Raw genomic sequence first — 136,260 nt, forward strand, 5'->3', positions numbered from 1 at the left:
GGTTGCAGCAGCCAGGGGCTACTGTTCATTGCAGTGCTTGGGCTTCTCATCTCATTGCAGTGGCTTCTCTTGTGGAGCACGGGCTCTAGGCGTGTGGACTTTAGTAGCTGTGGGTCGCGAGCTCTAGAGCATGGATTCAATGTGGTTGTGGCGCATGGGTTTAGTTGCTCCGCAGCATATGGAATCTTCCTGAAGTGGGGATCAAACCAGTGTCCCCTGCATTGCAAAGCAGATTCTCATCCACTGTGCCACCAGGGAAGCCCCTACAAACTTTTCCTAATCTGGCTGCTGGCTTCCTCTTCTGTCTTATCCCTTCCACTCTCCACTTCACCCACATCGAATATTCCAGTTCTCCAGCTAGGCAGAACTCCTTCCTTTTGCTCCTCCAATGCCCTGGGGACTGTCCCACCCCAATACCTTTGCATGTGCTGTGCACTGGGTCTGTTGCGCTCCTCCCATGGCTGGTGACTTAGACGTCACCTTCTCAGGGAGCATTCTGTACCATGCGTCCAGCACATCCCACCAGTCACTCCTGGTCACATCACCCTGTTTGCCATGTCTTTCACAGAACTTATCATCACCTAAGATTACCTTGCTGGTTTGTTTGAGTTTGCTCTCCCCCACACCGCAATGAGGGGTCTTCCTTGTGATACGTTCCTGGTCTGTGACACATACTAAGCTGTCAGTATATATTTGTTAAATATATGAATGGATGGAAGGGAGGAGGAAGGGAGGGGTCTTTTTCTCTGGCATTGCTGTGAGGATGAGCTGTGATACTGGGTGGGCAATCACTCTGGAGACTGGCTTATGCCACACGTGGTGGGTGTTTTGCTCCAGCCCCACAACTGGCACATAGTAGGTGTTTAGTAAGTGCTGATGAATGAGCTCATGCAACACAAGGCAGGATTTAGGATGTAAAGAAAGTGCAGATAAAGTGCCAGGGGGCAGAGGCACCTCATCAGAGGAAGAAGGTGGGGGAGGTGGGGGGCTCTGGCTGGCACTCCTGCCCTGCCTGTCTCTCCAGCCTCGTCCCTTGCCAATCTCTGCCCCGCCCCACCCCCACGATGGCATCTCCTTCCACTCTTGCCCTTTCCCACCTCCAGCCCTTTGTTCACAATGTACCTCCCTCCTAAAAAGCCTGCAGAGAGGCTGACTTCCACTCATCCGCCACATCTTAGCTCAGCCCTTCCCCGATTCCTTCACTGATGCTCCTTAAACCCTGCACTATGCCTCTCACTATACCTGACTTTCAGGTATTGCAAAGACCGCTGAGGACAAGGTGTGAGGTCTCTTGCCCTCACGGAGCTTACATTCTAGAGGGTGAGACAGAGAGCAAACTGATCAGCAACCAAACATCAGCCTCCTCCAGGAAGCCTTCCCTCTCCTCAGCCTCCCCTCCTCACACCTGGGGCTTCTTCTCTGACCCTGGTGCCCCTCCCCCACCTGCACTTGATTTCTGTGTGTCTCCGTCTCCACTTAGGAGATAGGACGGCTGAAATTCCTGCCTTTTCCATCTCTTATCCCGACAGACCTGGCACTGGTGATAACTGGAGCTTTGAGTTGAATTTCAGAGGCTGAAAAGTTGGGGTGTGATGTTCTGGGCGGAGGGGCAGGGCCAGGGCACTGTGCCAGTGCCTGCATGTTTGGGGGGAGGATGGGGTGCAGGTGAGGGGCGGGGTGAAGGCGGCATGACCATTGTCATGGAGGGCTGCTCAGGTTTCAGATGGGGTTCTCTAGCCCTTGCTTTGCAAAGGGAATATTTTTTTACATATTTTACTAAAACATGTTTTAGTAAACTATGTTTTACTAAAGCACTGAGATGGGCTTAGTCACCTGTGAGGTCACATCTGAGTAAGTTGCCCTACTCTCTTCCCTGTCTCTTCCCTGACTTGTAGAAGTGGAAAACTCAGCATCACAGTCTCAGTCAGCGAGTGCCTGGCTTAGGGAACCTGTTAGGTGACCAAGAGGTTAAGTAGAAGTTGGAGTCACTCTCATGAGTGACCTATCCATATAGGGTGGTAAAGGGAACTGGGATGACTTGGGGACATCCCTAACCTTTGAGGCTGACGTCATGGTGATAACCACTCACCCACAACACATCTCGTGGTGCCCATGCTCCACCGAGGTGAATGAGGTCCCTCACACGGGGCTGTGTGTCTGTTGCTCTTACGGGCACGCAAAGGGAACCAGCCTCCGCCCCACCCCACCAGGAAATGCAGAGACGCTAGAATCATTTGAAAAGCTCTTCATTCTTTTATTTGGCAAGTATTTTCCAGAGTCTTCTCCTAAAGGAGCAATAAACCATACATAGGTACCTTGGAGATATTACAGATTCAGCTCCAGATCAGCACAATAAAGCAAATATCTCAATAGAAGGGGTCACACAAAATTTTTGGTTTCCCAGTGCCTATAAAATTCATATTTACCCTATATTGTAGTCTATTAAGTGTGCAGTAGCATTATCTCTAAAAAAACAATGTACATCAATTTGTGCTCAATCATATCCAGCTCTCTGTGACCCCATGGACTGTAGCCCACCAGGCTTCACTGTCCATGGGATTCTCCAGGAAAGAATACTGGAATGGGTTGCTATGCCCTCCTCCAGGGGATCTTCCCGACCCTGGAGTCTCCTGCCTTGCAAGTGGATTTCACACCCACTGAGTCACCTGGGAAGCCCCAGTTTAAGTTTACCTTAATTTAAAAATACTTTATTGTTAAAAACGCTAACTCATCTGAGCCTTCAGAGTCCTAATCTTTTTGTAAGCCTCCTGGAGGGTGTGGTATCACACAGGAGGAGGTGCTTGAGATGGGCATTGAAGGATGGGCTGTATGACCACCAGGTAGAAGGGTGTTCCAGAAGAACAGACACTTAGGGATGCAAAGAGGGTGTGAAACAGCAGGTCTTATGCAGTGAGCATCAGGCAGCTCTGGGTGTGGTTCCATTTATCATGGCCATCCTGTGTGCCCAGCGCTGGACCACACTGTCTCACTAATCAAGCCCAACTCAAAGGTGATTTATAGATGAATAAGCTGGTGCCCAGAGAGGCTTGGTAATTTGTCTGAAGTCCTATATAGCCAGTGGCAAAGCTCAGGTTCAAATTCAGACTCGTCAGGTTCCCAAACCTGTGCTCCTAACCACCACACTGAACTGCCCCATGACTTGATACAGGACCTGAGAAGCCAGGGAGAACCATTCAGACGTGAGGACCAAGGTCAGAATTCCCTGAACACCAGCCATTTGAGCTCCGTCTTCAGGAGACCTGTCATATCTTCACATTTTCATCGTCTAAATGCTTATCTTTATTTAAAATATTTTTTCTTTATACTTATGGACATGGGGAGAGGGGAGGAGAGAGTGAGATGTATGAAAAGAGTAACATGGAAACTTACATCACCATATGTAAAGTAGATAGCCAATGAGAATTTGCTGTATGGCTCAGGAAACTCAAACAGGGGCTCTGTATCAACCTAAAGGAGTGGAATGGGGAGGCAGGTGGGAGGGAGGTTCAAAAGGGAGGGGATAAATGTATACCTATGGCAGATTCATGCTGAAGTTTGACAGAAAACAACAAAATTCTGTAAAGCTATTATCTTTCAATAAAAAATAAAAAGAAAAAATTTTTTTCTTTACGTTTTTAAATTAAAGTAAAGGTGACTTATGATGTTGTGTGAGTTTCAGGTATACAGCAAAGTGATTCACAAAGTGATTCACAAACCTATTCAGTAGGTTCTTGTTGGTTATCTAGTTTATATATAGTAGTGTGTGTATGTTAATCCCAAACTCCTCATTTATCCCTCCTGAAATGCTTGTCTTTATATGTTTCACTTTTAAAAACTCAAATTTAAGTCATTTCTTCTTGACATACAACACATATGAAGAAGTACACAAATCAACTAACTTTCACTCAAGTAAGAAAAAGCAACTCTTTGCCTGGGTCAATAACATTATGAGCCCTCAGCCGCTGGCCTGGTACCGCCTGCTAGACACACACTGTCAGGTTACCACTCTCTGAGTTGTAACAGCCCAGATTAGTTTCGTTTGCATTTGAACTTCTCATAAATGGAACTGTAAAGACTGTTCTTTTTAATATGTCTGGCTCAACATTTGTGTAGTTTAATTTATTCATTCTCACTTTTATACAGTATTCCATTATGCGAATATAACAGGATGTATTTCTCCATTCTACTGCTGACATGTAACTTGTTTTCAGTTTTTGGCTATTATGAGTAGAGCTGCCATGAGCATCCTTATGCATGATTCTTGGTGAACACACATACTCATTTCTGCTGGGTTTATACCAGGGGTTGAATTCCTAGGTCAGAGAGCAGTATGGCAATGCCCAGGTTCAGTGGATATGGCCAGTTTCCCAAAGTAGTTGTTAAAAATTACATCCTCACTACCAATGAGTCAGAGCTCCAATTACTCCACAGTCCTGTCAACATTTGATACCAAAAGTCTTTTTTTCTTTTTAGTCCTAGTGGGTGTACAGGGATATCAAATTGTAGTTTTAATTCACATTTCTCTGATGACTAATGTGGTTGAGCATTTTTCATCTGTTCATTGGTCCCTTATATATCATCTTTCTTTGAAATGTTTAAGCCTTTTGCTCATTTTTCTATTTGATTTTTCACTTCTATTCATTTTCCTTATTGACAAGAGTTCTTTATTTAATTCTGGATGTTATTCCTTTGATGGATATATGATTTATTAATTTTATTGATCATGATTACTATGAATAAAAAATCAATATCAGATCTCATGGGTGGTAGGTAATTGCAAAATACAGAAAATAAAAAGAAGACAATGTTACTATATTCTAGCTAAATATCACACAGCTGGCAGCATGGCTAGAATCCTGTTAAGAGATTAGCAAGTGAAAAAGAGGTGTTAATGACATTCTAGCAGCACGTGGAGACTTTCCCCTGGATATCTGCAGAAGGCTGGAAAGAATTAGAGGTCTTCCCTCGTGGCTTCCTAGGTGGCGCAGTGGTAAAGAATCCACCTGCCAATGCAGGAGATGCAAGAGACTCGGGTTCCATCCCTCCAGGGGGTTTAATCACTGAGTCAGGAAGATCCTTTGGGGTAGGAAATGGTAACCCATTCCAGTATTCTTGTTTGGTTCCCCATTTAGGGACGATCCTACACGTTGCAGGGTGCACCCTACCCCAAAAAAGAGAAGGTTGGAAAGAATTAGAAAAGAAATAACTTTCTCATTTTGCAGCTCCTTGTTAGTTATCACCTCAGTCTACCCTTTGTCCTGAGTCTCCTACAGTTATACCACCCACTGTGTGAGGTGGGCACAACTGTTAGGAGAGGTGGATGCAATGAGGATTTAAAAAAATTTTAATTAAATTAATTATTTTTTTGGCTGTGCTGGGTCTTTATTGTTGTACAGGCTTCTGTCTAGTTGCAGTGAACAGGGGCTACTCTAGCTGTGGTGTGCGGGCTTCTCATTGATGTGGCTTCTCTTGTTGCAGAGCACCAGCTCTAGGACACTTGGGCTTTGGTTGTGGCTTGCTGACTCAAGGCACAGGCTCAGTAGTGGTGGTGCATGGGCTTAGTTGCTCCGCAGCGTGTGGGAGCTTCCCAGATCAGGGACCGAACCCACATCACCTGCATTGGCAGGTGGATTCTTTACCACTGAACTGCCCGGAAAGCCCCAGTGAGGTGGTTTTTTTTTTTTTTAAACTAAGGGGTTGACATATTGAAGTTAATGTTTTAGAAAAATTGTTTAGATGAAAATGTGAATAAAAAGCAGAAATAGAAGTGAGGGACCCCAGTTAGGAGGAGGTGAAGAAGTCCAGGTGGTAAGTGTCAAGGGTCTAAAGCAGGGGTGAGCCAGGGACTGGGGTGAATGTGGGGACTGGAAAGAGGTAGAATCAGGACAACGCAGTGGCTGTTGGTGTGTTAAGAGAGTAAAAGGAGATGTCTAGGGTGACTGTGGGGTTTTTAAGTTGGAGGACTAGGAGGAGGGAGGTAGCAGAGATTGGAGAAGCAAATTGTGTGAGGGAGGAGATGGTGAAATCAATCTGTGATGTGTGGAATCTGAACTGTTTGCAGGACCTCACAGGGAGTCTCCCATTTCTTTATTCATTTCACAAATACTCACTGAGCACATATGGGTGCCAGAGGTGTAGCAGTGAATCCAATGAATAAGATTTCTGCTCTGATGGACCTTAACATTCATGAGAAAGATGGGTGGTGGGAAAGATAGATAAGAACAAGCAAAGGATGCACAGGGCTCAGGGCCGTGGGGTGAATTGGGGCCCTGATGGAGTAAGCACAGCAGTTAAAGCTGTTGGTGTGAGTGAGCTTGCCTAGGGAGAAGGGCAGAGCAAACCAGAGTGGAGGGTGGAATGCCAGTGTTCAGGGGCAGCAGGGGAAGGAACACCCTTTAAGTAAACCACAGAGGAATAATCAGAAGGGGAGGAGGGCAGAAGTGGATCACAGGAAGAGGGTCTCAAAGATCTTTCAATGGATGCATTCATTCATTTATTCGATCAGACTTTACTTATCGCCTCTGAGTACCAGGCTCTGGGGAACCAGAGATGGATGTGAAGTCTCTGGGGGAGGCAGTCGTGTAAACTACCAATGATTAGGCTACAAGAGAAAATTTCTATTATGGAATACACACAATGTATGGACTGAGAGCGCAGAGGCTGAGAACTCCCACTTTTGAACCTACTAAGTGCTGGGCTTCCTAGAGGAGTGGGCACGGAGTTAAGAGAATGAGGGGAGGGGAGGCAAGGGCATTGACAGAGAAGGACCAGCTTGAGCAAGGGTGGAAGGTGGAAAGCTGCTTGGTGAGTTCTGGCAGCCGGGCATCCACAGGTACCAGAAGGGTGGAGCAAGCCAGAGGACCAGAAGGCTGGGACAGCCTTAAGATCATGCCAGGAGAGCGGGCTGAATTCAGAAGATGGTGGAGCCGCTGCAGGTTTGCAAGACAGTGCCTACCACTCGGCACCATTCCACCAAGCCCACAGGAGCCGGAGCCCCTGGAGACGTCCTTCTCTTCCCACCTCCCCTCCACCAGCAGTTAGGAGGCGCAGCACAGAGTGAAGCCAGGGCCCACTCTGCAAGCCCCACAGAGCCCAGAGCACCCTGGATGAGCCCCGGGAGAGGGGGTGGGCTCATGCTAAAAGGCATCTTTCAGAGAGGCATGTGAGAGCCGGGTAGAGAATGGGGCACTCCAGCGTCTTGGGAGCGTTCTTGAAAGAGTGGGCTGAGAACTGAGGGCATCTGTCAGGAACAGAGAAGTGTGGATGGGGCGGAAGGTGTCAGGGTCCAGCCTGGCGGCCTGAGCTCCGAGCCACCCCTTGAGCGGGAGCCCTGGGCTGATGAAGAGTCAGAGCCTGCTCCCTCTGCATCTCCTCTTGGTCCACGTCTCACCTTACATCCTCCCCCAGGGCTTCCCTGGACGCTCAGACAGTAGAGAATCTGCCTGCAATGCAGGAGACCCGGGTTCGATCCCTGGGTTAGGAAGATCCCCTGGAGAAGAGAATGGCTACCCACTGCAGTATTCTTGGCTGGAGAATTCTATGGACAGAAGGGCGACTAACATACACACATGCCTCCTCCCCTTCTACACATCATCAGCCTCATCTCCCAGCCTTGCAATTTGGGGCTGCGCTGAAACTTGGGGGTTGGGGGCTGTAGGGGACAAGACTCATAGGTTCTCTTGGCCAACGCCCACAGAGGCCTAAAGCTCTGGGCAAACCGTCCCGGGTATTCAGGGTTGGGACTCACCCTTTGGGGAAAAGACCTCTGGCGCCCCCTACTGCCATCTCAGCTTCAGCAATCCCAATCCTATCTCTCCCAGCCCACCCTGACCCCTGAGGCCAGAACACACTGAGGGCCAGTTTCAGTGGCAGGAAGTAATGTGGAACCTCACGGGGACCCAGGTCTGGCTTGTGATGTTTACCTGGACTCTGGCAGCTTCCTAATTGATCTCCCTCCCTCCTTCCTCCACTCACAGATTAAAGAGAATCTCTTTAAAAGCATAACTGTGAAATCAGTTCAGTTCAGTCACTCAGTCATGTTCGACTCCTTTCGACACCACGGACTGCAGCACTCCAGGCCTCCCTGTCCATCACCAACTCCCAGAGCTTCCTCAAACTCATGTCCATTGAGTCGGTGATGCCATCCAACCATCTCATCCTCTGTCGTCCCCTTCTCCTGCCTTCAATCTTTCCCAGCATCAGAGTCTTTTCAAATGAGTCAGTTCTTCGTATCAGGTGGCCAAATATTGGAGTTTCAGCTTCAGCATCAGTCCTTCCAATGAATATTCAGGACTGATTTCCTTTAGGATGGAATGGTTGGATCTCCTTGCAGTCCAAGGGACTCTCAAGAGTCTTCTCCAACACCACAGTTCAAAAGCATCAATTCTTCGGTGCTCAGCTTTCTTTATAGTCCAACTCTCACATCCATACATGACTACTGGAAAAACTATAACTTTGACTAAATGGACCTTTGTTGGCAAAGTGATATTTCTGCTTTTTAATATGTTGTCTAGGTTGGTCATAACTTTTCTTCCAAGGAACAAGCGTCTTTTATTTCATGGCTGCAGTCACCATCTGCAGTGATTTTGCAGCCCCCCAAAATAAAGTTTGTCATTGTTTCCACTGTTGCCCCATCTATTTGCCATGAAGTGATGGGACCAGATGCCATGATCTTAGTTTTCAGTATGCTGAGTTTTAAGGCAATTTTTTCACTCTCCTCTTTCACTTTCATAAAGAGGCTCTTGAGTTCTTCATTTTCTGCCATAAGTGTGGTGTCATCTGCATATCTGAGGTTATTGATATTTCTCCTGGCAATCTTGATTCCAGCTTGTGCTTCATCTAGTCCAGTATTTCTCATGATGTACTCTGCATATAAGTTAAATAAGCAGAGTGACAATATACAGCCTTGACGTACTCCTTTCCCGATTTGGAACCAGTCTATTGTTCCATGTCCAGTTCTAACTGTTGCTTCTTGATAACAAGTAGTGAACTATCCAATAGGCAACAACTTAAATGGCTCTTAAGGACATTAAGCTAAGTCACTTCAGTCGTGTCCGACTCTGTGTGACCCCATAGACGGCAGCCCACCAGGCTGCCTCGTCCCTGGGATTCTCCAGGCAAGAACATTGGAGTGTGTTGCCATTTCCTTCTCCAATGCATGAAAATGAAAAGTGAAAGTGAAGTCACTCAGTCGCATCAGACTCTTATCGACCCCATGGATTGCAGCCTACCAGGCTCCTCCGTCCATGGGGTTTTCCAGGCAAGAGTACTGGAGTGGGGTGCCATTGCCTTCTCCAATTAAGCTGAGAGCAAAAAGCCAACCTCAAAAGGCTACATACTTTATGACTCCATTATATAACATTCTCGAAATGACACAACTGTTGCCAGGTTGCCAGTCATCCAGGAAGGGGAGGGAGGGCAAGCCTGTAAAAGGGCATCAGAAGCCATTTCTTTTAAGGTGATAGAACAATTCTGTATCTTGTTTGTGGCGGTGGTTAGATGAATCTAGACATGTAACAAAATGCTATGGAATTATACACAAAGAAACACAAGAAATAAGTGCATGCCCAAAATGGTGAAATTGAGAGAGGTCTGTAGTCTAGTTGTGTCTAATGTCAGTCACTTCTCTGGCTTTTGTAACAAGCTGCTGCTGCTGCTGCTAAGTCGCTTCAGTCGTGTCCTACTCTGTGCGACCCCAGAGACAGCAGCCCGCCAGGGTCCCCCGTCCCTGGGATTCTCCAGGCAAGAACACTGGAGTGGGTTGCCATTTCCTTCTCCAATGCGTGAAAGTGAAAAGTGAAAGTGAAGTCGCTCAGTCATGTCCGACTCTTAGTGACCCCATGGACTACAGCCTACCAGGCTCCTCCGTCCATGGGATTTTCCAGGCAAGAGTACTGGAGTGGGGTGGCATTGCCTTCTCCATTGTAACAAGCGACAATTATGTAAATTGTCATTGCTGGGGGAAGCTGGGTGATGTGTACATGTGACTTCGTTGTACTATTCATGTGACTTCTTTTGAGTCAATAATTCTTTCAAAATAAATAGCTTATGCAAAGGGAAAAAAAAGCACAGCTGGCCATATCAGCTACCTGTTTATCTCTATCTTGTGTCACTGGTGGGCTACAGAGGATGAAGTCCGTTGAATGAAAAGTGCTACCTCCTTCAATAAACCAAGCTCTCCTCTGAGGCTGGCAATAGAAGAATACTCCCTCTAGGTGGGCACAGGGGGCTGGGCCCCACAACCTGGGGGATTGTTGTTGTTCACTTGCTTAGTCATGTTCAACTCTTTGTGACCCCATGGACTCCAGCACACCAGTCTTCCCTGTCCTTCACTATCTCCTGGTGTTTGCTTAAACTCATGTCCATCCAATCATCCCATCCTCTGCTGCCTCCTTCTCCTCCTGCCCTCAGTGTTTCACAGCATCAGGGTCTATTCCAGTGAGTCAGCTCTTTGAATCAGATGGCCAAAGTATTGGAACTTCAGCTTTAGCATCAGTCCTTCCAATGAATATTCAGTGTTGATTTCCTTTAAATCCTAAAGATGCCGGATGCCATGATCTTCGTTTTTTGAATGTTGAGTTTTAAGCTAGCTTTTTCACTCTCCTCTTTTGTCTTCATCAAGAGGCTCTTTAGTTCCTTTTCACTTTCTGCCTGGGGAGACTTGCTTGTTAATTCCAGTGGGTCCTGTCCTGTACTGGCCTAAGGGAGCACTCTCTCATCTCTGATGCTCTGGTCCTCAAGTGGACAAAATGCCCTTCTCCTAACACTGGGGGCTCAGTCTTTTTTTTAAAAAAGTTTTTCTCTCAAAATTTTTAAATGATGACATAAATTTTGTAGTCTGGAAACAAATTTTTTTTAAGTTAAAAAATTTGGAGACACCTCAAGCTTCATATCTAGATACAGTCGTGTATGAAAATCATATCTGAGCACTTTTTAAAAAGTTAATTGATTTGCTTTTATTTATTTTTGGCTGTGCTGGGACTTTGTTGCTGTGCTTGGGCTTTCTCTAGTTGCAGTGAGTGCGGGCCACTCTCCAGTTGGAGTGTGCAGGTTTCTCTTGTTGCAGAGCACAGACTGTAAGTGCACAGGCTCAGGAGTTGCGGCACACAGACTCTAGAGTGCAGGCTAGTAGATGGGGCTCATGGGCTTGGTTGCTCCTCGGCATGTGGAATCTTCCAGTACCAGGGATTGAAACCGTGTGCCCTGCATTCACAGGTAGATTCTTAACCGCTGGACCACAGGGGAAGTCCTTAGCACTTCTCTGCTAAGTCACTTCAGCCGTGTCCAACTCTGTGCGACCCCATAGACAGCAGCCCACCAGGCTCTCCCGTCCCTGGGATTCTCCAGGCAAGAACACTGGAGTGGGTTGCCATTTCTTTTTCCAATGCATGAAAGTGAAAAGTGAAAGTGAAGTCGCTCAGTCGTGTCTGACTCTTATCGACCCCATGGACTGCAGCCTACCAGGCTCCTCTGCCCATGGGATTTTCCAGGCAAGAGTACTGGAGTGGGGTGCCATTGCCTTCTCCGAGTACTTTTCTATATCACGCTAAATCATTTCAATGGCTGTTTTCCTCTATATGATGTTAGAAGGCTAATTAAGTATCAAAAGGCAAACATTTCACCAGCTAAATATTTAGTCCTATTTCAGTAAGATGTTTTATTTAAATATGTTAATAAAATTTCACAAGAATACAGCCTGGGAGTGGTAGAACTATCCATTGACAGAAGCTGCTTACATGTGTAACCCAATAATAAGCCTCTATGAAAATGTTGCGGCCATGAAATTAAAAGACGCTTACTCCTTGGAAGGAAAGTTATGACCAACCAAATAGCATATTAAAAAGCAGAGACTGTACTTTGCCAACAAAGGTCCGTCTAGTCAAGGCTATGGTTTTTCCAGTGGTGATGTATGGATGTGAGAGTTGGACCGTGAAGAAAGCTGAGTGCCGAAGAATTAATGCTTTTGAACTGTGGTGTTGGAGAAGACTCTTGAGAGTCCCTTGGACTGCAAGGAGACCCAACCAGTCCATTCTAAAGGAGATCAGTCCTGGGTGTTCTTTGGAAGGACTGATGCTAATGCTGAAACTCCAGTACTTTGGCCACCTCATGCGAAGAGTTGACTCATTGGAAAAGACTCTGAGGCTGGGAGGAATTGTGGGCAGGAGGAGAAGGGGATGACAGAGGATGAGATGGCTGGATGGCATTACCAACTCGATGGACATGAGTTTGGGTGAACTCCGGGAGTTGGTGATGGACAGGGAGGCCTGGTGTGCTGCAATTCATGGGGTCACAAAGAGTCAGACACTACTGAGCGACTGAACTGAACTGATGAAAATGTTTCTGCATAATGCTGGTGTCCTCTTGGGTATCATGAATACATTCCTGGGGCTCAGTCTTAGAGAAAAGGCTGCTCTGGACTGCCGGGAAACAAAAAAGCCATATCCCAGTGTGCTGTCCTGCCCTGTGGCTGCACCCTGGGGGCTCCTCCAGGACGCTTCTACGGGTCCCATCATAGAGACTGTCTTGCCCCAGGACCCAGGACTATCCTTGGGTCCGAGGAAGGAAGATTAGCAGGACTTCACAATGTTTCTGCATCAGTTTCTGGGCCATGCGTGTTGCACGTGCCTCATTTTATAATCATAAGAACTCTCCAAGATCAGTGTGAATGTCCTGACCATCCATATGAGCACATTGAGCTGTAAAACCTGGCCAAGATCCCTTGATGGGAAAAGGCAGAGCTGGGTCTTGAACTCTGACTCTCTACCTTTTCATGCGTTGGTTCATTAATGAGTATCTAACGAATACCTATCACGTGCCAGGCACTGTGCTACGTGCCAGGCATACTCGGGTGAGCAATAACAGAGTTCTCACCCTCCTGGGGCTTACAGTATCATGGCGGTGGGTGTGTGTAAAGTCGCTAAGTCATGTCCAACTCTTATGTGACCCTATGGACTGTAGCCCTACAAGGCTCCTCTGTCCAGGGGATTCTCTAGGCAAAAGTACTGGAGGGGGTTGCCATGCCCTCGTCCAGGGGATCTTCCCAACCCAGGGACTGAAGCTGCCTCTCTTTTTATCTCCTGTACTGGTGGGCGGGTTCTTTACCACTAGTGCTACTGGGCGTAGATAACAATAAATAATCATGATATATGATTGTAAAATGCCAAGCTGAGATAAGAGAGGCACGTGGGTCTCCAATGGTATATAACCAAGAAAACTGACTGAGCTGGGCATGGAGAGGGGCTGCCTGAGGAAGGGCTGCCTAAGCGGAATATGAAAAGATGACTGAGGAAGGGGAGAACAGAACTGCACTCAGACGACTCCGACTCCTCGTGACCCCATGTACCGCCAGGCTCCTCTGTCCATGGGATTCTCCAGGCAAGAATACTGGAGTGGATTACCATTCCCTTCTCCAGGGGATCTTCCTTGACCCAGGGATCGAACCCGGGTCTCTGGCCTTGCAGGCAGATTCTTTACCTTCTGAGCCACCAGGGAAGCCTGGAAGAGTGAGCAAGGGCTGAAAATGGTGAGAGGAAGGAGCCACCTGGATGTTGTGGTGGTCGCCCTGGGTACCACCCAGGTACCCCTCCAGGACTGAAGCACTAATTGCCCCAGCTTCGGGAAGGTTGGCAGCTGAGAGCTCTCATCTGAGCCTCTCTCCTGGAAGAGCCCTGGGCTATAGAGAGTCTCTTTGCTCAAATTCATGCACCCCGCCGCCAGCCCCACCTCCCCCAGTTGTCCAAAGCAGCCATGATTCAACGACTGGTAGATAAGGCCTTTTACAGTCCTGGCCTCATTGCCGCAATGTGGGGCCATACTGAGTGTGTCCCAGCCTGAGTTTCCTGCGGGGCTGGCTGAGGCCTGAGATGGGCCTGCATCACAGTTCAGCTTTTCCCTTGGTCCAGCCCTGCCACTGCCTTTATGCCAACAATCCTTGAACGCCCCCCAGCTAACTGCCTACAGGCTTCTCTCCGTATCCTGCAGAACTCAACCCGAGACAGCAATTAAAAGCAGAAGACAGGAAATGGCCTGTGATCGGGGATACTTTCTGAAACAAAGGCAAGAGGTGAGCTGTGCCCTGGAGAGAGGTCTGCTCTGAGGTATCAGGGACAAGGAGGTGAGGGGGGCTGTGGTGAGGGAGCTCCGAGCCTGATGGTGGGACGTACAAGGGTTCCCATATTTTCTGTGACGTAGTGAGGTCACCTGTTGAGAGAGAGAGAGAGAGAGAGTGGGGGAGGGGCCTGGGGAGAACGAAGGCCTCAAACAGATGTCACAGCAGGCAATAGAGAACAGAAACCTCACACGTTGCAGGCTGGGAATGTACAATGATGCAATCAGTGGAGAAAACCAGAGTTTGACCAAAACTGTAGTTTGACAGTTCCTCAAAAAGCTAAACATAGTTACTGTATGAATTAGCAATTCCACTCCTAAGTATATATGGAAGAGAGTGAGACATATTCCTATGAACTGACTGTGTCCCTCCCTAAGTCATGTGTTGAAGTTCTGACTCCCAATGTGATGGTGTTTGGAGGCGGGGCCTTTGAGAGGTAATTAGGTTAGATGGATCATGAGGGTGGGGCCTCAGGGTGGGATTAGTGTCTTTATAAGAAGAGGAAGAGATGAGCACACTTGAAACTAACCCAACATCGTAAATCAACTAGAATCCAATATAAAATAATTAAAAAAAAAAAACCATTACCAGAATCATTTTTAAAATAAACAAACTGGTAAATTTGGCCCTGTGCTGTGCTCAACTGTGTCCCACTCTCTGTGACCCTATGGACTGTAGCACACTGGGCTCCTCTGTCCATGGGGAGTCTCCAGGCAAGAACAGTGGAGTGGGTTGCCATGCCCTCCTCCAGGGGATCTTCCTAACCTATGGATTGAATCCAGGTCTCCCACATTGCAGGTGGATTTTTTAACCATCTGAGCCACCAGGGAAGCCCAAGAATACTGGAGTGGGTAGCCTATCCCTTCTCCAGTGGAACTTCCTAACTTAGGAATAGAACCAGGGTCTCCTGCATTGCAGGCAGATTCTTTACCAACTGAGCTACCTGGGAAGCCAAATTTGGCCCTAAAATGCATTAATTTTCTTTACTATGAACTATGCCACAAAAAGCTTGATTATAACTTTTAAATTGAATCACATGTACTATAATTAATTGGTTGATTCCTATTATAGATAAATTCATAAAACTGAAGCTGAAATAAATTATGTTTTCAGACAATGCAATGTAAGTTTTTAAGGATATTGAGTGAGGCATTATAGTGAGTTGGCTGGTTCCCATTTTAAAGTGCAGCAGAAGATAACCAGAATGAATTCTCAAGACTTCGTATCCACTTTCCCTTGAAAATGAAACTGGCCAATGGTAGTCAGTGCTTGGCTATTGTTAAGTTTACCCCTCAAAATATTTGATAAATTAATGAATATTTTTTACTTTTGATTTTTAAATTTTTTGACTCAAAAAAAGCAAAGAGGAAGAGATGAACTTTCTCTCTCCCTGCCTCCCTCTCCCTCTCTCTGCTGTATAAGGACACAGCAAGAAGGCGGCCATCTGCAAGCCAGAAAGAGAGCCCTCACCACAACCCCACTGTGCTGGCACCCTGATCTCAGAATTCCTGTCTCCAAAACTGAGAGAAATGATTTCTGTTTTCAAAGCTACCTAGTCTATGTTATTTTGTTATAGAAGCCCAAGCTGACTAAGACGGTATTTCCACGTTAGAAACTCATGCCTGAATGTTCACAGCAGTATTATTCATAACAGCCCCCAAATGGAAACAATCCAAATGTCCATCAATTAGTGAATGGATGAAAAAAAGATGTTACGTATATGTTTTTTTCAGTAGTCATGTACGGATGTGAGAGTTGGACCATAAAGAAGGCTGAGCACCAAAGAATTGATGCTTTCAAACTGTGATATTGGAGAAGACTCTTGAGAGTCCCTTGGACTGCAAAGAGATCAAACCAGTCAATCCTAAAAGAAATAAACCCTGAATATTCATTGGAAGGACTGTTGCTGAAACTCCAACACTTTGGCCACCTGATGTGAAAAGCCAATTCATTGGAAAAGACCCTGATGGTGGGAAGGACAACAGAGGATGAGATGGTTGGATAGCATCATCAATTCAATGGATGTGAGTTTGAGCAAACTCCAGGAGATGGTGAAGGACAGGGAAGCCTGGAGTGCTGCAGTCCATAGGGTCTCAAAAAGTTGGACGTGACCTAGCAACCGAACAACAACAAAATCGTACAGTGGAATGTTATTTGGCCATAAGAGTGAATGATGTACATGGATGAATCTTGAAGACATGTAGCCCGTAGACTAGTGGTGACAACAAGGACGTGGAGGCACAGTTACATCACAGGGAGGCAAGTGTGATGAGAGAGAAAGGCCTGTCTGCTATGAGAAGAGATCTGAGATCTGGGGGCAGGTGTTGAGGTGAGGCTGGGAGGAGGAAGAGGAGGCCAGGGGAAGGGGAGGAAGTTGGGAGACTGTGGGCCCAAAGGCAGGGAGGCAAGGAACATTCTGGAGTGGGCTGGGAGCCACACCCATGGGCACAGAGGTGTGCAGAGATGGAAGGTGTGGCTGGGAAGGGCCTCGGGGGTCTGGTCAAATGGCTGCTAAGGGGAGGATGGAACAGGGAAGGAAGAAGCCGATCCAGATGAGAGTCTGAGTGGAGGTGGGAGAGGCCGAGCTGGGAAATATTTAGGAGGAAGAAGATAGGGACTTGGTGGCTGACTGGTTGCGGAGGGAGAGGTGCCTCGGGTGCTTGGAGGTGCTGTGCCCTGAAAAGGGGGAGGGGCTGGTTTCAGTTTTGTTGCAGGCAGGCTGCACTTGGGGTGCCTGGCGGCCCCCCGTGTGGGTGGATATTTGCACTTGGAACTCCGAAAAGAGCCGTTTGGGCTGCTGACAGAGATCTGGGTGACGCATATGCTGGCTTGGTGACTGAGTCCCCAGAGTGGATTGGATGAGGCTCGTCAGGGAGGGTGGAGGGAGAGAGCAGTGGGCCATGGACATTTACAGGCTGGGCAAAGACTCTTGTTGCTGCGAGCGAAGGATGGTGTGTCTCTAGGATGACAGGCAGTTCAGAAGTCCGCTCACATGAGGGCTGGGCGTGACCACCGGACTTAGCATCCAGAGGGGCACCAGAGGCTGTTTCTAGGGCAACATCAGGGCAGACACCCAGCTCTCGAGGACCTGGGGCTTCTGCTGAGAGGGAGACAGATGGGGAGGGGGCCCCCTGTGACAGCCCTTATCAGCTGTGCTACCCCCACTTATTTTTGTCTGCCCCCCAACCAGATGGCACTTCAAGACAGCAGATACTATGTATCTTTGTGTCTTCAGACAAAATCCAACTCATCTCAAATGTATTCACTGTACACCTTCTGGCTTGCAGTGGAGGGTTTATGACTGAGCAAGGGCTTCCCTTGTGGCTCAGACCGTAAAGCGTCTGCCTGCAATGTGGGACACCCGGGTTCGATCCCTGGGTCGGGAAGTTCCCCTGGAGAAGGAAATGGCAAACCACTCCAGTATTTTTGCCTGGAAAATCCCATAGATGGAGGAGCCTGGGAGAGGAGCCTGGTAGGCCACAGTCCATGGGGTCGCAAAGAGTCGGACACGACTGAGCGACTTCACTTCTTCAGATTTCTGGTGGGCTCACAGTAGATGCTCAGACCGCATACAATAAGCTCTGCCACCAACCTGCCCTGTGACTTCAGGTGAGTTATGACATCTTTCCAGGAGCTTGCTCATTGGTAGGAGGTAATTTCTTTCCTGGTTTCTCTTTTAAAAAATACTAATTTATTTGGCACCGAGTCTTAGTTGCAGCATGCAGGATCTTTTAGTTGAAATACGCAGGACCTAGTTCCCTGACTAAGGATGGAACCCGGGCCTCCTGCATTGGGAGCTCAAAGTCTTAACCACTGGACCACCAGGGAAATCCCCACAGTAGGTGCTTTCTGAAGCTCCGCCTGGTGATAGAATGTGATGATTTTGGGACTTCCGTGTCTGTGACTACATTACTGAACACCCGCCAAACTCTTGGCAGGGTCAAAAACCTGGGGTGGGCTGGGATGGGGAGCTGACACTTCCCAAGACCTTCCTGCCCCAGGATCCTCCTGCCACTGTCCTGCCATGGGCCCCCCTTCATCGTGGTCCCAAGGCCCTGAGCATTCTGCCCTCTGCCGGCCTCTCCAGCCTCACCTCCCACCCATGCCCACTGGCTTTGTGGGCTTTGGTCACCATGGTCATCGCTCAGATTTTGTTCTCCCCACAAGCCTCCCTGCCTCAGAGCCTTTGCTCATGCTGTTCCCTCTGACTAGACACCCCTTCCCTTACTTCCTCACCCTGTTGACTCCTCTTCGTTCTCTAGTGCTTGGCTCAAATGTGACTTACGCAGAGGCATCTTGGGCCCCTGGGGGACAGTTACACCCCAGTGACACACCTTCAGAGCACCCTGCACTTTTCCCAGCTCCCATACAAACATGGTTAGTCAAGTAGTTGGCTGTTTAATATCCATCTAGTTCTGCCCATAGGCCTGTGAGAGGGGCCCCTGACCTGCCATGGGTCTCACTTTAGAAGGTTCTACTGTGGTATTGGAAAAGACTCCTGAGAGTCCCTTGGACAGCAAGATCAACCAGTCAATATTAAAGGAAATCAACCCTGAATACTCATTGGAAGGACTAATGCTGAAGCTGACGTTCCAATACTTTGGTTACCTGATGCAAATAGCCAACTCGCTGGAAAAGATACTGATGCTGGGAAGGACAAAGGGTAGGAGGAGAAAGGGGTAAGAAAAGACGAGATGGTGGGATGGCATCACAGATTCAATGGACATGAACTTGGACAGACTCTGGGAGATAGTGAGGGACAGGGAAGACTGGCATGCTGCAGTCCATGGGGTTGCAGAGTTGGACACGACTTTGCGACTGAACAACTCTGGACATTCTCTGTGCCTCTCCCCCCAGAATGAGGACTCTGTGGGGTCCCCTTAGAGCCCAGGCCCATCCCTTTAGACCATGCTCCCGACATGTGGGACCCCATGTCCCTTCCCTCAGAGTGTGGACTGTGTGGGGTGACCAGGGACAGCAGTTTGCACTCATGGTTGGAATGTCCACATGTGTCCCTCTCCTTGGGCCAGGATGCCCTGAGGGTGGGAAGATTAGGGGTGGGGCTGGGTTGAGAGCAGAGCCAAAGAAGTTAATGTTAGAACCTGGCTTTCCAGGTCATTGTAAAAGCATATTTGTCAGAGTAGGAGAATTACAACATCCCTGGTGGTCCAGTGGTTAAGAGACAGCCTGCCAATGCAGGGACGTGGGTTCCATCCCAGGTCTGGGAAGATGCCATCGGGCAACTAAGCCTGGGGGCCACAACTACTGAGTCTGCGTGCTGTACAGCCTGTGCTCGGCCACAAGAGCAGACAATGCAATGAGAAGCCTGTGTACCGCAACTAGAGTAGGCCCCGCTCTCCGCAACTAGAGAAAGCCCAAGCACAGCAATGAAGATCCAGAACGGCCAAAATAAATAATTAAATAATAACAATAACAAACAGGAGAATATTTTTTTTTAAAGTTAGACAACAAAGTAGGAGAATAGAACACATTCTATCGATTCAGCTTGATTGGTAACTTTACAAGATGTTGATGTATGTATGGTATGAAACCTTCATTTGTACTCTTGCCCCAGGCCTGCTGGCATCAGGGGTGGGCTTGGGTCAGTCCCACCCACCAGGCCAGAAGCTCCACCAGGGAGGCAGTGTGCGGTACCCCTGCCCCAGAGCACAGTGCCGGGCACAGAAAAGCAGATAATAAATATTGGCTGCGAGAAATGAGTGAGATAATCCAAGTAAGATGCTTGGCGTGGTGCAAATGTCAATAAATATTAGCTTCTGTTGTTTGAACGCATGAACGGGTGGGTGGGGGAAGGAGGCTGAGGCCCATAAACTGAGGTGGTTTGTGTCAGAAGGGAAGGGGGGCCGATGACGCCGGGGTCGGGTTCGCACTTCCTTTCCTGAGGTCAAGCCTGCCTTCCCCCTACCCTGCAGTCTTTCCCAGTTCTTCACAGCAAGGTGGGCACTAGGGAGGTACACGGGACAGCAAGGGCACTGAGAAGGCTCCTGCCAGTGCTGTTATTCCTCCCCCCAGAGAAGAACAGCTGCGGCAGACTCCCTCTTTGCCCTCAGGGACGTTCTCAGACAGAACCCACCAGCTTAGTTTCACTGCCTTACCCATAAGGCAGTGCTGTTGAGCGGGGGTAGCTGAAAGGACTGATGGCACCTTCACAGGAAGCTGTGCTCTGGTGTGACAGAAGGCTGAGCTGGGGAGTCCAATCACCCACCAGACCCTGAAGTCACTTTGCCTCTGTAAGCCTCAGTTTCCTCATCTGTCAAATGGGATTGTGAGTAGAAATGGTGTGTGTCAAGTGGCAGGTGCAGGGTACACATTTAGTGACCAGGAAGAACCCTCGCACAGAGCACAAAATGGATCAAGGGAGGGCAGAGACCCAGAACTCCAACTGGGAAAGTGGATGAAAATGGTGCACAGCCAGCCAGTGGCTAAGCCTGGCAGGAGCTTCAGCCCAGAGGCCTGGGGAAAAGCAAGTTCAGCTGCCCACTGGATCGGTCAGTCCTGTTTCCGCAGCAGGGAAGCTGTCACTTGCTGCTTCATGATGGCACAGTGCCGCGCACAGGGCCGGGGACCCTCAGGGTCTCCGTGAAGGCCTCCACCAGGTGCAGGCCTGATGAAACCAGGAGTGCCCTCGGCCACGTCCCCGTGGCATCAGCGGCTGTCCCCAAAAACTCGCCCCCACCCTGCATCCTCGCACGTGCCCAGTAGGTAGCGCTGTGGTAAAGAACAGACCCCAATTAACCTCCGAACAGGCCAACTCGGGCGCGGGGCGGGGTGGGGGTGGGGGTGTGGGGGGGTGGGTAGGAACCCCCACAGTTTGAGAACTGCCCATAAGGGGTCACCATACCCTCAGAACCGAAGGGGTGCAGAACTCGCAGCCGCCTACGGTCTGAAGGGAGGGGAGGTCTCAGAGATAAACAGTCTAGCCAGAGATAAACAGTCTAGCTGAGTGGCCTCCAGCTGCCCATGCAGGACCACTGTCGCCGCCCCCACTTCCAGGTCCAGCAGCTGGGGTGGGGCTGGGGGCCCGCGGTCAGTGCGGCGGGAAGATGTCCGAGCACTGCTGTAGGATGAGCTCCACCACCTGATTCTGGAACACCATGGTCATGGGCATGCTGGCTTCCTCCGTCTCGGGCCGCAGCAGCGTGGGCCCGAAGACTATGGCCACGTTCTGCACTGACATGCGGTTCCGTTCTCCGTGCTCAATCACCCTGCAGCGGGGGTGGAGGGTTGGAATCAATGCCCAGAGCTGGGGGGAAAGGGGTCGGGTCCCCTCAGGCCCGCCTCCCCATTCCCGCGCAGCTCCCCGCGCTCACCGGCACAGGTGCTGGAAGAGCACCCGCAGCGTGTCGTGATTAGGGGCGGGCAGCGAGCGCACCAGGTCCCGCACACAGCGGAAACGCGTGGCCGGATCCTGTAGCTCTGGGTAAGGGTCGGGTCAGAGGGAGGAGAGAGGGGAAACAGAGGGGGCTGACTTCGGTATTTCGGGGGTCTGGTCACCACAGGAGCGTGCGTGAGGCAGCCCAGCCCCACCTGTACCCTATCCACCCCACCTCCCCCAGGCACTCACTGATGGCCGCGAGGAACTGGCGGAAGTGTGAGAAGGGGAAGAGGGGCTCGGGCAGCTCTCGAAAGAAGAGCTTCAGGGCGCCGGTGATAACATGAACGTCCTCCCAGTGCCCGTCTTCCAGGTCCAGACGTTCATCTGCGGCGGGAGGTCGGGAGGCGGGGCGGGGGGCGGGGGGGGGGGTGGGATACGGGGAAGGAAGAAGAGGTGGTCAGCTCGTTCCTTCAAGCGCCTGCAGGCCTGGGGCAGGGCCACGGGGCGGGCCTCACCGTGGTCCACCTTATAGCGCAGCTTCTGGATGGTGGCCAGGTTTCCACTGATGCGGTACAGACCGTCGATGTCCAACCCTGGAGCGGAGGGAGGCGCTGACCCCGGGTTCAGTGGGCTGGCGCTAAAGCCCTTGCTCTGATTCCTGCTCGGAAGCTCTCCTTTCCCCCTCGACCCAGAGCCCCACCCCCTCCCTGGAGGTCTCCGTCTGGGGTTCTGGAAGGAGGCCTTCAGGCTCCGGGAATGCCTGGCCCAGCGCGGTTACATACCCCGGGCCTCGACGGCGCGGATGCTCTGCTGCACAAAGCGCGGCACTGAGCTCTTCTCGCGCTCACACAGCTCGGCCAGCGGACAGCCGAACACCTGGTCTGGGGGAGAGGCTTGTCAGCGCCGCCTCGGCCCTGGGCCACTGGCGCCCCGCTCTTCGGGTCCCTCGGGTACCTTTGATGTAGCCCTTCTCCCGCAGCGACTGCAGCGTGGGCCGCCTCAGCAGGAACCTGAGGAGCTTCTGTCGGACCTTGCTGACGTCACCCTCCAGGCCTCCGGGCCCCGGGGTGGACGGTGCTGCCCAACGCCAATGGGAACACGAGGGCTGGGTCAGTCGTTGGCACCATGGTTGAGCGGCCCTACGGCCCCAGCCCGGTGGTCACCACTCCCCTTAAGGATGTCTGCCATCCGCCTCCACCCGCCTCACCCCGACCCAAGCACACCTGCACCAGGCCGTGGCTCATCCTCCTGCCAGCTTCCTAGGCGCTCACTGGACCTAAAGTCCACGCCGCTGTTCTCACTTTCCTCCTCGGGAGGCAGGTCTGCGGACTAGAATCACACAATCTCAGAAAGGCAGAGCTTGGGGCCAACTGGCTGGGGCCAGGGGGTGGGGTGGGGGGATTCTTCTGGGATGGGGTGAGGGACTGAAATGCCCTCCCAGCAGGACTGAAGACCCCTTGGCAGAGAATTCTCTGTTCCCTTACCCAGGTCAACTCAGCTTTACTTCCATCAGGGAACCCCATTCACGCCCCCTCTTAGCTACATGGAGCCCTCCAGGTGTTGGACAGGCATCCTGTTCTCCCCCACCTTTTCTCATCCTGACTGCCCCTACCCACCTCCTGGTTCCTGGTCCCCTTTCACCACCATTTTCCTTAGCTCTTCTGTACACACTCCACTAGGTCAGCATTTCGAAATACATGGCTCCCAGTTCAATTTTGCAGTGTGAGCTGGGACCAGAGCACTGCCAACCACCTCACCAGTATCACCTTTCTGGATCTGGATTCCTACCATTATTAATACAGCCAAGCAGGGCATCCAGTGTTGCCTATTTCCTTAATAGGGAATTAAGGATCAAAAAGCCCCAGGCTGTTTCCAGGTGAAGAACTGTCAGAGTGGGCCTGCCCCATCTCTACTTATGCAATTGATATATTGAACTTAAAAAAATGGTAGACCCATCAATTCAGTCCTTTTAAATGATATCTTCTGGTTTCAGCCTTTCTTTCCAGCCTGAGGTTGTTTACCAGAGTATTTACTTTTCTCCTGTCTCAGTGTGGAATGGGTCACTACTCTAGGATATGTTCACCTGGACAGGTGTCCCGTAGGGCCAACCCCAGGGGCTGGATTCACTTACTTAAGAAAAGCTGTTTCTTCAGCAGCCCATCTGCATCTGCAGAGAGGACTACTTACCTACCAGTGTCATGGAGCTCCCAGTACCCAAGTGGAGGGCCTCACCCACAGTGGGCACAGCTGCCCTGCATAATGGCTGGCCAACCCCTCCCCACCAGCCCTGGCAGCCCCCAGCTCTGCATACCATCTCCTGGATGCCCTGGGTGATGGCACTGTGCCAGGTGCTGATGATGGCCTCCGAGTCATGCTGGATCAGGTATTCTGAGCCATCTCGGCTCCGAAGCTGGTGGGACACAAGTCACTCAGTCATCTCTGGTTCCCTGGGTCTGCCCCAGGGCTAAGCCCCAAGGGGGATACAGGGGTAGAGGTGATCTATTGCTGTCTCCAGGAACTCAAAGACTAATAGAGCCAGGGCCTCTCCCCAAGCCAAGGTATTCCACCTCTTTAAAGAAGTAGGTAACAGCATCTCTGTGTTACAGATGGGCAAACTGAGGCTCAGTGAGTTTAAGCAACTTCCTTGAGGACACACAGCTAGTGACTGATGGAGCGAGGATCTGCGTGCAGCAGAACTGCATGGCTTAGCCATCTGGTGTGCCTTCCCTTACCCCATCCTGCCTCCCCATGGGAGGCCTACCCAGAGCACCAGCCAGCAAAAAATCAATGAAAGGAACTCCATGTGGGAGGCCCCAAAGCCACTATTCTACACTACTGAGTTGCAAGCAGATATTAACAGCCTGCGTTCTTTATCAGTTGACTGCTGTTTCTATAACGAAGTCTACAAAAAACAAGGCTAACTTGGATGGATCTCTCCTCGGCCTCTGGCTCTGAGAACCAAGCCTTCAAGGTGGATGGGAATGGTTGGTGGCTGCAGCTCATACCAGCCCTGCCTTTGGGTCCTGTGAGAGAGTCAGAGTCAGCAAAAACTGTCTGAGGGTCTTCCCTGGTGGTCCAGCTAAGAATCTGCCTTGCAATGCAGCAGACACTAGTTGGATCCCTGGTCTGGGTACTAAGATCCCCCATGCAGCAGAGCAACTAAGCCCATGCACCCCAAGTAGAGAGTCCATGCTCCTCAATGAAAGATCTGATATGACACAACGAAGAACCTGTGTGCTGTAACTAAGACTCGACACAGCTGAATAAATAAATAAATAGATAAAACTGTCTCAGACAGGTTATAGCTTCCAGACTTAGTGCAGTGCTTTGGCTGTCTAATTATTTAACTTAGACTTGAATGGGGAGAAGGCAATGGCAATCCACTCCAATGTTCTTGCCTGGAGAATCCCAGGGACAGGGGAGCCTGGTGGGCTGCCGTCTATTGGGTCGCACAGAGTTGGACACGACTGAAGCGACTTAGCAGCAGCAGCAGCAGCAGACTTTAATGGAATTTAAAATGCTTTCAAAGGCAAAACAAAACAAACCTGCATGTTCTACTCCATCCTCCTCCCTGCAAAGACCAGAGAACCTTCAGTGGGCAGAGAGCGCAACTTCATTCTAATCTAAACTGAGAGGGGCCCTATCTGTTATTCCAGAGAACAAATGGCCTAACAATGCTTCTAAAACAATTGCCATTCTTTTTGGCAGCTGTCTCAAAAGCGGTAATCAGTTCACATTCAAGTTTCACATGGAAGGCAAATCTGTCTAGTTATGTATCTATATATTGTACAAGACATGCATTCTGCTGACTGCACAGGCAGGCAGAACTCAAGCCAGCTATTGTCAGGGGCCACCAGGACAACTAGGAAGACTGGCCATCCTCGATGATACAGTATTTAGGGCGGTCTCCTAAAAAAGGGCTTCCCAGGAGGCACTAGTGGTAAAGAATCTGCCTGTTAATGCAAATGAGATGAAAGAGTTCTATATCTGGGTCGGGAAGATCCCGTGGAGGAAGACACGGGAACCCAGCCCAGTATTCTTGCCTGAAGAATCCCATGGACAGAGAAGCCTGATAGGCTACAGTCCATAGGATTGAAAAGAGTTGGGCACGACTGAAGTGACTTAGCATGCATGCATACTTGAGAAAAATCTTTAGTTGCCTACAGGTGGCAGGCTTCCCTGATAGCTCAGTTGGTAAAGAATCTGCCTGCAATGCAGGAGACCCTGGTTCAATTCCTGGATTGGGAAGATCCCCCTGGAGAAGGGTTAGGCTACCCACTCCAGTATTCTTGGGCTTCCCTTGTGGCTCAGCTGTAAAGAATCCATCTGCAATAAGGGAGACCTGGGTTCGATCCCTGGGTTGGGAAGATCCCCTGGAGAAGGGAAAGGCTACCCACTCCAGTATTCTGGCCTAGAGAATTCCATGGACTGTATACCCATGGGGTCACAAAGAGTCAGACACGACTGAATGACTTTCACTTTCACTTTTTTTCCACCCCAGTGGAGGGAAGATGACTGCCAGCCAGTGGGAAGCAGGGGACTCCAGGATTTCCATTCCAGACTGTCAGCCTTCCTGTCAGCTTGAGGCGCTTCCAACAGCACCATCTGCCTTCTGGTCTTTGCCAGAAAAGACAACTCAGAAGTGTCTACTCTGAAACTTTCATCAAAAACCCAGTCAGAGAGGTGACATTCAGAGAGTACTGTTTGAAGACTTTCCCTCCAGTTCAAATATGATGTCCCTCCTCAATCTGATGTTCACAACAGACAAAGCTAGTCGATCATAGAGCTCTACTCGGTGGAGCCTGGGGAAGCCTCCAGACCTACTGATCAGAGCTCAGGAGATACAACTGGTTTCCAGTTCTGCTCTGTGGATTATTGTTGTTTAGTTCCTAAGTCATGTCATACCCCATGGACTGTAGTCTGCCAGGATCCTCTGTCCATGGAATTCTCCAGGCAAGAATACTGGAGTGGGTAGCCATGCCCTCCTCCAGGGGATCTTCCTGACTCAGGGATCGAACCCACGCCTCCCGCATTGGCAGGCAGATTCTTTGCCACTGAGCCATCAGGGAAGCCCCTGCTCTGTGGATACTCTGGTTCTAAAACTGAGTGAAGGTGGGTGAACCATCATTAAACAACACACTCAAGCTCCTTGCAGAATTGCTTTTTCTGAGCTGAAATGGAAGGTCATGCATTTTTTGGCTTTCAGCAAATGTTACCTGAAGCAACCCGAAGAGTCCCTTACTAAACTAGAAGAGCTGCACACTAAAAATTTCTTCTAGAGCCAAGGGTTAGGAAAATGCTTTGATTTCCCTCAAAATCTAGAATGGTTTTCCCCTCACTCCCCTGACCCAATAATGAGAGCCATGTTTCACTTTGGCTGCCAGGAAACGAGGAGCTGACTTATTTCAGCAACAGTAACCTTAGTATCTGTACATCCCCTGTTTCCTAATCCCACTCCACACTGCCCTCTTCCTCTAACTTGTTTTTCCTGCTCCTGGCTTTTCAGTAGCTTTTACCACCTCACCTATATGCATTTTCATTGTGAGCTGCCTCAAAACACTTGGAGAGTGAGGTGAGAGTGCTTGACTTGGAGAGTGAGGTGAGAGTGCTTGCCTATTTAATTTCTCAGTCATGTCTGACTCTTTGCTCCCCATGGACTGTAGCCCACCAGGCTCCTCTGTCCCTGGAATTTTCCAGGCAAGAATACTGGAGTGGGTTGCCACTTCCTGTTCTAGGGGATCTTCCCAATCCAGGGATCGAATCCACATTTCTTACGTCTCCTGCATTGGCAGGCAGATTCTTTACCACTGTGCCACCTGGAGAAGCCCAGGTGAGGATAAGAGTAGTTTAAAAACAAGACAACACATGGACAGTGGCCTGAGAGGCAATTGCCTGGGCCCCATCTGGCCTCTCTTCCTGAGGGGGAGCCTGAGAAATGTGTCCACTGCCCTGCCCTGGTTTATTCACTTCCGATTGGAAGCTGGGCTCTAACCAGCCAGAGGAGGTGTCTCAGCCTATCAGTTTGAGTAGGGGGGACCCAGCATCTCCTGTCTGTCTCAGGCCAAAGCAGTGGGATGAGGAGTGCCCTTCCAGACATGACAGTGTTATTCCCCAGGGACCTCTACTCGGGGACAAAGGGCTCCAGGGAGCTCTGCTCCTGGAGAAGGAGCTGCAGAATCCTGATGCCAGAAAACACTGTGGACAGATTCCCAAGGTGGGGACAGCTTTGGTTTTGAGGCCCGAGAATTCCAGCCTTAGCTCTGCCAGGGTCCCCCTGCTCAGGGGGGACCTGCTTAGTGAGGACCCTAAGCCATCAGTAGACTCCCTCTCCTCCTCCTCACCCCCACCACTCACCTCCAGCACATTCTTCTTGCTGGATTTGTCTTTGGGGGCCCAGGTGAGAGAGGCCCCCTTCAGGTCCACTGTGAATTCAGGGGTGGAGAGCTTGGAAGGCTGCCTCTGCGAAGGGAAAAAGGGTTGGGTTTCAGGACGCCTGCAGCTCAGCTCCGGCCTGTCACAGCATCCTGGCTCCAATCCACCAGGCTCCCTTGGCTCTAGGCACAATGAGGGTCATGGCTCTGGAGGCAAGAGACCCAAGAGTTCCTAGAACCATGGAGCCTGGGGGCTGGCTGGTTGTTTGCTATCTGCCCACCTAGGAGAGGAAAGGAAAAAGGAGTGTAGTCCCATCTCTGCGAGCAGGTGTATCTGGTTTCCAGTCTCCCTGCCCACCAGGCTGGAGCTGTCCATCCTCAAGGACTGGTTCCCACACCCGACGTGACTGGACATGCTTGTCCTGGGGTGATCTGCTCTCATTGCCCCTGCCAAGGCCCAGCTCCCTGGACCCTCACATTCCATGGTCTCAGACCTAGCCTTCGGCAAACTTGATTAAGCAAAGCCCCTCGGGAGTCAGAGCAGATGGGGTGGCCCCTGCCCTGGAGGTCCGGGCCTTACCAAGCCACTGGCAGCTGAGTTTTTCGAATCTTTGAAGAAAGTCAGGATTCCACCCTCCAGCACTGTCCAGGAGGCACTCCAATGCTTCTTCCTGGGTAGGGGCAGTGGTGGCAGGGCTTGGGTTGGTCCTGGGTTGAGGCGCCCCCCTTCCACCCTCAGGATCAGGGCACAGAGTTTAAGAACACAGCTTGGAGCACCCAGTCATGAGAGGTGGACTCCCAGGGCTAACACCTGGCAGTCAAGGGGCCTTGGGCAAGTCATCTCTCTGTGCCTCAGGGTCCTCGCAGGACCTCATAAAGGGTTAATAAGAGTTTGGCATATAGGAGGTGCTCAGTGAACATCATCATTAAGGCCCACCGCGGGGTCTGGAGGCAGCTGAGCTCTCACCGGAGCCGCTTTCCTTTGTCCACTATCTTGGTGCGATGGAGCACGCCTGCCTTGTCCAGAGTCTTGATCTTAAGAGAAAGAGGGCGAAGGAGGAGGTAGTTAAGGGGAGGAGCCACTCTCCCTCACAGGAGCCAGCAGCTCCTCACAGGTCGAGTCTGAGTCTCCACTGAACCCTCTTTGCTGGCACCTGGCCAGTGGTGGGGGGTGCCTGCTTCCACAGAAGCCGCAGCAGCAGGAGAGACATCCTACCAGCCCCCAGCCTGTCCAGCTCTGAGTCTGGGATAACCCAGAACCCAGGTTCCTTTAGCCCAGGGTAGTGCTTGGGCCTATGGTGATGTGCCTCCAGACCTAATCGCAGAACCTCCAGAAACACCCCAATTTTTCTGTGGGGTCCTGCCAGGTCCTACATGCCCCCTCCCTTACCTTCTCCTCTGGGGGGGTGGCCTGGGCTGGGGTCTCACTGTTCTGGTTGGATTTGTGGCTGTTTCGAGGGGCAGGGACAGGGACTGGGACCTGGAAAGAAAGACACTGTCATATTGAGCCCCCTCCTCTCTCCCAGGCACTCTCCTTTCCCCAGTTGGTTACCTGGGGCAGGGCCCACTGAACGGAGGCGTCATCTGGATTGTAGAAGTAAGTCTTCCCATGTTGGTTCTCCAGCCTCACCCACTGTGGGGAAAGGGATGGTCAGGCCGCTTAGTTCACAGGATAGGGGAACAAAAGTTTCCCTCCAGAGCCCAACCCCGCCCCAAGGAGTCTTGGGCTGGCATGGAACCCATGCGGGAACTTCAGTATAGAGTGGTAAGGGAAGCGACCCCACGACAGTCTGCACCCATCTGCCCGCTGCCCCTACCTGTTCTTCGGTGATGTTGTTGGTGTATACCGTCTGCCCATCTGGGCTCACATGGCAAGACCAGCCTGGGGGTGTGACAAAGGGAGAGGCGGGGCCAGGCTCACTGAAGGAGCCCACGGGGGAATAGTCTTCCTCTGGGTAACTGGTCAGCAAATCAGGGTAGTCCGTCTCAGGGGTGGGGGGCTGCAGGGAGCAGAAGAGCCAGAAATTCTCAGAGCCAGAATTTCTGGCGCCCCGCCCTTTCGGCCCAGGCCACGCCCCCCACCCTAGTTCTCCCGAGCTGAGAGGGATGGGGTCAAAGGCGCTCAGTGATAGCCCCACCCACCAAGGCCCCTCCCTCTCAGTCCCCAGGGCTGTGGGCAGGACGGGGGGGGGGGGGGGGGGGGGGCGGGTCAGAGGCCCTGAAAGTCAGCCCCGCCCATCCTGACAAGGTCCCGCCCACTTCGAACGAGGCCCCGCCCCTCACCCTCTGGTTGCTGGGGCCCAGGCCCGGCTGCATCTCCTGCTCGTCCTCCAGCTGGTCCTCTAACTCGTCCTCCCAAGCCGTCTCTCCCGTCAGCGAGTTGTAGAAGAACACCCTGTGGCTCTCCTCATCCCAGTACTGGCCCCACTCGGTCTCGAGGCTCTCGTGGCTGCCCACCGAGGCCGGGGACGTGGCCGGGCTGGCGGCGCCCTCAGTAGCCTCGAAGGGCGACTCCCAGGTGGTCACGCCCGTGTCCGGGTTGTAGTAGTAGGGGCGTCCGGTGCCCGCGTCCGTGTGTGTCTCCCACACCGAGTCTCCCACACCGCGAGGGGCCGCGGAAGCGCGGGGCAATGTGGCCGGAGGCTGCCTCTCTACGTTCGCGTACACGGGCTCCGGGGGCTCGTCCACCTGCTCGAGGAGGAAGGAGACGTGACCTTCGGGGCTGCTCAGCGGTCACATTGTCCCCACTCGCACACTCGCCACTCGGCAACTTTCAGCAAGTCTCAGCACCTCTCGGCCTCGGTTCCCCCAAATGCAAAATGTGTGCCTTGCCCTCGCTCCGGAAATCGTAGTGAAGAGAGAATGAGGACTTGTTCAGGAAAGTGCTTTGTAAAATATGAAGTGCCCCAGAAGCGTGGGGCAGCTACATTAATTATTAACAATAGTAAAATACTAACAGCTAAATTCTCCCAGCTGCACACTCACAGGTGTGAGTCAAAGACTGGAACAGAGAAATGGCCTCAGGATACTTGAGGGCGGGGCCCTGCTGCCTTCTACAACCCCCACCAAGAACACCCAGCCCTCCCTCCTCCTTCTCCAAAAAAGCTCCGGAACTGGAACCCACACTGCCTCTGGTTTTGGATTTGGAGCTGACACTTCCCCAGTACAGGAATTGCAGACCTCAGAATCCATTCCAGATGAGAGAGAGAGAAGGAAGGGCCAAAAAAAAGGGTATGCGTCTCTCCCCACCCTACCAAAGCAAAGTGAAGTGGGAGAGACAGGCGGGGTCAAGAGCCAGATCCGCCCACTTTGGCTAGGCACGCCCCCCCGCGCCCACCTCGCCCGGCAACCCTTACCCTCTGCAGGGTCCAGTTACACAGAGTATAAACCTGGTCATGCTTGACGGCTTCAGGGCGCCCTGCTGCCTGCTGGGCAAAGTCTAGGCCCTTACCAGGGCACCAGAGGCCGTCCATCACCGGACTGTCTTCCCCCCTATATTTCCTGCCACTCCTGGCCCTTACCTTGAACTTTAAGCTCCAGCAGCACCCAGTTGCTAGAGGCCCCCACCCTCTCTGCTGTGTCTGCTACAGACCTCAGCTCATTCACACCCTGAACCTCTCCCTACCCCCTTTCTCACCTGGCTGACTCCTATTCCTCCTTTAGGACTCAGCTCAGGTGTCAGGTTTAAGATCTTTCCTGAGATTTCTCCTGTGTGACCACCACACCCAGCCTAGTACCCATTAGAAAGAAAAATAATGACACTATCAAACTCCAGACAGCAGAATAGCATGAGATTAATACTGTGTTCTAAGAATGCCTAATGTTATAAGGGAAAAGCATATTTCAAAATGGTAAACTCGGGGACTTCCCTGGTGGTCTAGAAGAATCCACCTTCTCATGCAGGGAACAAAGATTTGAACCCTGTTCAGGGAACTAAGATCCCGCATGCCAAGGGGCAACTAAGCCCATGTGCCACAACTACTGTGCTCAAGGGCTTTAAAGCCCATGAGCCCCAACTAGAGAGAAGCCTGTGCACCCACATGCCATAATGGAGATGCTGTGTCCTTGCTGCAACTAAGACCCGATGCAGACAAATTAAAAAAAATTTTTTTTTAATAGTAAACTTAGCACAATTTCCATTTTGTATTTTTAAAGTAACTCTCCAAAATGTTAACAGAGGTTATCTCTGGGTTGTGTAATTATAGGAACTGGGTTTGGTTTTGTTTCATTTTTTCTTTTTTGCAGCAACAATTTTTTTTTTTTGGACAATAAATCTCTTTAAAACAACAAATCATAGAAGTTCCTCCATTTCTGTAACACCTTCATTCAGCTATAAACTACTCAAGAGGGGAAGTGCGTCCTGCTCAATGCAACCTCACTGGGCCTGCAAAAGCATCCATTTGGCCAGCAAAGATCTGCCTGCTCTGTGCCAGGCACAGGTCTGGGCACTGGGAATGCAGCCGTGGACAATCAGACACAAATCTGCCCTGGTGGGGCTGCTACACTAGTGCACACGCGTGTGAATGGTGTGTGGGGTGGGGAAGGAACCCAGCAGAGTGGTAAGGAAATGCACTGCACCTCGGTGATGACTGCTGCTGACAAGAAAGCAAAAATAGAAGGGGGTGTTACCAGTTTAGATGGTGTGACGGGCCCCAGGCCTGGAGGTGGCAAGAAGACTTGAGCATTCCTCCCAGTCCACTCTGCTCCCTCGCCCCACGAACTCCTGTCTGGCTGAAATGGGACCTTCCAAACCACTTCTTTTTTCTCTGTCCACAACAGCTCTCCTGTGGCATCCTGTATTCCAACCACACCAGCCTGCTGACCCTCCCCCAGACACAAAAGGCATCTTCTTAATCAGTGCTCCCCCCGCCACCCCTGACCTGTGCCTTTGCTCCAGATGTTCCCACACTCTGGAACCTGCCCCCCGCCCCCACCCCACCCTCACCCCCGCATCTCAATTCCCTGTCTGTCCAAGTCCTGATCCTCTGCTGGTGCTCAGCTCACAAGTCTCACCTGGGGGAAGTGTGTTCCCTCCGGTGAGAAGTCTAACCAGCTGGCACTCTGGTTAGTCATTCTGTTGGGCCCAATGGCATTCTGCCTTGGTGGTCCGTTCATCGTCCACCCATCTGTCTACCTTCTCTGTCCCCTCAAAGGCAAGAGATTCTTGATATCTAGACCCAGGATGATGTAACTGACCACAGCTGACCACCCAGCAGACAGTCCAATGCCCCGAGGCACACAGCCAATCCACCAGAAACACTCACTGCTTGAGTGAAAGTGATAGTCGCTCTTTGTGATCCCATGGACTGTAGCCCACCGGGCTCCTCTGACTATGCGATTCCCCAGGCAAGCATACTGGAATGGGTTGCCATTCCCTTCTCCAGGGGATATTTCCCGACCCAAGGATTGAACCTAGGTCTCCTGCATTACAGGCAGATTCTTTACAGTCTAAGCCACCAGGAAATGCAAGTCAATTCCATGCCAAACTTAGCAACAAACAAAAACCAAGCATACCTAGAACTTACGTGCCGAAACTAGAGAGTCTGTGAGCTGCAACGAAAGATCCTGCATGCTTCAACTAAGACCTGACACAGCTAAATAAATATTAAAAAAAAAAAAAAAAAAGAAACCCAAACACACCTGACACTACAGGAGAGACTGGGTTTAGCTCTGAGCAAGAACTTCCTGAAAATGAGCATTCAGGCACAGAAACCAGGAAAATCCTGGGGAGGGCAGGATGGAGGCAGTAGGTGGAGGCAGGTGGATAATCAGACATACCTCCTACCCACCCCAGCTGGACCCACTGAGGCAGTGACCTTGCTTGTCCCTGGGACAGGAGCTGGAAGGGAACCAATGAAGGAGACAGGCTTTTGGACATGGGGATTTCCACATGGCCAGGCTGCTGGCCTTGGCTGAGTCCATGGGGAGTCCCAGGCTGGTTGGGCTGATGGGAATCTTGTACAAGGAACATCCCCAGCTGGTACAGAGGAGATTTGGGAGGTAGACACTTAGCCCCTGCCCCGCCCCCCACCCCCACCCATGTGACAGGGCTGTCAGCAGGAAGAGAAGACACAGAATTACACCGTGGGGCTCCAGACTACAATCAGAGGCCAAACGGGGGCCAGGCAATGCCCCTTAGAGGGAAGTGCAGTCTAAGGATTGGCGCTGCCCCAGAGACACAGGCTGCCTGGGCAGGTTATGAGGGGCCTTCTTGTGAGGTAGGTGAGTGGAGTTCAACCCCTGCTAGGGTTGCCGCAGCCCTGCAGAAAGAGCTGGACTGAAGTAGCCCTGAGGCCCCTTCAAACTCTAGAACTCTCTGTACAGCGCCCACAGTGCTACTAATAAAACAGAGGTGGCTTCCTCTCCTGGCACAGTCTCAGCCAGGTGCAGACTGGCTCTTGGAAGCCAGGCAGAACCAAGCTCTCCAGGCCCTCAGGCCTTCCAGGGGGGAGCTCGGCCAGACTGGAGCAGGGCTGCCTCCCCACCCCCAACTCCTGGAGGCCCAGGCCAGATACAGACACAGCCTGTCCACAGGGCCTGCCTGGGGCACCAGGGGCTCTGGGGGCTCACACCCCAGGCAGGTGAGAGACACAGGGGACTCTGAATGGAAAAGAAGAAGTGGTCTCCCACCTCAGAACCAAGAACAGAGCCAAGAGGGCCCGGCTATCACCGCATCCAGCTACCCAGTTCCCCCAGCCCTCCAGCTGCTCTCATCACCAGTCTCCTCCCTTTGCCCACAAGCAGGTGACAGGCTTGCCCCTTTCTCCACGCCCCCGACCCCGTTCACCATCCCCAAGCGGATCACTGCCTCTCAGCATCCCTATGCCACCCCTGGGGAGACAAGTGGAGCCTCGGAGAAGGAAAGAGGAGAGAAGGCAGGAGTCCCAACCTCCGTGAGGCTCCCAGCTCCTGACTCTGCTCCCTGAGCTCGACAGGCAGCCCCTGGACCACACAGGCCCCTCTGCCATCCCCATCAGAGGCTGAGCTCACCCCCAGTGCCAGGGTCCCCTACCTGTCCCCGCAGGTCCCGACTCTGCCTCTTGGTCAGTTTGGCGGTGATGTCCACCATCCTGTCCCCTCTGAGCTGCTGGGATGCAGCCCTGGGAAGGCTTTGTGGGTGGAGTTAAGGGGCACAACCCCAGGACTGGCACAGGGCAACAGGGAAACAAGAAGTTGCCTTGAGATGGCGGGAGGCTGAGCCTCCAGCCCATTTCCTGTCAGGGCTGCGGAAGTGCTGCCTGAGACAGAGGCTGCCTGAGACAGGGTGGGGGTGCCTCCGGTCAGGGGTATTTTTATGTCCAGGGAAACCACAGACCACCCCACTCAGCGCTCTGATTACCAGTGAGTTTTGAATCCCAGGCCCAGACACAGGCATGGGGCAGGCTTCATGGAGGATGGCATTAGGCCCGCTGGTGGGGGAAGGGTGGGCTGCACAGATGGGGGCTGCTAGAGGGGGCAGCTGGAGCCTGAGCTGCAGGAGACTGGACAATGAATGGCCATCGACTCCCCTAACGCCCAGGGAGGATGTGATGGAAAAGAGGAAGCTTGTATGTGGAGGGGCGGGGGGGGGTGCGGGGGGGATAATCTCAAAGAGGAAGGGGTTTGGGCAGATATGGTCTCAGAGGGAGCTGGGTCCAGATCCCTCCAGCCACGTGGAAGACCAGAGGGGTTCTGACCACATCGCCATCTACTCGCCTGACCGCCTGGGTCTGCCTCCTGCAACCTTGGTCACCAGACGCATGTGTCCACCCCCACCGGTGTGCCCACACACGTGCACAAGTATGCCCAGGCCCCTTCCCCACTCTCCATGGACCAGAGAAAGGGGGCATGGACTAGCTCTCCCATCCTACCATGAGAGCTTCCTTCTAGCCTCTTGTCTCTTCACCCCTCAGCAGGTGGGTGCTCAGCAGGTGGGTGCTCAGAGGACACACCCTGTCCTGGGTGAGCAACTGTGGTCTGTCCTCCAAGCCCTTGGGTCCATCTTTCTTCATTAACCCCCTCAGAGGTGTTCCCTCCTCAGCCCCAAGTGCCCACCACCCGCCAGCCCGAAGGCACTCAGGCAGTGGCTAAACAGGAAGCTCTGACCTTTACCCTTCCACCAGGATCCCAGGGCCCTCATCTCACGTACCAGTCATCCTCTAGCCCAGAGCCCTGACTCTCCTTCCTCCCTGGCCCACATCCCCCGGGCTGTCCTCCCCTGCACCCACTGTGGGCTCAGCATGGGGACACCCAAGTAGAGCCAGGCCTGGCATGGATTCAGGGTGTGGGACACTTGGGGAGACCCCATCCAGAGCAAGTCTGGGGCCTGTGCCCTACTCTGCCCTCAGAGTTCCAGTACCATCTCTCTACCATCCCCTGTGCCCCAACCTAGAAGCCAGTGGCCCAGAGACACACTAATCCCCCCCGAGAGACCTGGAGTTCTCACACTTATAACACATATGACACGTCACTTTGTCTCCACCTGGAGGGCCAGGGGACACACACACACACACACACACACAGCCACCTAGAGAGGTGCAGTCAAGCCGGAAGACAGATGGGAAGAGCCACTGTAAATTCCAAGGCAGCTGAGCTACTAGGGAGGAGCTGGGGTGGGGAAGGGACAGAGGAGGACTGGGGTGGGAACCCAGGCCCTCGGCACTGCCCTGCAGGTGCAACTGGGGAGCAGCGTCTGCTTGCAGCAGAAACCAGGAGCGACAGGGTCTCCCCGAGGCAGAGGCCAGGAGTGACAGTGGCCGGAGGGGACTGGGACCACAGGAAAGGCAGCCAGCACCCCGCCCGCTGCCCCTCCTCTGTAAGAGGCCTGGCTCCCACACCTGAGCTCTCCCCCTGGGCTCTGGCCCCACCCTTCAGGGATGGAGCCAACCCCACACAGATCCGGCCAGTCTGGGTTACCGAGGAGGCTGCCCCTCCCCCAGTGAGAGGAGGTGGGGACCACGGCAGCTCCCCCGCAGGGTCCTCCTCGCTCACCACACCCTCATGCCTCCAGAGGCACACGCTGGGGGAGGAACAGAAGAAGCCAGCAGCACCTCACCCAACTTCCCAAAACCCTCACTGAAGTGTCAGGAGCAGGTGCCACCAGAAAATCCCTTCTGCTCTCTGGAGCCAGAAGCAAGGGAAATGCCTGCAGACCAGTGACTTAGCCCAGGGACTGGCGAGAAGGGCTGGATGGAGGAGGGGGGACAGGTCCTCCTTGGCTGACTCTGGGCCTGAGAGCCTACTTTCTGCCATCCAGCTGGGGTGGGCGGGGTGGGGCGGAAATGAATGGTGATCTTTGCCCCCAGGGACTTAGCCATGTACCGAACCGCCCGAGGTCTGGCGTCTGCCCCTCCTCTGAGCACACCTTCTCCAGGACAGAGTCCAGGTCTCACTCCGTACCCACCCCTAACCCAGAGCCACGCTGTCACCAACGTGCTGTGGGGAGGCTGGGGCTCAGCCAGCAGGGGTTCTCAAACCGTAGCCATGCCTGGCCCCGCCCCCCCCAGAGGCATCTAGTGTGATGAGATTCCGATCGTAAATGACCTGGGGTGACGTTCTTCTCCTGGAATTGGGGCAGAAGCTCCATTCAATTAAAAGGAAAAAAGAATAGAGCTGGAGTCCAGAATGGACTCCAGTCTTGTGTAGACTCTGCCTCAGTTTCTCTCTGGGAGACCCCTGGGATCTCTGGGCCTCAGTCTCTTTATTCAATAGGTTGTCATTCTCACCTCTCTCATAGGGTTGGTTGGTGTGAAGGAGCCAAGCTGATGCCCTAGTTCCCACACCCACTTGCAGTCTTGGGGAAGAGAGCTGGGTTACATTTCTGCTTTTCTTGACTTCGGGTTTTGAGTGAGTGCCCTTGGTTTTAGACTCTGCCCCTAGCCTCTTGGTGTCCTCGGGAAGCTGTCTGGTTGGCCTGCTCCTCCCGGGTGAGGCCTGGGGTGGAGCCCCTTCACCACTCACCACCCCCTGGGCTCTGAGTAAGGCTGGCAGACACCCAGGAGGTCTCCTGCTGCTGGGCCGGGAGGAATCAGAAGAGGTCTGTCGGACTTCCCTGGTGGTCTGGCGGCTAAGAATCCACCTGCCAGTGCAGAGGACATGGGCTTGATCCCTGGTCTGGGAAGATTCCATGTGCCACGGGGCAACTAAGCCCACGTGCCACAACTACTGTAGCCTGTGAGAGAAGCCACCACAAAGAGAAGCCCGAGCACGGGGATTAGAGAGTGGACCTCAGTCACCGCAACTGAAGCAAGCCTGCGCTCAGCAGTGAAGACCCAGTGCAGCCTGAACAACTGATGAGTTAAAAAGAAACGGTCTGTCAAGGACCCTCCTGAGCCAACCTCAGGAGGCGGGACAATGTGACAGGGTGGTCATCTTCTGCCGCCCCCTCCAGCCAACCTGCCCCTGTGCTCGCCTGTCCTTCTCCCTCCCCGATGGGGGCTCAGGGTCCGCCTGTCCAAGCCGACCTCCCCAACCTGAGCCCTGGGAACCCAAGTGACTCTCATCTGCTCAGGAGTTGCCTCATCTCAAATCTCCAGTCCCATCCACCTGACTGCCTTTGTCCCTTTGGCATTTCAACAAACTCAAGGTCTCTCTACCTTGGGAAATAAAAAAGTGTGCCCCTGGTGAAGGAGGAAACAGAACAGGCTCTATCTTGAAAGCAGGACTCCATCTTGGGCCAGACTGTGGACTTTGAGCCACAGTCTCTATGGTATGCCCAGTATCTATGGAAACAACATACCAACTGGAAAACCAGGCCCCCCAAAAGGAAGAACCTCAGGGCTCTCCATCGCCTAAAAGAATATCCTAATTATTTGTGTAACCGAATAGAATCATACATTCTATTAAGCTTATTGGGGTATGACCACAGCCTATTGATAATTGTCCACTATTAACTACCTAGGTTTAAGACATATAAATCACAGGTTAACTTTGATTGTATCTTTCTTTTTCCTTTGTTCAGATTAGGTTCAGGGAATTTGAGGAGGTGGGTTTGGGCACATATGCTTAGGGTATATAAGGTTTTCACAAAAACTGGTCGGGATCCTTGGCTAAGAGAAGACTCTGCCTTGGGCCTGCCAGTGTGATAAACTGCACTCCACTATCTGCATTGTCCTTCTGAGTGAGTTTATTTCCCCTCCACTATCTGCATTGTCCTTCTGAGTGAGTTTGTTTCCCGGAATGCGTGGCTACAACACTGGAACCAGCCCTCCCCTCCTTCTGTTCAGAGCCAACTTCTCAAAGGAGTCTGTTCACCTAGCATCTCACCATCTGCTCTCTCAGACCTCCAACCCCTCCCTCAGGTCTCCTACAACCTCCTCAAGGGCAAGTTTGGTCCTGGTCTGGCCTGGCTCCTCTCGCATGTAGTCTTTATCATCCTCCCACTCCTGGATGCCTCAGGCTATGGCCTCTTGGTCTGCTTCCTTCCTCTGCCTGTTTCCTGGGTGCTTGCTATCTCATCTCTGCTTCTCACCCGACTGTCCTGGGAAAGCTCAACCCACTTTATTGGGTTAACAGCTTTCAACTGTATCTCCAGGTTAAGCAATCCAACTGCCCGGGGAAGTCCTTGATACACTGAAAAGATACACAAACTGAGTTCATCTTCCTCCTCCTCCCCATCTCAGCATCACCTCTGGTGCTGAGGAGGAATCACCTGCTTCTCTTGTCTCATCTGTCTCAGAGTCCTGGCGACCCTACTTAGGGAAACCTTTCAGACTCACCAGTCCCCAGGTAACACCAGGGTTAGAGGAACATGGGAACATCACCACAGAAGCCAACATTCAAATCTAAAACAGACATTCTGGGATGTCTCTGGTGGTCCAGTGGCTGAAACTTCGAATTCCCGATGCAGGGGGCCTGAGTTCAATCCCTGGTCAGGAAACTAGATTCCACATGCCACAACTAAGAGTTCACGTGCTGCAACTAAAGATTTCATGTGCTTCAGCTAAATATTCCACATGTCACAACTAAAAAAGATCTCGAATGCGGCAAGGCAGATTGAAGATGCCATGTACCCACTACTACTGGAGCAGCCAAATAAATAAATATTTTAAGAATAAATAAAACAGACATTCTTACACAACAACTGGTCTGTCTCTTTGTCCGTGTCAGAGCAGAAGGAAAAGGAAGGGGTTGTCTAGGGAGAGTTCAACCAAACGCAATGAATGCATAGGATTGGATTCTGGTTTGAATGGGCTATGAGAGACTTGTCTTAGGATAATGGGGAAAATTTGACTATGGCCTGAATCTTAGACTACATTAAGGCATTAACGTAATGGTATCATGGTTACAGAGAAAAAGATCATTTTTAGGAGATGCATGCTGAAGTTTTCAAGTGAAGTGAAGTGAAAGTCATTCAGTCGTGTCCGATTCTTTGCGAGTCCATGGAATTCTCCAGGCCAGAATACTGGAGTTGGGGAGCCATTCCCTTCTCCAGGGGATCTTCCCAACCCAGGGATAGAACCCAGGTCTCCCTCATTGCAGGTGGATTCTTTACCAGCTGAGCCACAAGAGAAGCCCAAGAATACTGGAGTGGGTAGCCTATCCCTTCTCCAGGGGATCTTCCCAACCCAGGAATCAAACCACGGGCTCCTGCATTGCAGGCGGATTATTTACCCAACTGAGCTATCAGGGAAGCCCTGATATCAGGGAAGTTTTCAAGGGTGAAATATAATGAGGCCTGGAATTTACAACTTTTATAATTTTATTCTTGGCAAAAAAGATAGAACAAAAAAGATAGAACAAAAAGATAGAACAACAATGACAAAGTAGTCATTGTTGAATCTAGGTAATAGGTATAATTATATTCATGTCGGTATTCTTTTTTACTTTTTCATATGATTGAAAAATTTCATAATAAAAGGCAAGGAAAAAACCTTCAAATTTCTTTTTTAACTCTTCTGCATCCTCAGTGTTACTACTCCGCGAGGTATTCATTATTTCTTATCTGAAAACAGACCAGCCCTTCCAGCTCCCCCCTACTCCCAATCTATCACAGACAAAGGAAGTTCTCTCCCTTTAAGATACAGTTCTGGGGCCAAGGATTCTGGAAATATGGCAGCTTAAACATGCCCTGCTTCTCTTCCCCTCCTAACTGCTACCCTCTACTGCCCAAACCAAGTGGGGGCTGGGGAAGATGAATGGGCAGGACCTGGCTGGCACAGGCGAGAGGCCCTGAGACAGGCTGGGACCTGGGAAATCCTGGGGCAAACTGTGCCTGCCATGGGACCCTGGAGTGAAGGCAGGGTGAGCCTTGTCCAGACCCCTTGCCCCCAGGAGCTGATGGGGAGCCAAGTAGGTGGGCCAAGTAGCCTCTGTGCTTAAGGCTGGTCTTGCTAAGGAGGCAAGAGACCACTACTGCTCTAGGGACCCCCACGAAGTGGGGCATTCTAGCATCTCACCTCCAGTCCTGATGAGCAAAGATATATAATCAACATCACTCCTCTGATGGGGCTGGAGAGAGGTGGAGCAAACAGAGCTACCAAACAGGCCACTGCTATCAGACCCCAGCATGACTAGGACTCAGGACACACTAAATCATGGTGGGAAGAACTTGTCAGTAGTAAAGGGGGATGGGACAACTGGGTGACCATCCAGAAAAAAAAAAGATAATTAAAGATGAGTTAAAGTGGACTTACTCTGTCCACTCAGACATACCCCCAAAGTATCAAAGATTCAGAGGTTAAAAGTGAAGACATAACAATACTCAGGGAGGAAAATATGAGCAAAATTCTCTACTTAAAAAAAAAAAAGCGCCTTTGTAACAAAGGCTCTAAATCTAAACGCCATAAGATAAGTGGTTTATACACTTGGCTACACAAACGCATTTCAAGAAAACTTGAGTGGCGAGAAAGTTTCATTAGCAAAGCCAAAAGATGAACTTTGACAAGATTACAACTCATGTAATAGACAAAGGGCTATTTTCCCTATAGAAGGACCACCTAGACATCAATTTTAAAGAAAGACCAATAACTTCATATGTAAATGGGCCAAGGACAGGAACAGACCATTCACAGAAAAATAGAAACAAATAGTCCTCAGATACATAAAAAGATGCTCATTCTCACTGGAAAGAGAAATGCAAACTCAAGCCACCTTAAGATAATGTATTTTAGGATCAGATTGGCAGAAAGCAAAATTTTGATGACACTCAGTTGGCAAGGCTGAGGGGAGAAAGGTGTGTTCATTTGTGTTGCTGGGAGAGCAAATTGATACAAGCCCTGAGTGCAGCAATTTGTCAACATCTAAAAAATACCTCCTGTTTACCCTTTGCCCCAGCAATTGTACTTTTGGGATTTCACTGCGATTTCTCTGTACAGGTTTACAAGATTATTTATTATAATGTTGTTTGTAATAGCAAAGGATAGGACACAATCCAAGTATCCATCAACAGTGGACCGGCTAAATGATTTATGCTACATCCCTACAACGGGAAAGCATGTAGCTATGAGGAAGGATACTTTCTATGTGCAAGCTCCAAGGCACATGGTTAAATCAAAAAGGCAAAAAAAAAATAAATAAAAAACAAGATGTCCTGCATGCTATCTTTGTGTCAGACAGACAGAAAATAATCAATATATTCATACTAGTCTGTGTTTGCAGAAAGCAACTCTGGGAGAATAGAGAAAGAATTGATTAAAATGGTAACTTTTAAGCTGATAAAGAACAGGGCAAGGAAAATGATATGTATGAGAATTATTGTTATATACTTTTTAATGCTTTGATTAAAAAAAAACACATAAGTATATAACCTAGTTTAAAAGAAAAAACACATACCTTGAGGCTATTCGCAAGGCAGAGGGCCAGAAAATATAATTATAATGTGAACAACAAGAAGAAAAAACTCTCTGAGATTCAAGTAAGGCACAAAAGAAGAAGAAAGGGACTGCTTTAGAACTTTAAAATACATTGTTGTACTACTAATTGGAGGAGAAGATAGTTCCTCTTGATATTCAAATGTGTGGCCTGGGAGATCAAGCAGAAAAAAAATATCTCAAACCTCAGAGCAAAAGCACACAGAGATGGAAGTAAAGAGGGAAAAGATAAGAAACTGGGAGATCCAGCCAGGAGAGCCAACAGGCAACAGAAAAAGGAAAAGAAACAATAGTCATGTGAACAAGCAGATTTCCCTAAGCTGGAAAGCAGACCCAAGTCTACAGACTGGCAGGGCTCTGTGAGTTCCAGATGGGTCGCTGAGAAAAAGAATCCTCATCACACACATGCTAGAACACACTGGATTAGGAACCAGAAGGAAAAGCAGAAGCCACTAATGACGAAGAAAGTACAGAAGGACAAGAGATTAACAGAAGGAGAAAAAAGGCAATCAATAGCAACCTCATCGAAGGGGAAAAGAATACCACAAGGTAAACTAATAAATGTAACACAAACCACTGGTAATAAAATCAAGGACAGTGTACCAATTGTTAAATGAAATGTGAGCAGACTGAATTATCCCATTAAGACACAGCTTGGGTTTAAAAATTAGTGATACGATACACACAAGAAATATGCTTTTTTTTTTAGTAAAAAAATGATAATGGTTGAAAATAAAAGGACACAGAGAGATACAAGCAAGTATCTGAAATATACAACCTGAAATTCTACCTTTCTGTTATTAATATGGTCATGCTTCCTTTTTATTTCATTTTATTTTAACCTTTTCACTTGCTGGTATCTCTCTGTGTCCTTTTATTTTCAACCATTATTATTATTTTAAAGAAGGCTGAGTGTTGAAGAATTGATTCTTTTGAACTGTGGTATTAGAGAAGACTCTTGAGAGTCCCTTGGACTGCAAGGAGATCAAATCAGTCAATCCTAAAGGAAATAAATCCTGAATATTCATTGGAAGGACTGATGCTGAAGCTGAAGTTCAAATACTTTGGCCAGCTGATGCGAAGATCTGACTCATTAGCAAAGAGCCTGATGCTGGGAAAGACTGAAGACAGGAGGAGAAGGGGATGACAGAGGATGAGATGTTTGGATGGCATCACCGACTCAGTGGGCATGAGTTTGAGCAAGCTCTGGGAGATGGTGATGGACTGGCAAGACTGGTGTGCTGCGTCCATGGGGCTGCAAAGAGTCAGACACAGCTGAGCTACTGAGCAACAGGCACTAAGCAGGATAAACAGGGATATGACAAACTGATACAAAGGCACAATCTGTGATGACAGGACAGTCAAAATCTGTATGCTCCCAATAGCATTATAATTAAATAGAAAAAGCAAAAAACTATTACAAGTACGAGAAAAGGGCTTCCCTGGTGGTCCAGTGGTTAAGAATCCACCTGCCAATGCAGGGGACATGCGTTTGATCCCTGGTCTGGGAAGATCCCACATGCCGCGGAGCAACCAAGCCCACGCGCCATAACTACTGAGCCCACTCTCATGTGCCCCATAACTACTGAGCCCACTCTCTATGGCCCATGTGCCCCAAACAAGAGAAGCCCCCACTGTGAGAAGCCGGTGGACCTCAATGAAGAGTAGCCTCCACTCATCACTGCTAGAGAAAGCCTGTGCACAGCAATGAAGATCCAGTAAACCAAAAATAAAAATAAATGAATAAATAAATCTTTTTTTCAAAAGTACATGAAGCACTTTATAGAGAGAATTTGAGACGGAGATTTAATACACCTCTATCAGAATCAGAACAAAAGAAGCATATAAAGAAAATGTATTTGAATAATCAATAAACTTGATTTGGTACATATGGAACCTTACATCCCTTAAGTATACAAAAACATTTGTATAGAAAACATACAGGGACTTCCCTGGTGGCCCAATGGTTAAGAATCCATCTGTCAATGGAGGGGACACAGGTTTGATCCCTGGTCCAGGAAGATCCCACAGGCAGTGAGCAACTAAGCCCGCAAGGCACAACTAGAGAGTCTGTGTGCCGCCAAGATCCTACAGGACGCAATGAAGATCTGATGCAACCAAAGAAAGAAAGAAAATGTACAGGTTTTCTCTGTCTTTGAAAACTTAAAAAAAAAAGAAAATTATTTACTAGGCCAGAAGGAAATCCATGACAAAAGTGGAGCTTTTACAAATCTAGAAAAAAGGAATACTTCCCCAGTAAAATAAAAAACTGCCAAAAATAAATAAAATAAAAAATGACATGGCCAAAATTAACTAGCGAACCAGTGGAAAACCTAAAAAGACTAATTACCATTGATGAGCAAAATTAATAAATAAAATCTGCCACGGACAGAGCACCAGGTCCAGAAGGTTTCTCAGGAGGCTGAATTGCAGATGCCGTTAGAATTCACCTCTGAGATCACCTCCTTGGACAGCATTGTAGATTTCCCTCTCGCCTGAGAGATGTGGGATGGAGGCGGGGGGTGCTCCTTGGACATGTCCCCCATAGAACCCTGCATTGGAATTCACCACAGAATAGTGTAACTGTCATTTACTTGTCAGTCGCTCCTTCTGGAATGGAAGCTACCTTCAGGCAGGGACCACCTCTGATTTTTCATCGTCTCCAGTGCCTGGTAGCATTACCTGCTTTTTACTGAATCAAGAGATGTGGAAGCGAAAAAGTGCATCATAAATGTCAGCGTACGCTGGCACAACCCTATGTCTATAAAACTCCCCAACATGTAAGCCTAGGAAAGCAGAATGGATGGAGAGAAACCAAAACCCTGAATCATTAGATTGAAATCCCCCCCATTATCCAAATATTTGAAATGGGGTTAAACTATCTTTCACCCCACTCCAGTACTCTTGCCTGGAAAATCCCATGGACGGAGGAGCCTGGTAGGCTGCAGTCCATGGGGTCGCTAAGAGTTGGACACGGCTGAGCAACTTCACTTTCACTTTTCACTTTCATGCTTTGGAGAAGGAAATGGCAACCCACTCCAGTATTCTTGCCTGGAGAATCCCAGGGATGGGGGAGCCTGGTGGGCTGCCGTCTACGGGGTCGCACAGAGTCAGACAGGACTGAAGCGACTTAGCAGCAGCAGCAGCAAACTATCTTTATGGGCTTTCCTGGTGGCTCAGATGGTAAAGAATCCGCCTACAATGTGGGAGACCTGGGTTCTATCCCTGGGTGGGGAAGATCCCCTGGAGGGGGTTATGGCAACCCACCCCAGTATTCTTGCCTAGAGAAACTGCACGGACAGAGGAGCCTGGTGGGCTATAGTCCATGGGTCAGAAAGAGTTGGACATGACTGAGCAACTAAACACACACACACAAATTATCTTTATAGGGGGAACGTGCATGCTCACTCGCTTCAGTCATGTCTGACTCTGCAATCCCATGGACTGTAGCCCTCCAGGGTCCTCTGTCCATGGGATTCTCCAGGCAGAATGTGAAGGGAAAGTGAAAGTCGCTCAGTCGTGTCCGACTCTTTGTGACCCCATGGACTATGGCACTCTCCAGGCCAGAATACTGGAGTGGATAGCTTTTCCCTTCTCCAGGGGATCCTCCCAACCCAGGGATGGAACCCAGGTCTCCTGCATTGCAGGCAGATTCTTTACCATCTGAGCCATCAGGGAAGCCCCACCTAGATCCAGCTCCAAATCACTCCAACACTCTGCTATGGAACAGTGACTGTGTTCTGATCATCAGGTACCCCCAGTCATGATCATGGGCTTTCCTGTGCCCAGGACGTGACAGTGACCAGCCATCAGGGCTGGCATTCGGTACCAACTGCCCATCCTCTCCCACTATTGGATCAACAGCTCCAGGAAGAACAGAGCAAATAGAAATAGGGTGAAGCAAGCTGCAGAGCTCAGGGAGGAAGTGGGGAGGCAGGTGGGCTTGCCAGGAGATTGTCTCAGGAGGCCTGGGAGCTGAAGGGAGCCAGGTGAGACCCGGGCTGGGGGTGGGGGGACCACCCAGCGACAACAGCCTGCAGGGCTGGAGGCTATGCCTTTCCACCTTGGGAACAGTGGGCAGGGAGGGCTCTCAGTGGCCAGCAATGTTGGTAAGCATGGAGGGGGGGGTCCCTAGGACCTACTCTTTCACAAACCAGGTCATAGGCTGGGCAGTGGGGCTCTCAGGTTAGCTTGGGGCTGCAGGTGAGTCACGGGGAGGGTGAGTTCAGGCCAGGTATAAAGAAACCAGCTGGGCCACTCTAGGACAGCTATCCTAACTGGGCAGTGGGGAGAGCTGTTAGAAGGGAGGGCGGACAAGTGGACGCATGAGTCCCTCCACTTGGCCTCTGCTCCTCTGTTCTGACCACCCCTTCCTTTTCAGAAGCCCCCCTCCCGCCAGCTGGTCCCAAAGGGGGATCCAGCTGGGTCTGCCCAAGGCCAGTTCCCTCATCCCGGTCACAGCTCCCTGGGGCTGCCCTTGGAGTCTGTCCCACGGAGTGCGGGGCCGGGATCTGGAGAGGAGGGCAGGGCACGTGGCAGCAGGGGTCACTGGGTGGGTTCTCTTCTGGAGTGGGCTCACAGAATGATCAGGAGGGGACGCAGGAGGGTGTGGGAAAACCGCCGTGGCGCGCCCCTCCTCCCCCAGGGTCCCGACTCCAGGGCACATTTCCTGGTCACTCACCGGTCTGGCCAAGGAGGAGGAAGGAGAGCCCTGGGGCTCCTAGCCGTCTGGAAGCTGCTTAGGTGCGGCGCCTCCTGGGCCGTTTGCCTAAGACGCTGCGGAGGCTGGGGCTGTGACCCCTTCCTCCCAGTGGCCAATGCCCGGCGGCAGGGGCGGGCCCCAGTCCAGGTGGCCGGCCTGGCCCTTCCCACCTCTGAGTTGTTCTAGGGCGCGGTGGTGACCACACCCTGAAATCCCCGGGGCAGAACGGCCCCTGGCCCAGGGGTGGGCCCCGCAGTCTCTGGGGAGGAGTCACAGAGGCCCCTTCCTGGGTTCCCAGACTGCCTCCTGGCAGCATGTATGTGTGTGGGGGGCCGGGAGGACCGGTGGTCCTCCACTTTCCTCCCCCTCCTCCCTCTCTCCCTCCTCGGAAGGGGTGCTTCTACTTCTCTCCTGTTATTACTGTTTAGTTACCGATTGTGTCCGACCCCATGGACTGTAGCCTGCCAGGCTCCTCTGTCCATGGGATTTCCCAGGCAAGAACACTGGAGCAGGTTGCCATTTCCTTCTCCAGGGAATCTTCCTGGACCAGGGATTGATAGTGTCTCCTGCATTGGCAGGCGGGTCCCTTATCACTGAGCCACCAGGGAAGGCCCTCTACCCTCTCCTGGGACATCTCATTCTCCCACCTCACCATCAGGCACAGAGAATTCCTGCCTCCTCCCTGACCCAGTGCCCACGACATGGCTGGGCACATACCGGGCACTCTGAAAGGTGAATACCTGTTTGCCTTGGGCTTGTACTGTCCTTGCTGAGAGGAATGGGGCGGCCAAGCCTGAAAGCCGCCTGGCCGAGACTCAGCCTAGGGGTCAGAGTGGGGTTTGGGGCCTGGAGGAATGCATCTGGTCTTGAAGCTGCCTCCTCCTGGCTGTGTGACCTTTGGTCAGTCACTAAACCCCTTTGAACCTCTGTCTGTCTGTACTCTGGGCAAATGTGGGGTGTGCCCAGGCCTGCCTTCCGAGCCACTGGGAATATGAGTTTTTTAAAAAATATGGAACACTTCACGAACTTCCGTGTCATCTTTGCTCAGGGGCCATGCTAATCTCCTCTGTATTGTTCCAATTTGAATTTATGCGCTGCCAAAGTGAGCATTGGGAGGGTGAGAGCTCACAGGATGAGTGAGAGCTCATGGAACTGTTAGCCCCTTTGAGACAGGGGCTGTCGCGTCTTCCCAGGCTGTGTGTCCCAGTGGCCAACCCACAGCACGCGTTCACTACATGCTAGCCTAGCTGGGTGACTGGTGAAATGCCCCATGTGGTAGAGGCTTCTCGCTTCTAGGGGCGCCAGTCCCTGCCTCTGCCGATCATCCTGCCCTCCTCACCACCCTCTCCCCTTGTCCGATGGTCCACCCACTGGACACTGTCCCCACCTGCTCTGATGACCCCACATCACCTCCACCCACACATGCCTCTCCCTCCTCTCCTCCCCCTCCCCCCTCCTCCCCTCCCTCTCTCTCTTCTCTCCTTCCTCCCTTCCTCCTCCCCCTCCTCTTCCTCCCCTCCCCCTCCTCCTCCCCTCCCTTCCCCCCCCTCCTCCCCCCCTCCTCCCCCCTTGCTCCCAGCCTCTGCTCCTCACTCCTTTCTCCTGGGGTGGAATCTCTTCAACTACCTCCTCGCCATCCTCTGCCTCCCTGTCTTCCTGTCCCTCTCAGGAGATTCTGGGGAGCCTCCACCCAAGATTTACACCCACACCTGGCCACATAGCATCTCCCCTCTCTGCCTAGCTTCTGAGAATTGTCTATACTCTGCACCTGTGTCCTCAACCTTCATTCCTCTGACCCTTTGCTCTCTGCCTTCAGCAACCCCTGGACCAGCTCCTGATAATATAGCCGCTGACCTTCTGGTGGCCACTTCCAATAAAGCCCAATGACCTTTATCTCACTTTCTCTTTTCTTCTGGACGCTCCTTGGCTTTTGGGCCAGTGCTCTGCTGCTTTCCCTTCTTGTTCCCTGACTGTTCTTTCCTCTTTCGCTCTTCTCTCCTCCCTCTATTGCCCAAACACTGTGGCCCCAGGGCTGTCTCGAATGCGGTGGCCCCAGGACTGTCTCAGGCGCTCTTGTCCACCCCTATCGCTCCACTATCACACGCTGAGGGCCTCCTCCTGGGCAGCAGTCCTAGCTGTCCCGCACTGGAGCCAGGCAAGGACAGAGTGAGCATCGCCTGTTTCCTCCACCACCTCCTCCCCGGTTATCCAGGCCGCAAACAGCACCACTGCCAGTGCCAGAGTGCACACTGGGAGACTGGAGCTCCTCCTGATATCCTGCTCACCCCTCTCAGCCCATTGGCCACCAGGTCCCACCCAGCCTACCTCCCAAATCTCCCGCCACCACTGCATGCCTGGGAGACCGCAAAGGTCCTCATCATTCCTCAAGGCCCAGCCGCAGGGGTCTTCCCTCAATCCCCTTCTCCTCTCTGCTGAGAGCCTTCCAATGGCTGCAGAATAGAGCCCAAATTCCTGCCGAGAGCCCATGAGTCCCTGCTCAGCAAGACACCATCCACTCCCGACCCCACACTCTCATCCCTGAGCCCCACCTGTAAGGTCCCAAAGGTGCCACATCTTCTCGCACCTCACCTCTGCCCACGCACCTCAGCACCTCGAGTGTAGCTCCATCACAGACGGCTTGTGCCCCACACTGAAGATCTGTCCCCTCTTGCCAGTCTCCCAACCCAAACAATGAGCCCCCAGAGCTGGAGCTGTGCCTCGGCCGCCTTTAAATCCAAAGGCTCACCTGGTGCTTGGCAGGTGTTCCATCAATTCACTTAGTGAATGGAGGGGAAAGCTGGGAACTTTCTCCTCCAAGGAGATTACAAGCAGGCTCACATTTCAGGAAACTCCTTCTCTAAGTGCTGCTGTGAACAGACAGCAGGGTGGGACTTCCTTCCCAGGAAGGAACCAACTCCCCTGCTCTGGAGTTTGTCCTGGATGGAGTGTCAAGGGAGGCCGACAGCTGACACTCAAATGAAACATGGCCACGGGGACCGTGGTCTTATTCCCATTACACCGGGGAGGAAACAGGACCAGAGATGCTAAGTGATTTGTTCAGGTCACACAGTGAATTAGGGCCAGAGCTGAGACTGAGCAGAGCATCTGGGTGGTAAACCCAGGTCTCCGGCAGACACCTCAGATCCTCCCTGTACAAGCCCTACCCCTTACCCTGATCATCTATATGTCCACCTACTCCTAACACACCACTGCAGCTGGAGGTGCTGGAGGCTCGAGGCGGAGACGCTGGCTGCTGGGATGATTTTCCTTTGAGCTCAGGAGGTACTGGGATCTGGGCGGGAGGTCTTCTACCACTGTGGTCCTGGGCTCTGCTGTGATGCCCCTTGGGCAGACTTGCAGAGCCCAGGTTCATGGTTAAGGGAGCTGCCTCTCCTTGTCCCTCCTCAGCACATTCCGTAAGGCTCTGGCCCAGGCTCGATGCCAGGAGCTGGGGTTCAGAGAGCGAGGCCAGTCCCCCACCTCCAGAAGGGAGGAGTGCACCTCCAAGAGCCAAATAGATATTCCCACCATCACAAGGACAGAGAGTGTGGAGAGGCGCGAGAGCCTGCGGAAGAAACGGAGCGGCGCCGGGGGCAAAGAGAGCAGGCGTGCAGCCATATATTCCAGAGCAGATGGAACAGATAGATGGTGGGCTGGCAGAGGCGTTTGGCGCAAGGGTTTGGCTCCGTCACCCTCCACCTCCTCAGCTCTCTCCCCTCAGGGTCCTTGATCTCTTTCCTTGCACGCCGCACGTTGTTCCCCATTCTGGCCACCAGAGGGCGGGCTGCCCCTTGCAAAAACTGTAGCAAAGGTGGAGCCGGCCCGGAGGAAAAGATACCCAGTGGGACCTCAGCCAGTCTTGGCAGACCGCCTACTACGTGTCAAGCACTTCCACGCTTCACCTCTTTTAAGGCTCTCAACAACTCGAATCCTTTGATATTGTTCTGCGTGTACACAAGAGGGCATCGTGGCGGGGGGAGTGAAGTGACTCGTTTAGCAGCTGGCAGGTGATCCAGCAGAGTCAAATTCGAGTCTGTGTAGCCTCAAATCCTGAACACTGCACCATAAGACCAGGAGGAGGGAAGACCCGGGGCCTTGCAGATGGGGACGGTGCATCCTTCCTCTGGGCATCCCAGACTCAGTCTCCGCACGTGGCAGGCATCAATATTTATTATAATCATATTGGGTCCAAAAAAGGAAATCAGAGACTCACAAGTTTCAGGAGTCATCTCTCCACCGTCCCCTAGCCTCTTGGTCTAAACGCAAACTGAGACTCTGAGTGAGGAAGTGGATTGCCCATAAGTACACAGCTGCGGCAGATGTCAGAAGGGGGCCTGTGCACTCCCCCCCCACCCCCAACATCTTTCCCGGAAAAGTCCCTAAACTTGAAGAAGTCCGGGCCAGCAAAGGATTTTGAGGTTGTAAGAGTTTTTAAAACGTGCCCCTATTTTAAAAATAATATTTAAATATTATTTCAGAAATCCCCAAATTTACATAACCAGATTCTGAGGCAAAAAAGAACATCTTCACTATAACTGGACTTATTTCTGAAACAAACCCATCGAAATTTAAAAAAAAAAAAAAGAGGAACTAAAATGTTGGAACCAGACAAAAAAGGAAGCAGACCCCTGACTTTCACATCCATTATCTCCTCCGAAGCCCAAGCTCATGTGAGAAACGCGAGGCAGGTAGAGCCGGCGGCGGCATTCTGCTACCATCCCTTATTTCATTCCAGATGTGTTTTGGAATGGTTTGGATTTTAGAAAGGTAACGGGCCCGCACCTGCTACAGGGGACATAACGCTCGCAGCAAGGCTTGAGCGGCACCGTATGATCGGGTTTACTTGCTCTTCTACAGCAAAACTTGAATATTCACACTATTAAGGCTGCCCACGGCCGCACATGGGCTCAAGTTAAATTCTACCGTTAACTGAGTTACAGAAGCCTTTTGAGCTCCAGGGAGCTTTGGCATTTGGGAACTGCAGATAAGAAATCTTGAGTAAGCCTGTACCCCTCTGGTTTCGTGGTTGAGCAAGATAGGCTCGGCGTGAGCGAGTTGGTCTAAAGCCGGCAGACACAGCTGCTCCGTCGAGCCGGGACTTAAGGCTCAGGGGGTCTCCCAGCGTCCGGGCTCTTGGAGGATGGGAGCAACCCCCGCCCCGGTCTCCCGGCTCCCGGCTCCCGGTAGCGTACCTGCTCCGGCCGCTGCTCCGTCGGCGGGTCGCGCACGTCCTGGATGGCCTCGTAGACGTTCTCGGAGTCGCTGCGCGCCAGGGGCCGCGGGCACACCCATGAGCCGGCCACGCTGCAGGCCTTGAAGCCGCCTCCGCTCCCGAGGAGGCCGGCAGGGGGCGCGGCGGTGCGGGCCAGGTCGTCCAAGGACTGCGCGGGCCGCACGGGCGCCGCGGGCCGCGTGTACAGGCAGGCGGGCGAGCCAGGCGCCAGGCTTCGACGCTGCGTGGCCGCGCCCGGTCGAGCTCGGCCGCACAGGGAGCCCGCGCGGCCCCGGGGCTCGGCGGGGGCGCCGTCGGGTCCGGAGGGCGCCGACGCGCTCATGAAGCGGTAGTCATAGGCGAGCGGTTCAGGAGCTGCGGGGCCCTGGAGGGGCGCGGGCGGCGGCGGGGCGGGCGCGGGGTGGCCGAGGGCTGGCAGCTCGCGCACATACTGCGCCGGCAGGTAGAAGGGGCGGCCGCCCGGCTCGCTCCGCACGTGCCACCAGTGCTCCGTGCTGCGGCGCAACAGTCGGTAGCGCTCGTTGGGCTGGATGGCGACGCGGCGCCCGTCCTTGCCCGTATACTCAAAGGGATGCTCCACCAGCACGTAGACGTCCCCCTCGACGTCCGCCGCCATCGCGGCCGCCGCGTGTCCCTGTGGGCGACGAGGAGGAGGGGCGCGGAGGTCAGGGCCGCCGAGAGGGCCGCGCTCCGCACAGGGGAGCCCGAAGACTTCGAGTCCCGAAGCTACGATCGTGTACGTTCGGGCCTCGGTTTTCCTATCTCGAAAACGCGGGGCTTGGACGAAATAATCTCCACGGTTTTAATTCTTACACGCAGCGATGGAATTAAGACAGCCCTTTCATTCTGCGGCCTGGAGTATAAAATTCTATCCCTCGGTGGGGAGATGGTGGTTAACACCGGTCCGGCTTTAAAGCCAAGGAAGCTTTAAGGCTGGTTGGGGGGGACATCACGTGTATATAAAAATTGGGCCTCAGTTTCCGCATTTGTAAAGTAGGAAAAATAGCCCATACCTCCATCCCGCCCTGTCCTGACACTTCCAGGAGCCCTCAGGGAATCGCGTCCTTGGCAGCTCCTATCGCCCCAGCCACCCACCAAGGCGCGTGAGCCCCAGGCCCGAGGGGGACAGAGTTGGGGCGCAGGTTCTGGGAGCGGCCCCCGCTTCGCTCTACTCTGGGAGTGTCCCTGCCCTGCTTAGTCCAAGGGCCTTGGCATAAGGGGCCGCGACTGCCAAGGCCGGGGAAACCGGTTCTCTTGGATTTTCTCTTTCCTTTCCCAGCGGCTTAGCCACAGACGTGACCCCGGAGCCCCGCCCGCCCAGACCGACCAGCACCTCCCCCTGCGCTCCGGCTCCCACCTCCACGTCCAGAGAGAGGCTTGGCCCTTGCGGCCTGCCCTCTGCCCTGCGGTCTCTATATTGCCCCACGAGAGTGGCCCCTAGAGAATGCACTCTTTGATAGTGACTATCCGTGCGGTGTACCCAAGGGACCCCCAAAGTTATCCCGGAGTGAACACCACAACCCACTCTCCCTCTCGCAGGCTCAGCCTGGACCCTGGTGTGTCGGGGGAGCGGCGTCACAGCCCAACTGGAAGCCCGTCTGTGAGGCTGGTCCCTCCAAGCCTTTACATCGGCCACATCGACTGCCCCACGATGGTGACCTGGGACCAAGCAGGTGCAGGTGGAAGCTCGGCCTCTGGTTGAGTCTGAGCGACCCAAGGCACAGGGTCTGGCCGCGGGGCGCCTAGCGCTCCTTCTCTACTTTCTCAAACTTTCCTCGACGGGGAAAGAGTGTAAACTGAGCCACTGAGCACACTGGGCCCTGGACGCGGGGTCCTTAAGCTGACTGCAGCTAAGCCAACCAAACTTAAGGAGGACAACCTTCTCTCCACCTTCCCCCGGACCCCCTGCCTCTCACTTACGTCGGCAGGGCGGGCCTCGCGGAGCCCATGGGCGGGCTGGGTGGAGCCGGAGGATGGATGCAGGTTAGGGCCCTGCCATCTCCTTGGGCGGGGCTTCAGACGGCTTGGCTGGAGAGACTTTAGGGAGCTGGAGCTGGCAAGGAGAGCAAAGAAGGTGAGGGACGCTTGGAAGCACCGCCTTCAATTCCCGAAGCGGCGGTGTCTGGGAGGGGCGGGGCGGAGCCTGAAGAAATCCGCCTAGGCCGGTGGGGCCTTGGAGGCGGGACCCAAGCAGAAGGCCTGAGGGAGGGGCAAGGGCAGGGAGGGCTGCGGCCGAAGGGGCACGGAAGGTTCAAGAGTGGAGCCAAGGGAGGGTAGGGTCCGGCCCCTGCCGCGCCCCACCCCCACGCTCGGGATACGGCTTCCAAGAGGCTCTGCGTCCCGCGGACGCGATGCTTCGGGACTGCTCGACCCGGCTTGACTTCTAGCCCGAGCGTCCCCAGTCCTAGCAAGGCTATTTGCATCCTGAACCATCCGGATTGCAGGCACTGCCGCTCCGGTCCCATCCTCGTCCTCCCCAGGCCCTTTTCGAACTCAGCTCGGCCAGGCCTCGAAAAACTTGGAGTGGGGTTCCCACTGCAGAGACGCTCCCCGGAGCGCGGGGTCACTGGTTGGGTGGGGAGGGGACCCAGTTCTCGTCTCCTTCCCCGATCCTGGGGGGAGCGAAGAGGAGAGGGATCAGGGGAGCGGGGAGGGTCCTTGGAGCGCGAAGACCGACCCTTCACCAGGAGGTGCCCTGCGTCCACGGCTTGGGAGACAGACAAGAGTCACAGCGGCGCCCACGCCTGGGTCGACGCAGGGAACCTGGACCTGGGCCCCTCCTGCCCCAGGACGGCGGGCAGTCCTTCGCCTCCCACCTCCTCCTGAGCGAGGGCAAGATCCGTCCCGAGCCGCGCTCCTCCCAAGACCGCTCAGCTCCGGCTCCTGCGCCTTGCGCGAAGGGTGCTTGGTGCTGCCGGGTGAGGACCCCGCCACCTGCAGTCCCCCTCCCCACCCCAGATCAGCACTCCCGCCCAGTCCGGCCCGGCCCTGGCACCTCGGTGTCCGCTCGCTGGCCTCGCCTCCACTTGTCCTGGCAGGCGCGCGGGGGGCTCGGCGTCCGGTGCTTCCTCCTCCACCGCCCAGCTCCCGCGCTGCCCTGTTTCCTGTTCAACAATATAGTGAGGGAGGCACCGGCGGAGAGCACCCGGCAGAACTTCCTCCCGGGGCTGGGGCTGCGGCTGCGAGAGACAATCCCCGGTGTCCTGGCTTCCTGTCCTCTCTGGGACGGGCCAGCGCCCGAGGAGCGCAGACGCCACCCCCTTCCCCTGCACCTCCCGGGGATCCTGGGCCACACCTGGCTGTCTCCTGGAGGAAGGCAGCAGAGCCAGGACGGTGGGATGAGCGGGGAGGAAGGCGGGCCAGATTTCCCTCCACCGCTGCTCTACTCCATCCCCTTTCCCCTACCTCCTGGCCTGGATCCTTGTGGGGGAGGAGCCCCCCCTCCCCGACCCCCAGCCAATCCGTCAAAGCTCAGAGCAACCTCCTGGGGTTGAACTCAAGATGCTCACCTTATCTCTGCATCTCAGTTTGCTTTCCTGTAAACTGGGGACAGTAACACCTACTTCATAGGATTGTTGTTGTTCAGTCACTAAGTTGTGACTCTCTGTGACCTCATGGACTGCAGCAGGTCAGGCTAACGTATTGTTATCATCGCATTGTTAAGAACACACATCTGATGAATTATTATTATCACTAATTTTATTATGAGATGAGCCCTCCTCTTTGGGGTTGAATTGGGGTCCTCAAACCCCCCATCTGCTATCCTCCTTTAGGCAGGAGGGGGAAGGGAGAAACAAGTATTCTCAGAAACACCTTGCTAAGGATGGATGACTGAATCCAAAGGCAGCACATTGGCCATGTGCTCTTCTGGGTCCTGCCTCTCCACACCAGGTCCCTCAAGGCTCCTCCAAGCCCACCACCTCCTGCCCTCAAGGGAAGCTGGGGCTCATGCGATGGGCAGAGGGTGCTCCCTCAAAGGCCGAAAGGCTGCTTCAAGGACAGGAAACTGCAGACATGAATCTTTCAGTCCCAAGTTCCTGCACCCTGATTTCCCTGGGAATTAGCCTGTTTCCTTCTTCTGTCTTTACAAGAGCAGCAGTGGGCTTCCTCCTGCAGGCCCTCCCCACCCACCAGACTTCTGCTGGAACTTCAGAGGAAAGCTGGCAGCCAAGGCCAGCTGGAGCCCTAAAACCATGAGCCCTGAATCTGGCCCTGCTCACAAGCCTTTCCTTCCTGAGCCTCTTTCTCACCTTGGATGACCAGTGGGAAATGGTTTCACATGTTCCAGTGTCAGGGGTCTGTGCTTTGACATTTAAGGAACAGGAAAGAAGCCATCACAGTGGGATTCCAGGCATTAGCTTCAGTTACATGAGTGTATGTGAATAAACCTTCCCAAAGGCCCTGAAATCCTACCCCAAGGCCAGGGGCGGGGGGTGGGGGGTGGTGGTTGGGGAGGCTGACTCAGAGGAGAGGCAAGGGTGGGGGACAGACTGAAGAATTACTTCTACTATTCTCCATGCTCACTCCTGGCACACAAGCCCCCTGCTTGCAATGTTTACCTATAACCACCCCCCTCCAGCCCTCCCCTGTGCCCAGGGACTGACTGAGAACAGTGGAGGCTATCAGACAGTATCTGAGGGCCTGTGGTCTCCCCCAGTCAGTGGAAGCTTTCAGATTCAGAAACCAGACCACAGATTAGAAACAGCAGGTCTTTACTGCAAAATCACTCAAAAGTCACATGGCCGCAGTTCCTTCAGTACATGGCAAAGCACTTCTCAGGGTCAGGGCCCTGCACTAGAAACAGTTTATTGCATAAAACAAAATTTTAAAAATAGTGTGGGCACTACTGAGGTTCATACCAGCTTCCCACTGGAGGTGAGGAAGGTGAATCAACTCATCTGAAAGCATCAGCAGCTTTTTGGTGGTGGGGAGGGAGGCGGTCAGCTTTAATGCTACTGGTCTCGGAGAAGGTGGGGAGTGTGGTGTGCCAGGCCCCGCTGAACCAAAGTGGGCTTCTCCAGGGCCTCACTCCTGCTGCCGCCTAGGGATCTTCTGGGATACAGAATACACTCACAGGGCTGGGCTCAAGCAGTGCTGCCCACCCCAGGACCACCAATTCTGGCTCTGATCAGGCTGTGTTTCTGGTGGAGCGTTAATGCTGGCTGGGGGCGGGGGTGGGGCTAAGGACCCACTTCCTGGTTTAGGAGGCTTTGGTACAGGTGTGCACCATCTTCTGTGATGGGGACAAAGAAGCTGTGTGACAGCCCCTTCCCTGACCCGCCCACCACCTCCTCCACTCTATTGCACAATTTATCCAGCTCCACAGGGCTAGGCAGGTGACTCAGCAGCCGAATCACCCCAAGGGAGAGGTGGCAGTGGGTTTGTCTCTTGACAGTGAAGGTGGATATCTACCTGAGGCCTCCTATCTCAGCTGAGCACAGAGAAGATGGTCAGGGGGGTCCCAGGGCTGAGGGGGGCCTGCTGGGTCCAGGAGAAGTGGGGAGGCAACAGAGAAATCATGCCCCCCGAAGCCCCAGGGTCTAAATATCGCTTTGAAAACAATTTCAGGCTCCACCTGAAGATCCCCTCCAAAGGCAGTCGTGTTCCAGTGAAATGTTCCAATCTCTTGGCAGCGGCCCTCCTGGGCTAGTCCAGCAAAACTCTGTGAACTCGTGGCTTCATGGACTGGCTGAGCACCCTTCCACAGGTGGCTTCTCCTGCGTGTCCTTGTGCATCTCCGCAGCAGGGCTGGCACTCTTCGTGGAAAGATGCTGGGGGCAGTGTGGAGCCCAGCCTACCTCGGTCCCGGCAGGCCCGGCAGGCGGGGGTGTGTTCCTGAAATGCGTCTGCAGCAGCCCCCTGCCCATCTGGCTGCCAGTCAGGGGTAGGAGTGAGGAGGGCAGAGGACTGAGGGGTGGGCTAGATGACGACCCTTCCCTGGACCAAGGAAGGCTCAAAGTGCTGACAGTGCTGGTTCCGAGTCATAGCCCTCCTCCTTCGGGCCCAAGATCCCAGGCCATAGGAGAGCCGCAGCAGGGGTGGGGGGTGGGTTTTGACACAGAGAAATTGAAGGGCTTTTCAGGTGGAGGGGGGACCAGGGAGCAGGTGGGGGCAGAGGAAGGGAAAGAACGTGGTCCTCAGGACTGAGCCTGCCTGGCCCACGGCAGTTTGGCACGTTGTACAGGAGCTGTCAGCAGCAAGCGCCCGGTGAGGGCGAAGGAAAGGCACCCGCCAGCTGGTGGGCTCTGTCCTGGGGGGCCTGTCCACCCAGCCACCACCCACCTCCAGGCTGGGCCTGAGCGGTTTCTACACATTTGCTCAGGGTGAGAATGCCTGGATTTCTTGGGTGACTTGTGGAGGGTCAAGAATAAAAAAATATTTTCTGTCGAAATATGAAGGGAAAAAAATCCACCTTAAAAAAACTAGACCTTTTAATCAGGAATGTGGAATTGAAAATGCTCCCCAAGTCTTGTTTCCACAGTGTTGAACAGCCCTCATGGGGATGGGGTGTCAGTGAGGGGTGCTGGGCTGATTAGTGCAAAGGCCCCCTCCTCCCACACCGTCGGACAGGGGGCACCTGCTGGTGTCCGCACCTCCTGGAGCAGATAGGTGGGGGATAGGAGGTGTCATCAGGGGCTCCTGGGGCTCCCTCTCATAGGCCAGTCCTCTGGTCTCATCTGAGAGTCTTCCTGGCTCTGTGACACCTTGAGAGTGTGGCCAGGCTGGTGGCCAACCCGGCTGGGATGGCTGAGCCCCGGGTCCCGGGTGGGGACAAGAGGTGGGATTAGGTGAGACTGTTCTGCTCCTGGTATTTGCGCCGGCGGGCGCAGCGGGGGCAGCCCTTCTTGACCACGGCCTGGCAGGTCTGGTGGAAGACGGTCTTGCATTCGCTGCACCTGGGAGAAAGCCGCAAGCGTTGCTGGGACCTCGAGCCTCCGGGGCTCGAGGCTGGTCGGTGCTCCTGACCAGAGCTGGCCACCCAAGGCACTGCCTCTCCATCCTGGGACAAAAGGTTCTCGCCACAGTGCTGATCTCTAAGCCCCACGATGCACACCGATGCCCTCTATTGTATTTCCCTTATAAATACTACCGAGACTCACTGATTTCCTTGCCTGTGTTCCAAACACTCTACGATTTAAAAAACTCAGCCCCAGGTCTGTTCGGGGGGGTCGAGTTTGGGTCTGGGGACATCTGCTGAAAATGAACGGATGCTCCCACCGGCTCAGTTTTCCACTCCCACATGGGTTGGAATGGAAGTTTGATGGAGGCCTCTTTCCATTTAGAGGCTTCTGATAATGAGTGATGACTGGGGACAATCGTTACGGGGCAGAGGCAGTGGCAGGTACTGCCCACCAGGTGCCCACTTTGTGTCTGGCCTTGTGCCAGCACTCCAGGCCAGTAACTCACCCAGCCCCTCCTCCACCTGTTTGCAGAGGACAAAAGTGAGGTCCTCCCCACGCAACTCAAAGGGCAGCAGCTACCTCTTCCCTAGGAAGACGGGTGGCTCGGGGGAGGCAGGGAGTCCTGTGAGGGCTTGGCCTGTCCCCCTCGCAGTGGCACCTGGGACTTGCCCCCCACCCAGGGGTGGGAGTGATGGGGCAGGGTGGCCGGCATGGCGTCTGCATACCTGACTGTGGTGTCAAACTCAAAGGGAAAGATGATGTCATGGTGGTGGCAGATCTGGCAAATGAAGCCGCGCTGGGTGCACAGGTCACAGTGGTAGACGTGCTGGGAGGCAAACTCGATCAGTGCCTTGAGGAAGCCTTCGTACACCCCGTCCGCGATCTGTGGAGGGCAAGTGCCGGCCGCCAGGCCTTCTGAGAGGCCGTGCCATGCCCGAGGCCGTCTGCAGAACGTGGCCTGCTGCTCCTCCTGGCGCCCTGCCTGGAGCATTCCTACCCCAAGAGGAGTTTCCTTCCACTTGGGCAAGCAAACCTCCCCGAGTGAGGCCGAGCCATGCAGGTGTGCAGTCCCTGTGCACAGAGGAATCCACTGTCCCCTCCCTCGAGGAAGGGAATGTCCCAAACCCTCACCCTCCCTACGCCCTCGCAACCTGGAAGGCAGCTGAGCCCTGTGATCCTGGGCTTGGCTGTGGTGCCTGCCTGTCCCAGTGGGACCGAGGGCTCAGTCACTGCCCCAGGAAGCGTGGATGGCTGGACACCCATTCTGAGCTGCTGAAAGGCTGAAGATGGGACGTCTTGCCTCAGTAAACTGCAGCCAGCAGCCCCTGCCCCAACATCTCCCTTTCTGATTTCTCCAGGAATAAGTTTCTAGGAATTAGGTTCCTCTGGGCTTCCCTGGTGACTCAGATAGTAAAGAATCTGCTTGCAATGTAGGAGACACGGGTCCCATCCCTGTGTTGGGAAGATCCCCTGGAGAAGGGAATGGCAACCCACTCTCATATTCTTGCCTGGACTCTTTGCTACCCTATGGACAGAGAGCCTGGCAGGCTACAGTCCATAGGGTCGCAAAGAGTCGGACCTGACTGAGCGACTAACACACACCTCAGGGGTGGCATTCTCACCTGCTGGAGGTCGGCGACACTGTACTTGTGAGGCGACTCCAAGAGATAATTCCTGTGGTTGAGCCTTCAAAGAAAAGACAAGAGGCTCCTCAGAAGGAATTTGGGCCCACCTGTGTTTGCGTTCATTCCCTCAGCACCGCTAAGCAGGGAGAAATAGCTCCAGCCTGGGCTCGGGACCCGGACTCCAGGTGCCCAGCTGCCAGGACCTTGGGCAAGTTCCTTGACCTCTGAACCTCAGGTTTCCTCACCTGAGCAAGAGAGCTCTTTTCGGGATGAAATAATTTATTTAAAGCATTTAACACAGTGCCTTGTACGTAGTAAATGAATAATTATTAACCATAGTTGATAGCATTGTATCGTATAATTGAAATTTAAGAGCAGAACTCAAATGTTTTCTCTCTCTCACACACACACACTATACAGGTTGCTCAGATGGTACAGAATCTGCCTGCAATGCAGGAGATGCAAGTTCAATCCCTGGGTCGGGAAGAACCCCGGGAGGAGGAAATGGCAACCCACTCCAGTATTCCTGCCTGGAGAATTCCATGGACAGAGGAGTCTGGCGGGTTACAGTCCTTAAGGACACAAAGAGTTGGGCACGACTGAGTGACTAACACTTTCACTGTTCATATATACATATATATATATATATAATACATATAAAATATGTGAGGATGATGGATGTGTGAATTAATAAGATGGGAGGAAGTCTTTCACAGAATTGCTATTGCTAAGTCACTTCAGTCGTGTCCAACTCTGTGTGACCCCACAGACGGCAGCCCACCAGTCTTCCCCGTCCCTGGGATTCTCCAGGTAAGAACACTGGAGTGGGTTGCCATTTCCTTCTCCAATGCATGAAAGTGAAAAGTGAAAGTGAAGTCGCTCAGTTGTGTCCGACCCTCAGCGACCCCATGGACTGCAGCCTTCCAGGCTCCTCCATCCATGGGATTTTCCAGGCAAGAGTACTGGAGTGGGGTGCCATTGCCTTCTCCGTTCACAGAATAATCAATCATATATCAAATCATCACAAAAATACTATAAATATGTTACAACTTTGTAAATTATACTCAATAAAGTTGAAAAAAAATTTTAAGATATTTTAAAAAGTCTATTTAAAAAATAATGAAGAGGAGGATGATGAAAGCTAACGCTTGGAGCCAGGAACTGGACTAAAAGCTTGATATATATTAATTCATTTAATTCTCACAAGAATCCTGTGAGGTTGACACTATTATAACCCTCATTTTGAGAAGAGGAAATGGAGGCACAGAGAAGTTAAAGAACTTGCCTGTGGTCACACAGCTAGTAAGAGGCACAGCTGGAGTCTGAAAGCAGCAGTCTGGCTCCAGAGCCTGCATCCTTATCTCCCAGGTGAATGCCTAGAGGCTGTTATTATAGCTATTGTCATTACTGCCACCATCACGTACCAGGGACAGTGCTGGGGACAGAAATGCACCAGACGTGGCTTCTGCCTTCCTATTGTAGCCCCTGGTCTAGCTTAGGGACAGACATTTAAGCATCTGGTTTTGGCGCTCTGGGAGAGGAGCTGAGGTGTCCTGAGTGCACAGATCCCATTTCAGAGGTGGGGGTGGGGGGCAGAGGACAAGGGCTCAGCTGCCACCAGCCTGGCTCTAGTTTCCACCTCACCAATGGCAGAGATCCCAAAGGTTACATCCTGAGAGATGGACAGGAAACACCTGCAAAAAATTCCTGCCTGGCCTTGCTGTGTGTCTGTGCGGTAGTGGGGCTGGGGGGAGAATTCCCCGGTCTGAGGATGCGCGGGAGCCTGCCCCAGGGTGCTCTGGACATCTGGAGGCAGGAAGGTGCCCAGGCCCACGGCATCTGGAGTGGGTGCTTGACTGTGCCCACCCCAGGGCACGGCCCCGGTTCTAGGAGGAACCCCACTCAGGGCCGAGATGACAAGCTCCACCAGGCAGCCCACGCTGTGCTGCCAAGTGGCCACTCAGTGCAACGTGCCGGTCTCCCCGGTAAACGTCCAGCTTTCTGGGAACAGGAAACTGCCGTTTATCACCAGGAAAATGCAGGGGGAGGGGCAGAGGGGGTGCACAGGCTGTTCCTGAGCCAGCAGGAAGGGTGGGGCCCGTTTGGATGGAGAGTCTTCTCTGTCATCTGCCCTCTGCTCAGAGTCATGGAAGCTCAAGGAGCCAGCCAGGCCACCTACCCTGGGCTTGTGAGGTCCTCAGTGAGGCCCTCAGTTGCTGTGGAGGGGAGGTCAGCGCAGCCCCCTGAGAGAAAGATTCCAAGATCTGCCGATTTCTCCTCAACCCTTCCTGTCCTCTCAGCCTCCACCCCAACCACCTGAGTCCAGGCCTCCTCACCTCCTGTGCCAGTTACCACACCAGCCCCGACGCCCCACTGCTGTGCTGCCAAACTGGTCTTCAGGGAGTGTGACCATCCTATGCTCAAAACTCCTCAGCAGCTTCGGCTGCAGCAGAATAAAATCCTAGGCCTTTGTGGCGGCACAGAGGGTCTTCGAGGTCTAGCCCCTGTACCCAGTCTGGCTGCGCTGAGCCCTGCAAAGGTCCTGGCAAGCCACGCTTCCCCTCTACTCCCCAACCCCCCCACAGCCATGGGTTCCCTGCAGAAAATCCAGTCCAGGCTTCTTTTGGTTCTTTCACTAAACCCTGGTTCACCACATGGGCGATGCCATTTGTGTTGGGGCAACTCTGCTTTCCGGTGAGTGAGGACAGAGTGGGATCTGGAAGCTCTTACAGTACAGATGGTGGCCAGACTGGAGAAGGGTGACCCCAGATTTCTGTTTGGTTCCCTTTAATACTATTTGAATACTATCTTTGTGAGGAAGAAAAGCATTTTTTTTTCTTTTTAAAAGGAGAAAGAAAATTCCACAAACCTTCAGCTGATGCCACCTCCTCCAAGAAGCTCCCTGGCCCTCTGCACCCTGCCTCCTTCCTCACAGCACACGCCTCCCTGACCCAGGGCCATCTGTTCCCCTGTCTCTGTCCCTCCCTAGACACTGGGCCCCTCGTGTGGCCCTCACCACAACTCTGGCAGGCCACATGAACATGGGGATCACTGGCCCATCTTATAGACAAGAAAACCGAGGCTCCGAGAAGTGAAGCCGCTTCCTTGAGTCACACAGCAAGTCTGGGGGCAGGTGAAGGCTGCTCCTGAGCTCTTTCTTCACCCTATGCTGCTTCTGAACTGGGACTTCTGCAGGCCTGGCCCTGCTTTCATGAAGGCTGGAAACAGCAACCAGAGAGAAAGAGGCAAGACTGCCCCCAGCTTCCAGACAGGGCAACCTGGACAGGCCAGTAAGGCTGCTGACCGATCCTCAGCAGGGTAGGGATGGGCAAGTGAGGCTGGCACTCGGGACCTGCCCTACAGGCAGCTGGTCTACTCAGGTCTGCAGACATCCCTGAACTGGAGAGGGTCACAGGGTCCCACCTGACCTGAGATTTCACCACCCTGGACAGGGGGGCAGGAGGGCAGACTCTGGGGCCCTGGGTCCTGGAATCTCAGAAAGCATGGGAGTGAGGACCCACTGATGATGGAGACAGCAATAGCCTCCCCAGAAGCAGCCATCTGGGTCCCTCATGGTGGCCCCCAGAAGGCTTTCTGCTCTTCCAGGCCCTGCAGAGACCAGGAATCAGCCAGCTGCTCTGAGGGCCTGTGAGGGGCCAGCCTCTGTGCTTTGCCTAAGAGAGGGCTCCCCACAGCATCTCTCCAGTGCAGAGCAGCCCTGGAAGGGCAGGGACCAGGGCTGAGCAGGGGAGCCCAGCAGACAGGATGTCTGCGCCAGTCCTGTCGGGAGGAGTGGCTGCATGGGGAACATGGAGGGGCTTGTGAGCTGCTCCAAGTCCCCAGAAACCAGCAAGGAAGCCTAACTGGGCAGCAGGCACAGGCTCGTCCACCCAAGGTCTGTCCTCCCGGGGCCCCAGGACAGCGTAGTCCCACAGAAGGTGTCACCCCCTACCCCTAGCTGAGCACTGAAAGTCCCCCAGGCACTGGGCACCAAGAAGCTCTGTGCAGGGCATCCTGAGGGTCCTGGCCCAACCTTGTCCTCTTGCAAGGATTTGGGAAGGGCTGCTGCCAGGGTGGCAGAGTCAAGCCGATGTGGGGCGGAGGGCTGGTGGGGCCCCGGGGAGCCAGGAGACCAGCCCCTCTCGCGTCTCTGGTCTCCTCTCACACATCCCCACTTTCCTTCTCACCGGAAATTTCTCCCTATTCTGTCCACACATGGGGCCTTAATCCACAGCCCATGCACATCACTACTTCTGTCTGGAACACTCTTTCCTGCAAATCCCCTCTTTCCCACTCATTTCGCAGATCTCACACTGGAGGTCAGTTCCTCTAGGAAGCCCCCTCCCCCATCAGTGCCCTCCAATATGCGTCAGTCCCCCGACTCCGCTGTACTTCCAGGGCATCCTGCTCTCTCCTCCGCCCTCACTCCTGGGGGTAGCCGCTGCCCTGCTCCCTGCCGTGCCCTCTAGAGGGCTGGATCCAAGTCCACTGTGCTCAGCCCCAGGCCCCACACCCCTCGCCGGGCACTGAGCGCATTCTCAATAAGCACTTGTCAAATGAATGAAGGCATTACATGCACAAATAAAAGCCACTCCTAAATGCAGAGAGGGAGTCCTCCACCCAGCCCTGGCATTTCTCCCAAGAAGTTGCTTGTGCACTGACCCTGTGTGTAGTATATGTGTGTGTGTGTGTGTGTGTCCCCGTGTCCAGGCACTGAGCAAGCCACTCTTAGATGTGTGTATGTGTCTGTGTCTCTGTGTCCCCGTGTGTGTGTGCGTATATCTGTATCTCTGTGTGTGTCTGTATCTGTGTATGTGTGTCTCTTTGTGTGTGTGTCTCTGTGTGTCTGTGTGTGTGTGTTTCTCTCTCTGTCTCTCTGTGTGTGTCCCTGTGTGTGTGTGCCTGTGTTTATGTATGTGTCTGTATCTGTATGTGTGTCTGTGTGTCTCTGTGTGTCTGTGTGTTTCTCTCTGTGTCTCTGTGTGTGTGTGTGTGTGTGTCTGTCTGTGGTGTGTGTGTCTCTTTGTGTATGTGTGTATCTCTCTCTGTCTCTGTGTCTGTGTGTGTGTCTTTCTTTGGGTATGTGTCTCTCTCTATCTCTGTGTGTGTGTCTCTCTCTATCTCTGTGTGTGTGTCTCTCTGTGTATGTCTATCTGTGTGTGTGTGTGTCTGTGTGTGTCTCTGTGTGTGCCTGTTTCTCTCTGTCTCTGTGTGTCTCTCTCTGTCTGTGTGTGTCTGTGTCTGTGTGTGTGTCTCTGTGTGTGTCAGTGTGTCTCTGTGTGTGTGTGTGTCTCTGGGTGTCTGTCTCTCTGTGTGTGTCTGTGTGTGTGTGTGTGTCTCTCTCTGTGTCTGTGTGTCTGTGTCTCTGTGTGTGTGTCTGTATCTGTGTGTGTCCCTGTGTCTGTGTGTCTCTTTCTCTGTGTGTGTGTGTCTCTGTGTATGTGTGTGTGTCTCTCTCTCTCTCTGTCAGTGTATGTGTGTGTCTCTGTGTATGTGTGTGTCTGTGTGTCTCTTTGTGTCTGTGTGTGTGTGTTTCTGTCTCTCTCTGTGTATGTGTGTGTCTCTTGTGTCTCTTTGTGTCTGTGTGTGTGTGTCTCTGTCTCTGTCTGTGTATGTGTGTGTCTCTTTGTGTCTGTGTGTCTCTGTGTGTCTGTGTGTCTGTGTCCCCAGGTCTGGGCGCTCACCTCTTGCTCAGCTCCTTCAGGGCTCCGCTCCGGCACAGGCCCAGATAGTCCCCCAGCAGCTTCAGCTGCTCCCGGCTCCTCCCGATGAGGCGCATCTGCTCCACATGCTCGTACAGCGACGCATTCACCAGCTGCAGGTTGATGAGGGGCTGGGCCCGGATCTGTGTCAGGAACTTCAGGGCCTGCCTGCAGACCTGAGGACACCACCGGGCAGTGAGGGTGAGACAGGAGGGCCATTTTGTAAGCGCCTGAGGTCGCTAGACGCTGGGCCACCTACTCCCTCGCTCACCCCTCCAGCCACCTGCCGAGGGAAGCGGCACCATCTTCATTTTACAGACAAGGAAACTGAGGTTCAGAGAGAGGAAGTGACTTGGCCAAGGCCCACGGCTCAGATAAGTCAGGATTTGAACCCAGTTGATCTGGCTTCCAAACCTGCTCTTCCCCCTTTGGCACCAGCGGCTGCCCCTCCCTGACCACGCGGGGACGGGAAGGAGGGTCCACACGCCTCTCCCCCTGGGCCTCACAGATCCTTCCCACTATTTCCTGGCCTCCCCGCCCCTGCCCCCACTTTTCTGCCGAAAGGAAACAGACACTACCCTGGGCCGACTCAGGAACCAGGTGACCGATCTGAGTCAGGCTCCAACCACAGGAAACCATGGATCAGATACAGCTTAACCAGAGGTTTCCCGAGCTTCTTCCGTCCTCACTAACAGCACCAACCAGGGCAGGGCCTCCCTCCAAGTCTCCACGTGGAGCTGAGTGATCGATCTGGGTTTCTCCCACTTGATAGACGTGGAAGGTTCTACTCTCAGCCCTGACCCTAACACCAACTACTGAGCACCTATTATTTGCCAGACACTGGGCTAAGGACCTTGACCACATCCTTTCTTCATCCTCACAACAACCCAGAGGGGAAGGTGTCATCATCCCCATTTTACAGATATGGAAACTAAGACTCAGAGGAGCTAAAGTGACTGATCCAAGCCAACAGAAAGAAAGCAGAGCCCAGGTGTGAACTGAGTGCTGTCTCTGCATCCTTGGCTGCCTCACTTACAAAGAGAAGCCCCTTCCCCTGCAGTCTCTTTGGGGAGGATAAGGATGGAGGAGCTGAGGTGTTCTCCACCATCAACCACCCTGCAGTGCTTAGTCTGACTTTGGATCCTGGCTCCACCCCTTCTCAACTGTATGACCTCAAGAAACTTACTTAACCTCTCTGTGATTCAGTTTCCTCATCTGTAAAATGGGGGAAATACAAGCACCTACTGCATGGGATTGAGTTTCAATTAAAAGAAAATCCAGGTAAGCAGCTTCTCAGTGAATGGGAGTTGCCATCAGATTCTGTGGGTGCCTGTGTGGTCCAAGCGTCTGTCCGCTGGCCCCGGGGGATGGGCCAGGGCCAGAGGAGACTGTTAGGCCAAGGCTGCTCTTCCGGCTTCAACCAGCATTTCTCACCTCACTGGTATCTCCACCTTTCCCCATTTCCCAGAGCCCCGAGGAACCAGCCCCCAGCCGACAGGCATCCCACTGGCAAAGGCCTGGTGAGTCAGTGACTCAGGTCAGACTGCTGTTGCCCAGCCTGTCCCACAACTCAGCCCCAGGCTTAGGGTGAGGCCCAGATGAAATAACACGCAGGAATGCGCGCTGGAAACTGCCAAGTACACAGACAGGCATGAGCTTTGAGCTCTCCTGGGACTGTTCCTCCCCCACGGCTGTGGAGGAGACAGACAAAGGGAGAAGCCCCAGGCTTGGGCTGACATCCTGCCAAGTGCCAGCCAGGCCTTGCACAAGTGGGTCAGCCAGACAGTGGACAAGGGGCCCCTACCCTGCCAGCCTGCCACTTTCTATTCTGAACCTTCCTGTCTTTCCCAGGTCTAGCATCTTTGAGAGTTGGATGCTTCCTGACCTTAGGTATGCCAAGGGAATTGTTAGAATTTTCTAGTTGGAAAAAGGAAGTGGCACCAAAATTACCGCAGTGAATAGGGAGACGGCTCAACAGAGGCATCTGGATGTTGTAAACGCTGAGGGTGTTTTATGACCAGAGGGTTCTTTGTACTTGTGGTCATCTTGAGGTTTAATTTTCTCCATGTAGTTAGTTAAATACGTAACACCGAGGGCAGGGGTGAGGATGAGGTAACCAATAAAAAGCCAAAGTGAAGCTAATGTTGGGACTTCTCTAAGCTAATGTGATCCAGTGGTGAAGATTCTGTGCTTCCAATGCAGGGGGTGCCGGTTCGATCCCTGGTGGGGAAACTAAGATCCCATATGCAACACGGCCAAAAAAAGAGAAAGAGAACCAAAGTGAAGGTAACAGGTGTTTTCCATCCCCAGCGGGTGGAGGCCAGGGTGGTACAGGTTCCGAGAATTATGTTCTCTGGGCTCTGATGGGGACATATGAAGAGACAGCATGGCTGGCAGGCCTGGGTCTTGAGAGAAGTTTCCTCTGTTTCTGTGTCTTAACAGAAATCTGTGCCTTTGGGAGAAAGCCGAGTCCACACCTCTTGAGGCAGACCCTGACCGAATGAATTAGGGGCAGAAGGTGAGGCCTTAGGAAAGGGAAGGGGCACCATCTAAGTGACTGGTGGGTTCTGTTTCCTTTAGTCCTCACTGCCCGGAGACAGACACTGTAATTAACCCCCCTTCACGGACAAGGAGCCTGGTGGGCTGCCGTTACGGGGTCGCACAGAGTCAGACACGACTGAGGCGACTTAGCAGCAGCAGCAGCAGCATGGACAAGGAAACGGGAAGCAGAAGAGTTTGCTCAGGGTAACACAGCTATGTAAGTAGATAAGCTCAGCTGAAGAAGAGGAAAATCTGAAAGACTGCAGAATGCATCATATTTAAAAGCATTTGGTGAACATCAAAAAGTATCTAAGATGTAATACTAACTGAACAAACATGTTATAAAGCAGTATAAGCCCAGAATGATTCCAAATGTAACAAAAAGTAGATGCCTGTATGCCTGGAAAAGGTTGACTGCTCCCAGGGGAAGTGTAGCAGCTGGCTGGCCCATTCATCCATCCATCATCCATCCATCCATCCATCCATTATCTACCCAACTACGTTCATCCATCCACCCATCTATACATCCATCCACATATCTACCATCCATCCATTCATATCCATCCACCAAGCCACCCTTCAACCCATGCATGCAACTACCCACCTAACCCATCCATCCATCCTCTATATCTAATCTATTCTATTATTTCTGCCTATCTATCTATGCTGGTGCTCTAAGCAGTTTTATCTGTGCCCATGGGGAACTACAGTGAACCATCCTGATTCCTACCTGAGGACCAAGGCAGGGATGGACAGAGCTCTGCCCAGGGGCTGTAGACCAGCACCAAATTACTTTCTTGGTCAGCTCCCCCACATCATGGAGCCTAAACTAGTGACCCTGGCTTCTCTAGAGCCAAACTCCCCCAAACATATGAATGGCGGCAGCAAAGAGGAGCGAGCCCTTCTCTGTCACTCAGCAGCGCTGTATGGCTATGACAGGCTGGGCTCAAGATCTTACCAGGCGCTTGGTGAGGTCCCAGTTGTGGATGATCCTGGCCGGGATCACTGAGACATCGTCTTGATGGCAGATGTCACAGTAATAGAGGCCAGAGAAGGCACAGAGCTTGGGTCGCACAAATGAGAAGCCGATCTGCCGGGAGCAGCCTGCGGAGAGGAACAGGGGGAGGGTGAGCAGCAGTGGGGCCAGAGTCAGCTCCTGAGCAACACAGGAGCTGCCGAGGCAAAGGGCCTGCTAGCTAGGGAACGCGGCCCGATTAGAAAGGAGAGCATGAAGATAAAAACAACCGCCATTCATATTCCCACCAATCAGAATCAACTCTGGTAATTAACCTTTATGACAAAACACTGTAAGAATTATTGTCACTGTTTCCCAGCTGAAGAAACTGATGCACAGAGAGGTTAGGAAACCTGCTCACTCACACCACGAATGGGTGCACAGCTGGAGTCAAGTTTGGGTCAGGTTGGAGCAGAGCCCGCATTCTCTTATTCCTAACTGCCTCTGTTCAATGTTTCCATGGCTTGTCCACCAATCCCAGCCTCCGCTAAGCTCACCCCTCCACTGGGGCCCAGAAATGGAAGCAGGGAGTCAAAGTCTCGGCAGGGAGCTGGGGACATGGGGCTGGACATAGAGGTGGTGGACATGGCCCGAAGCCAGGCCTGTTACCTCGGGATGGGGCACAGGGCCCAGCTTCAGTCCCTCTGCTGGAGTCCCCCAAAGCAGGGGACAGAAGGGATCAAAGTAGGGTGTGCCCACGGCACCAGAGGCAGGGCTCAAATCCTGAGCACAGGCCCTGCCTCCTACAGGGCCAGGGGGTGTCCCTTCAGCCTCCTGGAGACTAGAAGGGCTGGTTCTTTGGTGTATGCGCTGTCTCATTCTGACCCTCACTGAATTTTTGCAAGGTTCCAATTCAGCTACTATTTGCTACTTTGTGGGGTTATTACAAAGTTTAAATGAGGTTTTGAAAGTAAACTATGAGATATAAGCCAGATGTCAGAGGCTGGTGGCCTGGCCACAGAGCTCTGTGGGCAGAAAGAAGGCCCAAGCTCCCCAGTTTCAGTCTGGCTGGCTTGGGGCTGGTGGGGGTGGGAGGGATAATGGTGGCAGGTGTGGGGAAAGCTGCCTGCTAGCATCCACATCCCCAGTGGGGAAGCCCTCCTCCTAGCCCTGGGGGCCTGGCCTCCTCTCTGAACCTGGAGCCCGTGGGTTAAAGGGCAAAGTGTGAGTGTTAGGGCTGGCAGGTGGGGGAGGAGGGCAAGGGGTGAACAGGGGCTTGAAGGCTTTTTTCTGCAAGAAGCTCTGCTCTGCATAGCTTCTCCATCCTCCGGGGGTGGAAGGAGGAGGGGGACCAACCACAGACCACTTCCTTCAGATGCTTGAAGCAGGCTTTCCCCTCCAGTCCCACATGCTCCACCCTGACGGGACGGCTCCTAGACGGCGCACAGCTGCGTCTCCCCGTGCAGCAGGGCCACCTCCTCACAGTTCAGCTGAAAGGCCCAGGCTGAAGGAAATGGGTGTCTGCACTGAGGAGAAGACCTAGAAATGGGATGTGAGCAAGGGAGTATCATGCAGCCTTGAAAGCACGGGAGTGGAGAGGCCCTGTGGGTGCCTGGCTAACAGCACAGGTTCTGGGGCCACTAAGTCCTCTTCCGGCTCCACCATTGCTCGCTGTGTGAACCTGGGACAGGACTCACCAGTCCTGTGACTCAGTTTCCTCAGCTATAAATAGAGACAAATCCCAACGGGGTTGTTGTCAGGATTAAATGAGACAATCCAAAGAAAGCATCTGGCCCAGTGCCTGGCATGGGAGGACTGGATCTGATGATGCTAATGACACAGCAGATGTACTGACGCAGAAGAATGTGCTAACATATTCCTAACTGGATTAAAGCCAAGCTGCAGAACAATAGATATAGCTGAGCTGTCTAAAATCGTGGCCACCAGCCACAGGTGCCCATTTAAATATATTATTAAAAAGGATTTCCCAGGTGGCTCAGTGGTAAAAAAATCCGCCTGCCAGTGCGGGAGACCCAGGAGCCATGGGGTCGAAGAAGCCCCTGGGTTGAGAAGATCCCCTGGAGGAGGAAATGGCACCCTACTCCAGTATTCTTGCCTGGAAAATTCCATGGACAGAGGACCCTGGCGGGTTGCAGTCCACGGGACTGCAAAGAGTCAGACACGACTGAGCATGCACACACACACATTATTAAAGCCAAATGAAAATTCACTTCCTTCCACACCAGGAAGCCACACGAAATATGCAGTAGCCGCACGTGGCTTGTAGCTACGCTACTGGATGGCACAGATTCCAGAACATTGTCATCGTCACAGAAAGTTCTGTTGGCCAGTAAGTAGTAGGAGCCTATTTTTGTAATTAAATACCTGTGCACACTTGTAAAAGCTTGCAAAAATATTTGAAGCCCTGGCTCCAGAAGAATATAATATGATCATGGAACAGCCTAATTTGCTGCAACATCCCCGAGGCAGTATGGGGGCGCCTGTGGGGAGCAGGAAGGAGTGCAGAGCCTAGAGCAGGAACCCCAGTGCGGGCAGGCTGGAGGTGGGGGACAGGGAGTCAGCACCTGCACAGAAGCAGCCCTGGGAGTCGAGGCCTTTCTCTGTGGGGATGGCCACCAGGTACTGCAACAGGAAGCCGTTCTCCCGCGTGGCAAACTTCAGCACCTCCTGACAGCTTTCATCCAGACTGCCACCGAGGGTCACCGCCTCCTCGGCCGTCTCCAGGTAGGACGCCAGGACCTTGCGTAGCATGTCCCTCCACAGGGCAGCCTCCTCGGCATTCCCGGCCTGCAGCTTCAGGATGGCCTTGGCCGTAATGATTTTGAAGAAGGCTGGGCCCCCGAGGCTCGTGTCCGGCAGGATATCGCGGATGGTCTCGACTCCGTGGCTGTCACTTAACATCTTCTCGTTGTTTCTCACGCGGAAGCACTTGAGGGACTCCAAGGACAGGGAGAAGATGTAGGGCGTCCACGTGCGGTCCGTGTACAGGTAGAGAAGGGACTCTTTGATAGCGTCGGGCTCAGGCACCTGGGAGAAGGACCAGTTGAACTGCGGGCCCTGGGGGGTTTCAGCCTCTATGTGCAGGTCTGAGGGGGCGGGGTGGCCACCCTGGGGGACCTCTGGGGGGTCCTCGGGCTCCTCTGGGTACTGGATGGTCACCCAGTCGTCCTCCTGTAGGGGCCGGCACTTCTGCAGCACCTCGCGCACCCGGTCCAGCCAGTCCTCGGCTTCATCCCGGGACGAGGTGCGCAGGGTCAGCTTCTTGCCAGAGAAGAGCAGCTCGAAGCGGCCGTCGCTGTGGGCCGGCCCCACGGACTCGCAGCGCAGCAGTGAGCAGGTCTCCACGCAGGTGCGCTCCTTGCCGCTCAGGAAGAGGCGCAACTCCAGTGGGGAGAGCTCGCAGAAGAATTCCTTCCAGATTCCCATGGCCCCCCGCCGCTCCACCGTGCCCAGCTTCAGGAGCCCCCGGAATGGGTTGGACAGCCCTGCAGGCAGAAAGAGGCGCTTTAGATGATAGGTCTGCCCCTTCGCCACCCTGGATAATATCCGGGGCCCGAGTCCTGTCGTGGGTGTGGACTCTGTGACCACCCAGAGAACATAGGCCACCGCCGGCTGGATGGGAACGTATTTTGAGAGCCTCCCTCCTACCCTCACCCCAGCTGATGACTGCATTCTTGAATTTCACTGAGAAAAGAAAAGCACTTCAACAATCACCTCCATGTGTGCTTCACTACACCCCTTCCAGCATCTGCACCCACACTCTGAGTCCCGTCGCTGGGGATGAACTGACTGTGCTTCTGTCTGAGGCCACCCTCCCATCTGTGCAATTGTGCAGGGGGTCCCCCCACCACCACCCCGCCTACTCAAGGACAAGGACGTCTCTCCAGCAATCTTTTCTGCCCCTCCTGCGTCACTGTCTTCTCCCTCTCTCCTGGATCATTCCCATCAGCCCACAAACTCGCTGTTATTTCTCCCAGCATTAAAAATATCTCTCGACTCTACTCACATCTCTAATTACCACCCTGGGTCTCTGTCCCCTTTACAGAAACCCCCCTGAGGAGGCATGGGAATGTCTCTGGGACTCCCTCCTTCTATTCTTTCTTGAACGTCCTCCGAGCAGCCTTCTGTCCCGAGTCCACAGAATCTGCCCTTGGCAAGGCTACCAGGCCCTCCTTGTTGCCACGTCCTAAGGCTAGTCGTTGGTCCCCATCTGGCCTGGCCCATCAGCATCGTGGCACACGGCAGAGCCCCCTTTCCTGGGGTCTTCTCTGCCAACACTGGTCCCCCTCTCCTGTCTCCCGGATGCTCCCTCCTCTCACTGGCCTCTTCATGGAGGCCCTGGGCTTGGCCCTGGTTCTCTTCTCTACTAATACCCACTTTTCCAAGCTGGTCTTCCCTGGTCTTGGGGCTTTATGCCAACAACTCCTCAGTTTTCATCTCCAGCCTGGACCTCGCCCTTGAGCTTTAGATTCCAATCTCCATCTGCTCCGTGTATGTCTAATAGGCTTCTCAAAGTTGACACGTCCAAAAACGTGTTCCTGATTCTCCCACTCCAAACCCGCTTCTCTCCTGATGTTCTTCGTCTAGTAAAATGGCAAACTTCATCCTCCCAGATGCTTGGGCCAAAAACTTGGGAGCTATCCTTGATTTTTTTTTTTCCTTTCACACCCCATATCTAATCTATCAGCAAATCCTCTTGGTATACCCAGAGCCTTTCTCCACTTCTCACGGCCTCCACCACTCTCACAGGGGCTTGGTCCACCATCATTTCTGGCTGGGCTTATGGCTGTGGCCTCCTGACTGGTCTATGTCCCCCTGAAGCCCCTCAAGAAATAAGCCAGGGGGTACTCTTTCTGCCCCCTGCTGAGGCCTATGTCAGAAGCTTTCTCTATCTCCTTTATACTTTAATAAAACTTTATTACACAAAAAAAAAAAAAAAAAGAAATAAGCCAGGATGACTCCCCTGGAGAGTCCCCAGAGTCAGATCACGTCTCTCTCAGAGCAAAAGCCAACGTCCTTACTGTGGCCCACGAGGCCCCCCATCACTCTGACCTCATCTCTAGCCACCCCCTTCCCATCTCCTCTGTTCCAGCTACTCTGGTCTCTGCTGCTTACTGGACACATCAAGCATGTTCCTGTCGCAGGGCCTTTGCACACGTTCTCCCTGCTTGAAATACAACGATCGCCTCGTGCCTCTCTCCCCACCTTTCCAGTCTCCTCAAATGTCACCTAATTTGTGAGGCCTCCCTTGGCCAGCCTTTATTTATTTATTCACTTTCTGGCCGTGCTGTGCAGCTTGCAGGATCTTCATTCCCTGAACAGGGATTGAACGTGGGCCCCAGCAGTCAAAGTGTGGAGTCTTAACCATTGGACCATGAGGGAAGTCCCTGGCCATCCTTTATGAAACAGTACCCTGCCCACCTCCCAGTTTACTATTCCCCACAGGAATGATCACCCGCCCCACTATATGTTTACTTGTTCATCTGCTTATTTCCTGTCTCTCACACTAGAATACAACTCCCATGAAGATAAGGACCTGGCCTGGTTTCCTGTTGTGTCCCCAGCACCTAGAGTAGCACCTGGCACATCGCAGGTGCCCAATAAGTATCTGTTGAGTAGGGAGTGTGTGTACCACACACAGCCCAAGGCTCCCTGATCCCTGGGGGCTAGCCATCTTCCTGAACAAGGGGGTCCAAAGGACACACAATTCTCTCTCCCAGCTTGGACTAGCCTTAGAGATTTCAAATCATTGTGTAGGGTCTTCCTATCCTTCCAGGTACCTGATGATACAGGTATAAAGCACACCTTCTCTGGTATGGTTGTAACCATCACATGCGCTGAAAGAAAAACCTAAGAGGAGGTGGCATGGAAACCAGGGCTGTGCCCAGACTCCCTGAACCAGGGCCCCAGAAACCCAGCCAGCATCCTCTGCTGCTGCTGCTGCTGCTGCTAAGTCGCTTCAGTCATGTCCGACTCTGTGCGACCCCAAAGACGGCAGACCACCAGGCTCCTCCGTCCGTGGAATTTTCCAGGCAAGAGCACTGGAGTGGGGTGCCATTGCTGCTGGGTCACTGCAAACAGAGAATGAGGCGACAAACAGACTGACCCTAGCACACACTTGCACATTTGTTTGTTTCTGAGGGTTACAGAAAAATTAGGTTATGGTTGTTCAATGCTTTACGGAATTTCATAGGATGTGGAGGTCGAGCTGGCCTCCTTGTGAACTGCACACAGAGGACACTGAACAAACGGCAGATCTGAAAACCCCACCAGAGCTGCTAAATAAACCATCTGCGAGAAGGGCCTTAGGGAGGAGCAGCTGGAACATCTGAGCCTTCAAGAGGCGGGCGGGGCTTTCCTTCTGGGGTCATACTCCTAAGATTATTTTATGTATCTTACATATAATCTATGGATAATCATTAAGATTTACAGGAGAGTTTCAGGGAAGTTATTTTCCATTCTCGTGTGGGAAACAGTACTCGTGTACTCTGCAGGCAGTTTTGAGCATTACTGTCTTAAGAGTTTGAGAGTGGATGTATCTGTGTGGCTGATTCACTTTGCGGTACACCTGAAACTAACACGGCATAGTAAATCAACTATATTCCAATAAAAATTAAAAAAAAGATTTTATGAGAAAATACAGTACTCTTCCCGAAATGCCTTCCTGAATTACTCTGCAAGGGTGCTCCTTATTACATTTTGGGATGAGGTTTTTCTTGGGAGAAGATACCACCCAATCAGTAACGCAAAAGAACTGCTCTCCGAAAGGCACTGCTCATGCGCAGTGCAGCACCGGAAGCCCGCAGAGCTGCCTACCCATCTGCCGTCGATGCACCACCCTGAAGTTCCTGTGTTCCGGCGGCGGCAGGGCGGCCCTGCTTCTCCCGCTTCCTGGGGAAGGTGCGCAAGCTTTGTCTAAGGCCTCCATGGAGCAGCTTCGTCTTGGTTCTTGCACGAGGAGGCCAGGCCTTGACTCAGGAATCTCTCTGGGAGAAGCTGTGGCGGCATCAGAAGGACTCTGTCTGGGCTGTTCCCGGGGAGGCCGGTAGAAGTCATCTTCTGAGATCCAGCTCTTGCTTTTCTATTGGGAAAGAAGGAAAGGCAGGTTCGTTTGTTTTTAAAAACACCTTTATTGAGACACGATTCACACCATAAGATTAAACCATTTAAAGTGTATAATTCAGGGACTTCCCTGGAAGTCCAGTGGTTACGACCCTGCCCTTCCACTGCAGGGGGAGTGGGTTCCATCCCTGATTGGGGAACTAAGATCTAGCATGATGTGACAAAAAAAAAAAAAAAGTGTGTAATTCGGTAGTTTTAGCATATTCATCGGAGAAGGCAATGGCACCCCACTCCAGTTCTCTTGCCTGGAAAATCCCATGGACGGAGGGCCCTGGTGGGCTGCAGTCCATGAGGTCGCTAGGAGTTGGACACAACTGAGCGACTTCACTTTCACTTTTCACTTTCATGCATTGGAGAAGGAAATGGCAACCCACTCCAGTGTTCTTGCCTGGAGAATCCCAGGGACAGGGGAGCCTGGTGGGCTGCCATCTATGGGGTCGCACAGAGTCGGACACGATTGAAGCGACTTAGCAGCAGCAGCAGCAGCAGCATATTCATGGAGTTGTGCAACCATCAGCACAATCTATGTTTAGAACATTTTCATTGTTCCATAAGGAAGCCCCATCAGCAGCCACTCCCTGTTTACCCTCAACCACTCCAGTTCTAGGCAGTCAGTAATCTACTTTCTGTTTCCATGTGTGAGGACTCGGTTGTGTCCAACTCTTTGTGACCCCATGGACTGTAGCCTGCCAGGCTCCTCTGTCCATGGGATTCTCCAGGCAAGAATACTGCAGTGGCTTGCCATTTCCTCCTCCAGGGAATCTTCGTAACCCAGGGATCAAACTCACCTTTCTTGTGTCTCTGCATCGCAGACAGATTCTTTACCCCTGCACCACCTGGGAAACCCCCTCTGTTTCCTTGGGTTTGCCCATTTTGAATATGTATAAACGAAATTTAACAACATGTGGTCTTTTGAAACTGGTTTCTTTCCCTTAGCATGATGTTTTCAAGGTTTATCCATGTCCTGGCATGTATCATTACTTCATTCCTTTTTATTACCAATTAATATTCCAATTATGGATTTATCATGTTTTATATATCCACTCCTCAGAGGATGGACATATGAGTAGTTTTCTGCTTTTTGGCAATTATGAATAATGCTGCAGAGAACCTTGATGTATAAGTTTTTCTGTGGATGCATGTTTTCTATTCTCTTGGTACACACCTAGGAGTGGAATTGATGGATAATATAATAACAAAAAAGATCTCAATGACCCAGATGACCACGATGGTGTGATCACTCACCTACAGCCAGACATCCTGGAATACGAAGTCAACTGGGCCTTAGGAAGCATCACTACAAACAAAGCTAGTGGAGGTGATGGAATTCCAGCTGAGTTAGTTCAAATCCTAAAAGATGATGTGTGAAAGTGCTGCACTCAATATGCCGGCAAATTTGGAAAACTCAGCAGTGGCCACAGGACTGGAAAAGGTCAGTTTTCATTCCAACCCCAAAGAAAGGCAATGCCAAAGAATGCTCAAAGTACTGCACAACTGCACTCATCTCACACACTAGTAAAGTAATGCTCAGAATTCTCCAAGCCAGGCTCCAACAGTACATGAACTGAGAACTTCCAGGTGTTCAAGCTGGATTTAGAAAAGGCAGAGGAACCAGAGATCAAATTGCCAACATCTGTTGGATCATAGAAAAAGCAAAAGAATTCCAGAAAAACATCTGCTTCATTGATTATGCTAAGCCTTTGACTGTGTGCATCACAACAAACTGTGAAAAATTCTTCAAGACACGGGAATACCAGACCATCTTACCTGCCTCCTGAGAAACCTGTATACAGGTCAAGAAGCAACACTTAGAACCGGACATGGAACAACAGACTGGTTTCAAATCGGGAAAGGAGTACGTCAAGGCTGTATATTGTCACCCTGCTTATTTAACTTATATGCAGAGTACATCATGAGAAACGCTGGGCTGGATGAAGCACAAACTGGAATCAGGATTGCTGGGAGAAATATCAATAACCTCAGATATGCAGATGACACCACCCTTATGGCAGAAAGCTAAGAGGAACTAAAAGAGCCTCTTTTTGAAAGTGAAAGACAGTGAAAATGCTGACTTAAAACTCAGCATTCAAAAAATGAAGATCATGGCACCTGGTCCCATCACTTTCTAGCAAATAGATGGGGAAACAGTGGAAACAGTGAGAGATTTTATTTTCTTGGGCTGCAAAATCATTGCAGATGATGACTGCAGCCATGAAATAAAAAAGACGCTTGCTCCTTGAAAGAAAAGCTATGACCAACCTAGACAGCATATTAAAAAGCAGAGACATTACTTTGCCAACAAAGGTCCGTCTAGTCAAAGCTATGGTTTTTCCAGTAGCCGTGTATGGATGTGAGAGTTGGACCATAAAGAAAGCAAGAAAGCTGAGTGCCGAAGAATTAATGCTTTTGAACTGTGGTGTTGGAGGAGACTCTTGAGAGTCCCTTGGACTGCAAGGAGATCCAACCAGTCAACCCTGAAGGAAATCAATCCTGAATATTCATTGGAAGGATTGATGCTGAAGCTCCAATACTTTGGCCATCTGATGTGAAGAACTGACTCATTAGAAAAGACCCTGATGCTAGGAGAGATTGAAGGCGGGAGGAGAAGGGGATGACAGAGGATGGGATGGTTGGATGGCATCACAGACTCAATGGACATGAGTTTGAGCACACTCTGGAAGTTGGTGATGGACAGGGAAGCCTGGCATGCTGCAGTCCATGGGGTCACAAACAGCTGGACACAACTAAGCAACTGAACTCAACTGATGATAACTACGTCTAACATTTGAGGAATTTCCAAGCTGTTTTCCTAAGTGGCTGTACTATTTGACCTTCCCACCAGCAATGTATGAGGGTTCCGATTTTTCCACATCCTCTCCATCATTATTATCTGTATTTTTGATTATAGTCAGATGAGTGTATGGCTATAATATGCAGTGCACACTTATGCTTTTTATTTGCATTTCTCTGATGTCTAAAAACACTGGGCATGTTTTCATATGCTTATTGGTCATTTGTATATTTTCTCTGGAGAAAGGTCTATTCAAATCCTTTGCCGATTTTCAAATTGGTTTATTTGTTCTTTTGTCGTGTTATGGGTTGAACTGTGTGTGTCCCCCCGACAACCCTGCAAAAGATATGCTGGAATCCTACCCCCCAGTACCTTAGAATGTGACCTTATCTGGAAAGTAGAGTTGTTGCAAATGTGTTAAGATGAGGTCATACTGGGGTACAGTGGGCCCTTCACCCAATGTGACCGATCTACTTATAAGAGGAGAAAAGAGAACACGCAGAGAACACCGAGCCAAGCCAGAGATCCAGAGGGAGAGCCCCATGTGGTGACAGGGGCAGGGCCTGCAGTGATGTGTCTACAAGCCGGGGAGTGCCCAGGGCTGCTGGCGACACTACAGGCTGAGAGAAAGGCGTGGAACAGATTCTTCCTCAGAATCTCCTGAAGGAACCAACCCTGCCAGCATCTGGACCGTGCACTTCTGGCCTCCAGACCCATCAGATATACCAGTTGCCCCTTATCTATGGTTTCAGTTACCCACAGCCAACTTAATTTGCCATTAAGTGGCAAATTCCAGAAATAAACCATTCACAAGTTTTGCACTGTGACCCTTCTGAGTAGTGTGATGAAACCTCTCATCGTCCTTCTCCACCCTGCCTGGGACGTGAATCACCCCTTTATCCCACTATCAGTCACTTCATTAGTAGCCCTCTTGGTTATCAGATCGTCCACCGTGGTATCACACTGCTTGTGTTCATGGAACCCTGATTTACTTAATAAGGGCCCCAAAGCACAAGATGAGTGATGCTGGCAATTCGGATCTGCCAGAGAAGCCGTAAAGTGCTTTCTTTAAGTAACACAGTAAAAGTTCTCGACTAAATAAGGAAAGAAATAAAGGATATTCAAAAGTTGTTAAGATGTACGGTAAGAAAGGGTCTTCTATCTGTGAGATTATGAAGAAGGAAAAATAAATTTGTGCCAGCTTTGTTGCTGCACCTCAAACTACAGAAGCTATACCCACAGCACGTGAATAAGTGCTTAAAGTTAAGATGGAAAAGGCATTACATTGGTACAGTAAGATATTCGGGGGGCTGAGAGGTCACATTCACATAACTTTTGTTACAGAACACTGTTATACCTGCTCTATTTTATTATTGTTAATCTTTTACTGTGCCTAATTTTTTTAATAGATTTTTTGATGTGGACCGTTTTCAGAGTTTTTATTGAGTTTGTTACAATATTGCTTCTGTTTTCTGTTTTGATTTTTTGGTCACCAGGCATGTGGGACCTTAGCCTCCCAACCAGGGATTGAACCTGCACCCGCTGTGTTGGAAGGTGAAATCCTAAGCACTGGACCACTAGGGATGGCCCTTACTGTGCCGAATTTATAAATGAAACTTTATCATTGGTATGTGTGTATGGGAAAAAATATAGTATATGTAGGGTTTGGTACTATCCAGTTTCAGGCATCCACTGGGGATCTTAGCACATATCCCTGTGGATCAGGGGTGACCACTATAATACATTTCTGTGTTTGCAGGCCATCCAGTGTATAGTCTACTCTTTGTTACAGAAGCTGCTGCTGCTGCTAAGTCAATTCAGTCGTGTCCGACTCTGTGCGACCCCATAGACAGGCAGCCCACCAGGCTCCCCCGTCCCTGGGATTCTCCAGGCAAGAACACTGGAGTGGGTTGCCATTTCCTTCTCCAATGCATGAAAGTGAAAGTGAAGTGGCTCAGTCGTGCCTGACTCTTAGCGACCCCATGGACTGCAGCCTACCAGGCTCCTCTGTCCATGGATTTTCCAGGCAAGAGTACTGGAGTGGGGTGCCATTGCCTTCTCCGTTCACAGAATAATCAATCATATATCAAATCATCACAAAAATACTATAAATATCTTACAACTTTGTAAATTATACTCAATAAAGTTGAAAAAAAATTTTTAAGATATTTTAAAAAGTCTATTTAAAAAATAATGATGAGGAGGATGATGAAAGCTAACGCTTGGAGCCAGGAACTGGACTAAAAGCTTGATATATATTAATTCATTTAATTCTCACAAGAAGCCCTAGGAAGTAAATACAAGTTGCAAGGTTTCTTTCTAAGTTCGGGGTACTAGGCCCATATCAGATACATGATCTGCAAATAATTTCTCCAGTTCTGTGAGTTACCTTTTAACTTTTTTGATAGTGCCCTTTAAGGCTTCCCTGGCAACTCAGAGGTTAAAGCATCTGCCTGCAATGTGGGAGACCCGGTTTCAATCCCTGGGTCAGGAAGATCCCCTGGAGAAGAGAAAGGCAACCCACTCCAGTATTCTTCCCTGGAGAATCCCATGGACAGAGGAGCCTGGTAGGCTACAGTCCCTGGGGTCGAAAAGAGACATGACTGAGCGACTTCACTTTCACTTTTCACTTTCTTTAAGGCAGAAAATTTTTAAATTTTGATGAAGTCCAATTTATCTGTTTTTTCTTTTGTCTCTATGCTTTTGGTATCACACTTAAGAACCCACTGCCGGGGCCTTCCCTGGTGGACCAGTGGTTAAGAATCCACCTTCCAATGCAGGTGACGCGGGTTCAACCCTTGGTCAGGGAACTAAGATCTCATGTGCCACGGGGCAACTAAGGCAACATGCCACAACTAGAGAGCCCCCATGCCACAGTGAACAGCCTGCACGTGGCAATGAAAGGGTTCCCCGTGCTGTGGCTAGGACTTGATGCAGCCAAATACATAAATACATAAACATTAAAAAAAAATGATTGCCTAAGCCAAGGTTACAAAGATTTACTCCTATGTTTTCTGCAAAGAGGTTTACAGTTTTAGCTTTTATGCCTAGATCTGTGATCAGTTTTGAGTTAATTTTTGTATATGGTGTGAGGAAAGGATCCACCTTTATGCACGTGGATAACCAGTTGTCCCAGCACCATTTGTTAAAGGGATGTTGAATTTTTCAGCGCTGCTTGTAGGGTTTGAGATGGAGGAGGCATGGGCAGACAAGACCCAGAGATATCACTAGCTCCTCTGCATTTACTTCCCATTTCTGAGCAGGTCCCCAAGGCTCCAGGCAGCCAGGCCATGCCCCTTCCTTCTCTGCTATCTCCCTGAATCTGATGTTGCTCACTGGGCTGACGGAAGTGCGGTAGGGGTCAGGAGGCTCGTGGGAATGAATTCTGGCTCTTTTTCTTCACTATTTCAAGTGCTCCCTGTCTTTTTGTGCCTAAGCGTCATGGGAGAGCAGAGGCAGGGAAGCTGGCTGGATGCCCTCAGTGGCTGTCTACACAGAGGAAGTGAGTCACCCAAGGGCTGCAACCAGCCCAGCTGTTGTGTTAAGTGCCAAAAACCTCACTCTGATGTTGCTATTTCCAACCCCTAAATTAAGGCTGCCCTCCCCACTCCCACAGACAGGGAAGGGGAGCAGGGCTGGAGCTGCCCAGAACGTCAGAAGGATTGGTTTGAACAGCTTCGTCCATTCAGATGCTGTCAAGTTCCTTAAGCCAAGAGTGGTGAGTTCTGAGTCAGGAGCTTGGTGGCAGGGAGGCTCACAGAACTTGGCTTCCAAAGCTTCTTCCAAAACCCTCAGAACCAGCAGGTGCTTCCTTCTGCCAGTGACAGGACAATGTGTCAATCAGGGTGACTGCCAGGGACCACTCACAACTCAGGATCCCTGAACAAAGCCTGTCTAAGTCATCAACACCCAGGGGAACTCCCTAAGGAAATTGGGCTGCAGGAGCAATCCTGTGGCCATCCAGGGAAATTCCTGGAGCTTGGCGCACACAACCTGGGAAACCCTTATGGGAGAGACCACTTTTCCTTAAGACTCAGCTCAGAGGTCATTCATCACCTCCTCCTGGAAGCTGTCCTTACTCATCCTCAGCCTACACCCCCTCCAACCCACCCCCAGGTAGGTTTGAGATCCCTTCTGCGCTCCTATGGCATTTTACGCTTACCTCCATCCTAGCACCTACAAAGCTGTTTGGAATGGTCATTCTTTGTGCCTGGCACAGAGTTATAAAAGATGAGGGGGGTACTTCCCTAGTGGTCCAGTGGCTAAGCCTCTGCACCCGCTAAGCAGGGGACCTGGGTTTGATCCTCGGTCAGGGAACTAGATTCCACATGCCACAATGAAAGATCCCACATGCTGAAACTAAGACCTGATGCAGTAACTAAGACCCAACACAGTACAAAAATAAATAAACATATATTTTTTAAAAAGATACGGTGGGAATTCCCTGGTGGTCCAGTGGTTGGGATTTGGTGCTTTTCACTGCTGAGGGCCCAGGGTTTAGTCCCTAGTTGAGGAATTAAGATCCCACAAGTCACAGGCATAGCATGGTTCCCCCAAAAACCCAAAAAGATGAGGGAATAAATCTTGACTATCCAAATGTTTTCAATGTAAAATAACAAAGGTGGGGTGAGGAAACAAGGAAGGAGACACATGTGGATTTTGTGATGCTGTACGCTGCCGTACCATATAACTGTGCTTATTTCACATGCTAGCAAGGTTATGTTCAAAATCTTTCAACGTAGCTACATGAACCGAGAACTTCCAGATGTACAAGCTGGGTTTCAAAGAGGCAGAGGAACCAGAGAGCAAATTGCCAACACTTATTGGATCGAAAAACATCTACTTCTGCTTTACCGACTATGCTAAAGCTTTTGAATGTGTGGATCACAGCACACTGTGGAAAATTCTTAAAGAGACTGGAGTATGAGACCACCTTACCTGCCTCCCAAGAAACTTGTATGCAGGTCAGGAAGCAACAGTTAGAACAGGATATACAACTGACTGGTTCAAAATTGGGAAAGGAGTAAGTCAAGGCTGTATATTGTCACCCTGCTTATTTAACTTAGAGTACATCATGTGAAATGCTGGACTGGATGAATCACAAATTGGAATCAAGACTGCTAGGAGAAAATATCAACAACCTTAGATATGCAGACAATACCACTCTAGTTGAAGAAAGTGAAGAGGAACTAAAGAGCCTCTTGAAGAGGGTGAAAGAGGAGAGTAAAAGAGCTGGCTTGAAATTCAGCATTCAAAAAACTAAGATCGTGGCACCGAGTCCCATCACTTCATGGCAAATAGAAGGGGAAAAAGTGGAAGCAGTGACAGATTTTATTTTCTTGGGCTCCAAAATCACTTTGGACAGCGACTGCAGCCATGAAATTAAAAGACGTTTGCTCCTTGGCAGGAAAGCTATGACAAACCTAGACAGCATATTAAAAAACACAGACATCACTTTGCCGACAAAGGTCTGTATAGTCAAAGCTACTGTTTTTCCAGTAGTCATGTATGGATGTGAGAGCTGGACCATAAAGAAGGCTGACTGCCAAAGAACTGATGCTTTCAAATAGTGGTGCTGGAGAAGATTCTTGAGACTTCCTTGGACTGCATGGAAATCAAACCAGTCAATCCTAAAGGAATTCAGCCCTGAACATTCATTGGAAGGACTGCTGCTGAACCTGAAGCTTCAGTACTTTGACCACCTGATGTGAAAAGCCAACTCATTGGAAAAGATCCTGATGCTGGGCAAGAATAAAGGCAAAAGGAGAAGGGGGCAGCAGAGGATGAGGTGGCTGGAGAGCATCACGACACAATGGACTTGAATCTGAGCAAATGCCCGGAGACGGTGGAGGACAGAGGAGCCTGGCATGCTGCAGTCCATGACTTAGCGACTGAACAACAACATGCTCACTGGTGAGGGCTTCTCTCTCCAAGGAGGAGAGGGAGACTGCTGGGAAGTATCCACACATGGCCCAGTGACCACAGGCCTCCCACCAGGAAATAAGACTCTGGGGAAAACCTTTTGTTCTCTTAAGCAATAGAGAAAAACAGTGGGAACGCTGGGTCCTTGGAGCTTCTGCACATGAGCCTGGACTGAGCTCTATAGCTGTGCCCCACTCCAGGATCCCGAGTTATTACAGGGAGGGGGAAGCACACCACTGTGCCCCCTCCCCACCTTCCTGCCTCCTGCTCACTCAGGGGCCCCCGTCTGGCCTGTTCCTGTGGGGGGAGATCACCATTGACCCAGGATCTAAGCCAGAGCAGCACCTGCCACCAGCACCCAAGATGGAAGAATGCCACGTGGAGTTACTACAGGTACCGGGATGCTACGCACAACAGCTGAATCCCTGAGAGGCGTCTGGCAGAGGGGTGAGATGTCAGGTCTCTAGACCACTTTCAAAACATCCCTTTTGTTCAGTCTGTCCTCATCACGTCAGGTGAAAGGACTGCCTGTGGCCTGACTTGGCAGAGCGACCACATTCCAGAGGTCAGTGGTCCCTGAAGGGAGTGATTAGAGCCAAGTCTCAGAAGTCAGACTGTCCTCTGGGATTCAAACTGAGAAACCAACTCACGACTTTCCAGATGCCACATACGCAGAGTCACTCCAGTCCTTCCCAGCACTTAACACAAGTGTAACTGTGATGCAGATGGCCTTTGTCTAACCCAGTGTCTGTCTCCAGAGAGCAGGGCCTCTGTTCTGCTCCATCACTCTACCAAGCGTAGTGCTGGGCCCATAGCTGGGGTTCTGAATAAAATTAATTAAAAACAAAGTTTTAAAGCAAGGCTGAATGGCTCTCGGATAAACAGCAATGACTCAGTGACAGCAGCATAGCAAGAGTCGAATCCCAGGGGCAGCACAGGGACTGTCTCCTGGGCAAGGGGGATGGATGGGCACACAGCTGCCCCCTGGGGACAGGCCCCAGGAGGGACCAGCATCTTACACTGGGCTCGGCATCTGGTGCCCTGATGCCATGTTCCCCAAGCAACCCTCCAGCAACCAGACTCCCCTGAGGCTGGCCAGGAGGCAGCGGGTGAGCTGGCTGGACTGGCCTGCCTGCCCCACGCACCCAGTGGAGTATTCCTCCATGTAAACTTACAGGCTGGCATCTTGAGAGTCTTTGGAGAACTGAAGAACTTCACTGATACCTACTCTCTCTCAGGTACAGTGCTCAGAGCTAAGGGAGCAGGCATGGTCTTTTGTATCACGCAGATAATATTCTAGACAGAAACAAGGCAATAAACAAGTAGACAAAGATATAACAGAATCTAACCAAGTGAGGAGTATCATACAGTGAAGCAGGTGAGAAGGAAAGAGAGTCACTGGGGAGGGTGTTTTTGAAACAGGGTGGTCAGGGAAGGCTGAACGGACACTGAGGAAAAGCAGCGAGATGGGAAACAGTTCAAGCAGAGGCAACAGCAAGTGTAAAAGCTTCAGGGACTTCCCTGGTGGGCCACTGGTTAAGAATCCACCTGCCAATGCATGGGACACAGGTTCGATCTCTGGTCCAGGAAGTAAGATCCCACATGCCACAGGGCAACTAAGCCTGCAAACCACAACTACTGAAGGCTGACAGCCTAGGGCCCGTGTTCGACGAGAAGCCACCGCAACGAGCGGCCCGTGCACCGCAACAGAGTAGCCCCCGCTCACCGCAACTAGAGAAAGTCTGTGTACAGCAACGAAGACCTAGTACAGTCAAAAATAAATAAGTAACCTTATTTTTAAAAATGTAAAAGCCAGGGCTGGAAGGTGCTGGGTTTGTGAGCAGCTGCATGAAGGCTGGGGTGGGGTCGGGAGAGGTGTCAAAACTTGGTTAGCAGAGGAAGATTTTTGTTGACAAAACAAGCTGTCCCGTCCACCAGCTTTGGGACCCTGGCAAGATAGGATGTCTGAGCCTGCAAAGCAGAAGCTGGCCCTGGACAGGAGTGAAGGCACCCCAGTCAAGGCCACTCTGGGGAACCCTGTTTGGGGCCCACAGCCGCCGACCCCAGGGGACATCCCTCTCCTTTAGTGGGGGCCACAGAGCCTTTCTCTTCAACCTCAGCGCGTGCTGCTGTTTTCATAGTCACAGCCTTCAGGGCCTTGTGACATTCTGGGCTTGAAGTCACCTTTGGGATAGCAAAAAAGGACAGTCTGATCCACACATACACGGCTCCATGATTTATAGTCGTATTCAATAAACGGCACGAGGTCAATCTGACATCCATGTGGAAAACACCGACCTCATACCAGATCTAAATAAGCTCAGGTGGATCATATACCTAATTGTAAAAGGTAAAATAAGAAAGCTTCTAGAAGAAAATACAGGGATTTCCACAGCCTTCATAGCCTTGGGGTAGAAAGAGATTTTAAAAATAGACACAAAACACATTGGTTGAAAAACAGAAAGACTGATAGGACTTCCCTGGTGGCCCAGTGGCTGAGACTCTGCACTCCCAATGCAGGGGGTCCCAGGTCTGATCCTGGCCAGGGAACCAGACCCCACATGCTGAAACTATAAAAAAAAAAAAAAAAAAAAAAGACTCCACATGCCACAGTCAAAGCCCAGCATAGCTAAATAATTAATACTAAAAAGATAATACCATTGAGAGGTTGCAAAGAGTCGGATACGACTGAGCAACTGAACTGAACTGAACTGAAAGGCCAGCCATAGATTATATGAACATATTTGCTATTATATATATATGTATTTTTTTCTCCAATAAAAGACACATCCATAGTATATAAAGAGCTGCTACAAATCAATAAGGAAAACACAACTCAATTCAAGAATGGGACAATGACTTTAAAGAATGCTTCCAAAAAGCAGATGAAAAGGCATCAGTATCATTAGTCATCAGGGAAATGCAAATTAAAACCACACGAGACCCCACTATACACCTACCAGAGTAGCCAGAATGTAAAAGATTGCCAATACCACTGACTATGACGAAGGACAATGAAAATGCTCACATTGCTAATGTGAGTATAAGTTAGTACAAGCCCTTTGAAAACTGTTTGGCAGTATCTCAGTTCAGTCCAGTTCAGTTCAGTCTCTCAGTCACGTCCGACTCTTTGCGACCCCATGGACTGCAGCACGCCAGGCTTCCCTGTCTAGAGCTCACCACATGGCTACCCAGTGACCTAGCAATTCCATTCTTAGATGCACACCCAGAAACAAATGGAGAAGGCAATGGCACCCCACTCCAGTACTCTTGCCTGGAAAATCCCATGGACGAAGGAGCCTGGTAGGCTGCAGTCCATGGGGTCGCTAAGAGTCAGGCATGACTGAGCGACTTCACTTTCACTTTTCACTTTCATGCACTGGAGAAGGAAATGGCAACCCACTCCAGTATTCTTGCCTGGAGAATCCCAGGGACGGGGGGAGCCTGGTGGGCTGCTGTCTATGGGGTCGCACAGAGTCGGACACGACTGAAGCTACTTAGCAGCAGCAGCAGCAGCAGAAACGAATACATGGGTTCACTGAAAGGCAAGTATAGGAATGCTCATATCTCCTTTCTTCAAAATAGCCCAAACCTGAAAATAACTCAAACGTCTATTACGGGACAGTGAATACATTACAGGAATTGACTCTACGGGACATTGTGATATATTCTATGGGCTTCCCAGGTGGCACCAGTGGTAAAGAATCTGTATTCTTATGGTGGCGTACTACAGAACAATGGAAAAGAATCTCAGGCTGTAGATGAGGCTCACATATATAACGTTCAGTGAAAGAACTAAAAGAGCATATACTATATGATTCTAAAGTTCAACAACAGGAAAGACTTTATGGGATACAAGTCAGAACTGTGGTTTCCTTTGGAGTGGGGGTGGCAGTGAGTGGAAGAGGGCAGAAGCGAAACTTCTGGTGGCTGGAAATGTTCTATATCTCAATCTGGATGGTGGTTACAGAGTGTATGTGATATGCAAGTATCCACTGAGGTGTACATTGAGGATCTGGGTGCTTTAAATACATCATTCCTCAAAAAAATGTTTAAAGGGGAAAGTGGGACAATTCAACGGGCAAATAGTCATCTCACCAGGGACCTCCCTGGTGGCCCAGTGGTAAAGAATCTGCCTCCTAATGCAAGGGATGTGCGTTTGAGCCCTGGTTGGGGCACCAAGATCCCACATGCCGCTGGGCAACCATGCTCATGTGCTACAACCAGAGAAGCTCTTGAGCCACAGTGAAGACGCAGCACAGCCAATAAATAAATAAAAATGTGGGAAAAGTCTTTCCAACAAATGGTGCTCGTATAACTGTATAAGCACACATAAAAAAATGAAGTCAGGCACCATTCTTTTACCAAATACAAAAATTAACTCTTAAGTGGATCATAGATTTAAAAGTAAAAGATGAAACCATAACATTTAGAACACATGGGAGTAACTTTCCATGACCTTGGATTAGAAAAGGAGTACTTAAGAGATGAAACCGAAAGTACAAGCAACAAAAAAGAGACTATATCAAAATTCAAAACGTTTATGCTTTAAATGATACCATCAAGAAAGTGAAAAGATAATGCACAGAATGGGAGAAAAATCTGCAAATCATTTATCTAGGAAAGGTCTAGCATCTAGAATACAGAAAAAAACTGTAATTTATTACATAGCCCTATTTAAGTCTAGGCAATCTTTTTTGGCCATGGCATGTGGCATATGGAAATCTTAGTTCCCTGACCAGGGGCTGAACCTGTGCCCCCAGCATTAGAAGCACAGAGTCTTAACCACTGGACCACCAGGGAATTCCCAAGAATGAGCAAATGTTTTGAATAGGCATTTCTTCAAAGAAAAACACAAATGATAATGAGCACATGAAAAGATGCTCAACATCATTAGTCATCAGGCAAATGTAAATCAAAACCATAATGAGATACCACTTGTATAATAAAAAAAATAAAACAGTAAGAACTGTTGGTGATGATGTAGAGAAATATACTGCTGGTTGAAATATAAAACAAGACAACTGCTTTTGGAAAATAGTTTGGCAGTTTCTCAAAAGATTAAATATAGAGATGCAATATGATCCCAAAATTGTACTTTAAGCTATGCACCCAAAAAAGTTAAAAACATATGTCCGAGCAAAAAATTATACATGAATGTTCATAGTAGCATTATTCACAACAGTCAAAAAGTAGGAAAAATGCCAATGTTTATTAACTCATGAATGGATAAATAAAATGTGATACATCCATATGACGGAATTTACAATGGGATATTAAAAAAAAAAGACAAAGTGCTAATACATGCCACAACATGGATGAACTTTAAAAACATTTTGCTAATTGAAACTAAGCCAATCACAAATGTGATTATATGGTTCTATATATGTAACATGTCCAGAACAGGCAAATCCATAGACAGAGTAGATTAGTGGTTGCTTGGGGTTGAGCAAGGTGAGGAGAGGCAGGAGAGTGGGAGGAAAGGACAGGAGTCATTGCTAATGGTAGGGGGATTCTTTTATGGAAGATGGAAATATTTAAACTTAGACTGTGGTGATGGATGTACAACTGTGAATAAAAAAAACTTGAATTATACACTTAATTAGGTGAATAGTATGGTATGTGAATTATATCACAATAAAGCTGTTAAAAGAGGGGGTGGGGGTGCCTCCTGTAGTCTATTTCATGGCCCTGGCCCATCCTGAGTTATAGAATCTGGAAGCTACAGGCCAAAGAAGGGACATTTGTGGATGGAGCTGAAAGAGTAAGACTGTATGCCCAACATGAGCCCCAGACACAGCTGGGATGAGCTCTGGGTTTTGTGCACTCCAGTTCCTACTTCTGCTTTTCATGACCCAAGAACAAATGTGAAATGGCACCAGAACTCGAGTTCACAGTTTGACTACTGCTTCGCTGGGCCCCCCAGTTCCAGCCTCTACTCTCAGGGCTGTTTCCAGGACAGTCCCAGGGCTGGCTTCTTCGGGTCATCAACACACTGGAATAGCTTATTCTAGAACAGTGTTGTCCCACAGAAACACAATGCAAGTCACAGAGGTCATCTTAGATGCTCTAGGACCCACATTAAAGAAAGTTAAAAAAAAAAGGTGAAGTTAATTTTAATAACTTTAATTTTAAAGTTAATTAGAACTTTATATTTTATTTAAAATACGTATTTAAAATGCTTTCATTTTAATGTGATCAATAAGCACACTTATGGTTGCCAAGAGGAAAGGAAGAGATAGGGAGTTTGGGATGCTATATTTAAAATGGATAACCAACAAAGACCTACATATAGCACATGGAACTCTACTCAATGTTATGTGGCAGCCTGTATGGGAGGGGAGTTAGGGGGAGAATAAATACATGTATATGTATGGTTGAACCCCTCTGCTGTTCACCTGAAACTATCACAACATTGTTAATCAGCTATACCCCAATACCAAATAAAAAGTTCAAAAAAAAAAAAAAGACACACGGTAGCAAAAAAAAAAAAAAATCTGCCTTGCAATGTAGGGAACTCGGGTTTGATCCCTGGTTGGGGAACTAAGATCCCACATGCTGTGGAGCAAGTAAGCCCATGAGCCAAAACTAGAGAATCCCTGCACCACAACAAAAGATCCTGTGTGCCGCAACTGAGCCCTGACGCAGCTAAGTAAATAAATAATAACACGCACCAAGGAGGAAACCAAAGCTCAGTGAGGCATAAGCTGGTGAGTGTCCGTGGTGAAGAGCAGAGCCTGTGGTCGGGAGAGAACTACTTTCTCCATGGCGTGGGTGTGCTGGTGATAGGAGACACCCGTGGGAGGTGATGGGCCGAGAGCCCAGCTCCCATCCACTACTCAACCCCACAGAACATTAGCTCCATCACCACGATGTTGTGTTAATACCGAACCATGCAAGGCGAGGGGGGCTCGGAGAAGGCAGAGGCCACTTGGGTCACTAGCTGGGGGAACCCTACACTGGCTCTGAGACATGCACCAACACCCACTCTCCTCCCGTCCCTTCCCCCCAGACTCAGCTTATACCACTCACCGGACTGGTGGGGGAGGGAACCGCAAGACTGAGCCGAGGTCCGCTATCCTCCGGGGGCTTCTGCTGGCCGCTTTCCTGGCTGGCTGCTCTGGTGGCGTCTCTCACGGGACAAGGAGGCTGCTGGCCTGAAGCACTCCCCGAAAGGACAGCTTGGGCAGGGCCCGGCTGCGGCCAGCCCAGGGGGCTGGGCGCCTGGGCAAGCGGCTCCCGCTTGTGGTCCCCATCTCCAGTTCCAGGGGAGGCCTGGGCATGGCGGGGCTCTGCTGTTTCCTCTGAGTGCAGGGACGTGCTGGTGTTGAGGCCAGGGAAGGGGAGCGGGGCCTGCAGCGTGGGAACCTCCGTTTCTCGGATCGGTCCATTGGCTGGCACAGAGTTTACCTGGGCTTTGCTGAATTCCGACAACACCCTAGAAGTTTTTAAACAAAGAAACCCGTGTGATGGGGCTGTCAGCTGGAATGCCCAAGGCTAAGTGGAAAACTGCCGTTTTGTGATTGAACAAAATAACCCCCTTAGTCATGGCGCTGCTCCCAGCTCCCACACACAGACCCTCCCACCAAAGTTTTTCTCCAGCTGGGACTTGGGCAGGTTCGCTGGCCAGGTGAGTTGTGCAGCCCAGGGTGTCAGGTGACAAAGCTCATAAAGCAGAGAAAAGGACTCGAGGCGAATGGGAACTGCCTGTCTTTTACCCTCTGAGCAGGCTAACTGTGGGTCTGGCGAGTCTGCTCAGCCAAATGGCCGTGTGGCCTGTCCCGCCCCTCGCCGACCTTGGCAGAGCCCTGGTGAATGGTGTCTCCGGGCTGGGCTCCAGCACTCTACTCCCTGGGATGTGGGGTGGGGTGAAGTGAGGATCTTTTTTGTCCCTGGAACAGTAACTGGGCAGCAGGGTTGGGGTGATGGGCTGGGCGTGGAGCCAGAGAAGCCTCACAGTTTCAGAAGCTGCTGCTGGAGAACAGTGCACACAAGCGATGTGGTATGCGTGCCCACGTCCACGGGGGTGTGCCTGATGGGGCTGGCGCTTCCTGCCTCTCAGTGGCAACGTCTGGGGCCAAGGGGGCCAATGTCACTGCCTTTGTGTACACACACACACACACACACACACACACACACACACACACACTGCTATACCTTCTGGAATGTGCACTGGCTAGTGGCTGCTCCTCCCTCCCTCCCTCTCGTGAGGCTTCAGAGAATTCGAGTTCTATTTCTGAAGTAAACCTATTTGCTGTCTCCACCTCTGCTTATGAATCCAGTGAGGATGCCATAGACAAATGCAGGGTCTCGTGTCAAAAGAGCTGTCTGGAGCCCAAGACATCGCACACATCTGCCTTAAAGGCTTAGAGTGGGTGCAGAAGACACATTAAGCTCCCCTGTGTGTGGGCTCATGGAAACAAGGATTTCAGATCTCAAGTTTTCATCTGACTGCCTTCTAGGTGAGCTCTGCTCTTATTTATACCATCATGACCCCAAACAACATTTTAAAGCATTCTAGTCAAGAAGAGGTGACCAACCCACGCATTTCTGGGCAACTGATTTTCAGCATAGGTGCTGAGACATTTCAGTAGGGGAAAGAACAGTCTTTTCAACAAATGGTGCTGGGATAAGTGAATAGTTCCACGCAAAAGAATGAAGTTGGACCCCTATCTCACACCACATAAAAAAAAAAATTAACCCCAGGGGATTTCCCTGTTGGTCCAGTGGTAAAGAATCCGCCTTGCAATGCAGGGAACATGGGTTCAACCCTTGGCTGGGGAACTAAGATCCCATATGTCACAGAGCAACTAAGCCCACAAACCATAACTTGAGAGTCCGTGTACCGCAACTACTGAGCCCATGGGCCACAACTAGAGAATCTGTGTGTTGCAATGAAGATCCCACATGCCACAACTAAGACCTGAGGAAGCTAAATAAATGAATGAATAGTAAAAAAAAAAAAAATTAACCCAGGTAATTCCCTGGTGATCCAGGGGTTAGAATTTGGCCCTTTCGTTGCCTTGGCCCGGGTTCAATGCCTGGTCTGGAAACTAAGATCCCACAAGCTGCGTGGCACAGCCAAAAAAGAAAAACTTAACCCCAAATGGATCAAAGACCTAAAGGTAAGAACTAAAACTATAAAACTCTTAGAAGGAAACAAGCATAAAGCTTCATATCTTTGGATCAGGCAATGGTTTCTTAGATATGACATCTAATGCATAAGCAACTAATAAAAAATATATCTAATAGAAATATTTGCATACAAAATGTGCAAATATTACCATATATCTAAGGGTCTCAGTTCAGTTCAGTTCAGTCGCTCAGTCATGTCCGACTCTTTGCGACCCCATGAATCGCAGCACACCAGGCCTCCCTGTCCATCACCAACTCCTGGAGTTCATTCAGACTCACGTCCATTGAGTCAGTGATGCCATCCACCCATCTCATCCTCTGTTGTCCCCTTCTCCTCCTGCCCCCAATCCCTCCCAGCATCAGAGTCTTTTCCAATGAGTATCTAAGGGTCTAGTACCCAGAATATGGAGCTCTTACAACTTAATAATAAATAACCCAATTTAAAGCCACTTAAAAAATAGGCAAAGGGTTTGAATAGATATAACTCCAAAGAAAGCATACAGATGGCCAACAAAGACAAGAAAAAGTGTTCAAAATCATTAGATAATAGTGAAATACAAATCAAAACCACAATGAGATACTACTCTATGCCCAGTAGGATGGCTATAATAAAAAAGGTAGAGAATAACAAGCATCAGCAAAGATGCAGAGAAATTGGAACTCTTACACGTTGTTGGTGGAAATGTAAAATGGTCTAGCTTCTGTGGAAAATGATTTGATAGTTCCTCAGGATATTAAACATAGAGTTACTACTGGACTCAGCAGTTCTCTGCTTAGGTACATACTCAAGAGAATTAAAACCATGTCCACACAGAACACTTGTACATGAACACACATAGCAACATGATAGCTAAAAAGAAAGAAAACAAATGCCCGTTAACTGATGGATAAAGAAAAACTGTAGTGTATCCACACAATGGACAATGGACAGTATTTGGCCATGACAGGTGCTATAACGTGGAGGAACCTTGAAAACATGGTACTGGGTGAAAGGAGACAGTTGCAAAAAGCCACATATTGCATGACTTGATTGATATTAAATGTCCAGAATAGGGGAATTATAACCAATGGGTAAGGGATGAAAATATTCTTGAATTAGATGGCAGCAGATGCTGGGGACTCTCCTGGTGGTCCAGTGGCTAAGACTCTGCGCTCTCAATGCAGGGAGATTGGGTTCGGTCCTTGGTCAGGGAACTAGATCCTACATGCTGCAACTAAAGATCACGCAGGCTGCAACAAAGATACAAGATCCGGTGTGGCGCAACTAATACCTAATGCAGCCAAATAAATATTTTTTAAAAAAGATAGAATAGATGCTGAATTCACAACCTTGAGACTCTAGTGAAAACCACTGAAAACTACACTTTAAAATGGTGAATTTTAAGCTATGTGAATTCTGTCTCAATAAGTAATGTGGAAGACCTGGATTCAATCCCTGGGTTGGGAAGATCCTCTGGAGGACGGCATGGCAACCCACTCCAGTATTTGTGCCAGGAGAATCCTGATGGACAAAGAAATCCATGGGGTCGCAAAGAGTCGGACATGACTAAGCAACTAAGCACAGCACAGCAAATAAATGGATGACCTGTCAGAGAAAGGTACAGCTGTATTTGTGGGAGAGTTATGGGGGAGGCAGGTGGGGGCTCAGTCCTGCTCTAAAGCTGCACTCTAAAAACGGACCCATGAGAAATCCAAGAGTGCAGCTTGTAGGGAGAAGGCAATGATGAGTTCTGGAGAGAAGAGGGGAGTTTCCACCAGCAAAGGAAGAAGGAACATTTGCTAACCAATTGTATGTGTCCAAACCGCTGGGACAGAATGGGACCTCATCTGAAATGAACTAGCGAGGCAGATTTTTGACAAGGTCCTCTGTGAGGTCTCGACTCCTTGTGGGCTCCCAGGAGGTGGTGTGGTGAGTGATTAAGAGCAGGGCCCCTGAGTTCACCTGGCCTTGGTCAGCATGTGGCTGTGGGCCCCACAATATGAACATGAAGTTCATGGACATAATTCCCTTATCTGAAAAACAGATGTGGTAACAGCATCCATCTTTTATGACTCTGACAAAGATTAAATGAGATAATACAGGTAAAGTGCTTAGTACAGGGTTTGGCACAAAGTAAGTACTCAATAAACACTAACCTCATTATCACTGATAAGGCTGCTTAGCCTCCCTGTACACAAATGCAAAAATGTAAGCAAAGGAGAAGATTTACTGAAACACTCACTAACATTGCCAAAATGGTTATCAAATAGACATGAATCCTGATCTAGAAGAAAGATTTTAATGACAAGAATGGATGGGGTGTTAGAATAAGTTAGTGATTTAATGCCTAGAGAAATGCCACCAAACGGCAAGAAGCCTGTGTGATCAATTAGAGGTTCTGTCAAATCAAAACTAAAGGCAAGGTGAAATGAAGTTCACAGAGCTTCACCAGAACTGGTACCAGTCTTCAGGACCCAGTGAGAATAAGAGACATGTACATCAAGTGGGATAAAGGGATAGAGAGGAGACCGTGAAGCAAAGGCAAAGAAAGAAAACTGTCAAACATTTTGACAGTTTTATATTTGTATTTATAAAATACAACATAGAAATGAAACAGTGAAAAAAAGAAAAACCAAGAAATGAAACTGAAAATGCTACAGTCCTTCCACTGGGGTCTGGTGCAAGGCCCTGTTTACCCAAAACTTTCTATTTGAAAAGTTTCTAACTTTGTGCTTTCACTTAGAGAGCAATCTGGTGGGAAAATATATGTCTTATGAGCACTTATACGTGTAAAGTAAATAAAAAGCATGGCCTGAAAAAAAGATTCAAGAATCTGAATGGTCACCTTATAAAGGACCCCTGATAAGCAATTCTGAGCCTGTGGTTTTCTTGAACATGCCAACTGTGGTGGTGATACACGGTACTATTTGGCAGTCAAGAGCCACTAATAAAAGCACAGAGGTGGGCTGCATATACTCAGAATCATTTCTCCCCCAAGGGAAGGCCTCATGACAGTGACCTCTGACAAATATTACTAAGCAAGGTTTTTCAGCAGTGGATATGGGGACAAGCACAGCTGATGTCACAGGTACCCAAAGTAAGATGACACCACCATGTGGCCAGCATGCATGCTGAGTCAGACACTGTTCTAAGCGCTTGAAGATCTCTATTCGCTGCACCGCCCCAGCATTCCTTTGAAGCATTCTCACCCCCATTTAGCAGATGAGGACATCAAGGTCAGAAAGGTTTACTAACTTGCCTGAGTTGGCAAAGCTGGCTGATGCAGGACTCAGGCAGTCTGGCTCCTGAGTCCACACTCTTTACCACTAGACTACCTGCGCTTCTCAGCGATAATTATAACTCAGAGCTAACGAATGCAAAAGAATCTGTGAGAGCCAGTTAATCCTCTCTGCACAAGGTAAACTGTAAACTGGTTTCTGCCAAACATTAATAAATTTCATTTGAAATGGGCTTTGCGTTTCATGTCTGATTTGTAGTTTTGTTTTGTTTTTTCCTATACAGCCCAGCTTGCTGGATCTTAGTTCCCCTACCAGGGCTTGAACCCTGGGCCCAGAGCAGTGAAAGCATGGAGGTCTAATCGCTGGACCACCAGGGAATTCCCAGTTTGCAGATGTTCTGATTTTATAGTTGTAAGAGTTTAAGCACAATGTGTTTATGCCCAATTTTAAGTTACATACATTTAAGTAACACATTAAGTAAACTCTTTAAGTGTTGGTGAGAATCTCCCTTAAAACATACACTCCAAGAAACGCTGGTCTCTGTGGATGCTCTGAGAACACTGGTGCTGGCTGCGTGCGGTGTCTGGTCCCCACATCACTGTCCAGCCTGGGTCTATACTTCCTGACCTCATCTTCCCTTTCGTTCCCCCAGAATACCCAGGACAACACTTCCCCTGAAGGAGGGCGGACGGTCACTGATTCAACAACCTTAAGCTGGAATTTTCCAATCACAAGACACATGAAAGATAAAGGCGAGACACATGACAGAGAGAAGCCTGGCTGGTCTGCGGGGGGAGAAGCACCAAAGGCCAGGACAGGTGGCTGACGGTCAGGCACGCCTCGGGCCCTGCCATCTCTGGGGCAGGGGTTGCTCCTTCTCAGAACATTATATCTAATCCTTCCATTTGGACACATGAAAATTCCACCTGATGTGCTCAAAGTTCAGAAGCCGTTTCTGGGAACTACCACACATTCTTACGTGTGCAACTGATTGATGGGCATCTCATTTGACTTTTAAACGGCCCTGTGAGGGAATTTCCATTTTAAAGATAAAGAAACAATGAAATAGTAACTACAGTAACCATAAGGACCTACTGTATAGCACAGGAAAATCGACTCAATACTCTAATGACCTATATGGGAAAAGAATATAAAAATGAGTGGGTGGATGTATATGTACAACTGAATCCCTTTGCTGTACGGCGGAAACTAACACAACATTATAAATCAGCTATACTCTGGGAAAAAAAAAAAAGACATACAGAACCTCCAAAAGAGTTAGTAATATGCAGGACACCACTGAGCTTGTAAGTGGTGGAACTGGCTTGAAACTGGATCTGCTTCCGGGCCAGTCCAAGACACCCAGTCCTGGTGGGATTCCCACAAGCCCTGGAAAGACCTGAACCAAGGTGGCGGTGAGGGTGGGGACAGCAGTTGTGGAAAGAAGGTCCTAACACAGTTGATGGAAAAATGAGTCCTACCTGGAGGGAATGCTTCATAAACAGCTACCGTTTTTACCTATCAGATGAGCCAACATCCAAAAGTTTGCTGATACCTTCTGTTGTCAAGGCTGAGAGGACACAGGCATACCCCTGATGAAGTGTAGATAGGCAACGTCTATAAAAACTGTTAATTAATCTACCCCTTGGTTCAGTAATTTTTCTTCTGGGAATTTACTGAACAGAGAGAACTTGCATAGAGCTAAAGGACCACATTCACAGGTTATTTGTAGAAGCCCTGAACTCCAATGTCCATTAAACTCAGGGATGGTTCAATAAACTAAGGTACATTCATACAGTGGACAAATATGTAATAGAAAAAGAAGCTCCGATATGACAAGATCTTCCAAATAAGGTATGTGTGTGTATGTTAATCACTCAGTCGTGTCTGACTCTTTGTAATCCCATGAACTGTAGCCTACCAGGTTCCTCTGTCCATGGAATTCTCCAGGCCAGAATACTGGAGTGGGTTGCCATTTCCTTCTCCAGGGGATCTTCCCAACCCAGGGATTGAACCTGGGTCTCCTACATTGCGGGCAGATTCTTTACCACTGAGCCACAGGGAAGCCCTGGTAAGGTATAGAATGGTATATTTATAATTTGTACTAGCTTTTGTGGAAAGAAGTGGGAAAATAAGAAAGAAGAGATTAAGGACTTCTCCTGTGGTCCAGTGGTAAAGAATCTGACTTCAATGTAGGGGACGTGGGTTTAATCCCTAGTTGGGGACCTAGGATCCCACATGCCACGAGGTAACCAAGCCCGCGTACCCCAACTACTAAGCCTGCGCTCTACAGCCCCTGAGCCACATGTGCCACAACCAGATAAGCTGTGTGTGTCACAGCTAGAGAAAGCCCATGTGCAGCAACGAAGACTAGCGTAGCCAAAAAAAGAAATAATAAGAATCTATAAAACGATATATATATGTGTGTATATATATATATCTGAAGCTAACACAACACTGTAAATCATCTATACTGCGATTAAAAAAAAATAAGAAAGAAAAAGTTCAAATCTATATATTCACACATGGTATAGCTGGATTTAGAGACACTGGAAAAATATGTAAGAAATTAATATTTATGGTTACAGGGGTGGGAGAGATTTTTCACTGTACACATTTTAGATTTTTTTTAACTATAAAAATAGATGATCAAAAATCAATGTTAAAAAGCCTGAATGAAGGAAGGCTCTGCCCAGGCTTCTGTCTCCAGTCAAGTTTGTCCCTCCATGTCCTCCTCCTCCACACACTTGCTCGTCCCCATTTGCTTGCCACTCCCGTGCGGGCATCACCCAGGTTTTATGTCCTCCAGAAGACCTTCTGTGAGGTCCTAGAAGATCACGCTGGGCACTGTGTTTTACTGTATTTTTTGGAAGTTGTACACAGAGCTCTGAACTATTGGTTTCCTTCTCTCTAGATGAAGATGACAATGATATCTGACACTGAAAGAGAGACTAACTAACTTGTCACAGGTCACCTAGGACAGAGCTGGGGCTGGAACCAGCTCTAAGCCCCATCTAAAGGCATCCCAGGGATTTCCCTGCTGGACCACACTAAGACTCCGTGCTCCCAATGCAGGGGGCTGGGGTTTGATCCCTGATCAGGGAACTAGATCTGACATGCCGCAACTAAAGATCCTCCATACCACAACGAAGATGGAAGAGCTCAAGTGTTGCAACTAACTTGGCACAGCCAAATAAATAAATAAATATTTTTTAAAATGCATTCTATGCATTCTCCCCACTAGCCCCAGTCTGCCTCCAGGTACAGCTCCCAGGAACTCTGCTCCCTGAGGGAGAGTTTATGACCTCTGTCTGTCTTTCTGCCCTAACAGAGTCCTGAGCTCAGTGACGCAATCACGTGCTCCAGGAAGGGCGGGAGGACAAGAGGAAGAGAAGCAGGAAGGAAGGGGAAGGCATGGGGGAGGGGAACTCACTCTTGCAGAGACATGTCCGAGTCGTCGGCATTGGCCATCCCCAGGTCTGAGTCATAGGACATGGGCTCCTCGGAACGGTCTGGACTCTTGGAGCCATTCTCTTGGAGGAGGCAGCTGTCAGAGTTGAGGCTGCAGGAGAGCTGGGATGAACTGGCCGTGTCCAGGCTGAGGGAGGAGGCGGTGAGCTGCCGGTTCCGTCGGATCTTGTGGCCTGAGTGCTGGACCTCGATGTCCTCTGAGCCCGAGGAATGGGAGATGGAGTCCAGAGACTCCTTCCGCTGCAGTTGAGCTCCAGGGATAGTGAGGGGGTCGAGCTCTGAGAGCGGGCAGAGCCCCGAGAGGGCCAGCGGGGTGAGCGTCCACTCGTTAAGGATGGCAGACTTGTAGGAGAGCTCAAAGGATAGGGACGTCAGGCCCTGAAGGAAGCTCAGGAGGAACTCGCCCTCCTCGGCGTCGCGGAGCAGGGCCGTGGGCTGGTAGTACTCGCACAGGCGGGCCTTCTCCTGTAGCAGCAGCTTCAGGTAGCACTCCATCAGGCCGTCGTTGAGGGCCAGCCGCAGCCAGGCCCGGCAGCGGCCCACGTCCGTGCTCACAAAGATCAGGTGCTCCAACTCCGAGATGATGTGTCTGGGAAGATAGAGAACAGACACGTTTCAAGAAATGACTGCCAGTCACCGAGATGTCATTTTATCCACTGGCTAGCAAGAGCCGAGAACAAGGACTGCAAGTATACACAGGCATGAAGAATTCTTGGATAACAGCATTTGAAGGGGAATTCAGAAAGACTCAGCTATCACCCCCAATGTTCTTAGGTTGGTATCATGAAGGATCATTCATGACAACTATCTGTCTGGCCCAAAAACATCTGCTCATCTGGGACACGTTTGTTGAGCCCCCAGGGCAAGGTCTTTGGAGCTGTGAAGACACGGGGTCAAGACATGGTCCCTACCCTCGGTCCAGGTAATGACTTTTCAAGGGCATACTGAGGTAAGCCCTATTGTTAGCAGCACTGTGGTGGGGGCCAGGCAATCATTTCTGGGTTGGAGTAAGAAAAATGCCATAGAAAGGGGGTCTCTGCGCTGGGCCTTGAGGGATTTCAAGAGGCAAAGATGGAAGGAGAACTTACAAGGCATAAGAGACTGATAGAGAAAAAGGCATAAAGGGGAGAAAAGCAACAGACTATAATAGGAGTGGGGAGTGCTCTGGTTACAGCTTGGGGAGGAGGAGTGGAAGATCGGGTTGCAAGGCAAGGTAATAACACAGTCTTGAGTATCAAATGGGGGAAGCAGAGTGGGGCAATGGTACCCACACCTGGCTGTGCATTAGAACTCTGTAGAGAATGAGACCAGGATACAGGTTCCGGGGCCCCAGGCAAGTGAATCAGACCCCAGCCTGACAAATGGCAGCCTATGGCTACAGGGTTTTGCTCAGGAAAGCTACACGCCCACAGCTATGCAGACTTCAGGGTAGGGTGTTCCATCCGGGCCCCATGTGTACCAAACTCAGCTCCTAAAATGTTTCCGTCTGCTGTAAATGCCCCTCCTCTGACTGCACCATCCCCGGTGCGTGGCTCCTCCACGGGAGCACTGACCATACTCTGCAGAACCCAGGGATGGAGCTCTGGTCAGCTTAAGCTCACTAAAGGCTGGCTGACTGACCGAAGAAAAGACAGAAGGAGATAAGGGGGACACTTAGAAAGGCACTTCCACCCAGAATTAAGGTAAGAGCCTGAGACAGAGCAGTGGCAGTAGGCACAAAAAGGAAGATTCGAGACTGACATGCCACCTTGGGGCAGGACTGACAAGACACCAGGGGCATTTAATAGGCCAGAGAGGCTCCATGCCAGCTGCCTGCTCCAAAGCCCAGGCGGTTCAGGGCAGGGCAGACAAGACAAATGTCTCAGGGCACACATTCAGATGCTCTGGCCAGAGGCTGCTCTTCTTAAATTAAAAAAAAAAAAAGCCCTACCTCCTTACAAGTATGATACTTAGCACACAAATACGCAAACATCCTCAGGCAGGGTCAGCAAATTTCTGGAAAGGGGCAGACAGTAAATATTTTAGGCTTTGCAGACCACACAGCTTCTGTTGCAACTACAGAATTTGCCAGAGGATGGAAAAAAGCCGGCTCCTGCTTCCACTCAGGGTGCCCAGCCCAGGGGCTCAACACTGTGCCGGGCCACTGCCTGAGGGGCCCACTGAGGCCTGGTCTAACACCACCCTCCTCTGGCCATCTCCTCTCCACGACACGGGGCTCCCTGTGGCTTTCCACAGAAAAGCCCTGGAAGGAAGAACCTGGAGCCCCACATTCTGAAGCTCCACCCCGACGTGAACCCCGCCCCCACCCAGCGGCTCTCACTTGTGGGTGACAGCTTTCAGGAGAGGCCAGAAGACGGGCTGAGGCAGAGGCTTCTGGTGGGCGCCTTTTTTCCTCTTCCCTCCGGCCTCGGCGCGGATGTGCTTGGCGTGCAGGCCGTGGATGAAGACGGCCTCCAGGGCGCTGCACATGGTGTTGGCATCTCCATCTTCGCTCGTGACCACCGTGTCTGAGGACACATACTGCTTCTGCAGCGCCTTCACGGAGCCCACTAGCTTCTTCTTGATGACCTGGGTGGTGCCAGACACAACACAGGTCTTTAGAGGCTCCTGCGGCGACCCCTGCAATGTCACTCTGCTTGTCGCCAAACACGTGGGTCCCCATGTAAGCACAAATCCGTGTATCTATGCAACAAGACTAGGACAGGCCGGGACTTCCCTGATGGTCCAATGGCTAAGAGTGTGCGCTCTCAATGCAGGGGTCCCTGGTCAGGGAGCTAGAGCCCACATGCCCCAACTAAATATACTGCATGCAGCAACAAAGACCCAGTGCAGCCAAATAAATAAATTAAAATTTTTTTCTTTTAAAAAATTTTTTAAAAAGAAAATCAAAAATTTTTAATTTAAAAATAAAAGAAAAAATTTAGTACAGGCTAATGGTAGAAAAAAAAGAGAAAGAAGAAAAAGAAAAAAAATCACACTGAGAACTGTTGTTATTATTATTATTGCAAAGATATTTGTGGGGTTTCTTGCTTGGTTTTCAGTTTTTTAATTTATTTACTTATTTATTGGCCATGCTGCGAGGCTTACAGGATCTTAGTTCCCCAACCAGGGATTGAACCTGGGCCACAGCAGGGAAAGCACCAGGTCCTAACCACTGGACTGCCAGGGAACTGCCTGTTAGCTTGTTTTTTAAACCAAACTTCAGTGAGCCGTATAAAACTTGTGTTTAAGTTCTGACTCCACCATAGTTACAGATATGGGAGCTGAAGTAATTCATCTAGGGCAGGACTGAGATTTTTCCATCTTAATCATATGACCAACATTCCACAGAGAGTCAATAAGTTAAGAGGCAAAAAGCGCTGTGTTAGAACAATAAAAACACCCAGAAACAGAAGAGTGGATTATAGGAAGAAAGATCCTAGACCTGGCAGTCAGAGCCTGCGTTTAGTCTCAGTTCTGGTAGTCACCAGCTGGGTCATCTCAGATATTCCACTTATCCTCTCTGAGCCTCAATTTCCTATCTGTTATACAGAAATAATACCTTGTGATTTACAGCACTGGAGTGGGAGTACTCTTTGAGGGCAGGACTAGCTTTTTATTCATTCCGTGCCCTCAACAATGGTCCTGGTTCTCGGCATGTGTACTAGTAAATGTTTGCTAAATGAGTAAATCATAAAACATACATAGGAGCCTTCGCTGGTGGTCCAGTGGTTAAGAAACCACCTTTGGATTCAGGGGAAGAAGCTAGGGTTTGATCCCTGGTCAGGGAATTAAGATCCCACATGCCTTGGGGCAACTAAGCCCGAACACTGTAACTAAAGAGCCTGTGAGCCACGACTAGAGAAGCCCACGCACGCTGCAACTAGAGAAAGCCTATATTTTAAAATACATAAAGTCCTTTGGAAATACAGAGTTAAGAGTGTTCTAGCATAATAGAAGTACATATGTCAAAATTACCTAAGGGTTTGGAAAAGGACTGGAAGGGATTACAGAAAAACTGGTTTGAATTATTAGGTGACAGGATTATGGACAAATATCTCACTGGTTTTTATTTTAGAGAACACAATCCATGTTAATGGTCTTTGAAAAGTTAAATGTTCTTCTGTTAGAACAGCTTTAATGAGACATAATTTACATATCATAAAATCCGCTCACTAAAACACACAGCTCGGTGGTTTTTAGTACATTCACAGAACTGTGCAACCATTTCTACTATCTAATTTTAGAACATTTCATTGCCCTCAAAAGAAACCCTGTACCCATTAGCAATCACTCACTATTCCCTTCTTCCCCTAACCTCTGGCAACCACTGATCTACTTTCTGTCTCTATGGATTTGCCTATTTTCTGGGCATTTCATATAAATGGAATCATACAACATGCAGCCTTTTGTGTCTGACTTCTTTCACTTTAGTATGTTTTCAAGTTTGTCAGTGTTGTAGCATGGATCAGTAGTTCATTCGTTTTTATTGCTAAATAATATTTCATCGCACGGATATATCCATTTTATTTATGCATTCGTCAATTAATAGATATTTGGGTTGTTTCCACTTTTTTGGCTGCGATGTTCCTATGAACATTCAAGTACAAGTTTTTGTGTAGACATGTTTTCAGTTCTCTTGGGTATACACCTAGGAATGGAATTGCTGGGTTGTATTTAACACTGTTTCACTTTTTGAGGAACTATCAAAGTGTTTTCCACAACAGCTATACCATTTTACACTCCCACCAGCAAGGGATGCGGATCCCAACTTCTCTACAACCTCACCAACACTTACTGTTGTCTGCCATTTTCATTACAGCCATCCTGGTAGGTATAAAGAAGTATCTCAGTATGGTTTTTCCGCACCCCCACACTGCTCAGCATGTGGGATTTTAGTTTCCTTACCAGAGAGTTAACCCACACCCCCTGCAGTGGAAACTCAGAGTCTTAACCACCGGACCACCTGGGAAGTCCTTCATTATGGCTTTTTTTTTTCCTATTTTATTTTAAAAATTTTTGTTGGAATATAGTTGATTTATAATGTTGTGTTAGTTTCAGGGGCACAGCAAAGTGAATCAGTTATATATATATATAGATAAATATAGAAGAGAAGAGAAGAAGGCGGCAGTGGCACCCCACTCCAGTACTCTTGCCTGGAAAATCCCATGGATGGAGGAGCCTGGTAGGCTGCAGTCCATGGGGTCGCTAAGAGTCGGACACGACTGAGCGGCTTCACTTTCACTTTTCACTTTCATGCATTGGAGAAGGAAATGGCAACCCACTCTGGTGTTCTTGCCTGGAGAATTCCAGGACGGGGGAGCCTGGTGGGCTGCCGTCTGTGGGGTCGCACAGAGTCGGACACGACTGAAGCGACTTAGCAGTAGCAGCAGCAGCAGTGTGTATATCAGTCCCAATCTCCCAGTTTATCCCTCCCCAACCCTTATCCCCCGATAACCATAAGTTTGTTTCCTACACTAGTGACTTTACTTCTCTTTTCCTCATTATGGTTTTGATTTGTCTTTGTCTAACATCTAATGATATTGAGCCTATTTTCATGTATTTATTGGTCATTTCTTCGGAGAAATCCTTGGTCTTCAGGTAACCTATAGTCAATCCCCATTGTTTTATGTAAATCCCCATTTTATCATCAATAAGATGATTTTGGGCAGGATCTTTTGGGCGCAACTTTTTCTCAACCCGAGGCTTCTCTTTCTAAACAGTGCTAATTCATTAAAAAGTGAGAAAAAACAAAGACATGGCTGTCCCAGGCACCCCTTCCCCACCCTGATCTTCCCTTGTTGCCTACCGGGATGGCAGCCCGGGGGTCCAGTCCATTCTCCACCCCTGAGAGCATTTCCACTCCAGCAGCAGCTCCCCAGGAGAATCACATGACACCTGCAGAGAAGACATGGCCATAGGAATAATCGTTGCGCCAGCCCGCCTCTTCACCACACCGCACCCCCATCTTATGCAAACTGCAACTGAAAGGACTGAATACAAACGTGAAAACTGAGCGTGGATTTTAAGGAAGGAAATAAGGAAGGAAAAAAAGGCTGATGGATTGGACCTCGTGAGGAGAGGAGCCCTGGGTGCCAAGGGTGGGTCTGTCCCAAAAGGTGGGTACAGAGGGCCCTTTGTGCTTAGTTGCTCAGTCATGTCTGACTCTTTGTGACCCCATGGACTGTTGCCCGCCAGGTTCCTCTGTCCACGGGGATTCTCCAGGCAAGAATACTGAAGTGGGTTGCCCTGCACTCCTCCAGGGGATCTTCCCAACCCAGGGACTGAACCCAGGTCTCCCACACTGCAGGTGGATTCTTTACTGTCTGAGCACCATCGAAGCCCAAGAATACTGAAGTGGGTAGCCTATTCCTTCTCTGGGGGATCTTCCCGACCCAGGAATCGAACTGGGGTCTCCTGTACTGCAGGTGGATTCTTTACCAGCTGAGCTACCAGGGAAGCCCAGAAAGGGCCCTTCATGCCACACCAAACATTGGCACAAAAAGGCAGGGGACGAAAGGCAGATCTGATACAGAGCTGAGGGTGCAAGGGGACTGCTGCGGCTGAAGGCGCCAAGAACCCACAGGGGCTGAGAAACAGGAGCTTACAATTCACATTCAGGGCCTGGGCCTTGCAACTGTCCCCTGACTCCTCTTCTAGCCCAGGCTCGGCCAGCTCAGCGGGGAAAAGTACAACTGACATGGCTTCAGAAGGAATGGCACTCCTGCCACGCTGCTGCTTCTCCTTCAGGCCATGAGGGTCCAGCCTGAACAGCACAGGCACATGTCTAAAGGGTAACAACATGGGTTCTAGTCCTAATTTGCCACTAACCAACTTGGCACACTGGGGCATGTATCAGACCTCTCGGATGGAGACTATAAGTGTGGATAGTGCCAAGCACAGGGCCTGATATTTACCAAGGGTAAGTGGTATCTCTAACCCTAGTGGATGTGGCCGTCCAAATTTACAGGCAAAGAATGCCACTGCCTAAGTAAGCGTGTACGGCAGCTCAAGTCAGTACACAGAGACATCTCTTGGGGTAGCTGGCTTTCTCCTGAGGCAACCAGGCCCAGGGTGGCATGGTGGGGGATGGTGGGGACTTTGGCCTGAACCTGAGGGGGCTGCTGCCTGGTCCCACCACAGCAATTTGTACAGACCGGGCCCGGAGAGGCACACTCACATCTAAACAAATCTCGAGTGGCCACACAGCTGAGCATGAGGGGACACCAAAAAAAGAAAAAAGGGTTATTGCTGTCTCTGCTCTCAAAAACTCATGGCCCATGGGAGTCCCATGGCAATCCAGTGGTTAAGACTCCATGTTTCCATTGCAGGGGCTGTGAGTTCAATCCCTGGTTGGGAAACTGAGATCCCACATGCCATGTGGCGCAGCCAAAAAAACAATCAACGGAAACTCACGGCCCAAAGACGTTACTAAAACCAAGGCACGCTCAATGGGGTTTTGTACCTTTTACATTTATCGCCTCATTCATTTCTCATAACCACCCTGGGAGTGTTTCATTATCTTAGTCTGACAGATAAGAAACAGAAGCTGATGTGGGTCAAGGAAATTCCCAAGATTCCAAGGCGGGTAAGTGGCCAACTCTACCACCCACTGCCAGCACAAGGGTCACCCCTGTTCAAGGGAAACCCTCAGACTGATGGAGTGTGATCACCTCCCTTCTGGAAGAGGTGGGTGTGGGCAAGGGCTGAGGCAGGGAGGGACAAGGGGGCAGGGAGACCTGGGGGTCCAGGTGAGGGGCTGCAGTGGGACACTGAGGTCAGCCTGGTGGGAAAGGTTTACAGGAGGACAGGAGCGCGACACTTGGAAGTGACAGAGGCAGTGTGGCCTTAACAGTGGGAGATGGTCTGATTCAGACCCTGGTCCCTGGAGCTGGCAGAGGGTAAACAGGACCCAGAGCTGACCTCCCCCAGTAAAGACACACGGAGTGAGGGGGGTGTTTGGAGGGTGGCCCCTGCAGAGCCAGCCCTGGTCAGGGCGTGATGGACCACAGGATGCAACCCTTGACCTCAGGCACTGTCTTACTACCTCACCCTCACTTCACTCCCCCTCCCACCTACAGGGATTCTCGGGCCCTCGTCCAGTCTCCGGCCACCAGCACCCCAGGCGGAAGGACCGGTGTTAGAGACAGTCCCTCTGGACAACGTTCCTTCCAGGACACCTTGTGTGGCTCAGGAGGCCAAATCCAGGTGTTCTGGCTCCAAGACCCTGGGCTCCAATCCCCTTCAGTAATTCCAGCGGCCACAGGCCTCCCCTCAGGCCACAGGCCTCCCCTCGGGCCTGCCTCTTCTGGAAGGAGCCTCAAGCCCCGCAGCTGCCCTTCCCTCAACCAGCCACAGGTTGGGAGAGGAAAGGCTTAGGCCTCAGCAACCCGAACAATAGCCTGGGTTCATTAAGACCTCATAATGAATTAACTGAAAATAATATTCATGGGCGGGGAGGGGGGCTGGTAGCCTTGTTAGTAAGCAGGTGCTCCAGGCCAGAAAGGGTCTCTTCACAAGTAGACTGACGCTGAGGTCAGAGCAGGGCCAGACAAGTACCTGTCGCTTTTAAAACCAACTGTCAGAAAAGCTACAGAATGACAGCGCAGAGGAGTTCAGAAGGCAATGGCCACTTGACAATTCACAAAACAGGACTGAGGCTATGGGGTTCATGCCACACTTTAGGGCACACCTTTCTCTGCAAGAAGCCACAGCACCCCGCCTATGTGGGTCTGCCCCGGCATGCCTCAGGGAGGCAGGAATCAGCTCAGGGGCAGGAATGTGATGGTTGATGACATGAGAACTTGCTGATGGAACCAGAATGGGGCTTGGTCTCCTGACTGCTGGGTCAGCACTCCATCATTCTCCAGGCCCCCCCAGTCTACCTTCCCGTGGGACGGGTTTCACTTCCTGTCCTCAGAACACTCTTCACTGACACCAAAAACCAAACCAAAGGGCGGGGGCGGGGCTGCAAAGAGACCTAGGCTAAAAAGAGTAAGGGGATAATGTGGGGAACACTGCTAAAAGGTTCTTCAAACACCACTGGTGGAGTTTGGCAGAACAGATGACTTCTGTCTGCCCCTTAGGCAAATCCTAACCTTGAAAAGTCTATGTCCCCCGCTAAGTATCAATTCACCCAGACTCAACGCTTCAAGCTTCTCTAATCTCATGTAACTCTTAAATCAATCCTGTGAGAGAAGGGTGATTATCCCCATTTTACAGAGGAGAAAACAGAGGCTCAGTAGGGATAGAACTCTTTGGTTTCCTCATTCTAAGTCTTGTGTCTTTCACCAAAGTGTTTCAGGTCTTTGATTTCAAGAGCTTCAGGCAAAACTTATTACTTTCGAACGAAGTAATAATTAACTTTGCACTCAGAAACTCAAACAATCTTACCCATCAAGTCTGTAGTCCCAACCAGCTGAGGCCAAGTCCTTTCCATGGTACCCAGGTTTCACAGTTGTCTTTTCTTAAATGTTCCAACACACAGGAAGGAATTGTTCTGGTTGCTTTTCTTTCTTATGCTGCCTGGCCTTCTATGTATGTCCAATATCACTTCCTCCAGAGACCAAGGAAGAAAGAAAAGAAAAGAATGGCTTAGATGAGACTTACACTAAAGGAAGAAAAGAACTGCTGGGCTTCTTCAGTTCTGAAACACTCCATCCATCAGTAAACAGCAGCCCCCTCTCCTTAGAGACTTCTCAGCTATTCCCAACAGCCTGCTCTCTACGGCCTGAAGCCAACCCTGTACCGGGCTATTGAGAACAGTCTGGCATTTAAGCCATCCAGCTGCTGTATGAACTGATGAGTCATGGTTTACAGTTGGAAAAGAAGGACAAAGATATCTTCTGATTCAGAAGGGCAGCTGATCTTTCAGACATGTGAGTGCTGGGTGAGTAAAGTATACCTCTTTCCACCTGAAGACAGCTGAATTTCTGGACAAGTGTCTTGAGGCAGGAGAAGGGAGTGGAACAGGCTTTGAAGTCACCAGATGCCAGCTAGAGGGAGAGAAATTTCTAGCCCTGTGATTCCCAAACCAAAGGCTAGTGAGTAAGGCCAGAAATGTGAAGTCAGTGAAGACAGAGCAGTTTTCTTTCCTCCTTCCTTCCTTCCATCAATAACACCCATCTCCCCCATATTCTTGTCCCATCCTTAGGATTCCAGCAAGGACCAACTCTGAATGAATGATAACAGGAACTCTGTCTGACTCATTCACCATTGCATTTCTGGTGCCTAGAGCAACACACAGCACACAGTCGTGCTCAAAAAGTATCTACTGGATGAACCGAAGAATAAAACAAAAATAAGGCTCAGGGCAGGAATCTCCATTTCACAGGCTGAGGGAAGCTGAGGTATACAGTTCTCAGCCAGGATGGAACACCTTCCATTAAACCACCCTGCCAGCTGGCTAAAACTATTTCAATATATCCCACCTTAATAGGGTGGGGCGTAGACACTGAAGGGAGAAGAGCATTCAACTTTTCAAAGGAACAAGACTATAAATGGCAAGAGGGCTTCCCTGGTGGTCCAGTGGCTAACATTCCATGCTCCCAATGCAGGGGACCTAGGTTTGATCCCTGGTCAGGGAACTAGATCCTGCATGCCACAATTAAAAAGATCTTGCGTGCTACAACTAGAACTCAGTGCAGCCAAACAGGTAAATAAATATGAAAAAAAGAGACCATGAATGGCACACAAAGACAACAGGGTCCTACTGGGGACCCTTTAAAATTGCTACCAAATGGCCTCTAAAGCTAGGTCGTCAGAATGGGAAGAGAATGTGTATCCCCAAAGCCCAGGCAACGATAAATGATGAAAGTGGGGCCTCAGGAATGTCCCTCTGCCTCAGCTACTCAGATATCTGGGCTCCTCATGTTCATGGGTAACCAAATGGCCCAAACTCAAAGATCCAGCACCTGCAGAAAGAGGAAGTGATTCAACAGCGCTATACCCGCCTGAGCCTTAGCCTCCTGGGAGCCCTCTCACCTACGCTCTTCACAACGTGTTACATCATCTCTGGCATCCACTGCGTGCCCTGTGTTCAGTGTCAGGACAGGCCTGCTCTCAGCTCTAGCTGGCAGGAGCACCAGGCGAGGGCGCATAACAAGTGACCACACACATGGACACGGCTCTGTGAACACTGCCACACAGTGGTGCTCCCTGAGCTTACTCCCGGCCAGAAAACCAACCAACAGGAAGTGATGGCTTCCACTGCCCCAGGCTATGTGGGAGCCAGGTGAGTGGCCATTCTTCACCTTCCAGGTATCTGGTGACACCTACCATTCCAGCGGCAGCACAAGTCATTTACTATGAATGTTAGACATACAATTTCAGGGGGCAAGTCCAGGGGACCAGACATCTGGGAAAAAATCCCTGACCCTGACCCAAGGCAGGGAGTTCTACTTCTCCACACTTACCTGCCACCTGAGGCCCTGCCTGCACCCATCAAGCCCCTCAGTGTCTAACTGCTGGGTTCCCGGCAAGCAGTGACATTTGGCTGTTGAAGGGCAGCTAGTGAGGTTGGCGGGGGGACTCTTCACTAATTCTCAGACTGAGTGGGGACTGGGTTAAGGGAAAAATGGGTGTAGAACTGAGATGGGGACAGCAGAGGTGAGAGAGCAGGAGACCTCATTTTTAATAAGATTGGGTGAGAATGCTAAGAACTGAGCACCAAGAGTCGGGGGCAGTTTAGCAAAGACTTAGGGACAGGAGTGTCCTCTGATGGTTGGAGATGGATAGGAAGTCTATGGTGGGCTAAGAAGTGAGGGGTTGAGTCTGTGAAGACAAGAGGCATGTAAAATTTGAGAAAGGGCTGAGATCAGAGTTATCAAAAAGAAAAGCGTGTGCTCAACAGGGCATCTACTTTGGTGGTGGGTCTTAAACGACAGTGGGACAGAGATGGGGTGTTCAGGATGGGCATACCTTGGGGAGCTGAGCAGAGGGTGTGGAAGATTAGGATAAGAAGGCTGCTCAGGAAAAGGGCAAACCGAATCAGAATCGAGGCCAGTGTGCAGTATGAGGATCGCCAAAGGGGTTGAGAGGTAAAGACGACATGTGTTGGGGGTAAGCAGAGGCATGTGGTCAAGGTCAGGGGTGGAACTGGGCTACAGTGAGGTCAAGGATAAGGCTGCATTTACGCAAGACCGGTGGTGGTGGGGTGGGGTGGTAAGCCCTAGGGTCAGGTCACGAGTGGCAAATGGAGGGGAAAGGCCAGCAGCGGCAGTGCGGCCGAAGGCTACAGTCGGAGTGGGGCGCGGAGCTTGGGCTGGGAAGGGTGAGGGCTCAGAAGCAGGGCAGTCTCAAGGCAACCAGGGGTCTGGGCTCACGGAGAGGGCTGGTGTCCCCTTGCCCATATGCGTCCCGGCCTCGCCGCCCCTCTGCTGCCCGCCTCGCCCCGGATCCTCAACTCACCGAAGGGAGAAGCGAGGGGGCGGGGGCACTGCCAGCCGCTGCAGCCCGTAAGCCTCGGATGGGACGCCGCGGCCTCCCGGCCACTGACAACAGGAAGCGGCTCCCGCGGCGCCTGACGCCGTCACGTCAGCTCTGCGTCCGGTCCCGCCCCTGCCCGTGGAGCCAATCGTGGGGCCCGGAGGGGCCTCGGGGCGGGGCCAGCGCTCTCCGGTGCCGGAGGATTCCCAGCCCAGGTGTAGGTAGATACGTGGTCTGGGAGGCTCATGGTCACCGTACCCTAGCGGGGCGCGAAGAAGCAAGGCCGCCGGCGTCCGGCGGAATGCGTCCTCACTGCCCGCCTTCCGCTGGATCTGTGTCAGACGAGATCCTGGCTTCTGAGTTCCGGACCTCATCTGCGTAGAACTGGGGCCGTCACTTGGCCTCCAGCGAAGGTTCCCCGTTTGTAAAATGGGACCAACGCCTACCCTATTTTTGCCTCCCCCAGGGCATCAGTGTAGCCAGATGGGCAGAGCCCAGGCCCAACTTGGAGGTTCTGTCCCGCCTGGCGTTTCTCAGGAAAAGAGTGTGTTTTAAGCACAGCTTGTATCAAGGAAACACCTTGAGGTCCCCTGGGCATTATCTAGTAACGTACCATCATGCCTGCGCCACACTCGCTCAAGCAGTTATTCTCACGTAGCCTTGTAGTTGTTTGCTTTCTGTTGTAGAAGCGATATTTCTCTTTCAAATGGAATCATAATAGGGACTTACTTGGTGGTGCAGTGGTTAAGACTCCATGCTGCCAATTAAGGAGGTTCCATCCCTGCTCAGGGAACTAGATCCCACAACCCAGTGAAGACCTGGCGCAGCCAAATATTTTTAAAAAAGGGGGGTATTGAGAACCAAAGGTCAAAAGTGGGGGTGGGGGGGTGGGTCCTGACATACTTGAGACATTTACCACGCGCAGGTATCGATCTAGTGAGACTAGGGCCTGCGTGTGGAAGAGGTACCACTACATGCAGGGCCGTGGGACTTTGGGGTGGCTTCACAGGACTGGGGGATGGGGGACACACCAGTTCTTGGGAGGAAGCTCCACTGATCCCTGCTGGAATCTTATGCTCCATCCACCTCTTCAGGGAAGGTGTCCCTCATATCTCTGGGAAGGTTGAGGTCCCAGTGTAAGCAGATAGGATGGGGGGATGGGGAGGTCCTAGGAGGAAAAGAACTCAATATAGCTTTTTGACATAAGAGAAGCCATTTTCGGCCTAAGCTGTTTTGTGCTCTAAGCCTGGCCACAATGCTTGCCCTTGAACAGTTCTCAGTAATTAATGATCTGAAAAGAACAAAGGATTGCAATCAGGAAACAATAATTCAGCTATGAAACAAGAATCCTAGTTCCTCCTCAAGGGCTGGACATAACAATCTGATACACATCTTTGAGTTTTGTTACAGGAACTAAGTCTCCCTTGCCCCCCTCACCCCCCACATCCCCACCCTCCCTCCCACCAGGTGGCGGGTGGTAACTGCATGCTTAGTTACCAGCCTGGAGGAAAAATAAGGAATGATGTTGACCTTTCTGACTTTGGGACTTCAATCAACTAAAACTTGAACTCTGTCAACATTTTCCTTATTCTACGTTAAATCCCTCTGCTGAAGCCCCTTCATGAAGGTGCATACACTATCCAAGCCCCTTCATGAAATACACATGTTCAGAAAGGCAAAATGGTCTGAGGAAGCCTTACAAATAACTGAGAAAAGAAGAGAAGCAAAAGGCAAAGGAGAAAAGGAAAGATACCCATCTGAATGAAGACTTCCAGAGAATAGCAAGGAGAGATAAGAAAATCTTTTTAAGTGGACAATGCAAAGACACAGAGGAAAACAATAGAAAGGGAAAGACTGGAGATCTCTTCAAGAAAATTAGAGATACCAAGGGAACATTTTATGCAAAGATGTGCACAATAAAGGACAGAAAGTGTATGGACCTAACAGAAGCAGAAGATATTAAGAAGAGGTGGCAAGAATAAACAGAACTGTAAAAAAAAAAATGTTCATGACCCAGATAACCATGATGGTGTGATCACTCACCTAGAGCCAGACATCCTGGAATGTGAAGTCAAGTGGGCCTTAGGAAGCATCACCACAAACAAAGCTAGTGGAGGTGATGGAATTCCAGCTGAGATATTTCAAATCCTAAAAGATGATGCTGTGAAAGTGCTGCACTCAATATGCCAGCAAATTTGGAAAACTCAGCAGTGGCCACAGGACTGGAAAGGTCAGTTTTCATTCCAGACCTAAAGAAGGGCAATGCCAAAGAATGTTCAAATTACTGCACAATTGCACTTATCTCACATGCCAGCAAACTAATGCTCAAAATCCTTCAAGCCAGGCTTCAACAGTATGTGAACTGAGAACTTTCAGATGTACAAGCTAGATTTAGAAAAGGCAGAGGAACCAGAGATCAAATTGCCAACATCCATTGGATCATAGAAAAAGTAAAAGAATTCCAGAAAAACATCTACTTCTGCTTCATTGACTATGCTAAATCCTTTGACTGTGTTCAGTTCAGTTCAGTCGCTCAGTCGTGTCTACTCTTTGCATAGATCACAACGACTGTAGAAAATCCTTAAAGAGATAGGAATATCAGACCACTTTACTGCCTCCTGCAAAACCTGTATGCAGGTCAAGAAGCAACAGTTAGAGCTGGACCTGGAACAATGGACTGATTTCAAATTGGGAAAGGTACGTGAAGGCTATATATTGTATGTCAACCTGCTTATTTAGTATGTCAACCCTTCTTATTTAGTTTCTATGTAGAGTTCAGTTCAGTTCAGTCACTCAGTCATATCCGACTCTTTGCGACCCCATGAATTGCAGCATGCCAGGCCTCCCTGTCCATCACAAACTCTCAGAGTTCACCCAAACTCATGTGCATCGAGTCAGTGATGCCATCCAGCCATCTCATCCTCTGTCATCCCCTTCTCCTCCTGCCCTCAGTCCCTCCCAGGATCAGGGTCTTTTCCAATGAGTCAGCTCTTCACATGAGGTGGCCAAAGTTTTGGAATTTCAGCATCAGCATCAGTCCTTCCAATGAACACCCAGGACTGGTCTCCTTTAGGATGGACTGGTTGGATCTCCTTGCAGTCCAAGGGACTCTCAAGAGTCTTCTCCAACACCACAGTTCAAAAGCATCAATTTTTCGGCACTCAGCTTTCTTCACAGTCCAACTCTCACATCCATTCATGACCACTGGAAAAACCACAGCCTTGACTAGATGGACCTTTGTTGGCAAAGTAATGTCTCTGCTTTTGAATATGCTATCTAGGTTGGTCATAACTTTCCTTCCAAGGAGTAAGCATCTGTTAATTTCATAGCTGCAATCACCATCTGCAGTGATTTTGGAGCCCAGAAAAATAAAGTCTGATACTGTTTCCACTGTTTCCCCATCTATTTGCCATGAAGTAATGGGACAACGTGCCATGATCTTAGTTTCTTGAATGTTGAGCTTTAAGCCAACTTTTTCACTCTCCTCTTTCACTTTCATGAAGAGGCTTTTTAGTTCCTCTTCACTTTCTGCCATAAGGGTGATGTCATCTGCATATCTGAGGTTATTTATATTTCTCCCAGCAATCTTGATTCCAGCTTGTGCTTCTTCCAGCTCAGTGTTTCTCATGATGTACTCTGCATATAATTTAGATAAGCAGGGTGACAATATACAGCCTTGACATACTCCTTTTCCTGTTTGGAACCAGTCTGCTGAGCACCGAAGAACTGATGCTTTTGAACTGTGGTGTTGGAGAAGACTCTTGAGAGTCCCTTGGACTGCAAGGAGATCCAACCAGTCCATTCTGAAGGAGATTGGTCCTGGGTGTTCTTTGGAAGGAATGATGCTAAACCTGAAACTCCAGTACTTTGGCCACCTCATGCGGAGAGTTGACTCATTGGAAAAGATTCTGATGCTGGGAGGGATTGGGGGCAGGAGGAGAAGGGGATGACAGAGGATGAGATGGCTGGATGGACGTGAGTTTAAGTGAGCTCTGGGAGTTGGTGATGGATAGGGAGGCCTGGCGTGCTGCAGTTCATGGGGTCGCAAAGAGTTGGACACGACTGAGTGACTGAACTGAATTGACCTGTTGTTCCACGTCCAGTTCTAACTGTTGCTTCCTGATCTGCATATAGGTTTCTCAAGAGGCAAGTCAGGTGGTCTGGAATCCCATCTCTTTCAGAATTTTCCACAGTTTATTGTGATCCACACAGTCAAAGGCTTTGGCATAGTCAATAAAGCAGAAATAGATGTTTTTCTGGAACTCTCTTGCTTTTTCGATGATCCAGCGAATGTTGGCAGTTTGATCTCTGCTTCCTCTGCCTTTTCTAAAACCAGTTTAAACATCTGGTAGTTCACGGTTCGCGTATTGCTAAAGCTTGGCTTGGAGAATTTTGAGCATTACTTTACTAGCGTGTGAGATGCGTGTAATTGTGCAGTAGTTTGAGCATTCTTTGGCATTGCCTTTCTTTGGGATTGGAATGAAAACTGACCTTTTCCAGTCCTGTGGCCACTGCTGAGTTTTCCAAATTTGCTGGCATATTGAGTGCAGCACTTTCACAGCATCATCTTTCAGGATGTGAAATAGCTCAACTGGAATTCCATCACCTCCGCTAGCTTTGTTCGTAGTGATGCTTTCTAAGGCCTACTTGACTTCACATTCCAGGATGTCTGGCTCTGAGTGATCACACCATCATGATTATCTGGGTCGTGAAGATCTTTTTTGTACAGTTCTTCTGTGTATTCTTGCCACCTCTTCTTAATATCTTCTGCTTCTGTTAGGTCCATACCATTTCTGTCCTTTATACAGCCTGTCTTTGCATGAAATGTTCCGTTGGTATCTCTAATTTTCTTGAGGAGATCTCTAGTCTTTCCCATTCTGTTGTTTTCCTCTATTTCTTTGCATTGATCGCTGAGGAAGGCTTTCTTATCTCTCCTTGCTATTCTTTGGAACTCTGCATTCAGATGCTTATATCTTTACTTTTCTCCTTTGCTTTTTGCTTCTCTTCTTTTCACAGCTATTTGTAAGGCCTCCTCAAACAGCCATTTTGCTTTTTTGCATTTCTTTTCCATGGGGATGGTCTTGATCCCTGTCTCCTGTACAATGTCACGAACCTCCGTCCATAGTTCATCAGGTACTCTGTCTATCAGATCTAGTCCCTTAAATCTATTTCTCACTTCCACTGTATAATCATAAGGGATTTGGTTTAGGTCATACCTGAATGGTGTAGTGGTCTTTCCTACTTTCTTCAGTTTAAGTCTGAATTTGGCAATAAGGAGTTCATGATCTGAGCCAGAGTACCTCATGGGTAATGCCAGGCTGGATGAAGCACAAGCTGGAATCAAGATTGCCAAGAGAAATATCAGTAACCTTAGATATGCAGATGACACCACCCTTATGGCAGAGAGCAAAGAGGAATAAAAGAGCCTCTTGATGAAGATAAAAGAGGAGAGTGAAAATCTGGCTTAAAACTCAACATTCAAAAAATGAAGATCGTGGCATCCAGTCCCATCACTTCCTGGCAAATAGATGGGGAAACAATGGAAACAGTAACAGACTTTATTTTCTTCGGCTCCAAAATCACTGTAGGCAGTGACTGCAGCCATGAAATTAAAAGACACTTGCTCCTTGGAAGAAAAACGATGACCAATCTAGTTCAGTTCAGTTCAGTCAGTTGTGTCTGATTCTTTGCCACCCCGTGAACTGCAGCACGCCAGGCTTCCCAGTCCATCACCAACTCCCGGAGCTTACTCAAACTCATGTCCATCGAGTCTGTGATGCCATCCAACCATCTTGTCTTCTGTCATCCCCCTTTCCTGCCTTCAATCTTTCCTAGCATCAAGGTCTTTTCCAGTAAGTCAGCTCTTCACATCCGGTAGCCTAAATACTAGAGCTTCAGCTTCAGCATCAGTCCTTCCAATTAATATTAAGGGTTGATTTCCTTTAGGATTGACTGGTTTGACCTCCTTGCAGCCCAAGGGACTCTGAAGAGTCTTCTCCAACACTCCAGCACTTAGCCTTCTTTATGGTCCAACTCTCACATCCATACGTCGGAAAAGACCCTGATGATGGAAAAGATTGAAGGTAGGAAGAGAAAGGGATGACAGAGGATGAGATGTTTGAATGGCATCACCAAGTCAATGGACATGAGTTTGAGCAAGCTCTGGGACATGGTGAAGGACAGGGAAGCCTGGCATGCTGCAATCAATGGGGTCACAAAGGGTTGGACAGGACTGAGCCATGAACAACAACAAAGAATGGAGAAGCAGAACTTAGTTCTCAAGTCACCTTTTCAACCCACTTCAGGTGGAGACACCATATGTATAGGAGGGTCCAGTTTAAAGGGAGTAAATTGGAAAGAGAGGGAGGAATAGCCATGAGTTATCCAGTACAAGGGTGTGGTTTGGGCCAGTAACTGATGCAGTGCTCCTTTTCAGTCCTTAAATGGCTTTTCCAGTTGTCATGGCAGTTGTCAACTGTCCTTGTGCTGATGGGTGTGTCATTTAGTATAATAGTTCATACAGTGAGTATATAATGAGGCTCAAAGTCTACTGGAAGTCAAATCTTCCAACATCTTGGACCTAGTTGGTTATAACTAGTTCTTGTTTTTCTCTTTGCACTTTCTCCTGAAACTTAGGTAAGAGCAACTAGTTTCCATTTGAGGGAGAGGCAGCAGTATGAATCTGGAGCAACAGCCTTAATAATAATTGTGTCTTTTGGCTCAACACCCAAGAGGTGAACCCAGCTTTTAGGGAACACTGGTGACTGTTCCCACTTATAAGTGGCTGTTGGGGCCAAGATAGGGATAGGTAGTCTTAGTCATGAGCAGGATATTGGCCCATAAATGAAGAGGGGAATTGTGGAGCCCTATACAAAGGTCACCGGAGACGGCAATGGCACCCCACTCCAGTACTCTTGCTTGGAAAATCCTATGGACAGAGGAGCCTGGTAGGCAGCAGTCCATGGGGTTGCGAAGAGTCGTACACGACTGCGTGACTTCACTTCCACTTTTCACTTTAATGCATTGGAGAAGGAAATGGCAACCCACTCCAGTGTTCTTGCCTGGAGAATCCCAGGGACAGGGGAGCCTGGTGGGCTGCCATCTATGGGGTCGCACAGAGTCGGACACGACTGAAGCGACTTAGCAGCAGCAGCATACAAAGGTCACAGGTGTGGAGCCTTATACCAAGGTCCCAGGAAAAAAATGTCTAGAATTAACCAAGCCCCATAGCAACTGTTACCATGATCCTCCTGGTTTAAACCAGGCAGTTCCCTGACCCCACATTATGTAAAATACTCACCCTATTCAGTTCAGTTCAGTTCAGTCATTCAGTCATGTCCAGCTCTTTGCGACCCATGGACTGCAGCACTCCAGGCCTCTCTATCCATCACCAACTCCTAGAGTTTACTCAAACTTATGTCCATTGAGTCCATTGAGTTCAAGGTTGATTTCCTTTAGGATTGACTGATTTGATCTCCTTGCAGCCCAAGAGATGTCAAGGGCTTTGGCATAGTCAATAAGGCAGAAATAGATGTTTTTCTGGAACTAATTGAGCCAGTGATGCCATCCAGCCATCTCATCCTCTGTTGTCCCCTTCTCCTCCTGCCTTCAATCTTTCCCAGCATCAGGGTCTTTTCACATGAGTCAGTTCCTCTCCTCAGGTGGCCAAATTATTGGAGTTTCAGCTTCAGCATCAGTCCTTTCAATGAATATTCAGGACTGATTTCCTTTAGGATGGACTGGTTGGATCTCCTTGCAGTCCAAGGGACTCTCAAGAGTCTTCTCCAACACCACAGTTCAAAAGCATCAGTTCTTTGGTGCTCAGCTTTCTTTATAGTCCAACTCTCACATCCATACATGACTACTGGAAAAGCCATAGCCTTGACTAGATGGACCTTTGTTGGCAAAGTAATGTCTCTGCTTTTGAATATGCTGTCTAGGTTGGTCATAAGTTTTCTTCCAAGGAGCAAGCGTCTTTTAATTTCATGGCTGCGGTCACCATCTGCAGTGATTTTGGAGCCCCCAAAATAAAGTCTGTCACAGTTTCCACTGTTTCCCCATCTATTTGCCATGAAGTGATGGGACCAGGTGCCTGATCTTAGTTTTCTGAATGTTGAGTTTTAAGCCAAATTTTTCACTCTCCTCTTTCACGTTCATCAAGAGGCTTTTTAGTTCTTCTTCACTTTCTGCCATAAGGGTGGTGTCATCTGTGTATCTGAGGTTATTTATATTTCTCCTGGCAATCTTGATTCCAGCTTGTGCTTCTTCCAGCCCAGCGTTCCTCATGATGTACTCTGCATATAATTTAGATAAGCAGGGTGACAAAATACAGCCTTGACGTACTCCTTTTCCCTTGGAACCAGTCTGTTGTTCCATGTCCAGTTCTAACTGTTGCTTCCTGACCTGCACACAGATTTCTCAGGAGGCAGGCAAGGTGGTCTGGTATTCCCATCTCTTTAAGAATTTTCCACATTTTGTTGTGATCCACACAGTCAATGGCTTTGGCATAGTAAATAAAGCAGAAATAGATGTTTTTCTGGAACTCTCTTGCCTTTTCGACAACCCAACGGATGTTGGCAATTTGATCTCTGGTTCCTCTGCCTTTTCTAAATCCAGCTTGAACATCTGGAAGTCCATGGTTCATGTATTACTGAAGCCTGGCTTGAAGAATTTTGAGCATTACTTTACTAGTGTGTGAGATGAGTGCAACTGTGCAATTGTTTGAACATTCTTTGGCATTGCCTTTTTTTGAGATTGGAGTGAAAACTGACCTTTTCCAGTCCTGTGGCCACTGCTGAGTTTTCCAAATTTGCTGGCATATTGAGTTCAGCACTTTCACAGCATCATCCTTTAGGATGTGAAATAGCTCAACTGGAATTCCATCCCCTCCACTAGCTTTGTTTGCAGTGATGCTTCCTAAGGCCCACTTGACTTCACATTCCAGGATGTCTGGCTCTAGGTGAGTAATCATACCATTGTGATTATCTGGGTCTTGAAGATCTTTTTTTGTATAGTTCTTCTGTGTATTCTTGCCACCTCTTCTTAATATCTTCTGCTTCTGTTAGGTCCATACCATTTCTGTCCTTTATTGAGCCCATCTTTGCCTGAAATGTTCCCTTGGTATCTCTAATTTTCTTGAAGAGATCTCCAGTCTTTCCCATTCTGTCGTTTTCCTCTATTGCTTTGCACTGATCACCCACACCGTAACATCCTAGCCATCCCAATACCACCCTTCCAGTAGAATTTGTCTCTGTTTAAGAACTTCCCTGGTGACTCAGATGGTACAGTGTCTGCCTACAATGGGGGAGACCCAGGGTTCAATCCCTGGGTTGGGAAGCCCTCTGGAGAAGGAAATGGCAACCTACACCAGTATTCTTGCCTGGAAAATCCCATGGACGGAGGAGCCTGGTAGGCTACAGTCCATGGGGTTGCAAAGAGTCGGACATGACTGAGTGACTTCACTTCACTCACTTCTTAAGGCTATAAAGATTTGCAACTAACCCTTGAAAGGGGTCAGCTCTCTCTTGAGCTGGCCTGTTGTTCTAATTGCGTCTCCCACTCTAATAAACTCTAATAAAACTCTATTCTCTTCTCAAAAAAAAAAATAATAATAATAATAATAACCCACCTACCTGGCTGTTGGCATTGTGGTCTGCCCCTTTTGAAATTGTCCAGGAGTGAGAACCACCCCATCTTTGGCTTTGGGCTTGATGAGTCTGACTGCTGAATGCGTTCACCAGAGTTAATTTTTGATCAGGAAGATTAGAAAGAAGGATATAGAGGCAAAGTATTCTCACTGTTAAACTCCTTTTTAAAATTAATTAATGTTTTTATTTTTGGCTGAGCTGAGTCTTCATTGCTGCGCACGGGCTTTCTCTGGTTGCAGTGAGCGAGGGCTTCTCCCTAGTTGCTATGAGAGGGCTTCTTGTGGTAGCTTCTCCTGTTACAGCACATGGGGCCAGCTGCCCTGCATCACAGGGGATTTTCCCAGACCAGAGATCGAACCTGTGTCCCAGCACTGGCAGGCGGATTCTTAACCACTGAACCACCAGGGAAGTCCCAGTGTTAAATTCATTTTAAACAAGGTGGAAAGTAAGAGAGTTACTAGGGAAATCTGGTCACCTTGGCCAAAGGGCAGTATTTTTGGTCAAGCATACCCTCCCCTCAAATGGAGCATTCAGTGTCCCTTGGTTATTCTGATAGGGACAAGTAAAGGGACAAGATAGGTGTTTAACAGTTATTTCCACTAGGGCATTGTAAGGAGAAAGAATAGCATGGGAGACCCCTGTAAGAAAGCAGGGGTTTGCTTAATCACAAAACCAAGCAGGCTCGCTGAGCAAGAAAAACGCGCAACAGAAGCACAAGACATGCCCCAAACAATGAAACAGTGGTGACAGACGACCCGCAGCCTGCCCAGTGGGCTCAGTAATTTAATGACCCCTGGACATACTCTCTGCAGACAAAAAAAAACAAGAATTTATGGAAATGTGGCATTTCAAAGTGAAAGGCACTCATTGTAATGAGACCTGAAATACTTTCACCATAGTCATGACAGTCCCAGCTTGACCACACAGGGACAAGAAAACTATGTTCCCGCCCCACCCCCATCCCGCCACGAGATAGAGGAGGAGCTAATGGTGGAAGTCTATTCATGAGTGAGGAAGAAGATGGTCTTTTCCCCTCCCTACTTTTCCTTTGATTAGAAATCTGTAACCCACTAAGTTCTTGGGGCAAGGCAACCTCTCACCGCCCGCTTGTACACCTCAAAAGCACCCTATTCTAATGAATCACTTATCTATCACTTTGCCTCTCACTGAATTCTTTCTGTTCTGAGACATAAAGAACCAGAGCTCTTCAAGCCCCCTGAAATGCCACCCAGCAATTTCAATTTCAGTGCATTTTTGCACGACTGCCATCTGCAAAAGCTGTGGGAAACCCCTGGAATAATCTGTTGTCTGATTTTTCAGGAGCACGCCCATCTCTCAGTCCTCTCCTTCTTCCCAGGCTTCTCAGCCTCTGTGCAAAGTCTGCGAGCTTGTCTTCCTCTCTTCCTCTTGTTCTACAAGCCTTTGTGAAACTGAATAAAGCCTTGAATCCTGGCAGGGGTTGGGGGGTTGTTGGAGGGTTGGAGAATGAAGGTGAGTGTGCATTCCCACAAAAGATTTTATGTGGACCATGAGTGCACCAGGTAGGCTCCAGCCAGAAAAGGAGCCTCACATCACCACGTAATTTGAACAATAATAAGGGCATCCACAAAGTGTTAGACAGGAGAGCTCAAAAGGCATCCTGGAGGAGGTGGCTTTTGATCTGGGCCTTCTTGTCAATAGAGGATCCCACATACCACAGGTAACTATATCGCATGCTGAAGCAATGACCTGTTGCAACCAAATAAATAAATATTAAAAGAAGAAGGAGAAGAAGAAATGGCTGGTGGGTAGAAATGCAAGCTGAGCTCCGGGGAGGGTGGACCAAGATGGGGAGGGGAAGCAAGGAAGTAATGAAAGGGAAAAGTCAGAGCAGGGGGTCAGGATAAAAGGGAAGATAAAGATAGGTTCCACCAGAGAGAAAGGGAGGAGGCACAGACACAGTTGGAGACCAGGGCAAGGAGGGCTCAAAACATTTGCAAAGGCAGTTCATCTCCTACTGGTCTGAAAGCTTAGATTTCTAGCACTATCCAGAGTTATCTGAGGCCAGATAGGAGAACTGCAGCCATCCAAATTCCCTGGGGACAGGTCCAACATATAGAATCCTGAACTCCACCCCTACTCTAAAGAGTCACTACAAGACAGGGTCCAAAAATTTGGGCTTGATCATCCCTCTTGTCTTCTGCCCTCACCTGTGATGGATGTGAAGCATAATACAATGTGAGAATCTTTGCCCCAACCTGGGAGATGAAGGGTAAGGGTTTGACATTTGTGGAAAATAGAAGCTCCTACTGTTTGCCAGGATGGAATTGTGATCTGCCCTTACCAAGCCCTTGGGAGGTAGGCGTCCTTGGTATGCCCATGGTATTGCAGGAAGGGGGCCTCCTTTCAAGGCCTGAGAGTGAGGTCTTGTCTAACATTCGGAGATGAGTTGTCCAAAGGAGAAGACATGCTAACAAAGCAAGAGACTTTATTGGGAAGGGGCGCTCCAGCAGAGAGCAGTAGGGTAAGAGAATCCAGGAGAACTCTGCCATGCAGTTCACAGTCTTAGGTTCTATGGTGATGGTGTTAGTTTCTGGGTTGTCTCCACCCAGTCATTTTTTATTATTATTATTTTTATTTATTTATTTATTTGGCTGCTCTGGGTCTTAGTTGTGGCATGTGGTATCTTTAGTTGTGGCATGCAGAATCTCAGTTGCAGCATGTGGGATTTATTTCCCTGACCAGGGACTGAACCCAGGCCCCCTGCATTGGGAGTATGGAATCTTAGTCACTGGACCACCAGGGAAGTCCCTCTGGCTGATCATTCTGACTCAGGGTCCTTCCTGATGGCATGCACACTGCTCAGCCAAGATGGATTCCACCGAGAAGGATTCTGGGAGGTCGGTAGGACATATGGACTGGCGTCTCCTCTCTCCTTTTGACTTTTCCCAACTTCTTCCTGGTTGGTGGTAGCTTGTTAGTTTCATGTTCCTTCCCAGGACCTCTTGTTGTAAGATAACACATGCAAGTGGTTATTACTGGGTCTGGCCAGGGAGGATGGTTTTGGTCAGTGCTTCCCCTAACAACTGTACAAATAAGAAAACAGGCTTAAGAGAGGTTAAGTGACTTGGGGCCCAAGGCTACACAATGAATAAACAGCAGAAGCAGGATTCTCACCCAGCTCTTTCTGATTCTGGTTGGTGAGGAAGCATAGTTCAGTGGCAGAGCAAGTGAGCTTTGGAGACAGGAATGCTTAGTTTTGAATCCCATACTGTTTGCCGATAGTAAATGGATGGACATGTGTGCTCAGTCATCTCCGACTTTTTGCGACCCCATGGACTGTAGCCTGCTAGGCTCCTCTGTCCGTGGAATTGTCTAGGCAAGAATACTGAATACAAGAATACTGGAGTAAATTGCTGTTTCCTTCCCCAGGAGATCTTCCTGACCCAGGGACCGAACCTGCATCTCCCGTGTCTCCTGCACTGGTGGCGGATTCTTTACCACTGAACCATCTGGGAAGCCCAGGTGTTTGCTAAGCTTTCCCTAAAACAGTCCAGGCTCAGGGCCATCCAGTGAGTGTGAAGCTAGGACAACTGCCACAGTGTTGTTAATTTTCATGGGTCCCTTGAGATATCACTGAAAATGAAACTTCTAAATTGAGTTTTATTGATGTTTAGAAAAGAGAAGTAAGTCACAACATCCTCTGGCCCCTTAGCCTCAGGCAGAGTGGTCCGGAATGTGTGACTTCAGGGAAGTTCCTAAAACTCGCTGAGCCTCAGTTCCTCATCTGTAAATTGGGAAAAACATCAGATTAAATAAGATAATATCATTAAGACAGTTTCTGGTCTGTAGGAAGCACTGAAAGCTGACTATTATTATTACAATTCTGGTAATTCTTCTGAGCCACCAGGGAAGCCCCAGAATACTGGAGCAGGTAGACTGTCCCTTCTCCAGGGGAACTTCCTGGCCCAGGAATCGAACCAGGATCTCCTGCATTGCAGGCAAATTCTTTACCAGCCGAGCTATCAGGGAAGCCCAAGGCAATTCTTACCTTCCCAATTCAGTCAGGCCCCTGCCTTTCACTGCTCTTCTGAGCGCCGGAGTGAGATCTTTTCTTCTTTGGATCCCAGATATATTCTTACTCGGCATCAGGTTAAAATCATGAAACAGATAATTACTGCAACCATTTCTTTCAACAATGGAATAGCTGGTGTTTTCCCAGGCTCTTTAGTAGGGAACTGCTTCTTCCCTCTCTCTCTCTCTTTCTCTTCATTTCGGCCACATGACATGGTTTGCCGGATCCTAGTTCCAGGACCAGGGATCAAACCTGTGACCCTTCTAATGGAGCCCTAACCACTAGACCACTAGGGAATTCCACGTCCCATTCTTTTTAAAAATGGATTTAAATTTTTAAATTGTCAATTATACCTCTTATTGGAAAAAAAAAAGTCACCAAGTAATGAACTGGAAAATAAACAAAAACCAACAAAAAATTGTATTACATGCAGTTTATATTCAGATAGTACCAAGTGAAATGAAATGGGGTGAAACACAAGGACTCATAGCAGTTCCTTGCCCCAGACCAGGTCCTTGCCTGCCTTCCCGAGCCTGCTCAGTGGGCCTAGGCACCTCTACGGAGCAGGTTTTAGATGGATCTTCTGCTGCTTTTCTCCATTTCTCTTTGCATATCTAGTTCTTGATTTATCCATTTTAGACCCTGTCTATTGAATTCCTAGTTGGCACTGGCAAGGAGTTGCCACCCCCAAACTATTCTTGAGACTTAGTTACGTCACTGTCTCCAGGTAACTAATAGTTTTTGCAGGGAATTCCATGGTGGCCCCGTGGTTAAGACTCAGATCTTTCACTGCCCAGATTTGGTTCAATCCCTGGTCATGAAACCATGTGACTCAGATTGGGATTTGAACTCACAGTCTTTTAACTGGTATCACACACCTCATCTCAGGACTTAATGAAGCTCAGTTTCTTGATGTCATCACAGAAAGAATTCAGTGAGAGACAAACTGATAGGTAAGAAGTGAGATTATTTAGAGAGAAACCTACTCTGCAAACAGGGCCGTCTCAAAGGGGAGAGTGGCAGTGGAGTACGGGTTGTCAGTTCTATAGGGCTGGGTACTTTCATAGGATGAGTGCGAGGAGTATTCCGGCTACTTTGAGGAAGGGGTGGAGATTTCCAGGATCGAGGCCACTGTCCACTTTTTGACTTTTATGGTCAGCCTTGAAACTGTCATGGTGCCTGTGGGTGTGTCATTTAGCATGCTGATGTGTTGCAGTGAGGGTCAAGTTCCAGTGGAAGTCAATTTGCCAGCCATCTTGGGCCTAGTTGGTTCTAACCAGTTCATGTCCTGTCCTCCCACTATGTTATTCTTTTAAAGATTGTTCCTTGCCCTCTTCCTGTCTTACCCCCATTCCCTCCTTAACTGACCTGGATACAGGTTACAAGCAGGATCCCTGTTCCCTGTTACACCAGTTCTCAAACTCGTTCAGGAGGCAGGGTGTTTGTAAAACAGGAGGGACAGGGCAGGGCACAACCTTTAGAAGAATGACATAGCTCTTTGAGGACTTATTTTCCGAAATGACCACATGTCCTGGAGGGGAGTTCATGCCTTTTGAGACATTCTGTCTATGGAATGTATATCTCTCTAAATAAATCTACTTTTTACCTATCACTTTGCCTTTCACTGAATTCTTTCTGTGATAAACATCAAGAACTTGAGCTTCATTAAGTCCTAAGGCCAGTTTTGTGAACTCAACTCAAAGACAGTGGGTTCAAGTCCCATCTGAGTTGTGTAGTTTCAGCTGGCAAGAGCAGCCCCAGGGCATGGGGCCATCTCGGAAACCGAGAGCGACCATGGGAGAAAAACCCCACACAGAGTGCGGGCCATCTCAGAAGGCAAGAGGCTCGAGGTCTACCAGCAGTCAAATCTTCTGCCATCTTGGACCTCACTGGTTCTAGCCAGTTTGTGTCGTATATTCAAGGACTATGGTGTTCTTTTAGAGACTGTGCCCTGCCCTCTTCCTTCCTGGCTCACTTGGAAGGTGTGCATTGTGCAGAACAATTCTTTCTGTTATAGAACTAGGAATGACCTTATCAACAGGTCCTATGGCTGCTGTTTATTGCGGAATAAAATCATGATCATCCAAATTTATTTCTCAGGAAAAATAATGCTGCCAACCAGTGCTTGACAGTAGGCTGTTTTTCCTTTAACATCCCCTGGCTACTTCACGTTGTTGTCTATGAGTTCACAAGAGCAGAGAGATGGTGGCAGGAGCTAAATATTTACACCATGAAAAAAAATTAAATGTGAAATCACAACATCTATTAGCTTACTTTGTTTTATGCTGATTGCAAAGTACTATCCTGAGAATCACTGTCCTGGTATGGTGACTCTATGTGGAGATTTCTAATCCCCAGTTGATGTTGTTGTTTTTAATAATACAAGTACTTCATACAAATACATGACAAAAAATTCAAAAGGTACCAGAGGGAATATGGTGCTGCAGCCTCCTGGTTTCCTTCTCTGAAAGCAACTACCATTACCAGTTTCCTCTGTGTGCTGGACATACTCTGTCCCAGCATCATCCAATAGACCCATGATGATGAAAACAGCCTACCTGTGATGTCCAGTATGGTAGCCGTTAGCCACATGTGACATCGAAGCCACAGGGGCTCTGATGAACCATCTCATTGTTCTTAAAATTGTCCTTAAGTCCATGTGGATCCCTTTTGTATTATTTTGTATTATTGCGCTTTTGTATTATTTATTTGGCCATGTCTCGTGGCTTGCAAGATCTTAGCTCCCCACTCGGGGACTGAACTCTGGGCTCATGGTGGTGAAAGCACTGAGTCCTAACCACTAGACAGCCAGGGAATTCCCTAGGGTTGTGCTATTTTTATTTTTTTCAATCTGCGTCATAATTTAACCAAGGCTCAAGCATAACTAGAGATGTACTGTTTTATTTCTTTTTAAAGATTTTTTGATATGGACCATTTTCTTTCAAGTCTGTATTGAATTTGTTATGGTATTGCTTCTGTTTTATGTTTTGGCCCTGAGGCATGTGAGATCTTAGCTCCCCGACCAGGGATTGAACCTGCACCTCCTGCATTGGAAGGTGATTTCCTACATTACTTCCTGCACTGGCCACCAGGGAAATCCCCAGGATTGTGCTTTTAGACAGTCTTCCTCTTAGGATATTTCAGGCAATGAGAATCTACCCAGTTTCCAATGGCATCTAGAGAAAGACATTTCACTACCCTGTTTTGATGTTTACTCTGTACAAATGCTTTCTTCTGTGAGGTCTCTTCGGGCAGCAGTGGATACAGAATTCAGTCTCAGCCAGATCTGGGTACAAAACCCACCTCCAAATGGCATAGTCCCTTTGCAGCTTGTGGAACAAATACATAGCGTCATGTGCTGCCCTTCAGGAGCTCAGTCTGTGTTTCACAAGGAATCATATGGGGAGAATGAAGAAATGACCTAAAAGTCACTCAAGAATATCCCTGAGTCATTGCCGGGGGCAGGGCCTGCTCCTATACACTGGGGATGGGAAGAGGATGTGATTCTTGCCTTGTCAGGCAGGGTTCCTGACATAATAGAGAAAGTGTATGGGTCTGGACAGTGACTTTCACAACGCTCCATTTATAGGTGACACCTTCAAGAGTGGAAGGTGTGCATTCTGCAAAACCCTTCCTTCTGCTACAGAACCAGGACTACCCTTACCAACAGGTCCTATGGCAGCTGTTTATTGATGCAGAACAAAATTGCAATCATCTGCACACATCCCAAACCAAGACTCACCATATCCCGGGATGGATAGAATCATTAACCCTGATCCCTTATCCCTCACTACATCTATACTCATCTCACTGTGGGCGGAGTGGACTGTCCAGTCCTTGGGCTTGGTCATGTGACTTACTTTGGCCCATGGAATGGGCAAAAATGAGAGTGTGGCAGTTCTGTGCCAGGTTGGAGAAGGCCAGGTGATGCTTCCTCTCATATACGTCACTTGGGCTGCTGCTGCCTCTTCAGCCTGGGCCCCAGGATAAACACACTTGGAAAAAAGCTACCTCATCTGGTCTGCAGATCAGCAGTGAGGAGCAGAGTGGACCCAGCCAGCAGAGGGTTAAACCACAGCTGCACCAGCCAAACTGCAGACTCATGAGAATTGCTATCTTAACCCACTGAGGTTGGGACCAGTTTATTACATAGCATTATCATGGCAATAACTAACCAATACATGTGCACACTCCTTTATTAGATTACAAGTTAAGCCACTGCAGTAGACACCCTACACCATAGTGAGTTAAATAAGAAAGACATTTATTGATCTTTTGTGTAAGAATCTGGGTAAGCAGCCAGAGTTAGTTTGGCGGCTCATGTGCTGGAGAGCCAGGCTCCACCATTCTCGCTGTAGCCCTCTTCCACCTACAGCCTTCATTCACAGATCAGTTCCTGCAAGTCCAATCACGCCACAGCGCAGCGCCAAACCCTCTTTCCTACTTCACCCTCCAACACCTGAAGCCTCACCCTGAACCATGTTTCCACTTCTGCTCCAGGCCTCAGGGCCTGTCTTTTTCTTGGATGGGTGTGCTCCCACCATGTCTGCAAGCTGCTGCTCCACTGCCCTCCCCTAGGGGGTCTCAACAGCATCTCACTCTCACCAGAAGCCAGGCCTGGTGCTCCCCAGGAGTGAGAGGTCCTTACCTTCCTGGGGAGTGGGAGGGGTGAGCAGAGATGTCCATTCTGCCTCCCAGTCATCCTTGCAGCCGACGTCTCCTACCCTCAAATTCCTGCTGACCTCTGGCCCTGAAGAAGCCAGAGAACCTCTGCATCCCACACCTCCCTGGCCCCCTTGCTTCCATATCTCAGCACTTCAGTGAACACAAGAAGAAGGGGTCCCCCTGCTTCAGAGTGTGACAGAGGCTGCAGGGGTGGGCATGTGGGTTTGGACAGTGACAGACTTTCTCCTGGACTAAATTCTAGCCAGGCTCCTCTGAACCTCCCTCTAGATTCAACCTTGGCCCATAAAGACTTGAACAAACCCCAATGTAGTTTCTACCAGTTCAAGGCTGCAGCTCTAGGAAGACTCTGCTGCTGCTGCTGCTAAGTTGCTTCAGTTGTGTCCGACTCTGTGCGACCCCATAGACGGCAGCCCACTAGGCTCTCCCGCCCCTGGGATTCTCCAGACAAGAACACTGGAGTGGGTTGCCATTTCCTTCTCCAATGCGTGAAAGTGAAAAGTGAAAGCGAAGTTGCTCAGTTGTGTCAGACTCTTCGCGACCCCATGGACCACAGCCTACCAGGTTCCTCCATCCATGGGATTCTCCAGGCAAGAGTACTGGAGTGGGGTGCCATTGCCTCTAGCCCCCCTTAAAGTGCCTGCCTGGAAAAACTCCAGGCTGCCTAAAGAATTTGCTGTTTGTTCCAGCCAACACCTGAAGCTAGGGACTTTGTCTCCCAGCTGCTGGGACAGGGTCGGAGCCCACCTCTGATAAGTGTCAGTTAGCCAGCACATGTGGGTTTCACATACAAGACCAATCTTTCATCCTTAAAACATAAGCTCCTTATATTAAAAAAAAAAAAAAAAAAAAGCTCTTGTCCTTTCAGTTCTTACTCATCTGCACCCACTGCACAAGCCCTTCAGCTGCATCAAAACCTCTGGTCTGGTGCCCCATTTTCTTCCGGTTCCTACTTGGTCTACATCCCCACGTTGATCTCTTGGCCTGACTACTTTTAGGCCACCATCAAAGTACTCTTTATAGAACTCAAGCTTGGTCGTGTCTCTCTTCTCTGCTTAAAACATTATAGTCTGTGCTCTGTTTGGTCAGGTCCACGTGCCTTTGCCAGGCCCTTCAGGACTGGTTCCCTGCTCACCTGCACAGCCTCATCTGCTGCCCTTTCCCCGCTGAGCTCCACGCTTGGGAACACCAGACGGCACATGCTTCAAGCCCACCGGCGATTTCATGCTTCTGACCTCTGTACTGTCCTCCGTCGAGAATGCCCTTCCTTCGTCTCGTCCTCCTAAGAAGCTTCTATGTGGCTTTCTTCCTCCTCCTCTCCTCCAAGCCGCCCTTCGCATTCACTCCTTCCCAGTCAACCAGGAACTGAACCACTTCTTGGTCCACTGCCACTGTCTCGCCAACACACTGTCTTCTGTGTGCGTCCTCAGGTGTCTGGGCCTCCTGTTGGGTTTAGGGTCCCTCATGGCAGTGACTTTGTCCCAATCAACTCTTTCCCCAGCACCAGGAGCAGTGTCTGGCTTATAGTCCAGGCCCAGCTTAAGTTCTCCCTTTTTCATGGACTCTCCCTAGCTTCCTAATCTTCCCTCCTCTGAGTCTTACAACTTTTCTGTATCATTTTTGCCCTAATCATACACTGTCTCATTTCATTATCTTTTAAAAGATGGCTAATTTCTCTGACAGATTTAATCAGAATCAGTGAGATTTTTCATTCATTTGGTAGCTATTGGCCTTGTGTCTCCCTCTCTCCTTCTGTCACTCAGCTCTCAATAAGGAGCTGGGCTCTGCGCTGGCTTGTCCATCATGTGATGGGGACAGGGGCAGCCCTAGGCAGACAAGCTTTGTGCCACCTGACCCTGGGCACTCTTCTCACTTTCAAGTTCTCTCCAGGGATGTGTCCCTGATCCAAGGAGAGACATCTCACTCGTAGGCTGGCCAGGTGATGTCTCTGGGCTCTGGCAAAAACACTGCCCAGTCTAGGTCAGAGGACGAGATGGTTGGATGGCATCATCGACTCAATGGACATGAGTTTGAGCAAGCTCTGGGAGAGCGTGAAGGACAGGGAAGCCTGGCGTGCTGCAGTCCATGGGGTCACAAAGAGTCAGACATGACTGAGTGTCTGAACAACAACAGCAACCTTTAGGTCAAGTTGGGCAAAACAGACTAACTTTTGGGAATTTTAATCAAGAAAACTGGTAGGGTAGCATGTGAGACCAATATAAAATTGTGCAAATTTGAGGTAGTATAATACAAAAAAATATGGTATCTAAACCTCACTTTATGTACCAATTTTTAAATAATGAAAATGTTCCCAGATAGGAACCCGGAGCTCCTGGGAATCCTGGTCCATGCTTTGGGAAGCCCAGCAGTGCAAGGATCGCTGCCCCTGGTCTTGTCAACTCCCTGACTTTGTGTCTACCTCTCTTACTGAAATCAACCTCCCTTTCATTACAGAGTTTTGAGCAGACATGGGGACTTTCTGCTCTTATGAACTAATAGTGAAACCAAAGCCCCTAGTATATGGTACCTGGTGCATAGCAGGTGCTCAATAAACAGCAGCCACCTCTTCTCCCTAATTATTATTATCATCACTGTTATTGACTCTTTGGTGGCAACCAAAGGTTCTGTACTTCTCTCACCCCTATTGGAATCTAGCAGTTCTGCGCTACAACCCTAACACACTCTGAATGTGTGGCCTGGGGCACTTGAGCAGGTAACCTATGTTCTTCTTTGTTGAATTTTCTTTGTTTTTGGCTGCATTGGGTTTTCGTTGCTGCACATGAGCCCTGTCTAGTTGAGGTGCATGGCTTCTCCTGTTGCAGAACACGGGCTCTAGCATGTGGGCTTCAGTAATTGAGTGGCGCACAGGCTTAGTTGCCCCGCAGCATGTGGAATCTTTCCGAACCAGGGATTAAACCCGTGCCCCCTGCCCTGAGGGATGGATTCTTAACCACTGGACCCTCAGGGAAGTCCAGGTTACCTACATCCTTTAAACCCTGTCTCCTATCTGTCAAACAAGGATAACAAGATATGTTTCCATGGATTGTTGGGCTAGATAAGACCATAAAATGCCCAACCCAGGGCTGGGGACCACACAAGCAAATCGAACATGCTAGCTGCTGCTGCTTCCTATTATTAATATTACTGGGCATGCACTTTAAACAAAGCAAATACTCGCTGGCTGAAGTTACCGCCCGGAGAAAACATTTGCTTTTCATTCTTGGTGAGAAACTTTGGGAGATGACCTGGGCAGGCACTGAGAGAACAGATGTCTTCATGAAGCCCCAGGGAACTCATAAACTGGAAGAAACGGGTGGGCTGACCACTTTGCTTGAAACCCCACCCAGCTAGCAGAACCTGCTGGGCTGTCTCTCCGGCCCACTGCTCCTCTGGGGGACTGTGCGCTCTCATCCCACGCTTTGCACCGTTCTTCACCTCGTATTATTAAAGCTCCGGTGCTATCTGTGGTCATTCTGGTAGATTATCAAATCTTGTTCATTCGGAATTTCTTTTGCTTATTAATATAT

The 136,260-nt window shown here is 50.1% G+C and overlaps 2 protein-coding genes and 1 non-coding gene across 10 annotated transcripts; all 3 read right to left on the reverse strand.

Annotated features, from left to right (window-relative positions):
- Positions 1-19,538: 19,538 nt before the first annotated feature.
- ARHGAP27 (Rho GTPase activating protein 27) lies at positions 19,539-55,659 on the reverse strand. Of its 4 annotated transcripts, none has more exons than XM_024980546.2 (18): positions 55,534-55,659; positions 54,459-54,591; positions 52,498-53,172; positions 30,098-30,502; positions 29,632-29,814; positions 29,367-29,447; positions 29,205-29,294; positions 28,782-28,849; positions 28,395-28,485; positions 27,798-27,902; positions 23,755-23,853; positions 22,667-22,772; positions 22,398-22,520; positions 22,226-22,324; positions 21,959-22,036; positions 21,693-21,827; positions 21,439-21,544; positions 19,544-21,333 (listed from the first exon to the last, which is right to left on the reverse strand). In XM_024980546.2, exons 3-18 carry the CDS (start codon positions 53,152-53,154, stop codon positions 21,156-21,158), a joined length of 2,604 nt encoding a protein of 867 aa, XP_024836314.1. In that variant the 5' UTR covers positions 53,155-53,172; positions 54,459-54,591; positions 55,534-55,659; the 3' UTR covers positions 19,544-21,155. The 4 variants fall into 4 exon arrangements, with proteins under 4 accessions (NP_001095822.2, XP_024836314.1, XP_024836313.1 ...); XM_024980545.2 differs by having other exon boundaries at positions 30,098-30,505; NM_001102352.2 differs by lacking the exons at positions 52,498-53,172; positions 54,459-54,591; positions 55,534-55,659 and adding an exon at positions 34,827-35,025 and having other exon boundaries at positions 19,539-21,333.
- Positions 48,309-48,413, reverse strand: LOC112442766 (U6 spliceosomal RNA). Its single transcript, XR_003031061.1, has one exon. It is a non-coding gene; the product is annotated as a U6 spliceosomal RNA (small nuclear RNA).
- A 1,574-nt stretch (positions 55,660-57,233) lies between the features above and the next one.
- Positions 57,234-114,429, reverse strand: PLEKHM1 (pleckstrin homology and RUN domain containing M1). Of its 5 annotated transcripts, XM_024980936.2 has the most exons (14): positions 114,332-114,429; positions 111,317-111,479; positions 108,532-108,710; positions 107,733-107,821; positions 104,265-104,512; positions 101,907-102,533; positions 93,152-93,557; positions 77,101-77,365; positions 72,849-73,769; positions 70,267-70,412; positions 66,750-66,943; positions 61,063-61,126; positions 60,166-60,323; positions 57,234-59,434 (listed from the first exon to the last, which is right to left on the reverse strand). In XM_024980936.2, exons 4-14 carry the CDS (start codon positions 107,778-107,780, stop codon positions 59,323-59,325), a joined length of 3,189 nt encoding a protein of 1,062 aa, XP_024836704.1. In that variant the 5' UTR covers positions 107,781-107,821; positions 108,532-108,710; positions 111,317-111,479; positions 114,332-114,429; the 3' UTR covers positions 57,234-59,322. The 5 variants fall into 5 exon arrangements, with proteins under 5 accessions (XP_024836704.1, XP_024836702.1, XP_024836705.1 ...); XM_024980934.2 differs by lacking the exon at positions 108,532-108,710; XM_024980937.2 differs by lacking the exons at positions 108,532-108,710; positions 111,317-111,479.
- Between the last annotated feature and the right edge of the window lie 21,831 nt (positions 114,430-136,260).

The sequence above is a fragment of the Bos taurus genome, chromosome 19 (assembly GCF_002263795.3).
Source record: "Bos taurus isolate L1 Dominette 01449 registration number 42190680 breed Hereford chromosome 19, ARS-UCD2.0, whole genome shotgun sequence".
NCBI classification, from domain to species: domain Eukaryota; kingdom Metazoa; phylum Chordata; class Mammalia; order Artiodactyla; family Bovidae; genus Bos; species Bos taurus.

Coding starts and splice junctions, on each gene's coding strand:
- ARHGAP27 (XM_024980545.2), bottom strand. CDS start 53,154: ATGGCGGCGGACGTCGAGGGGGACGTCTACGTGCTGGTGGAGCATCCC. Junction 23,854..27,797: donor GCAAGAAGAATGTGCTGGAG/GTGAGTGGTGGG, acceptor GTGTCCCACCAG/CTTCGGAGCCGAGATGGCTC. Junction 22,325..22,397: donor GGAGAAGGGCTACATCAAAG/GTACCCGAGGGA, acceptor CCTCTCCCCCAG/ACCAGGTGTTCGGCTGTCCG.
- PLEKHM1 (XM_024980937.2), bottom strand. CDS start 107,780: ATGCTCTCAGGGGTGGAGAATGGACTGGACCCCCGGGCTGCCATCCCG. Junction 104,513..107,732: donor ACCCCCGGGCTGCCATCCCG/GTAGGCAACAAG, acceptor GGCACCACCCAG/GTCATCAAGAAGAAGCTAGT. Junction 102,534..104,264: donor CTGAAAGCTGTCACCCACAA/GTGAGAGCCGCT, acceptor CTATCTTCCCAG/ACACATCATCTCGGAGTTGG.